This window comes from Mesoplodon mirus (assembly GCF_964341445.2).
Source record: "Mesoplodon mirus genome assembly, chromosome: 19".
Taxonomy (NCBI): Eukaryota; Metazoa; Chordata; class Mammalia; order Artiodactyla; family Ziphiidae; genus Mesoplodon; species Mesoplodon mirus.
The window spans coordinates 4070064-4179224 of record NC_138995.1 but is presented as its reverse complement, the minus strand read 5'-3'; the positions used below and the strand labels follow the sequence as shown (position 1 = coordinate 4179224).

At 51.9% G+C, this 109161-nt stretch overlaps 1 protein-coding gene across 6 annotated transcripts; it reads left to right on the top strand.

Moving 5' to 3' along the window:
* Nucleotides 1-8053: 8053 nt before the first annotated feature.
* KIAA0513 lies at nt 8054-67778 on the top strand (the record flags this gene model as incomplete). Of its 6 annotated transcripts, none has more annotated exons than XR_014292025.1 (13): nt 8054-8156; nt 46205-46708; nt 48747-48846; nt 49622-49695; nt 52431-52501; nt 53666-53870; nt 54575-54615; nt 55059-55137; nt 56784-56861; nt 60900-60980; nt 61417-61511; nt 62500-66975; nt 67073-67778. XR_014292025.1 is itself a non-coding variant. In XM_082605611.1 (13 exons), the coding sequence occupies exons 3-13, from the start codon at nt 46374-46376 to the stop codon at nt 62547-62549; spliced, it is 1209 nt and encodes a 402-aa protein (XP_082461737.1). In that variant the 5' UTR covers nt 8054-8156; nt 10850-10963; nt 46205-46373. The 6 variants fall into 6 exon arrangements, 5 of the variants coding, with proteins under 5 accessions (XP_082461737.1, XP_082461736.1, XP_082461738.1 ...); XM_082605611.1 differs by adding an exon at nt 10850-10963 and having other exon boundaries at nt 62500-67778; XM_082605610.1 differs by having other exon boundaries at nt 62500-67778.
* Between the last annotated feature and the right edge of the window lie 41383 nt (nt 67779-109161).

Genomic DNA, 109161 nt, shown 5'->3' with positions numbered 1-109161 from the left:
TTGAAGGTGGAAACGTGGTTGGGTTTTGTTTGGGGTTTTTTTCGGGCGGGGGTGGTATTTCCTACAATATTTGGGACAATTTCCGCAGGGCTGGGAAGTAGGCGCTCAGTGTTTGTTATTAAACTCTTAAGTACCCACTAACTTGTAAGATTGATTAGAAACAGTAATTGCAGCTGCGGGATCTATCAGACGCTCACTGCCTGCCAGCCACCTTTTCACAATGTACCGTTCTTACTCCCAGGAACGCTTATCCAGCCAAGCTTTTGGAAGTAAGGTGTGCGTTAATCATCAAAATTTGAACTTTAAAAGCTTAAAATTTTGTTACTATACCTCTGCATTCACAGAGGGGCTATACATTCAGTCAGCCCTCACTGAGCCTCCTATCTCCTGGTCTGTTTATTCCCACAAAGAAGAAAAGTGGGGTAGGCGTCCAATCCGTGGTCAATTCTTTTTGCATAGGCTGAAAGAAAGGATGATTGTCTTTGGAGAACATCAAGACTACAAGTGCCTGCTATGCTTAAGATATACGTGCTATGAGCAAGTTAAGAGTATCTTTTTTTTTAATTGAAGTATAGTTGATTTACAATATCGTGTTAGTTTCAGGTGTACAGCACAGTGATTCAGTTATACATATATATACATATGTATCTGTTCTTTTTCAGATTCTTCTCCCTTATAGGTTATTACAAAATATTGAGTAATAGTTCCTTGTGCTATACAGTAGGTCCTTGTTGGTTATCTGTTTTATATATAGTAGTGTGTATGTTAATCCCAACCTCCTAATTTATCCCTCCCCCCAAAAGAATATCTTTTTAAAAAAAAAAGCTTAAATCATGACTGTCATACAAATATAAACACATGTCAAAGATTTAATTTAACTCACTAATTCATGAGGAAGTAGGTAAGATGACACATGTGGTTCAGAGATGAATCCAAAAGGCAGGCACATGTATGCGGTCAGGAATGCTGCAATGAATTTGCTTAATAGAGCCAAAACTGGCTTCTTCTTCTGGCTTCTGACAATGGGGAGGTCAACTGAACTTCTACCAGACAAGATTCATTTGTATGTCTGATATCGGTGGACAAAAGTTGTTACCAAGTTGGTCAACTGGACCTGCGCCGGGGTCCTAGCCCCAGCCGAGATCTCTTGTCTTTTTCCGATCAGATTCGCACAGACAATGATGAAACCAGTGCCGAGACTGGAACAGTACCAGCTGTATTTAGTGGCCAAAGAATGGAATGGGGGAATCTAGTTCGCAAATCAACTTCTCCACCCAGTTCAGGTGGAGCCACCAAATATATTGGCAGGTCGAGGTAAAAAGGAGGGAATTGGAAGGAGTGGGAGGAATATTCTTGACTTACTGGAGAACAGGGGTGTGGTTTGGACCTTGAACTGTTGCAAGTCTCCTTTTCAGTCTTTATGTGGGCTTTTCTGGTTGTTGTCATGGCAGTCGTCAACTTCCTGGCCCTGGTGGGTGTGGCATTTAACATATGCTAATATATTACAGTCAGAGTATAACGAGGCTCAAGGTCTACTGGAAGTCAAATCTTTGGCCATCTTGGGCCTGGTTGGTTCTAACCAGTTCTTATTTTTTTTCTCTTTGCATCTTCCTCCTGAAACTTAGATAAGAATAATTGGTTTCCATTCGAGGGAGGGTCAGGGATATGATTCTGGGGCAACAGCCTTGGTAACAGAATCACTTGGATTGCTTTCGATTCTCCAAAACCTATAGAGTTATAAGTAGCTTAAAGCAAAGAAAAAAATCCATAGAACCACATAACCCAAGGGTGTGCATGACAACACCTAGTTGTCCATTGAAGGCACCCAATAATTTTTTTTGACCCATTTCAAAGTCTTTCACAAAAAGACTCATAATTCTCTGTATAGTCTTGTATAGGCTTGTTTATTGTAACTTTAAAATTGCATTGTTACTACAGGAAATAGCACAGTAAAATCATTCGTTAAAATATTTAACAGGGATGACAGCAGCTGACAAAAACAATTCCACTCTTTCAAGGATTTTCATCTCTTTCTCAACAGACTTGATATGTGGTCTTCTGCAAGTCATTTCCCCTCTCCAAACCTCAGCTTTTTTTTTTTTTTAATCTCTAAAATATGAGCTCAGACGATTTCTAAGGTTGCTTCCTGTTCTGAGACTGTGGTTCAACACAGTTTTTTTGCCTCACCTTGATTTCATAAGGCCCATAGTACCAAAAACCGAACATTGGAGGCCCTTGCAGGGATGGGAAACATCCCATCTTCAGGATTAGTTCTGTTTACCCACCAGGAGCTAGTTTCCAGCTAACCACTCATCCCAGGAAATAGTTCTTTTAAAGTGGAGCCTCTGTTCAACCATGTGGAAAGATCCGCAGCCTCATTCAAAGTAAAAGGAATGAATGCAAATTTAAAGTACCAGGAGACCCCATTTTTCACCTAGTGAGTTGGCAAAGATGAAAGTTTGGTGACTCTCTGTTGGCAAGGCAGCCCAAATTGGTGCCATTGTCAATTTATTCAGCTCTTTGCAGAGCAAGATAGCAATGTGAATCACAAAAATCTAAGTGTAAGTACCCTTTGACCCAGCAGTCCCACTCAGGAATTTATCCTACAGATAGACTCACCCATGTACACAAAGATGTTTGCACTTCAGTATTTACAGTAGGATGTTTGTAGAAGCAAAAAACTGCATCGCCCTGTATGCCATCAGTATATTAAATAAAGTATGTTATACATACAAATGGAATGCTGTGGTGTGCAGTGGCCTTTGAGGTATATTAAGTCCATGTGTAAAACGGTATTTGTGTGAAAAAGAAGATTTGGGGGATATATATATGTACACAGAATATCCCTGGAAAAATATACAAGGAATAGGTCTGTAACTTATTAAGCTTGTAAACCATGGATCCATTTTTAAATACATAAAAATAAATGAGACAACCCAATAGAACAATTGGCAAAACACAGGTACTTCACAAAAGAATATCTAAAACATGAAAAAATGCTCATTTTCATTAGTCATCAGGGAAATGCAAACTTAAACCACAATGAAATCGTATTCACACACCCACTAGAATGGCTAACGTGAAAAAACAAGTGCTGGCAAACATGTAGAAAGACTGGGACTTCCATACGCTTCACTGCTGGGGGTAGGAATGTGATTATTAAACCGCCCAGGGCAACTGTTAGGAGTATCTGCTGAAGGTGGACCAAAAGACTTGTGCTAGAATGTTCCCACAATACACAGTACAGGGTGGTTCATGGATGTTTAGGTTGTTTGTAGTTTGGGGCTAGAATGAATGAATCGTGGTATACGTTTACAGTGAAATACTGTACAGAATGAAAGTACACACTACGTACAACAATACAAATAAATCTCACAAATAGGATGTTGAATAAAAGAAGCAAGACATGAAAGAGTACATACTATATAATTTTATTAATAAAAAGCTCAAACTTGGGCAAAACTGATCTTTGGTGTAGGAAGACAGGGCAGGGCAGTGGTGACCACTGAGGTGGGGATGCTAGGGTGCTAGTTATATTCTATTTCTTGATCTGGGTGCTGGTTGTATGAGTGTTCACCTGGTAAACATTCAGCCACGTACATCTATGATTTGTATGCTGTACTTTAAGTAAACAGTGGGAGAAAGAGAGAGACTGCCAACGGTTGTACAGTGGAAAATCAGAAATTTCTTCAGAAGGGAGTTTGGGTGGTTTCTTATTTTTTCCCCTGAGATCGTGATGTTGAATGCATCAGGAAGCCAGAAGGTTGAAACTCCACAACCCGTGGTGTTGAACAAGGCCCAGGAAGTCCAAAAACCCAAAGTGGTATGATACGTTCCTGAATTCCTTTTCACTGGGCCACCTCACCTCCAGCTGCGGGTCAAGCCTGCTGGGGCAGCAGGCTTGTGCTTGGGGCTCTGTGTCCCCTGGATGTCCCAAGCTGGCTCTGTGTCCCCTGGATGTCCCAAGCTGGCTCTCTCATGCCCTTCAGGACTTGACTCGGAGCACATCTTCCTCCCCGGCACCCCACTGAAAAATTCTCCCTCTCTCCCATTCCTGCAACAGTTCACTTCCCCCTCCCTGCTTTGCTCCTGGTCACACGTCAGCTAACATCCTCTGTCACTTAGTATCCCGTTGTTTATCCCTCACTGCAACGCAAGCCTCGTGAAAGGCAGGGATTTTGTTGGTCTCGTTCGCTGTCAAAATGCAGCGACTCAATAAATACGCATTGAACGAATGAATGAACATGCCATGGTTGGCCCCTTTTTCAGACAAACAGGCCCAGTGAGTTTAAGGGGTGTGCTGAAGGTCACACAGCTAGGAGCGCAGCCGCGCTGCCTCATAGACTCTTCATCCGCATGTCTGTGAAACTGGTACGATCTCTTTGCACAGCTGAGAAAACGGGCTCAGAGGTAAGTGACCGCCCCAAAGAAGCCGAGCACAGCTAGCCTGCGGACCTCATTTTGTCCAGCTCTGAAGATCCTGCTCTTCATACCATAACGTTCTCACTCTCTAAGGAGCCGGAGGCCATGCGCTCTACATAGCAGCTCTATACCAAGTCCTGAGGGCTCACCTGGGATGTGGTCCCCAGCTCCTCCTACCAGGACCTGATCCACCAAGTTGCCTGGAAGCAAGTCCCTGCCCGTTTGTGCTCTGGCTCCAGTAACTCAGTTCTCTTCTTTTCCTCCACCTCCACCCCCCAGATCCTTATCTTAAACCTATATTGGTTCATTCAACAAATATTTAATGGTCTACTCTCGGAACCATGTTAAGTGCTGCAGACACGGGGGTGAGCAAAACCAAAGTTCCTACCTGTTGCGGAGCTCAGAGACGAATTAAACAGATAAAAAAAGTGGACAAGCCACATTGCCTGCTTTATCCTGTATAGTTCTTTTTTGGATTCATCCTCTAATCAAAGTATTTTGAATATTGATTCACCCATCAAATGAATATACTACTTCTCCCACCTTTTTTTCATGCCCGTTATACAATATCACAAGATATCTTAGCAAATGCTTGGTTCCAGGTATCTGTTGCTTTCCCTTTTTTTTTTTTTTCATAAATTTATTTATTTATTTTTGGCTGCGTTGGGTCTTCATTGCTGTGCGCAGGCTTTCTCTAGTTGCGGCGAGTGGGGACGACTCTTCGTTGCGGTGCGCGGGCTTCTCATTGCGGTGGCTTCTCTTGTTGTGGAGCACGGGCTCTAGGTGCGCGGGCTTCAGTAATTGTGGCATACAGGCTCAGTAGTTGTGGCGCACGGGCTTAGTTGCTCCGCCGCATGTGGGATCTTTCCGGACCAGGGCTCGAACCCCTGTCTCCTGCATTGGCAGGCGGATTCTTAACCACTGCGCCACCAAGGAAGTCCCTGTTGCTTTCCCTTGCCTGCCTCAAATCCACCCCTCTTCTTCTGGCAAGAGCACCTCAGTTTCCCATGGGCACCCACCCTTCCCTTCCTCTCCACCCAGTAGTTAGGTGGGGCTGATCCCCAAAACCTGGCCTCAGCGGTTGGTTTAAGGGCATGAGCACATGAGTGCTGCTGGTCCATTCAGACCAAATCCTGAGACGTTTGCTGGAAATACTGAAGGAGAAAATTCTTTTTTTCCACAGTGGCTGCTAACTTGAGAGAACATAAGCCTGTTGCTGCTGAAGACCACTCTATAAAAAGAACCTGGTCTGAGAGTGAAGCCCAGCTCAGAGGGAAGCAGTCAAGAAGGTGAGAGAGACCAAGTTCTGATGACATCACTTGGCCCCTGGATCCTGCTGGGCCAACCCCAGAACTTTTCAGTTTTTGAAAAAACAGTTTGCCGGGATTTCTGTCACTCATTACTGAAAGAATTTTGGTAAATATACCTTCCAGGTCCAAATACACTACTTCTATCATATTTCCTTGAATTACGAGTCTATAGATTTCGTAGCTTGAAATCTCATGGTTAAGCCCGCATGACTTGATCTTTGACATCAGTGCTTCCTCTTCTGAGGGGTCACAGATGTTTTTCATGAGTTATCTGGCCTGAATTCTTCCCAGGCCCAATGTCAAGTTCACTGGTCTGTGGTTTATAGAACTCACTCTCCCCGCCTTTTTTTTAATAAAATGGCCATATCATCTGCCTCTCTCCAACTTTCTGGCAAGTACAGAATATCTTTTATGTGGTATGGAGAGATAAGGTCCATGTGAATCTCTTGAGGAGAAATGACATTTCCCCCAAATGGAATCCGACCCTGAATGAACTCATTTTCCAATTTCCTTGAACAGTTGGTATCTCCAGAGTCAGAACAAGGCTGCAAGAGCCCATGCCTGGTTCTGGGTTCACTCACTGAACCAAGGAAGGACTTCCTCTGGCCACAGATATGACCCTCCTCCATCCCATAAAGTCTTCCTGATGGGCTTGTATTCTGCTGGACGCAGGGCAGAAACTCACAGGGACCAATGGCATGCCCACCAATCTGTAGTGGCCACATAAGGGAATGAACGCCACCTTCCACTCCTTCCCTTCCTGAATTCATACCAAGCTTAAAACACCCAGAGATCCGGTTTCTTGCACATGATGGCTACACTGAGCTGGTCAAGCAAATCTGGAATGGACCTGTGGTGCTGAAGGCCCCATAACCCTTGTGGAACCACAGCTCCCAGCTTCATCCTCCACGTTGGTCCCTTTAACTTCCCCCAACAATTTTTTTTTTTTTCTTAACTTTTTGGTCACACCACACAGGCATGCAAGATCTTAGTTCCCCAACCAGGAATCGAACCCATGCCCCCTGCAGTGGGGAACGGAGTCTTAATCACTGGACTGCCAGGGAAGTCCTCCCTCCCAGAAAGTCTTTTAAGTTCAATAGGCCACCTTCCCAGAGATCAGTAGCTCCATGCTTGGGGCACAGGAAAGACACTTGATCATCAATCCATATGTCATCTTTTCTCCTACATGGCAGATCTTTAGTTCCTTCTGCCTAACTGCTAGGACTTCGGAGAACCCCCAGTTTTCTGAAATTGACAGTCTGCCCTCGTTCAGATACCAGGGCATTCATGTAAAGGTAGAGTTTTATTATGTCATACAGCCAACCCCCAGAAGGAGCACTGTAGCTCTGCAATGTAGCTCTGGAAATGTCTTTAGAGAATTTGAGGCATCAGAGCCCACACACTGTTTTGCTAGGTGCTGGAACCAAGTTTGCCATAACCGCAAAATTATTGGGAGGGGGTGTCAGTTTACATTTCTGTACTTGCTCTAGAACTGAAAAAGCTCCCGTAGGAGATACTTTTATTTTTTACCTTTTGTGGTTTTGGTTGGTTTGTTTGGATTGAAGAGACGTGGAAGAAACCCAAACCCGACAGCCTGAAAATTGTGTTTATTGTATCTGGTGAAAAGATGCTGATTGGCCTAGACGTTTTGGAGCAGAAGGTGGGATCCATCAGCTTTAAGAAGCCCCCTTTCAAAAAATCAATCGGCCTCAAATTGCCCTTCTATTCCATACATCCTTGCTTGACTTGTTTCACAAGTATGCTCGTTAATGTCAAGACGTCACCCTAACTCTGAAATAGGCCAGGAGGAAATGGCAAAGGACATCCTTGTTTTAAAGGTGCGGACACCACGGCGGGGAAGCAACCAGAATCAGGCCCTACTTTCTGGCTCCCTGCCGGGGCTCCCCCCTCCAAAATCACCAAATCTCCCACTCATTTGTTTGCAGAGCGGCCTGCGCCCACCCAGCTCTGCCCCGCCTGGGAGAACACCCTAGTTTTGAGCAGATCCAGCAAACAGGGTTCCCGGGACCCTCTGTTAGAGCGAACCACGGGAAGTCCCCGAGCGTGCTCCCAGGGCCGCAGGACGAGGCCTCCCCGCCGAGGGGCGACCCCAGGCCCGAGCGACGCGGGACGTGGGCCGAAACCCTCGGGAGGGCCGGGCGCCGACAGCTGCACCGCCCCCTCACGTGACGCCGCTCCCGGGCCGCCCCGCGCCTGCGCAGACGGGACCGGGAGGAGGGGCGCCGGGAGGGGGCGGGCGCGGGCGCGGGCGCGGGGGCGGGCGCGGCCAGCTGACTGACAGCTCGCGCGGGCCGGCGCTTCAGAAGGACCCGGCTCTGGGGCCGGCGCAGTGGCCGCATTCCCGAGCCCGACGGCGCCCGCTCGCTCCCCGTCTGCCCGGCCGGCCGGCCGGCCCCCGCCGCGGTGAGAGGGGACCCTGCCAGCGGCCAAGAGGGGAGGGCGTGCCGGGTTCTCCCGGCGGCGAGGGGGCTCTCCGAGGGGCGACAGCTGGAGCGCCCAGGGACCGGCGGGTGAGGGACCGTGGGGTGGGGTCGAGGGCCTCTGGGGTTTCTGCAGGAAATGGGAAGGCGGGGCAGGAGCCCACCGTGTGAGGAGCAGTGCGATACCTGAGGGGGGGGGCTGGACAAGGTGTCCCCGCTCCCCGGTGGCTGACGGTGTCGCCAGGTGGCTTAGGGATGGAGCCGGTTCCCCCCCGCCCCCCGCCCTGCCTCGACTCCTGGAAGGGCGTGCTGGGGAGGGGTGCGTGGGACCGGGATGGGAAAGACAGTTGCCAAGTTGTGCTGTGTGTTGGATTTTAAGTTTTCTGTCCCTCTGCTCCTGGGGTGGCAGCTGGGGGCGGCATGGGGGCCAAGGAGAGAGGGCCCAGCTTGTGCCTTCCCAGGGCCCCCTCCTCCCCACGCTCAGGAAGCAGGAGGAGCTTTGCAGAGGGGCCAGCACTACCGACACAGTGTTAGAGGCTGTTTGGAACAGCTGGTTCAGAGTGGCCTGCACCCGCGTCCGGGGTCTTGGAAAGGACAGGATGCGGTCCTTCTGGAGCTGGGTGCGAGTTGCCCCTTGGTGGGGTCTGGGCTTCCCTGGGTTGTACGTTGATTGTATTTGGGAAGAGGAAGAGGACTTGGCAGTGGGCACGAGCCAGCTCCTGTGACTCTGCCTAAGTGTGAGGCCAGGGTGCCAGCCTGCAGACTGGGCGGGAACTCACCTCTGAGCTGGCACAGGTGAGGTGCTTGACATGCAGGCTGTCCCTGAGGCGAGTCAGCGTTTGGAGGCAAGCCAACAGCTGTCAAGGACCAGGCTGCTGTAGCCAGGCCGCCCTCCAGACCATTGTCACCTAATGCTAAGGTTTTGGGCTCATTTGCTTAGAGGCACCCCCTCCCTCACCCTAAACCAGGGCAGCCAAGATGCTTAACACCGAATTAAGTAAAGAAAAAGAAATCCAGTTGTATTACACGTGAGCGCTTCTTCCCATCTTTTCACGGTTCTGTTTGGAAGTGTATGTTCTCCCATTGTTCCATCTCTCCCTTGGGCTGTCACTGGGTTTTTTTTTTGGTTTTTTTTTTTTTGTGGTACGCGGGCCTCTCACTGTTGTGGCCTCTCCCCGTTGCGGAGCACAGGCTCCGGACGCACAGGCCCAGCGGCCATGGCTCACGGGCCCAACCGCTCCACGGCATGTGGGATCTTCCCAGACCGGGGCACGAACCCGTTTCCCCTGCATCGGCAGGCGGACTCTCAACCACTGCGCCACCAGGGAGGCCCCTGTCACTGGTTTTTATTTCCACCTTGTGCAGAAATAGGACTGCTTACGCATTTGAAACACAGGGCGACCGGCTATTGAGATCAGCTCACAATGAGAAAGTTGACTCATGAGATTCTCTTTTTCCGTTAAAGAAATGAAGATGGCTAAGGACTCAGGCATAGACACTTCAGCGAGCAGCAGATTAACTTCTCATTTGGTTCTGGAGTACATTCCCATGTTTTGTTTTGTTTTGTTTTTTTGCAGTGTTTGTCTTTTGTATGGCCTGTGTGAGTTAATGTGAAGATAGTTCATATTACTTAAGAACATAACAACTAAGGCCAGTGAAAAGCTACTCGGTGACCTGAGTAAATCACAAACCTTAAATAAGTTGCTTTGGATTTCCAGAGAGTGGAGGGTATCCACAGGTATTAGATGTGCTTCTTTTTGCATGACTATAGCTTTGGTTCTTTGAAGGTAAATTGCTTTGGGGTGACCCCAAATGGCTCTGAGGGCACTTCTTTTAGGATAGTCTTTAGGAAGGGTTTAGGGTGGGGTGAGTCATGCTACGTGCCTCCCCATCCTCCCTCAAAAAAGAAAATAATCTGGTTAAAAGAACCATCAGAAGCAGCCTGGGAAGAGAAAACGTCAGGAAAAGTCAACCCTCATGACACGCAAAGGGAGGGGTAAAAATGCTTATTGCCAGTGATAACCCCTCACTTTTACAGGACAGTCATTTGCAAACGTGTTTCACACAGAATCTTAATTGATCTTCACAAATGTCACAGATGAGGAAACTGAGGCCAGGTGACTTGCTCAAGGTCCCTTAGCTGCTAGGGGGCAAAGCAGAGTGTTAACCCTAGCCATCTGACACCAGATGCAATGGCCCGTCACCACTCTGCCGAGTGGGATGTGGGAAGGATGAGGACAGATGACACACACACCCCAGGGCCCTAGGGCTTTCCCAGCATCCTTCTCTCCCACCGCTTGCCCCACCTGCTAAGTCGGCTTGGCTCGCAGGTGTGGATTCTCTTCACCACTTCCCTCTATCCCAGGCTTGGGAGTCTGCGCCTACTCAGATTTGTTGAAGTCTTTGAGAAATCTAGTGGGAGGTATGATTGCAGGGAGTGTCTTTTGCCCAAGCGCTCAGTGTTTCCTAATAGTCTAGGTGTCTTCAGCCATGTGATGCAAGAGACCAAAGCAATTCTAGGGCAACTTGCCATAATCATTTTGCTTGTCCTCCACCCGGAAGAAAAATGCAGTGGTTGTGAAACCTGAGGAGTTGACCCAGTACTTTTGTTTATTTTATCCAGTTTTTTATGCATGGCATTGTTCGCGTTATAGTGACACTTTTTTTTTTTTTAAGAGGGCACAGCTGTTCTCATTAGGGAAGAATGAGCTTGAATCCTGTTTTCTCGATCTGAGCATCTAGATCTGAAAAAGGACACCAGCGGAGGTTATCTGAGATGCGTTTCAGCAGGTCAGTGGTACAAAACAGAATTAAAACCAAGGCAGTCTTGGGGCACATCAGTGGACATGTAGATCTGGAATGACAAAGGTGAAAGTTCTCTTCTACTTCATGCTTAGAATATCGAGTTCTCTTCTGGGCTTCACATTTAGTGAAGGACATAGGAAAAAACATCAAGCATATTTACTGGAAATTGCTACAGTGGGGAATGAACGAGAGCTGGTAAGCCTGGAAATCTTGGGAGTCAAGATTCAGGAATGTCGTTTATTAGACTTGTTCTGTGGAGGTCCAAGATCCCAAGAATGAAAGGACAAAAGTTATACTTAAAAAGGCTTCAGTTATAAGAACTTTATGGTGTCAGAGTGATCTTTTAAAAACTAAGAATCAAATCATGGCTCTCCCCAGTGACTTCTCAGTAGTCTTGGGGTCAGATGCAAACTTCTCACCTGGGTCTACTGTACAAGGACTGACTGGCCTTCCTTGTTTCTCCAGCTTCATCAATTAACCCTCTCTCACTCTCTCACAGAAGTCCCTCTTTCTTTCTGTGCCTTGACCAGGTCTAGCTTGCTCTGGCTGTTCCTCCGGCCAGATTCTCCGTGGCTGACTCCTTGTCATTCAGGTCACTGGTCCAGTATCACATGCTTAGTGGGACCTTCCCTAACAATATAAATAACTTCATCCTGGTCCCCAACCCACTCACTCGTGTTACGGTGTTTTACTTTCTTCAAAACATCAGAAATGGCCTTATTTGTAAGCGCTTTTATTGCCTGCTCCCCATTTTACCATTGTATCAGCAGTGCTCCAAACAGTGCCTGCCTGGCACGTAGTAGGTGCTCAATGAATATTTGTTGAGTGAATGATTTGTACCACAGATCTTCTCAAAGATGGGAGGGGTTGCTGCATTGGTAGATACTAAACTAGTCTTCTTTTACTAGAGACAGTCATCCATAGGCTGGCTAGCTGACCATCGGGCAAGAGAATTCAAGCATTAGATAGACAGTAAAACCAGATCCTTTTCTGTATGAGTCTCCTAGGTCTGCTATAACAAAGTACCACAGACTCGGGGGCTTAAAGCAATAGATATTCTCTTACGGATCTGGAGACAAGACATCCAAAATCAAGGTGTCAGCAGGGTTGGTTCCTTCTTGGGGGCTCAGAGGGAGCGTCCGTTCGGGGCCCCCTCCCAGCCTCTGGGGGTTTCCAGCCATCCTTTCTGTTCCTCAGCTTGCAGCTGCATGACTCCTACTCCTGCCTCTGTGGTCACATGGCCTTCTCTGCACGTGTGCATGCGTGCATGTGTGTGCGTGTGTGTGTGTGTGTGTGTGTGTGTTTTCACATTATCTTCCCTCTGTGTGTCTCTCTCTGTCTCCTCTCTTCTTGTAAGGACACCAGTCAAATGGGCTTTGGGGCCCACCCTATTCCATAATGACTTTATCTTAACTAATTACATCTGCAAAGACCCTGTTTCCAAATAACGTCCCATTAACAGGTTCCAGTGCTTCAGACTTCAACGTCTCTTTTGATTGTTCAATTCAATGCATAACACCGTCTAACTTCGAGATCCATTGACCTTTTAAAGGGAAAAACTGGCAGGAGGGGCTGGGTTATTTTTCAGGCTAAGGATGTGGTTTTGGATGTTTGTGCCCAAAGCGTTTGTAATCCTTACAACTCGCAACTAACAGCTTGTGATCTATGTGTGGCCCAGGTGAGGGGAGGGAGGGTCTGAGCCGTTGAGTGACTTTCCGGAGGTCGTGCAGGACCCCACCAACCTCCTGACTGATTGCAGAGCCCGTGGCCTCCCCTCCCCTCCCCCATCCGCCAGTGGCCAGGCCTTTCTCGTGGCTCTGGCCCAGGTTAGGATGCGGGTTTCTCCGAAGACTCTTCAGGGGCCCTGGAGGGATGATCTCCTCCCTTGGCTTCTGCTTTACCCCGTCGTCCTTGTGGTAGAGGAGTGGCTCAGTGACGGTGAGATAAGCGGTGCAGCTGGACACGATGTTCCCAGGTCAGACCTCACACAGCTGGTCAAAGCCGGAGGCCACAACGTCAGAGAAGTCACGTTTTTCCTTTGTTGGGCTTTTCCAGTGATTCTGAGGGGCTTTTAAGTAAGGTCTGGAGAATTCTGAGTTTCGGTGACTCAGATTTTGACCCTGAACAAGTATTGCTGATGTTCTAAAGATGAGCCGTGCAGGAGTTCGTAGAGAGACTTTGCTGATTGGGGCCCGGGGGGGTGGGGGCGGTGAGAGCAGGGCAGGCTGCCAGCAAAAGCGCCTTGTCCCTTCGCCTTCAGAGACCTTTTTGTTTCTGTCTCTGTCTCTCCCAAATACCCGATTTCCCCCCCTCCCTCATTTCATTTTTAGTTGGCTGGGTCATACATGCAGATGGTACAAAACTCAAAAAATACAGAAAGATGTCCAGTGAAAAGTGGTTTCTGTCACTGCTTCCCCTGCCCTCCCCCAGCTTCCCAGTCTCTTCCCCAGTGGCACCATCTCCGCCAGTTTCTTCTGCCTCCTTGCAGAGACCTTGCTGTCCTTTACTGTCCCCAAGCATCACCTCCACCCCACCCCGCCCCACCGCACGGACTGTGCCCCCATCCCTGCTTTCGTTCCTCCGGCCTTTTCAGACCCCCTGCTGTGGGCACCTGAGAGGCTGGTCTGGTCCCGGGTGCTAAGAGCTAATGACAACACCTCAGCCAAGAGCTTTATATTTAGACGAGAGGTGCTTAAAAGAAATGAGTCTGTAACGGTAAAATGTGGGGCTTTCAGGGAAGAGTGTGGGGAGAGAGCTTGTATTTATGGGGTGCTTTTTAGATCAGGTTCCTTGAACTTCAGGGTTAGCCCTGATGAAGAGGTGAGTACAGAGACTCAGAGAAGGAAGCAGGGAGGGGCAGTTGATGGTGTGTTTCCCCAGGGCATCGAGATGGTGTCTTCCCAGCTCGGATTTGCTGTGCCGGGTGCTCTCTGGGGGTTGTCACTAACCCTCACAAGAACACGGATGGGGGAGCTGCTGTTCCCCTCCCCATTTCACAGGTGAGAAAGCTGAGGCACAGAGAAGCGGAACGATGTGCCTCCGTCACATCTGCTTGTAAGGGCAGAGCTGGCTCGCAGCTCCAGGCAGGTTCAGTCCAGGTACCAAAGCTGTGTGTACATGTCATCTCCCCTGAGTTTGGTGGTATCTTCATAGCTCTCAAAAGGCAGCGTGATCCCAGTGTGGCACACGGGTGACACTCCATGTTGTGCCCCAGAGGAGGAACCTCACAGAAGGAAAATCTGTCATCCCTCAGGCTTTCTGGGCTCATTCAAGAAATGTTCTCCTGCCTCTAAAGATGCAAAATGATGGGACTTCCCTGGCGGTTCAGTGGCTAAGTCTTCGCCTTCCAATGCAGGAGGTGTGGGTTCGATCCCTGGTTGGGGAGCTGAGATCCCACATGCCTCATGGCCAAACAAACAAAACAAAACAGAAGCAATATTGTAACAAATTCAGTTAAGACTGAAAAAAAAGGCAAAATGAATGACCAAGACTCATCCCACCGTAGGGATAATCTCCAACAAAAGCTGAAAGAAATGGTAAATTCGGAGGGGAAAAAGAGAGAAATGGGGATTATTTTTTTCTCCCGTTTACCAAATCCACATGCGCAAGCTTGTGCCTGGGTGCAGGCCGTGTTTCTCAGGGACAGCCTTTCACAGACAGGTGTGCTCTGAGGCCTTTGCATCACAGCCTGGCATGAGTCAGAGAAGATGATTCACCAGTAGCAAAAATGACCAATGAGCTGGGGAAAAAGGAGACTCTAGGATCAGCAGAGCAAAGGGAAAATACCAGAGTAAATGAGCTTGGAGGGCTGCTGTGCAGCTGACATCCTTGAGCGAGAGGCTTTGGGTGTAAAGCAGGGAGGCTAAGATCAAAAATAGGGCCCAAGGGGCTTCCCTGGTGGCGCAGTGGTTGGGAGTCTGCCTGCCAATGCAGGGGACACAGGTTCGTGCCCCGGTCTGGGAAGATCCCACATGCCGCGGAGCGGCTGGGCCCGTGAGCCGTGGCCACTGAGCCTGCGCGTCCGGAGCCTGTGTTCCGCAACGGGAGAGGTTACAACAGTGAGAGGCCCGCGTACCGCAAAAAACAAAAAAAATAGGGCCCAAGAAAAGTGGGGGAAAAAACCCCACCAGAGAAGAAAACGGACCTGAACTGTGCGTTAATAGTAAATACCAAGAATGAAGTAAAAGAATTAAGTGAGATCAGAACAGTGAAAACGTAAGACCCCTCCCCACTTAATTCGTGTGGTGGTGTACAGGAATAGGAAACCGGTCCACGGAGAAAAGCTGGTCCGGTCCCCTCTCCGCTCTAGGAGGGGGTAGATTATGCTGAAGCTCTTGAAGCAGCAGGATCACGCTTAGAACCCCGCGGCTCCGTGTGGGTGATGAACAACTTCAGGGCCACCCCTGGTCGGGGAACTAAGATCCCACATGCCGTGTGGTGCGGCCAAAGAGAAAAAGAAAAAAATCTCACTTACCTGAAAGAAGAAAGTAAGGAGGATGAAAGAGGTCGTCTACATAATCAAAATCTAACGTGAGGGGAATTAACAAGAATCCTGTGCCCTGTGGCAAAGGCCTCATCTCTCAGGTCACATCGAGGGGCTGAAACCCGAGGGGTCCTGCTAGGTTGAGCCCTCCCGCCTGGTGGTCCTGCTGTGTCCTCGCCTCCGTGTGCAGCATCTTTGCAAAATCGAAAACAGACTGTGGCGTTCCCCTGGTGCAAACCCTCCAGCGCTCTCCCGTTGTTCCTGGGATGAAATCCCGACTCCGTAACGTGGCTCCCAAGCCCCTGCCTAGTGCACGGCCTGCAGCTCTGGCAACCTCAGCTGGACCAAGTTCACTCCCACCGCAGAGCCCGTAAACTTGTCTTTTCCTGGGGCGGAGGACGCAGGTGGTGGAGGTGCCTCAGGCTGAGCCACATGCATGGGCTTCAGCTTCTAGCAGCCACATGAAACAAGTAAAGGAAACAGGCCCAGTTAATTTTGCTGGCAGGTTTTATTTAATCCAAGATATCCAGAATATTATCACTGACATATCTAATCAACATAAAAATTGTTAAGACAGCGTACATTCTCTTTCTGTGCTAAGTCTGGGATCTGCGCGGTTGGCACGTCTCAGTTTGAACGAGCCACATTCCCTGGCTCAGTGACCACACGGGGACAGTGGCTGCAGCTCTAACCTGCTTGTGCTTCACTCACGGCACTTAGGACAGACTGTGATGCTGTCTGTTTACCTCTGTTCTCCGACTTGAGCACACGCTCCTGGAGGCCCGGACTTTTGTTTGCCTTGTCCACGTGGCCCAGCACCTGGCACCCTGTGATGCTCAAGAATGTTTATTGAGTGATCAGATAAACACGTGACCGAGCAAAGGAGCCTCACCTCCATCCTCTTCATGTCCCAGAGGCAACTCAGTAGTTAGTGCCATTTGGAGCCTCTTCGATCAGGGGCATTGCATGCACAAGGTTCCCTGCTTCTTGTAGGTCCCTAACTATTTCATATCGGGACTTGTGTATTGTCAAAGGCCCATCATGATTATTCTTTATTGGGCTTTTTTGGGGGGAGCGACAGTGATACTAACGAGAGAAGGATTTTCAAAAGGAAGCAGTTAACAGGATTGAGACCCTGGTGGTGTTACTGCTGAGAGTTAATCTAGATCAGGGATTTCAACTGGGGACAACATCTAGGGACCTTTTGGTTGTCACGACTGGGGCTTGCTTCTGGCATCCAGTGGGTGGAGGCAAGGGATGCTTCTAACCATGCTACAGTTTGGCACACGGGACAGACCCCACTACCAAGAATTATCCAGCCTGCGTGTTGATGGAGCCACTGTTGGAAGCCCTGCTGTAGATCAGCACGGCTCCACATTGGCTGCGTTTCTGAATTGCCTCTGGTAACGTCAGGGAGGTTATTAGTCTCCAGAAACTTGACAGGTTCTACGCCGGGCCCCATCCTTTCATTCCCTTGTCTCTCTTTCATGTAAACCGGCCCCTACTTATCATTTATTTTCCTAAAAGGATAGCCCAAACGGGAGCTGCCTCCAGCTAAAGCCCTTGAGATGAAAGAAAATCAGCTCCACGTTTACAGCATGAATTAGAATTCTGCAGAGAAGACATGTGGAGAAGCCCGCGCCTCGAGAACCATGGATCAATGCACTTTAAGCCCTTGGAAGCCGTTTGGAAAGCTTTGAAGCAAAGCAGCAGCGGAAACCCATCTCTTTTCACCTACGTTGAAATAAACATCTGCCAACTACGCTTTCAAACAAACAAACACGTATTTGTACTCAGAAGCAGGACTGGAGTGCAAAATTACATATATTTCAATTCTTGTTCAATGTTAAGGCCCCCCCAAAATAAGAGAATTCAGTTCTCATAGTATTGTGGGTAGAAAAGGGATTGATTATATATGTTTTGATTTTAAGGTTTTGGGGAATACTTGCAAATATAGAGTTGTGCTAGGCTTGGCAATATTTTTTATCTTTGCCAGTCCTCCGACTAGTTCTGAACAAGTCTGAACAGTTGTGTGTGTGTCGGGTGGTTCCCACTACCCCTCGCCCGCTGCTTCATGCTGTTTTCTCCTGCAATGTCTCCCCTTGTCTGACTGGCAGGCTCCTACCAGATTTGACCCAAGCAGTGCAGTCTAAGTCTCCCCAGGCAGCATCAAAGTCTCCTGCTTCTGGGCTTCCATGCACGTCTGCAGCCTGGAATTACAGCACTTGTCCCGTTGCTATAATCATTTACTTATGTCTGTGTCTTCTTAGATTGTGTTTGGTAAAGGAAGGCCCATATCCTCTTCATCTTTGTATCCCCAGGACTTAATCACAATTCACAGGACATGGTAGGGGCTTAATAAAATGTCTGTCGCACGAATGACCTGAACGCTACAAGATAACACCTTTTATCCGTCACGCTGGTTCGGCCCCCATCCAAGACATGAGGCAGTGGCTCTGTTCTTGGCCTTGGATGGTGAAGTTGCAGGACTCGGCACTGAGCAGAGATGACAAACCAGTCCCAGGGTGGTAGTGGCCCTGCACTGTCCCTGGGTCTCTGTTTTAGTCGGCTGGCGACATTGTGGGCGGAAAGTGTGGGTTCCAGACGCAGCTCTGCATGCACCGCTGTGCAGCTTTGCTGACACGCCATCCCCCGTCCCTTCGCTGCCCTGGGTCTCCTTTTCCCATCTTAGGGCAGCTTCCATGAGTCTGGGCCTTTCCCCTGAGCTTCTTGTCTGCCGCCCCATCCCTTTCTTGTCTGTCTGCCAGCCGCCACCGTCTTCTGGAAATCTGAAGTCTCATCCAAGCCTGACATCTTGGGGTTTTATTCGAGTAAAACAAAATCTAGAATTACGTAGTGCATGACGGTTTTGTTCCCGCTCCTTTGCAAACATCTCCTTTCTTCTTCTCTTTTTTAAATTAATTTATTTTATTTATTTCATTTATTTATTTCATTTTTGGCTGTGTTGGGTCTTTGTTGCTGCGTGCGGACTTTCTCTAGTTGTGGCGAGCGGGGGCTACTCTTCGTTGTGGTGCACGGGCTTCTCACTGCGGTGGCTTCTCTTGTTGCGGAGCACAGGCTCTAGGCGCGCGGGCTTCGGTAGTTGTGTCACGCGGGCTCAGTCGTTGTGGCTCGCGGGCTCAGTCGTTGTGGTGCACGGGCTTAGTTGCTCCGTGGCATGTGGGATCTTCCCGGACCAGGGCTCGAACCCGTGTTCCCTGCCTTGGCAGGCGGATTCTTTTTTTTTTTTTTGTCACCATCATAAAAAATCATTTATTAGATGCCAAATTGCACATCAGATAGACAGCAACTACTGCCCAGTGAGAGCTTGAACTCTAGAGCTAAGACTAATGAGAATATACCAAAAATTGTAAAATCAAAACATTAAACGAATAGCACAAGTGCCTCCAACAAACATATCACTTCTAAGGTATCCAAAGGAACTAGAGATTGCAGCATATTCTCAGGTTTATATAACTGTGTATTTATATCATATCCCCGCACTCCCTAGACTGTTAATACAAGGAAGGATGTCAAAAAATAAGACAAAACACCTGTAGTCAGACAGGCTGTGAAAAGATGGGTAATGGTCATCCTGATACCAGATCAATAGCTCTCTCAATCTACAAAACTAAAACAGATGAATATACACACTTCTCATGAAGATCCTTTAGTTACTTTTTAAACAGATGTCCAAGCAAAAACACTTTCCAATGGAAATCCTATAGGCTTAACAAGTTTAATGAACAATTTCAAATAAGACTCTTTATTCAGATAAATATAACCTGCTTAGTACACATATGTAGTAAATTGGCAGATTACTTTGAGCAGAATCTGCAGTATCAGATTGTATGACATGCTGCAGTCATCAGAACAGTGCCGCTTAATTATATGGAATCGCAGGAGTCAAAGACTCAAAACAGCATTTGCTGTGAAATGTCACTTGTTTTTAGTTTTAACTCCCTGAGTTACTGGGTTAGTCATTTTCTATGTTAAATGCAGAGATGGGGATAGACTATTACCTACTGCAACAAAGCTGTAAACAAAACTATTTTGAGTTCAACTCCTTCAAGAATAACAATTAAATTCCACAGTTTCTTTAATTACAAAATGTAACCTGTTAACATCTGCATGCTATTGGAATAATGCTGTTTCATCAATGGTGGATGTTACGTAACCTGATAGTCCAGGAATCACATTAAGGACTTTGATACACATTTTCATCACTGCATCAACAACAAAACCCAAGAAATTTGTTCAACAGTTGAACTCTTCAGTACAAAGTTTTCACTCTGCATGTGTCAACATCCCTGCTGCAAAATGTCGTAAACCAACCGTCCCTAGCAATGAATTCCTGCATTTAGTTTTTCATCACTATATTAACTTTCATCCAAGTATTCATTAAAACTGACATGGTAGGATAATGATGTCTCTGAATTAATGACCATCTGTGGAATCTGTCAGTTAACACTGTAAACAGAGGGTGAAAAAGCCATCAGCATAAAAATAGCATGGGTCTCACGGATGGACACTGACCGCTTCCTTCAACTCCTTGGGCTCCGAGCAGCTCGAATTACATCCAGCAAATGGATTTAGGTGCAAGTGCCCAACAAAGCAACAACTGAAAATATGCCTCTTTCACAGTAACTGACACTCAGGGATTGTTCTTTCCTCTGCATGCCAATCATTAACAATATTACACCAAAAAGGCATTTTAATTACACTCACGTATATATTAATGTCTTCGTAAAAGATAGTTTTCTAATCCTTTATGGAGACCATCTTTCTACACAATTCTAAGCACCTCAGACAGAGAGACTTGCTGAAGAAGAACCTATAGAAGACCTCGCTGCTTTTTTTTTTTTTTGCGGTACGAGGGCTGTCACTGTTGTGGCCTCTCCCATTGCGGAGCACAGGCTCCGGACGCGCAGGCTCAGTGGCCATGGCTTACAGGCCCAGCCGCTCCACGGCATGTGGGATCTTCCCGGACCGGGGCACGAATCCATGTCCCCTACATCGGCAGGCAGACTCTCAACCACTGCACCACCAGGGAAGCCCCTCGCTTTTTTATTTGAGACCCCGAAGGCCCGGCAGGCTGCTGTCCTGTGACTGAAGGGTGGAGACATCGGAAACAGTGATCCAAGTGTGACTTTGACGTACAGAGCACAGGGTCTCAACTGTGGATCTGCAAACAAGAAGCAAAAGAAGAATGAGCAAGGTGGGGAAACGAGTGGATGAGCTGGGTTAGGGCTGTTGGTTTCCCTTTTCCTCACCAACAGTATCTTCGGCCGGCGGATTCTTAAACACTGCGCCACCAGGGAAGCCTCTCCTTTATTCTTTTTTCTCTTTTTTTTTCTCGACTGTGCCACGCGGCTGACAGGATCTTAGTTCCCTCACCAGGGATCGAACCCGTGCTCCCTGCATTGGAAACTCGGAGTCCTAACCACTGGACCGCCATGGAATTCCCAATTCTTTTATTATTATTTTAAAATCGTTCAGTTTTTTTCCCTGAAGGCCCTGAGTAATTAATATGAAAGCCTAGCATTTGTGGGTGAAAAGTGCTAAACCCTCCTTGTTTGCCTGTCTCTACTAAAATAGGAATTAGAAAACTTCTTTAAATGCTTTGGAATAAATGTCAGATTGCTAAATCAGACATTGCCTGTATCACTTCCAAACAGGAAGACCTGTAGATTGTCTTCTCCGGTAGGGATCGGTGAGGGAGGCTTAATCCACTCCAGTCGTTGACGGCTCTGTGGAGCGTCCTTATCTGTATCCCAAATGAGCACAGTTACCTACTTGCCCTACAGCAAGGCTGTGGACTCAGACTCTGCTGGGGCTTATCTAGACTCTCGTATTTAGCTCTATGGCTTTAGACAGCTACTTAAAAATATCTATCTAAAAAGCTCTTTAGACAGCTTTTCTAAGCCTTAAAGTTTCTTCAGCCGTAAAATAGGGATAATAATAACCTAGCTTCTGTGTTACAGGAGAATTAAATCAGGTTCTCAGCACAGAGTACTTAGCTTAGGGCCTGGTGTGTCGTGAGCATACAATGAGTACTGGTTGCAGTTATCAAAAAGTACTAAATAATTGTAATAGCATTATGGAAAAGAACAGTCCAAGTCAGTGGCTTTGACCTTCTAGAGAGAACGTCACACCGGGAACCACAGCAGGATTCAGGTGCGGCAGGAGGTCTCAGGTGAATGTGCGAGAGGTGGGAGCAGTGACTCTTTTGAGATGTCTGGAAATGCCATCCTTTTATTCAAATTAAAATTTGCCAGGGGGAGAAAATTTTTAGCGAAATGTGATTGTGTATAGCTTCTCTCACGGCTGGTATAAAACTCTTTAAAAGGTTTGGTGAAAGACTCATCTCACATCTCAGACTACTCTATAGAAGTGATAATACTCTGTCATTAGATCCAGTGGTGAAACCCACCCTCACCCCACCCCCGTCTCCCTCTCTGTGTCTCTTTTGCTGTCTCTGTCTCTCTCACTCTCTTTCTGCCTCTGTCTCTGTCTGTCTGTCTTTCTGGTCATTGGAGCAACCTAGCAAGTACGGTCTGGTCAGAGGCCCTTGATGAGATGACACTTTCCTCCATGTCATGTTTCAGGGGATTCTGAGGCCAAAGGCACGTGGGATCTCTTATGTTAACACGAAGAGTCTGGAATGGGATTTTAGGAATATACTCACATTTGCTCAATAAGGGGGCGGCAAGTGGGGAATTGGGGGTAAATCACTTGAGGAAAGAACAAGCAAAACCGGCCGTGGAGGTGGCAACCTGGAAGCAGGCATCCTGTCTCATCCCAGCAGGGCAGCCAGAGCCATCGCCCCCGGTTCTCCTGAGCCCTGGGCCTTGGGCGGAAAGACGGGCCGACGGCCAGCAGAGGTTTGGGTCAGGCTGTGGCCCAGCACAGAGAGTGTGGCCTCCTCCCCAATCTGCCCTGTGTGACTGACGTGTGTTAAATTGCCTGAAATAGCTTACAGGGACCTTCATGCCTTTAGAAAGGCGTGAACGTTTCCCCATCTCTGTTTCCTAAAAACCACAGTGGCTCAGAAAGAAGGCTTGTCTCTTCTCCTCGTGGACACTCGACGAGGTCTCTGCAGCTCAGCGCCTTTGTCCAGTCAGTAGCGAGGAAGCTGGGTCCACAGCATGAGCTCGGAGGAAGGAGGTGACCCCGGGCCCAGAATGCACCTCAGGGGCCACGGGTCCCCAGGAAGGGAAGGTGGTGGGCTCCTGTGTCACCCAGTCCAGGCTTGCAGGGAGGTGACTCAGAAACAGGCCCCAAGGGGGAGCTTCGACTGCATTTACTGTCCGTGGTGCAGAAGAGTGAGACCCCAGCTCTCCCAGCAGCTCTGGAATCAGCCTGTCTCCTGCCACCGCCAAAAGGCAGCGCTTCCCTTGAAAAGGGAGGTGTTCCTTCCCAGTCATGGGCGTGGTCTGCAACAGACAGACGCGTTCCTGGACGTTTCCTTGGCAGGAAGGAGTGGGTGGAGAGGAGGCCCGGGCTGCCACCCAGCTCTTCCCAGAGCCGCAAGGGGCTGTCTTACTGCAAAGTGAGCACGTTCCCTGGGGAGAGAGTGCTTGTATTTGATACTTCGGCAGAGGGCCCATGACTGTGTTTTAACAGTGTGGTACGGGGGCTCTTGAAATTGAGTCCCACTTCAAAGATTCAGGGATCCTAAGTCATTGTCACCGCAGAGAGGGGACCGAGTCCTGCCCTGTGCGTGTGTGGAGGGGGCCTGTCCTTCAGGCCCCCCAGGCTGCATCGACGTCAGACCTGTGGTCAGCTCACGAGGCTTAATGGAGTTCCTCTGGGTTCCTGACCTTGATCCTTAAGTCCAGCTTAGGCTTTTGTACTTCTCTGGGGCCCGTGGCTGGACCCCCAGTGGGTGAGGCGCATCTTCCAGTGGCATCCACCTGCAGTAGGGGTCGGAAGGGAGATGTGGGCCGGCGGTGGGGGGCCGTGTGCAGCCCTGGGGCAGCGAGCGGGCCCGTGTGCTGACACTGCCGCGTCTTTTAACTTGACTGTCGTGACTTTGGTCTTCCAGTAGGAAGCATTTCTGTGAGATTTTCTCTCATTAAACCTTTCTTACCATGTGTCTTCACTGTGCAGCCACACCTGTTACACGTGGCTATTCTGCCAGCGGTTTCTTACCTGTTCAGTTTTAAAACAAAACTGACTTGATCCAGAGTAGCTTCTACCTGCCTGACCCCTTCCTCCATGCAGACAAAGGATGAAAAACCACAGAAAAACGAGGGACTCTGGGATCGAGGACTCCCCCCGTTCTCCACCTCTTTTCTCACGTGTCTGACCCTGTCTACCTGCAGAGGAAGGACAGCCCACGTGTAGGGAGGTGCCCTCCTTTAAGGTCAGCCGGCATGGAGATTGAAGGGACCGGTTTGGTTGCTCACGTTCTCTAGGGATTCGGGTGCAGAACCTGTTTGTCAGGAAGGGTGTGTGGTTCCAAATGGACACCTGGGAGGCATGCGGACACAGGTAGCCACTGAACCAAGAAATCGAGAACACGCGCTAGGCTGGATGATAAGGGAATGTCAGCCATGCAGCTGAGGAGTCTGGGGTCTCTAGGGCCCTGCTTTTTATAAGGAAAGGGAACTACTATTTACTTAGCCCTGTTTTGGGCACTTGGCTGGCTGCTTCCACCTCTTTTTTGTTTTTTTAGTTAACACATAGTAAAATTCGCCTTTTTTTTAGAGTACATTTCTGTGAAATTTAAAATACGTATAGATTTGTGTAACCACAAATTCAATTAGGAGGCAAAACATTTTCTTCATCAACCCCACATCTCCCTTGGGTTCCCCCTTGTTGCACCCCATCCCTAACTCCTGGCAACCCGCACCCCCTTGTTTTGGAGCACATCTTATAAATGGAGTCTTGCCTTAGGTGAACTTCTGAGGACCGTCTTTCACTCAGCATCACGCATTTGAGGTTCCCTGAGGTGTTACGTGTGGTAGGATTTCATTGCTGAGAGGTAGGCTCTAGTGTGGGTACAGCAGAGTTTGTTTAGTCATTCACCCATAGGAGGACATGTGGCTTGTTTTCCGTTTGGGGCCATTATGAATAGAGTTGCTAGAAACATTTGTGTACAGAATTTTGTGTGAACCTAAGTTTTCACTCGTCTTGACATATCTAGGTGTTGCTGGGTTATGTGGTTAAGTATATGCTTAACTTTATAAGAAACTCCCCACATCTCCCATGCAGAAGAATTCCAAATGATGTGTGTAGATCCTCTACCCTGAAGGACTTGGAGCATAACTCCCTACTCCTTAAGGGGGTGCTGCGTGAAGTGACCTCCTTCCCAAGAGCACAGTTTGGAAGGGGAGATTAACAAAAGAGCACTTTACAGTGGGGAAGCCTGGTAAATATGACCTCAGCCTGGTGATCAGGGTCAACGGTGAGAAGTCAAGTTGATGGTATGTGACTTTGAAATGATGTGGTGAAAATGGCACTTTACCTCTGTGGTCTTCCTCCCCAAACCCCATAACCCCAGTCTAACCATGAGAAAAATACCAGACAAATCCCCACTCAGGCACATTCTGCAAAATACCCGACAAATACTCAAAGTTGTCAAAGTTACCAAAAACAAAGAAAGTCTGAGAAACTGTCATAAGTGAAAGGAGTCTGAGAAGACAGGATGATAGTGTCATGTGGGATCCTGGAACAGAAAAAGGGCATCAGGAATAGACTGAGGAAACACGGATACAGTACAGACTTTAGTTAATGAGAATGGATGAATAGCAGTTCACGAATAATGACAAATAGACCTAATTAATATAAGATGTTAACAGTAGGGGAAACTTGATGTGGGGTATATGGGAGGTCTGTACTATCTCTGTTACTTTTCTGTAAATCTAAAACTATCCTAAAATTGAAGGTTTTTTTTAAAAAACAACAACAACAAACAAAAAGAGCTGCCAAACCATTTTGCATCCCCACCAGCAACACAGAGTTCCAGTTGCTCAGCATCCTTGTCAGCACTTGATATGACCAGTATTTTTTAAGTTTCGCCATTTTAGCAGGTGTGTAGTTGTGGCTCATCATGGTTTTAATTTGCGTTTCCCTCGTGGCTAATAATGTTGAACACCTTTTCATCTACTTATTCACCATCCGTTTCATCTCTGGTGAAGTGTCTGTTCTTTTTCCATTGTTAGGTTGGCTTCTTTGTTTTCTTTTTTTTTTTTTGCGGTACGCGGGCCTCTCACTGTTGTGGCCTCTCCCGTTGTGGAGCACAGGCTCCGGATGCGCAGGCTCAGCGGCCATGGCTCACGGGCCCAGCCGCTCCGCAGCATGTGGGATCCTCCCGGACCGGGGTACGAACCCGTGTCCCCTGCATCGGCAGGCGGACTCTCAACCACTGCGCCACCAGGGAAGCCCGGTTTCTTTGTTTTCTTACTGTTAGGTTTTGAGAGTTCCTTCTGTTTTCTGAATACAAGTCCTTTGCTGGATATGTGGTTTGCAAATATTTTCTCCTAGTCTATAAGTTGTCTTTTCATTCTCTGAACTGTGTTTCACAGAGCAAGAGTTTTTAATTTTTGTGAAGTCCAGTATATCACCTTTTTCTTCTCTGGATGGTGCTTTCAGTGTCATAGTGTCTAAGAACTCTTCACCTGGTCTTATTCTAAAAGTTTTATCGTTCTGTTTTACATTTGGTCTGGGATCCATTTGAGTTACTTTCGTAGAAGGTGTGAGGGTTAGGTCGAGGTTTTTCTGTTTATTTATTTCTTTGTTCATGGGTGTCCAGCTGTTTCAACACCATTTGTTGTTGCAATGACTGTCCTTGCTCCATTGAACTGCTTTTGGACTTTGTCAGAAATCAGTGTGGCTGTACTCGTGTGGGGCTGTCTCTGGATCCCATCCTGTCCCATCGATCTGTGTGTCTGCCACCCACCTCCATGGCACTGTCTCGACTACCGTAGCTATTACAGTAAAGTATGATCAAAACCAGAAGCTGTGATTCCTCCAACGCTTGATCAAAACCAGAAGGTGTGATTCCTCCAACGCTTGATCAAAACCAGAAGGTGTGATTCCTCCAACGCTTGATCAAAACCAGAAGGTGTGATTCCTCCAACGCTTGATCAAAACCAGAAGCTGTGATTCCTCCAACGCTGTTTTTCTCTTTCACAGTTGTTTTATGTATTCTAGTTCCTTTGTCTTTCTATATACATTTTAGAATAGGTTTGTTTATATCTACCAAAAAAGTCCTGCTGGGATAGGAATTGCGTGAAACCTGTAGATCAGTCTGGGGAGACTTGACATCTTTACCGTGTTGAGTCTTAACAGTCCTTGAACACGATAGTTATTTTCGTTATTAAAGTCATCTGGGTTTCTTTCATCAGTGTTTTGGATTCTTTAGCACACAAACACTGTACATGTTTTGTTAGATTTTTGCCTAAGTAGTCACTTTTTCAAGTTATTGGAAATGCTGCTCAGTTTTTAACTTCAATTTCCAAATGTTCGTTGCTAGTGTATAGAAATACGATTGGGGCTTCCCTGGTGGCGCAGTGTTTAAGAGTCCGACTGCCGATGCAGGGGACACGGGTTCGTGCCCCGGTCCGGGAAGATCCCACATGCCGCGGAGCGGCTGGGCCCGTGAGCCATGGCCGCTGAGCCTGCGCGTCCGGAGCCTGTGCTCCTCAACGGGAGGGGCCACAGCAGTGAGAGGCCCGCGTACCAAAAAAAAAAAAAAAGAAATACGATTGAATTTTTGTGTTAACCTTGTACCTTACAACGTTGTTAAAGTCACCTATCAGTTCTAGGGCTTTTTAAGGAAAGATTCCTTGGGATTTTCTACTTAGACAAGATGTCATCTGTGAATGGAGACAGGTTTATTCTCTTTTTTCCAGTATTTTTTCCCAATGCCTTTTAATATCTTTCCCTTGCCTTATTGCACTGGATGGAACTTCCCATACTGTGTGGAATAGGAATGGTAAGAGCGGATATTCTTGCCTTGTTCCCAGTCTTACAGGGAAAGCATTCAGTCTTTCACCATTAAGTGTAATGTTAGATACAGAGTTTTGTTTGTTTGTTTGTTTTTGGCTGCGTTGGGTCTTTGTTGCTGCATGCGGGCTTTCTCTAGTTGCAGTGAGTGTGGGCTGCTCTTCACTGTGGTGGCTTCTCTTGTTGCAGAGCACGGGCTCTGGGCACGTGGGCTTCAGTAGTTGTGGCTTGTGGGCTCTAGAGCGCAGGCTCAATAGTTGTGGCGCACAGGCTTAGTTGCTCCGCGGCATGTGGGATCTTCCCAGACCAGGGCTCAAACCCGTGTCCCCTGCACTGCAGGCGGATTCTTAACCACTGCACCACCAGGGAAGTCCCAGAGTTTTTATAAATGCCCTTTATCAGACTGAGGAAGTTCCCTTCTATTCTTAGTTTGCTAAGAATTTTTATCATAAATGGAGATTGAGTTTCGTCACATGCTTCAGTTGCTATTGCTTCAGTTGGTATGATCATATGATTTTTCTTCTTCAGACCATTAACACAGTGGATTACATTGTTTGATTTTTTTCATTATATCCCCAGGATAAACTCCACTTGGTTATGATGTATTAAATTCTTTTCATATGATGCTGTATTTGACTTGCACGTATGTTCATGAAGGATATTGGTTTGTCACTTTCTTGTACTGTCTTTGTCTGATTTGGTGGAGAGTGATACTGGCTTCATAAAATGAAATGGAAAATGTTGAATTTCCAAGAAGAGATTGTGTAGACTTGATGTTGTTTCTTCTTTAAATGTTTGGTTGACTTTGCCATTGAAACCATCTGGACCTGGAGTTTTCTTTTCTGAAAGGTTTTAAACTATCAGTTTAATTTCTTTCATAGTTATGGGACTACTTAGGTTATCTGTTTCATCTTAGGTGAGTTTAGGTAGTTTGTGATATTCAGGGAATTGGTCCATTTAATCTAACTTGTCGCTTTGTGTATGTAGAGTTGTTTGTAGTTTGCCCTTACCATCCTTTGAATGTCTGCAGGATCTCTGGTGATAACCCCCTCTTTCCTTCCTGATATTTGTCATTTGTGTCTTCTTTTTTCATTGATCTATCTTGTTAGAGGTTTATCAAGTTTAGTGATCTCAAAGAAGTTTTTGGCTTTATTGGTCTCTCTTTTTCAACATCATTGATTTCTGCTCTTCATTATTTCCTTATTTCTTCTTTTTGAGTTATTTTGCCCCTTTTTTCTAGTCTTTAAGGTAGAAGCTTAAATTATTGATTTGATACCTTTCTCTTTTTCTAATGTAAGCATTTTGTGCTATAAATATCTCTCTAAGCATGATTTAGCTGCACTTAACAGGTTTAAATATACTGTATTTTCACTTTCATTCAGTTCAGTATGTTTTCTGACTTTCCTCGAGACTTCCTTTTTGACCAATGGATTATGTAGAAGTATGCTGTTTAATTTCCAAATGTTTGGAGATTTTCCTGTTATACTTCTTATCAGTTTCTAGTCTAATTCCATTATGGTCAGAGAACATACTTTGTGTGATTTCAATTGTTTTAAATTTACTAAAGTTTGTTTTATAGTCCATGATATCTTGGTGAATATTGCACGTGCGCTTGAAAAGAATGTTTATTCTGCTGATTTTTGGTGGCATGTTCTATATATGTCAGTTATATCCAGCTGGATGAGGTTACTTATCCGCCCTCCTGCATCCATGCTGATTTTCTGTCTGCTCGCTCTACAGATCACTAAGAGAGGAGTTTTTAAAGTCTCCTACTTTAAATTGTGGATTTGTCTCCTTCTCTCAGTTTTGGCAGTTTTTGCTTCATGTATTTTGGGACTCTGTTGTTAGGTACATATGTATTTAGGATTATTATATCTTCTTAATGAATTGAAACTTTTATCATTATGTAATGTTCCTTTTTTTTTTTGTAAACTCTAATTTTATTTTATTATTTTATTTATTTATTATTTTATTTTTGCTGTGTTGGGTCTTCGTCTCCGTGCGAGGGCCCTCCCCAGTCGTGGCAAGCGGGGGCCACTCTTCATTGCGGTGAGCAGGCCTCTCACTATCGCGGCCTCTCCCGTTGCGGAGCACAGGCTCCAGACGCGCAGGCTCAGTAATTGTGGCTCACGGGCTCAGTCGCTCCGCAGCATGTGGGATCCTCCCAGACCAGGGCTCGAACCCGCGTCCCCTGCATTGGCAGGCAGACTCTCAACCACTGCGCCACCAGGGAAGCCCTGTAATGTTCCTTTTTATTTCTAGTAATTCTCTTAGTTCTGATGTATAGTTTGTTATTAATAGAGCATTTCAGCTTTCTTTTGATTAGTGTTTGCATGGTATATCTTTTTTCTACCCTTTTATTGTTAATCTACCAATATAACTATATTTGATGTGAGTTTCTTGTAGACAGAATATAGTTAGGTCATGTGTTTTTATCCATTCTGGTCATCTCTGTCATTTAATTGGTGTGTGGGTTTTTTTTTTAAATATTTATTTAATTAATTTATTTATTTTTGGCTGCTCGGGTCTTAGTTGTGGCACGTGAGCTCTCTAGTTGAGGCGCACGGGCTCAGTAGTTGTGGTGAAGGCTTAGTTGCCCCACGGCATGTGGGATCTTAGTTCCCCAACCAGGGATCGAACCCACATCCCCTGCATTGGAAGGTGGATTCTTTACCACTGGACACCACGGAAATCCCTAATTGGTGTGTTTACACAATTTACATTTAATATAATTATCAATATGTTTGGATTTAGGTCTACATTCTGTTTTTTTGTTTTCTATTTGTTTCCTCTTTTTCCCCCTCTCTGTCTATTTTCCTGTATTCTTCAGGATTATTGGAATGTGTTTTAGCATTCCATTTTAATTTATCTATTGTGTTCTTTATGTATAGCTTGTGTGTGTGTGTGTATTTGCTCTAGGGATTACAATATGCACACTTAATTTTTCACAGTCTACTTAGAATCAGTATTTTACCACTTCAGGTGAAAGTAGAAAACTAACCATCACAGGTCCCTTTATTCTCTTCCCTGTATGTTGTAGTTTTCATATGTATTCTGCGTGACTTGTGGGATCTTAGTTCGTTGACCAGGGGTTGAACCCGTGCCCCCTACAGTGAAAGCACAGAGCCCTAACCACTGGACCTCCAAGGAAGTCTCTATAATTTTTGCTTTCAGCTGTCAAACATACTTTAAAGAACTCAAGAGGAGGAGGATAGTCCATTATATTTACCCAGATTTTTTTCGTTTGGTCTTCCTTCATTTCTGATGTTCCACTTCCTCTGGTATTATTTCTCTTCTATCTAAGGAAGTTTCTTTATAACTTCTTATAGAGCACATACACTGGCAGCAAATTCTCTTGAGAAAGTTTTCACCCTCATTCCACAAAGATTTTTTGGGGCACATCTAGAACTCTAGACTGGCAATTCTTTTCTTTCAGCACTTAAAAAGTGTTTTTTTTTTTCCACTTCCTTCTGGGTGCCACAGTTTTTGTTGAAAAATCTACAGTCACTTGAATCCTTATTCTCCTCTGAGTAATGCATTTTTCTCTGGTTGCTTTCAAGATTTGTTCTTTGTCTTTAATTTTCAGCAGTTTCATTATGATGTATGTGTGTGTGGATTTTTTGGATTTATCTTTTTTGTATTCACTGAGCTGCCAAAATCTGTTGGTTTATGTCCTTTGCTAAATTTGGGAAGTTTCAGTCATTATTTCCTCAAATATATTTTTTGCACCATCTTCTTTCTCCTCTCCTTCTGGGACTCTGATGACACAAACGTTATATCCTTTAATTTTGTCCACAATTCCCCAAAGCTCTGCTCACTTTTTTTTTTTTTTTTTTTTTTTTTTTTTTGCGATACACGGGCCTCTCACCGCTGTGGCATCTCCCGCTGCGGCCTCTCCCGCTGCGGAGCACAGGCTCCGGACGCGCAGGCCCAGCGGCCATGGCTCACGGGCCCAGCCGCTCCGCGGCATGTGGGATCTTCCCGGACCAGGGCACGAACCCGTGTCCCCTGCATCGGCAGGCGGACTCTTAACCACTGCGCCACCAGGGAAGCCCCTCTGCTCACTTTTTAAAAACACTTTTTCTCCCTGTTTTTCAGATGAGATCATTTTTATTGATCTGTCTTCATGTTCACTGACTCTTTCCTTTTTTTTTTTTATAAAGAAGTGATTTTTTTTTTGCGGTATGTGGGCCTCTCACTGTTGTGGCCTCTCCCGTTGCGGAGCACAGGCTCTGGACGCGCAGGCTCAGCGGCCATGACTCACGGGCCCAGCCACTCCGCGGCATGTGGGATCTTCCCGGACTGGGGCACGAACCCATGTCCCCTGCATCGGCAGGTGGACTCTCAACCACTGCGCCACCAGGGAAGCCCAGAAGTGATTATTTTTTAAAATAAATTTATTTATTTATTTTTGGCTGAGTTGGGTCTTCGTTGCTGTGTGTGGGCTTTCTCTAGTTGCAGTGAGCGGGGCCTACTCTTCGTTGTGGTGCGTAGGCTTCTCGTGGTGGCTTCTCTTTTTGTGGAGCACAGGCTCTAGACGTGCGGGCTTCAGTAGTTGTGGCATGTGGGCTCAGTAGTTATGGCTTGTGGGCTCTATAGTGCAGGCTCAGTAGCTGTGGCGCATGGGCTTAGTTGCTCCATGGCATGTGGCATCTTCCCGGACCAGGGCTTGAACCTTTGTCCCCTGCATTGGCAGGCGGATTCTTAACCACTGCGCCACCAGGGAAGCCCGACTGTTTCTTTTATCATATTCATTCTGCTATTGAGCCTATCCAGTGGTTTTAAATTATTCAGTTACTGTATTTTTTAGTTCTAAAATTTTCATTTGATTCTTCTTCATATCTTTTATTTCTTTGCTGAGACTTTGTATCTTTCCCTTTATTTCAAGAATGTTCTTCCTTACTTCTTGGAGTACTTTTTATAGTAACTACTTTGAAGTCTTAGTTAAGTCCAATACTTTGTTGTCTTGACACTGGTATCAATTGATTATCCTTTCCCATGTGAGTTGAGGATTTTCCTCATTCTTTGTATGTTGAGTAATTTTGGATTGATCCTGAATATATGAATATTACATTATGAGACTCTTGGTCTTGTTTAAGTCCTATGGAGAATGTTGCCATCTTTGTTGTAGCGGACACTCAACCAATTTGAGTTCAGATTCTAAGTCCCTACCAGCCTTCTGTGAGTTTCAGTATCAATTGTGTGTTCAAAGTCTTCATGGTGCTCTTCAGATGTGCCCCTATGTATCACTCCGTGGCCAGTGTGGGACCTTGGCAGTGTTCTCTCCTGAAGTTCAGTACCCAGAGTCCACAGTATGCTGTTTAGGATTCTACCTACACATGCTCATCTCAGGACTGGGCCCGGGGACTCATACACGCTTTATGGGGTTGTTCTCCTGAGCTTCTCCTGTTCCACAGTCTCCCCAGTCCTTTCCAGTTCCAGGGACCCCTTCTGTTTGGTTTTTCAGCCAGAAAGCAGGGGCGTTATTTCTCCTGTTCTGCTACATTCTTCCTGGGACTTAGCTCACATCTGTGACTAAGCAAGAGAAGGACCAAGAGAGAAAAATTCAGTGGGGTTTTCACCTGCTTCAGCTCATCCAATTGGAAAGGAAGCTTCCATCCCTCAAAGTTTTAGGCATCTGTGGACCCCTCTGCTGCTGGGGTTTTGCTGGGAGACTGGGGCGTGAGAGCTCCAAGAAGACAGAAGCACAAAAAAGGCAAAGCCCTGGGCTTGGGCTCACTGCCTCTGAGAATTAGGCAACCGCTTCCCTGCTCCCCAAGCCAGGACCAGCCTTCTGGAGCTCTGCTGATACCTGTTTCTGGATGTCGGGTTATATCCAGTCCAGGCTGGGGGTCCTGGAGTGGGGAGGTGGCAGAATCACCACCATGTTGGCGGTGCTTCAAATTCTGATTATCTTCCCTCCTCGGCCTGCTACTGTTGACTTTCCAGAGTCCTCCAATAGCTGCCCTGTCCATTCTGCCCCCGTTTCATAGCCACACTCAGTGGGTGAGACAGGACGGAGTGCGCTCGCTCCATCTCACTCAGAGCCATAAGGAAGCCAGGAGACGGGAGTTTTAGAGACGTTCAACAAAAAGTCCAGATTAAACGGACACATGAGGAAGTCAGAATGTCACTGATGCAGGAGAGCTGTGGTTCGTGTGGAGAAGGAGGAAAATAAAAGAATAAAAATTGAAGGATTAGGTAGATGGTAACAGAAGTAACTGATAGGCAGCGTCACGTAAAGGGCTGATGGAAGGAGCCCTCTCCTTGAGCTCCCCTCACCCCATCGTTACGTATCTAGCCTTGCTCAGTGTGAAGGGGGTTCCTTCTCGCCCACTCAGGCTGCCAGCTTGAAGGGAACGGTTTGACTGTAAGCACATGAGCTTTATTCCTCTCCGTTGGGGGTGTCAGGAAATGTGTACATAGAGAAGCAGGGACAGATCTCTCGGAGAGTCAGGAGGCTTTAATCTAGCGTATTTGGGGATTTGTATCCAGGTGGTCACCAATGTGTATGGCCTCGTGCTGCAGAATCTGACCTGGGCTTGATAAAGAATTAATCTCTGGGCTTCCCTGGTGGTGCAAGTGGTTGAGAGTCCGCCTGCCGATGCAGGGGACACAGGTTCGTGCCCTGGTCCGGGAAGATCCCACATGCCGTGGAGCGGCTAGGCCCATGAGCCATGGCCGCTGAGCCTGCACGTCTGCAGCCTGTGCTCCGCAACGGGAGAGGCCACAACAGTGAGAGGTCCGCGTACCACAAAAAAAAAAAAAAAAAAGAAAGAAAAAAAAAGAATTAATCTCTTAGGGGACTTCCCTGGTGGCTCAGTGGATAAGACTCCGCGCTACCAATGCAGGGGGCCAGGGTTCGAGCCCTGGTCAAGGAACTAGATCCCACATTCATGCCGCAACTAAGAAGCCTGCCTGCCGCGACTAAGACCCGGTGCAACCAAATAAATAAATAAATCTGCTCCCTGGAAAGGATCTATTAAGCATTAAAAAAAAAAAAAAAAGAACCTCTTAAAGTAGATCCTCTCTCTCTCTCTCTCTCTCACTCAAATAAAGCAAAGCCTTTATTGCAAGAATAACTCTTTCTTTGTTGAAAGATTTTCTGAATGAGAGGACTGCTGATACCGTTAAGTGTCACTGAATTTCAATCTACACATGTTGACACAGATGAAAGCAAAAACCCTCTGAAAATCGTAAGCAGAACTTTGGAAGTGGCCGTTTTCTCCGGGGTCTCTGATACTGATTTCATCTTTAACGTTCCCATTGCTCTGTCGATTCACGTACTGAACATTCTTCCAGTGCCTGATATGAATACCATTCAGAATTCGTATAGTACTTCAGCCATTTGCCTTCTTTTTTTCTGGTTTGTTTTATTAGTTCATTTGATCCTTATGACAACAGTGTAAGGCAGACAGGATAGCTGTGGCGTTGCCCTGTATTATTTTTACATAGCTGTAATTACAGGGAGAATATAAACTTACATCTTGGTTTTTCATTTTCCACTTCTTTTTCATTTAACATAAGTATTTTCACAATGCCATGTTGTCATTATTGCTCTCTGTCCTATTTCAGTGAAGGGCCAGAATTAATGTAGCAAAATTGACATAACTTTCTTCCTGTTGAGCATTTAGTTTATGTTCACTTTTTTTGCTATTATAAAGCATGCTGCATAGAGGTATTTTGGGCCATTTTGGGGGTTATTTCCTTAGGATAAATTAAATAGATAGACTTAAAAAATATTGTTAAACATGTTTCAACATTCAGGAGGATTTCAAAACACCACAAATGGCCTAGAGAAAGCACCAGTGTGACACAATCACAAGTTTCAGATTTCTCCATGTTGCAGAGCAGGTTTTGTATGTGCCAAGAGATTTAGCCAGAGGGAGGTGGGTGGTGTGTATAGGGAAATGAGGAGGGCATTAGCAAAGGCCCAGTGTGTGTCAGAGGGAGGGAGGGAGGAAACTAGCTTGATTATGCAGAAGTTCTGTCTTGAAGAAACCGACAACCCATGCTTACGTGAGGTTGCTTTTGAATGACCGCAGCATCCCCTCTGCAAGTGGCCATTGGAGAGCTGTGTGGGCAGCCTCGACCAGCTCCAGATGGCAGAGCTCCTTGACCAGCAGCCAGAGATGACAATGTCACAGCTAACTGGTGACGGACACGAGCGGGTTTCAAGCAGAGTGCTTACTACGGCCTCCAGGTGGTCCCCCATCTAGGAGGGTTTGCCCAGAGCCTTCCCTCCCACGGGGGCACAGATGTCCGTTCGCATGGCTCTTCGTTTTGGCCCCGGGTTGGTCCAGTGGAGCAAAGCACCAACACCAAAGAGACTGGATGTTGTTCAGTTCCATCCCTCACCTGCCTTGGGTTCTAGGAGAAGGACCAAGTTTCAGAGCTTTTAGGGAGCCTATCCTAATCCGACGGAGTGCGGCTGTCTTCGTGCCAGGGGTGGGGGAAGTATGCAGCTATTTTGCCACGTTACCCAAAAGGATGGAAGGCCAAGTCCGTCTGTATCCAGATCAAATCCGGCTGTCACTGAATCACCAGCTATGTCCTTCTTTTACTAAAGAAGTGCAGCTGCTCACAGAGGGAGGGATGTGCCTAGTAAATTCGAACATTTGGTTATAATGCAACCAACTCAGTAAGTTAGTGGTGAGAATTAATGGAAAACACCTGTCACCAAATTCCTCCTTGCTGCCTTAAATTAGCGGGCTCGTCAATTCATTGAAGAATTACCTGGGATGAATTAAACATTAGTAAAGTGCGTAAGGTACATCCAGACCCCGGTGGGAGGTGACTTGAGACTTCGAGCAACTTTGGAAAAACTAAGAAATTTCAGAGTCTCAGACTGGGGAGGACCTGTTGGTTTGTAATCCCTTTCCTTCCTCCCTAATCCAGTTGGGGCTAGTTGAATTCCTGGACCCTTCTGATTTGGGCAATATGGTGGTGAAAAAGGATTTGCTCTGGAGCCTTCTGCACTGTTGCTGAACCAAGGCAGGCAGAGTCACTAGACTGTAGGGAACTTGTCTCTTCCATGGCCCGTTTCCCCACACTTAGCACAGTGCCTGGCCCGTCGTGGTGGTTTTAATAGGGACCCAGTGAGGTCAGGTGTGCGGGAACCAGCAGATGGCCCCTTATCTCTTTTTCCTGTGAACTGTGAATATTTTAGACCTTTCCTTTTTCCTGGAGGTCATAAAGTAAGAGTTATCTTGGATATAACCATTACGACAGCTGCAGCGGAGAAAAACCTGCGATAAAGTGTCATAAAATGTTATCTCCGGATGGAATTGGCATGAAACCCTAGAGGTCCAGCAGCGTGTCCTGCTAACAGCGTGCTAACACCTTCTGCTTCCGGCTTCCCTTTTAGAAAGGAGACTCTTGAGGGACCACTCCCAGGGCTGGTGGAGACGGCTGCCTTGCTGGGACTCTGTTCTCCCTTCTGGAGCTATGGAGGACAACCTAGTCCCTTGGTCACATAGCCACTCCTCACAGATTTGAATCCGCTGTCTTTTTTTTTTTTTTGTGGCCACGTAGCATGTGGGATCTTAGTTCCCCAACCAGGGATTGAACCCACGACCCTCCCACATTGAAAGCGTGGAGTCTTAACCACGGGCCTGCCAGGGAAGTCCCTGAATTCACTGTCTTGTTTCCCAAGTTACTTTACCCCTCAGTAAATCCCCTTGACTTTCTCACCATTGCTCATGTGACACAGTTATCAAGTGGGCCTTTGTTTTCCTTTTCCTGTTGGGGGATGCTCTCTGCTTTTTTACAAGTCTTCCAAACATTTATTAAATGGAAATACTTGTGCCAGTTTATTACGTTTTCCAAAACGATGGATCCTGCTGAGTTGCTTCGGGCTTAACGACTGGGGACAACGAGGCCTGGGTCCCCAGACATGTTTTCTCAGATTTGCTGCCCTAAGAGGAGCTGCTTACTCCTTCCAAGGGGTGGGGTTGGACAGAATGTTCCAGGAGCCGCCTGACCGGCGGGAGCAGCGGTGAGTCTCTCCTCTTTTGGGTCAGGTGCTTCTATCAGGGCAGCCCAAGGCCAGTTTCGAGTTTGTTGTTATTGTCGGCATCAAACCCACTGACTCGTGTGGCACGTGTGCCGCCCGAGAACAAGCTGCCTCTCGACAATGGACTTGTGAAACTTTGAGTCAGGAGGTCAGACTCCCTCGCTAATAATTTATGAGTTATTCAGAGACAGAGGCCACACTGTCACCATCTCTTTGCTCCCACAGCAGGCCTGGCACGTGGAAGGCACTTGGCTGGTGCCCAGCGAATGACCACATTCACCGTCCAGGGGCGTCTTTTAGACTCAGCCTCCCTGAGTCTGCCGGAATCTTTTGGGTCCCGACTGTGTCGTTCTCTGAGTTAACTTTCCCGCTGGCTTTCGGCTCCCCACGTTCTCCACCAACAGGTTACTGCACTCAAGTCTGAGTAATTAATGAGGGGGTAGCATAGAGCCGGCCGGAGTCCTTAGCCCATGAGCGGTAGAGACATCTTTCCAAGTTGACGCCGGGGGAGGGGTTCAACCACCGTCTTTCATCAAGTTGAAGACCCCGTCAGTTGTAAGATTCACCACTCTTTTATGCACAAGGAATTAAGATGCAGCGCTGCCACTTAAACTATGACCTAATGCTCTCTTGTCCCTAGAATTTTATTCTGTCTTTCTTGTAAGAACCCTTATAGACTGACTTGGGCATAGATTATTATGAAGCATCCCTCTCATCCATAATGAAGAGGAAAATATAAGCAAAATAAGTTGGTTAAAGCACTTCTAAAACTTCCTCACATTCAGAGGCCTGTTCTTCTGCAGTTGCCTCAGAGCCGTTGAAGTGCAGCGGGGTTTCTGTAACATACCATCCTCTCTGCCGTCAACATGCCCTCTACGGGGTGCTGGTCCACTTCCCTTTGGGGAGGAGGGGAGCCCGGGGGGAGGGGGACGAGGTGGGGGCTTGTCGTGTTCTATTCCCTGAGGTGGGTGGTGGATTTAGGGGAGAGTTCACTTTGCGGGAATTCATTCACTTTGAGTGATGTGACTACAGTTTATGTGTTTTGAATTGATTTTTAAAACTAAAGAATAGAAGAGGCTTCACTCTTGTCTCTGGACAATGACAGCTATATCTCAGGGGGCCTGGCTGGGAGCAATGCTAAGGCACATCTGATTTCAGAGATCTTAAAACGCCAAAAAAGTGCATTTTAGGATAATGAAATATAGTGTTGATGAAACCACCTAATTACACAGTATTCAGGCCACATTTTTCTGTTTTGTCCTCGAAGCTGTAATGCGTTTGTCTAGTATCTTGCTAAAACCCTTGTGCTGTTTCCACAGTATTCCCTTGATTGATGGGTCTGTAAGGCACACAGACACACACACACACACACATGCGCGTGCGAGTGAGGCTCTAGAGCTTAGTTTGGCATCAGGCTCTGACGTTGGTCCTCCCCGCTTCCCGGTCCTGGTGCTCAGAGCCATCCTGCTGCTGACCCGGGTGTCCCCTGACGTGGCTCTCTCTCTCTCTTTCTCTCTTTCTCTCTCTCTCTCTCTCTTTCTCTCTCTCTCTCTCTCTTTCTCTCTCTCTCTCATCATCTGCTGTCTTCCCTTCTGAAACCAGGTTACATATGTCCTTCTCCCTCCCCCACCCGTCCTCTCTCCTTCCTTGAGGACGAGAGGTCATGGCTCAGAGACACCCTGCAGAGGCTGTGGGTTGTGATTCCTCACCAGTTGCTCAGTTCCCGTCTCCTTAACCAGTGTGGGCTCTCATCCCGATGAAACCCCTGGAGCTGGTGCCTCAGGCAGGGCTTTGGAGGCGCCCCTTCCCTGCACCCCTCCAGCTCTAGTTCTGTTCTGATCACCAAATCAGAATGTTGGCGCAAGTGCTCTTCAGAGAATTCTGCCGTGAATGGTGGTGATTGGTGCTTGCCAGAAGCCCTGGGGGACATCTGATGTTTGAGGGAGATGGACCCTCACGGGCATATTGTTAACTCTGACGTCTCCAGGTCTGTGACGCTCCATCCCTGCACCACCAAGGAGATCTTACCTTAACCCAGTAGCGTGCTCCAGCCGACAGATACCTGCTCCAAATGCATGTAACATATGCTTTCAGATTTTTGGAGAACCATTTAAAAAATGTATGTTTCAGCATCTCTGTATCTTTTACAGAACCTGTTAGAGACTTCCACTGTAATAATCAGTGTCTTTTCATAGGAGGATCTTCTTGACAAATTGATTTTTAAGTTCGGTATTTGGATAAAGTTCATGTACAGATGAGTTTGTCAGAATGAAAAGAATTTGTGACCCGCTGTAATTCCCATTTTTGCTTTGGCTGCCAGGAAGCTCCACTACATTCGTTGCCCGACTGCAATAATGGGTTTCGATCCCACTGGCCTGAGGTTGCCCTAGATCCACATTGACTGGACTTAAATCTACGTCTGAACAGTTGTGCGAACACACTGACATCTGAAAGGATGGTGACACTTCTTATTTGACATGTATTCATTCTTTGGAATGACTATTGTCTCATAGCCCCCAATAGCCCCACATTTCTTCGTGATTCCAAGGCAGTGTCAGTTATCCCAGCCAGAAAGCGCTGAGCGGATTTATCCATCAGGAGCTGTAGGGCTGCGCTGTGACCAGCCCCTGGAGGAGGCAAATGCAGGTCCTTGTTATGGTCTCGCTGCAGGAGAGGTTCTGAGCAACAGGAAGCGGATTTCCACAAGCCTCAGTTGTGGCTGCGGGTCCACCTGGGGCTCCTTCTCAGCCCCGCCTCCCTGGCCAGCCCGCAGGGTCTCTCTGTGACCTGTGGCCTCAGAGGGGGAGGGGTGCCCGGGGAACAGATGCAGATGGAGCTGCAGGAAGAGCCTGTGTGCTGTGAGGCTGATTGTTTGTGGCAGGCCGGGGAGGTGTGGAAGTGATACCTGCACCCCGTGCTGCTGGGACCCTGCCAGGGCACAGGCGGGCGCATGGGGAGGGGAGGAGGACCCTGCAGAACCTTGAGGTTTGCAGTCCATCCATCGTGTCCACAGTGGTCTCTACAGGGCGAAGGATGCAGCAGCGGGTTGAAAGGTCTCCCTTATTTCATCTCCCTCTCCTCTCCTCCAGCTATTCCAGTGAGGCACAGTTTTCCTGGAAGCCGTGCATTATTAAGTCATTTCATAGCTGAACCGAAACAGATAACAGTAATCTAATCATCGATTAAGTTCACTTGTCTCCCCTCATCCCTGCAGCCAAACCCAGACCGCCTGTCGACCTTCCATCAGGTCCATTTGAAGTAAAACACTCCTCAGGAGACCGGAGAAGGCCCTCTTCCCTGGGGTCCCCTGCAGGTTTGTAGCTGTCACGAGAGGGACAGCCACTAGCTAGGTGCCAAACAAACATCCGAATTTCTCTCGCTGTTGAAATAGTAAAAAAAAAAAAAAGAGTTTGCCTTTTGACCAAGACCAGAAGGGCATCCACGAGAATGGAGACGGGATTTTGTCGGCCTGGTGGGACCAGGAGCTTCTTCTCCCTCATCTATTTCCAAATCTTTCTCTAACGATACATTTATGATAAAGGGAAAAGAAAACAAAATAATTCTCCACAAGCTTGACTTGAGTGCTGGGGAGAATCCGTCGAACCGCTGTGTGTGAAGTCCTACATCAGGTTCTCGGCTCCAGTGGCAGGGAAGGTGTTTGTTGGGCGTGACCCGGGCTTGCCTTCTAGGCCAGCGGTCCCCAGCCTTTTTGGCACCAGGGACCGGTTTCGTGGAAGACCATTTTTCCACGGACTGGGGGCCGGGGGCGGGGGCGATGGGGAGCCGCAGATGAAGCTTCGCCCCCCCGCCCGCCCGCCGCTCACCTCCTGACGTGTGGCCCGGTTCCTAACAGGCCGCGGCCCGGTACCGGTCCATGTCCCGGGGGCTGGGGACCCCTGTTCTAGCGCACAGCACAGACTGGGGAAGGCGATTCGGCAGCCCCAGCAGAGCCTCACTGCTGTGCAGGCCTCTGACCCTCAGCTCCGCTTCTGGAGGTGGACCCGCAGGAGAGCATCAGAGAGGCCGCTGCAGGGCCCACGTGGTGACTTGAGAGCCTGGGCTCAGCGTTGACCTGAGTTTGGACTCTGGGCCCCGTCACTTCCTAGCTGTGTGTGGGGGGGACCTCCTGCTTCCCCACCCCCGCCTCGATTCTCTGATGCTGTGCGAGGAGGGGCGGGGGGGATGGAGGGAGCCAGCGCGGGGTGTGTGCTGGTCCACTGAGGCTTGCCGTCTCTTCTTTTGGTGGGAGGAGCAGCACGTCTGGTGGCTCTGGGACAGTAAAGGAGAGGGAGCTGCCTGAGACGGATGGCAGAGGCAGAGTTCCAGAAGGTTCCGGAGCCTCCCCCGGCCCCGGGAACCTGTGGGATTGCCCAAGGTCAGCCTGCTGGAGGAGGGCTCACTCTGGGCGCCCTGGGTGCTGGGGAAATCAGGGTTTGAGCAAAGCCCCTGGGGATGTGGCGCAGCACCCACAGAAGGCAATCTCCTTCCGAGTTCCTGCCGCAGCTGGGGCCACGTGGTGGGGGGATGTGGGCGGGAGGCGGGGCAGGAGCTCAGGAAACCTCCCCCCGAATGCGCCGGCTGGGACCACCTCCCCTGGCCCCCTTGCGCTCGTTCTCTTCTGCAAACTGCTGCCTGCCCATCACCCTGAGAACCCAGTCGAGGCCCCTAGTGTCTCACCTGGCCCCCCTTGCCAACCTGCTCCCTCCTCAGCCTTCCCATTTCCTGAACTTTCCGAAGTCATGGCTGCCGAGGGCCTCTGTATGGGCTGTTCCTCCACCCAGACCCCTGCCCTCTGCTCAGAAGACATCCTTCTCCAGCCTTCTCGAGTCTTCTCGGCTGGCCCGGCCCCCCTCCATCTCAGCTCAGATACCTACCTCCCTGACCTCCAGTCCGAAGAAGCCCCCTCTCAGCGCTCAGAGACATGGGCTGACTTAGAATTTTAGCCTAATTTGATTGGTAGAAGCTTCTGCCATAGGGCCTAAGAGGTGAATTGTAAAGATGCGGTTGCAGGAAGGTCTGTTTGGCTGCAAGTCTGTAGAAAGCATTTTTAATATCCACGCTGTCTGTTTGCAGAGATTCCACTGTGATTTAAAACCCTGAGTCTCAGAGCCTGTGGCCCTGCAGTGGGTCTGGGGACCTCCTTGTACACAGGACAGAGCAGAGGGATTGAGTGCAATCCGCAGACATGTTCTCTTTGGTCCCTGATGTGCTTTGAAATAAATTTGAATTAGTTGCCAGTGTTGAAGAGTTGAAAGATTTCATGAAGCGGATTTCAGCACTTTTATAGAAAGCTCTTTAGATCTGATCCCACTGGGCCCACGATCCTGAGTGGCAGCCGCTGGCTGGCCCTACTCGGGGACAGTACAGTCAGTCCCCACTGGGCCCACTTCCTCTCTGTTCTGCAGCTGGGAGAGCACAGGCAGTCGAGTGAGGTGTGTGATCCTGGTGTCTTGAGAGTGACCGTCACCTTGCCCTGGACGGAGGCCCGGAATTATGTTTCCTTCCTGGAGAAAGAGGGTGGGGTCACTTCCAAGGCCCTTAGCATGAGTGGCCACTTCACCTGCATCTCAGCTCCGGGAGCAAGGTTGGCTGAGAGATGAGATCCCGGGCAGAGGGACCCGCACTCTGCAGCCCACGCTGCCCACATGGCGCCCAGGACTGGGCCCCCCGTCACTTTTGCTTCTTCTCCTGCAGGGCCAGGCCCCTCACCTTGTCCGCTCCTTCCTGAGCCCACAGAGGAGGCTTCTGGGAAAGGATGACTCATGCACTCCCTGAATTTCCAAGCTAGAAAGGCGCTGGGAGAGCGCCTTGGGCCGGACCAGAAATAGCCGTAACAATTGGGTCTGATCTTGCCCCTCCTGCGCTGTCACGTTCTGCTCTGGTAAATAGATGCCACCCTTCAGACCAACCACCTGAAACGTTGCAAGATACAGTAACTTGTTTCCTTTTCCTCTGAATTTTTACTGATTGTAAACTCCACTGTTAAAGATAATAAAATAAAAAGGGGCGGTTACCTCGGTGCCAGCACCGTAATACATTTCTATCTCCTTTTTCAGTCCTTTTTCATATGTATACGTGATTGTAATTACAGTACAATTAAAATTCATTCACTTCAGTATTTCTAGCACCCAAAGCAAGAGGTTGGCATGCAATAGGATTCAGTAAATATTTGTTGATTGTGGAATATTTGTTTACCTAAGTATAAAGTGAGCATTTTTCTAATTGCATCATACACTGATTACCATTATATCAAGTTGTTAGAATATATTTGCCACTTTACTATATTTAGATTTTTTCCCCCTATTTTTCAGGACTATAAATAATGTTGTAGCGAGCATTTTTCTCCACATAACTGTTTTTGACTGTTTAGAATTATTTTCTCAGAATAAATTCCAAGCATTTGAGTTCCTGGATCAGAGGAGAGAAAAATAAGAATTATAGACATTGCTTTCTAAAATCTCATTTATCCCTATTGCCAGGATTGTTTGAGAATATTAGTTTTATCTTAATCTCATCTGCTTTGGCTTATAATTTTCAAATTTTTGCTTATTTTGTAGTATAAGCAGGTACCTAATTGTTTTGATTTGCCTATCTATATGTGTGGTCATTAGTATGGGTTGAAGAATTGTCTAAGCACTTAATAATAATATTTCCTCTTGTGTGCCATGCCTATTTGAGTAGTTTGTGTATCTATTAGAATATAGATTTTTAGTTGGATGTGGGTGAATTTATCATACAGATATGATTAACTCAATTTTCCTATCATAGTGGCTGTAAACGTTTTCCTAGTGTGTGATTTTTCATTTTTAATATCCGGTGAGTCATTATAGGTGTTATTTTCTGTTCTTTGGAGAGTCCGTGAGTGTGGTTGCCAGAAGGACCTTAGAGATCTAACCTGACCTCAGTGTCTGGCGGGGACTCTGGCCCCGAGAGCAGAGGCCACAGCTCACCGGCCCCACCAGCGAGAAGGGGCCAGGGCTGCCCTGGCCCTGGCCCACGACTCCTTAGTCTGTGCTGCCATCTGAGCTCCTAAGACTCCCTGTTGCTCTCCTGGCCCAGAAAGTTCTTCTGAGCTGAGGTGTATGCGTCTCTGTTTTGGACCAAGGTGGGCTTTGTAGGACTCTCCGAAGGGGGGCCGTTGCCACTCCAGTGGCACAGAGCCAGCCATTCCATCCTTCTGACTCAGGGCATCTAAAAATATCCTGGGCTGGGGAATTTGGAGGAGCCCGTAATCGATTCGTGAACATTAAGCTCTTAACAGGCAGTGAATGCAGCTTTGATATTGAATTACCCTCAGAAGATGCATTAGTTTCACAGTATCGGCAGCCACCTGTCTGCCAGGTGTTGTCCTAGATATTTGGGGTCTGTAGAGGTGGAGGATAGGGACATTGCCCAGGATCAAGTTGGACTCTTATATCAGGAGGGCTCTGACTTACTGCTTAGCTGTCTGCCCATCGTCATGGGGGAGGGAGCCCCAGAACTGGCAGGTGACCCCTGAACTGACCAGCAGGAGACTGGTTTAGAAGCGAAGATCCTAATCCCAGCTCTGCCTACACCGTAGACTTCCCGACTCTTAGAGCGTGTTCACGGTCAGATCTGGTCATCCATTCAGCAAACGTACAGTGGACACTTAGTTAGGACTCTGTGCTGGGCACTCGCGTTGCTACAAAGGTGGCTGAGGCATGGGGTATCCTCAGGGGATTGTACTTCAGTGGGATAAACAGAAATACCCACATCTACCTATCAAACAAGCAGACTTAGAAATGAGTGTCAGTAAAATGCCAGTGGGCCACACAGGGATCAGTACATAGTTTGCACAGGGTTTGAGTGAAGCTTCTCAGAAGAGGTGGCCCTAAGCCGAGCCTCGAGGGATGAACAGAACTCCGGTTGGGGCTGAGGGAGGAAGATAGGGGAGAAGGGAGAGGACCGTCCAGCTTAAGGGGCGGAGAAACAGACACCAGAGGTGGATGCCATTGCCCAGGGTGGCCGTAGTGCAGGGAGGGGCCAGGGAGGAGGAGGTGGGTCCAACGGCAAATGCTGCTTAGAAACCATCAGAGGGAGGGACTTCCCTGGCCATCCAGTGGTTAAGACTCCGCGCTTCCACTGCAGGGGACGCGGGTTCAGTCCCTGGCTGGGGAGCCAAGATCCCGCATGCCGCGCGGTGCGGCCAAAAAACAATGAAAATCATTTTTAAAAATGTGCCAGCAGATCTTGTGTCTGGTGAGGTGCTTAAAAAAGAAAAGAAAAAAATGAAACCATGGGAGGGTTTAAGGGGATGATGAGAGGGGACATATATCCAACATCCAGGAAGGTGCTGGGTCTTGAGTGGGAAAATGCTAAGAAAGGAACCCAGGAAGGAAGAGACGTGGGCCTTGGAGACCCTTGTGCTTAGCATGTGCCTGACGACACCATCTTCAGTGGTTGGTGACCCAGCAAGAGTGAGCGGCAGACGGCCGTCTGCAGTGATTTCTGTTCTGACTGGCCTCAGTCTGGTCGGCCGAAGTCGGGAGAGGGCCGGGGGGTGCAGCCCCCTCGAGGTCTCCTTGCTTAGTTTGGAGAAATCCTGACGGATGGTGTGTGTTTGTTCATCGTTTGCCTACCATATAGCAGGTGTTTAACGGTAAGTGGGCAGTAGGAAGATGACATCAGCAGACAGGTGGCCCAAATTCTGGAAGTTTGGAGCCTCTTACAGGGCATTCGTGCCCTAATTCATTCCCCTTATATGACGAGAAGCTCTCGTGGTGATGATGACGTGTCTCTGCTTCCATTCCAGATGCCTTAGGGCCCCGTGGGCCGCCCCAGAGGGCTCAGTCCCGGTGGCCAGCGGCCCCCAAGCAGCTCGCATGCGCTCAGCCTCAGGCTCCCGCTGACGCACCTGGGAACCTCGTTCACCGGCCCCCGCCCAGCATCCTTGCCGGCAGTGCCCTCCACCCCGCCAAGCCATGGAGGCCCCCGAGGTCCCCGTGGGCTCGCTGATTGACTTCGGGGCCGGGGCCAAGCCATCCACCTCCTCGCCCCTGGAGGTGCTGTCTCCAAAGCTGCAGGACGGGGACAGCTCCCCGGGTGAGGGCGCGTCGGAGAGCGAGACCACGGAGTCGGCCGACAGCGAGAACGACATGGGCGAATCGCCCTCGCACCCGTCCTGGGGCCAGTACCGCCGCTGCTCTTCCAGCGAGTCCTTCTCCTCCAACCAGAGCACCGACTCGGCCAAGGATGAGGAGCTGCTGGAGCTCCGGGAGTTCATGCGCGGCTACGTGGAGAAGATCTTCTCCGGAGGGTGAGCCACACGCAGGGCGCCGCCGGCCAGGGCTCCAGGCCTCACCAGCCGCTGGCCCCCTCGCGTCTACGCCCCACCCCAGTGCACGTAGGCCCCCGTGGGGAGCTTCTGCCACTCCTTCCCTCCGCTCAGGGCCCTGGCTTTGCTCCCGCGGCCCCTCGGGTGAGCCCCCATGGGCGCGCCTTCAGAGGTGGTTATTAGCTGGCAGTGACTTAGGGGCAGTACCAGGCCAGGAGGTTTCAGTTACCCGCGGCCCTTGGGATGCTCTCGGGCAGCTGAGCCTTAAGCAGCTGCTAGGATGGGGACCCACCCTCGCGCCTCCTTCTGGCCCCTCGTTGGTGGTTCTTGACAGTGCACACAAGGAGCAGTGACAGTTGTAGCGCTGGGGGGGCCTGGGGTGAGAGCGGAGGCCGAGGAGCCGGGAATCTGACTCACGGCTATTGCCGTCACAGCAGCAGAAAGGGGAGCCTGCTGCAAACTCAGTTCAGGCCTCAGGCCTTGACGGCTGGTCTTGCATCGTTCACAGTGGTGCGCAAAATGCCGGAGGTCCTGCCCCTCAGATTGTCTCTGGGACCCACAGCATCAGCGTCGCGGGGTGGGGTATGTGTGAGAAATGCAGAGTCGTGAGCCCCACCTGACCCACTGAGTCAGAATCTGCATTTCAACGAGACCTCTAGACCTGCATGCGTTGCGGCCTGAGGAGCTCTGGCTGAAGGGACCCTTTTCCCATTTCGTTAAAGCGTTAAGAAGAATTTCTGCCTGTTGACGCCACGCACTGAGGATGTCCTTTCCTGCTGAGATTTAGGCCCCTCGTTTGTTAACTGGCAAGGTTGATTTCCACCTTTTCCAGGTGTGCCTCAGTTTTCTCTGCAGTTAGAAGTGGGGAGAGTTCTAGGATCCTAATATCTGACTGTCCCCAGACTGCTTTTATGTTTGATTTTGAGTGCATCCTGGGAGAGCAGTAGATGTGGCTTCCTACTCATTTTGTTTGACTGACACTGAAATTAGTCAGCTTTCTCCGAGTACACCCAGTTAATGAAAAGGGGAGGAAGCCCAGAAGCTCACTAATTTGCCGGGAAGGCCACTCTAGATTTGTGACAGGCAGTCGGCAACATGGAACGTGGACAAGTGAGTGGGATGCATCTTTAAGAGCCTTCCAAAACTCCCTGCAAACGCCTGGCAAATTCTCACATTTCATCTGGTGTTGGTATTTGGGATAAATGAGACCAAGATGTTTTCTATAAAACCTTAAATAAATGAAATTGCAGAAGCCAGTGGATTTTCAGCCTGCTGCTTCCCCCTTTTAGTCATTACATTTGGGGTAGAGTACTGGTCCCCCCACGAAGATGATTGGAAGTGGTTTGAGATCAGGTGAGCATTTTGTCCACCCTGGCAGGGGGCGACCCTCAGGCCTGGGGTCCCCCGATCTTCACCCCTCACACAGAGCCATGGAGAGTCAGCAGACCGGCTCTTCAGAAGTGCAGAGGAATAAGCAACCATGCCCTCCTTCTGATGGCTGGAGGTGGCGTCAGACCTCTGTGTTTCTTGGCCTCAGTGGGTCCTGCTGAGACTGAGCACATTAGGAATTCTTGAATCCAGTCGGTGGCTCCATACCGACCTCAGCAGCAAAGATGGGGGGCAGTTGGATGAGCTGGAGAACCAAGCCCTTGGAGAGTTATGGAACCCTTGTGAGTACCCGGACCTCACTGAGGCAGGAGGTCGGGGGAATGCACGTGGGCTTTGGAGCCAGGAGGTCTGGATGGGGCTCCCACCTGCCACTCCCCAGCTGTGTGTGATCCTCCGAGCCAGGCTTCTCATCCTGGAAACAGAAATAATAAGTGTTTCCTCTCGGGGTTGCCCGGAGGCTGAGATGAGCATCCGCACTTGGCGGGGGCGAATTACTGTCGGGGTTCCGTGGTGCGGATGCCGAGGGCCGACTGCACTTAGGAGTTCCTCTCCTTCCTCTTTCCCTACTGTAGCCATTTTTGTTGCAGAGGATTAAAGCTTTCCTGTCTTTTCCCTTTGCCCTCTTTTCCAGGGAGGACTTGGACCAGGAGGAGAAAGCCAAGTTCGGAGAGTACTGCAGCAGTGAGAACGGAAAAGGCCGGGAATGGTTTGCCCGGTACGTGAGCGCCCAGGTAAGAGGGGTGACGCCGGGCTGTGGTGTGGGGCAGCCCGCCCGCTCTGGAGAAGGGAGTTGAGGAAAACGATCCCACAGGCAAAAGCGTAAAGCTCGTCTAGAGATGTTATAAAGTCTAATTAGAATAGTGGAAGGTGCCCCACTAGAAAGGAATGCTGGGCTGTTAACTTCATGAAATTCCAGAAAAGTTCATTTTTTTAAAGACAAGCACATGGGCTATGTCCACACATGTTTTTATTAAATAACCTACAATATTCCATTTTTGTAAAGATAAAATATTCAAGAGAATGACAGCCATGTATGTAAGCTCAGATAAACAGTAAGCTTTAAAAACAGCCAGTATTATTTTTTTTCCTGTAAAGTAGATTAAGTTCTTCATTTTTAAAGTATTTTTTGGTCACAAATAATTTATTCTTCCAAGAAAAATTAGAAAATACAAATAAGCAAAAACAGAGAAACTGCCCATACATCACCCACCCAGAAAACAGCCAGCGTTGTCATCCCATCCCTCTGTACTTTCCCACACGTGGGTGAGTGCGTGAAGTTCATAGTTTTAAAAGTCTCACAAGGAGACACAGGAAACACCCGAGTGATGGTTGGGGGAGCGGGGGGGCAGCCCTCTGCTGGGTCCCGGTCTCTGGGGAGCAGGGCCTGTCCTGGGCTCCTGCCGCAGCTGTGTTTAGAGATGCTGGGCGGGGTGAGCACGCAGCCCCTCTGAGCTGGGTGCACCTCCGCCAGCGGCCGCCTGACGCGGCTGCCCTCTTCCCGGACAGCGCTGCAACTCCAAGTGCGTCTCGGAGGCCACCTTCTACCGCCTGGTGCAGTCCTTCGCCGTGGTCCTATTTGAGTAAGTGATGCTGCGGCTTAGCGCCTCCGTCCTGACCTCCGTCCTGACCTCCTGTCCTCCCTCCCTCCCTCCCTCCCCACCTGGGAGACCCCAGTCGTGAGAACCAGCCGCATGCGTCATCAGCTCAATTGCTCCCCTTCCCCCCTCCCAACCCCCCTCCCCCGCGGTGGCAGCATTGGCTGGAAGTCGTGACCAGTATCTCATGGCGGGGAGTGAGCGGTCCCCACCTGCCAGCAGCGATCAGAGGACCGTCGGTCTCTTCCTGCGGGTCCCAGGACAGGCTGTGATTACACAGCGGCCCTGCCCTCCTCCAGCTGAGGTCTGGGGTCCTCTGGATTTCCTGTGGTGAAGTACTCCAAACCGGGTCACCGCCCGCTAATGAGATGTTTGGATGGCATCGCCGCCCTGAGTTCTAATGAGGCACCACTGGGGCCTTTTATCGCCCAGGACAGCGTGGGCTGGGGAGAAGGGCCCCCCACCTCCGTGTGGCCGGGGGGGACGGCCACCTGCCTTGAGGGGCTCCTCCTCCTGAGGCCCACGGCTCTAGGACTCCTGACCCTCTTCCTACATCCTGACGTGCATCAGAGCCGGACGTGCCCTCCGCAGTGTGATCCGGAGCGGCCGTGTCTGCCTGGGGGATCATGGGGTGTGGGGGAAGTGCGTGGGACAGGGAGGGAAGCTCTGACCCTGATCTGACCTTCGGTTGAGCCCGCATCCCCCCCCTCACCTCAGTGTGGCCTCGGAGCAGGTCCTGGTCCCCTGGCTTAGGCCGTGGCCGCTTCTCTGTGTCCCTTGTGTCCTTCCAGGCCTGAAAACCCCTCCCTTCCTGTTCCTTCCCCTTCTCCCAGCAGAAATGTAGCTGCTCTCTTGACTTTAATTCCCTGTCTCGGTGTCTCCCCAGCTTTCTCTGTCCCCCATGAGCACGGGGCATGTACTGGAGGAAAATGGCCAAAAGACAGGAGCCCCTGTTTTTCCTGCACTTGCTCAGAATGTCCCAAGTTCAGGGTGTGCTCCCCAGGGGCGGGGGCTGGGATCTGGGTCTGGGAGCTAGTGTGGGCGGAGGGAAGAGAGGCCCTCGCTGAGGTAGCCAAGGGCCCATGCTTGCTTGCTTCCGGAGCTTCGGTAAAGCAGCCCCAGGGGGTCGGGGGTCAGTGTGGCTTCCTGCCCTGAAGACCCTTTGACCTCCAGACGTTTGCATCCATAATTTTCAGGAACCTGTATTTTGTGTAGATGGTGCCTGTCCACATGGCAACGTGCTTATCTAATTCTCAATTTTTCTTCCAGTTTTTCCTTAAATAAGCAAACTGGTAGGTGGGGGGTGGGGGGGTAGTTAACCTCAAGTTCCAACCCTGCCAAAACACAGAACCTTTTCATTACTTTGTCTGTGAGCGTATATTTTTTTATGTGGTTGCAAAAAAAAAAAAAAAAAAAAGAACTTACAGACATTTAGTTTTTTAGATTTGTTATTTTTATGTTAAAAAGATAAACAAAAATGGCCCTCATCCCACTGTCTAGATAATTTCTGTTGATTTTCTTTCTTTAAGTAACACTAGTCCAAGGTGAAAAACTAAACAGGAAAGCAAAGAGCATGAGGGAACAGGATGCAGAGGCACAGAAGCCTAAGAGGGAAAGGAGGTGTTCTTTCACACCCTATTCTCTCACTTTTGGTCCACCTCTCGGTGATAACTACTCTTAATAGTGCACATGCCAGCAAATAGATATTTTTTCTAAACAGGCCGTGCCGTGCATTTGCATTCAGTGCTGCATCTGTAACAGCTGTGAGGTGTTCTAATACATGAACGCACGAATGCCCCATAAGTAATTCGGCTCCTGCCCTGTTGATGGGCGTTTAGCTGATTCCTCATCTTTTTCTCTAATTTACAGTGCCACAGTGGACCTCACTGTAGCTTCTGCCACTGTAACAGTACCAATTCTTAGTGGCAGACAGACCCTCTGTTTGAAGTGTTTCCCCCCTTTTTGTTTGCTAAATTGAATGAATCCATGTATGTCTCATACTCTCAATATAGTAAGTGTGGTATAATACAGTAAGTATTAATATAATCCTTTATATTTGTAGGACATCTTTTGCACAGCAAAGGTTCTGGCGCGTAGTACTTTAATGTGATTTTCAGCAAGTGGTGTACGGTACATAGGTATTCGTATTCCCAGTCATCCTCAGAGTGCTCTCCCTGGGCCAGGAGCCTCAGAACATCAGCTTCCCAAGGCAGTTTGTTAGAAATGCACATTCTCAGGCCCTGCCCCAGACCTGCTGACCCAGAGACTCCAGGGTGGGCCCAGCAATCCACATCTTCACTCGCCCCGCCCCCCCCGCCAGGTGACTCTGCTGCTACCCATATCTGGGGGGGTATCATCTAAGTCACCGCTCATTCCTGAGAAGTAGGGGCTGGAGGGGGCCAACAGTTTAAGCCTGAGACCTGAGGCCCGACCTCCAGTTCCGGGTCTGCTCCTTGGGGTGGGGCCCTGGCTATTCCACCTTGAAAGTGAAAGAGGCCAGGCGGATGGGTGGTGAGCACCTTAGTGCCCCAAATCAGAGCCGCTCCCAGGCCAGGTGCCTGGACCCAGGGGAGTTCTTTCTGTGGCTTCTCCTCTGGAGTGTCTGGGGAGTGAGGTGCTAGGTTAGAGGTGTCTGAGGAGCATGCTAGTCTTGTCTCAGGAACGTGCAGAGAGAATCCGGTGGAAGGGTCCGTCAGCCAGTCACCCCCTTTCCATTTCAGGTGTCACCAGATGGACGACTTTGGACCTGCAAAGAACCTCATGACCATGTGCTTCACCTACTATCACGTCGGTGAGACCCGGGGTGCAGCTTACATGGAAGGCAGACCTGTCACCTTCCAACGCCACGTCAAGTGGGGATTTCTTAAGGCAAAGCTGTGAGGCATCCAGAAAACAAAGGGAGCTGATATTAGGGCGGGAACAAGGAGGAGGGAGACCCCTAGAACGGGAGGCGAAGAACGGTCCACAGCGTGGGTCAGGAGGCTGACGGTCCTGGCTGGGAGGACGCGAGAAAGTAGACACATGTGCAGGACGTTGCAGGGTAGACACAGGACGGCGTCTCACGTTCTGGCCAAATGTGACACAGGGTCAGCTGTGGACGGGGGTGACCTGGAGCAGCCCGGGGTCTGGGGCAGAGTGTGGGTTGAGCTTTTCGGGCTCGTGGCCCTGGGGCCTCCTGGTGAATCGCAGCTGGGGGCAGCTGGGGGGCTCCCCGTGTTAAGCTCCTTGGGCTGTGACCAGTGGCACTCATTCAGGCCGCCCTGAGGAGAGGGTTGCTGAGGGCTTGCCTGTGGGCTGGAGCTGGGCCAGGGCAGCGCAGCACCAGTGGGCTGGCGCTTGTGGTGCGTCCCCTACCTCTGCAGCTCAGCGTCGTCCCCTCCTCACCTCGGCAGCCCACCCTCTCCCTGCTGCTCTGCGCTGTTGCAGCAGCTGCTCTGACGGCCTTAGCGTGGAGCCCTTTGATCTGGGGCGGGACATCTCGGCCCGCGGGGTGCCTGGGCCTCGGTCCGTGCGCAGCCTTAGGAAGGGACATGCCTCTTTTTCTCCCACGTCCAATGGCCTCCCTGTTTCAGGACCAGCCCAGGTGCCAGCCAGGCCGTCTGGAATCCGCACGCCCCCTCCCTCCACAAGGAGAGACTCTCGTGTCTTCCTCCATCACTTTGTACCTTATACTCTCCCTGTGTGCGCTGCTCCCCCGCCTTCTGGACTTGGTGCTTCTTTGGGGCTGGATCCCTGCCTGTTTCCTCTGCAGCCCCTGGTGGCACCTGGCTGGTTTGTACACACAGGTGCTCAGCGACCACCCGAGAGGGCAGGGGCCCCGGCTCTCCGTGTGCCCACAGGCCTCCTGAGCCTCTTGCGTCCCACCGCCGCCGTGTCTGACGATGGCGGAGGGAGGTGGCCCCGGCCTCCGTGGTTCCAGTTGGCTCTCATCCCTGCTCTCTCCCCCTCCCTCCAGGTAAACCACACCTGCTCCCCTCCGAGTTCAAGGAGAAGCCGGTCGGGAGCATCGACTCCTACTTGAAGTCGGCCAACAGCTGGTTAGCGGAGAAGAAGGATATCGCCGAGCGGCTTCTGAAGAACACGTCGGCCAAGACGGAGAACGTCAAGGGCTTCTTTGGGCTGGAGACCAAGCCCAAGGGGCCCCTGGCCAGGAGAAGCGAGTGAGTGTCGCCTGCGTGCGTCCCTCTCCGACCGTGGGTGTGACAAGGAGGCCACCCTGGCCCAGTGACAGGAGCATCTCCGCACCCTCGGCCGTCACTGGGGCCTGAGAGCTGCTCCTGGGGGGCAGCTGCCTCCCCACCCTCCAGTTTTCTGGGGCTTCCGAACGCTGTTGCGTTTGCTGACGTGCTGGGATGCTCCCCGTGGGCCCGCGTTTCTAGGACTGGAGAGGAGTGTGCGGAAATTGTCGGTAGGCAGGAGGGGAGTTACACCCCCTCCCTGCACCCCGCCCCCCGCTGCCGTGAGAGAAGCCGCGTTCCCCAGGGCAGCGGTGTTCCCACAGCCACTCGGGGACCCGCGGGGGGCGGGGCCGCTTCAGAACAGTGCAGGAGCCGAGACTTCCACAAAGAAGGGGCACCTGTGGTCCCCGCCGTCCCCTCCGACGGCTCGGTTACAACCAGGCCACTTGGCTTTATTCCTCCTCTGGTCTGGACAGTCTTGGATTCAGAGAAAATGGCACGAAGAAGCCTGAACACATCTCAGTTCTAGAAGACTGGCAGTTGGTACATGTGGCGTTGACTTCACAAACATGTTTTCAGAGGAGACCACCTTTGATTTACACATTGGTTATGGGCATCATCCCGTTTCAGCGACGTAGCAGGGTTCTTTGGGTCGTTTTGTCACTGCTATGGTTTCTCTCCCCAAGGGAGAAAGAGGACAAGCCCCAGGAGAAGCCGCGGAAGACGGGTGAGTGCCTACCTGTGCTCGCGGGGCCGGGCGGGGCCGCAGCAGCGCCACGGGGCCTGAGTCCAGCCCACGGTGAGCTGCAGGTCCCCGGAGGCCTGGGGCTCCAGCTCCCCCGTCGCAGGGGACGCTGTCATACTGCCCTCTGCCCTGGCCTCTAACCACTTACTGAATTTCCATGGAAAACCCGCCTCTCTGGGGATCAACCCCTCATCCCAGGGGAGTCAAGGAAAGTATCCCCAGCGGTGGGGGAGCTGTTCCCGGGGCCCTCCCTGGGGAGGAGTCCTCAGGGCCAGGCCCGAGGGCCGCAGGGCAGGTGCCATGGAGTTTCCGCTGCATGTCTGTGTGACCTGTGGGATGGTGCGGGGCCTGCTGGGAGGAGGGTCGCTGGAGTCGGGCCGGTGGGGGGGGTTCTGCCTCGCTCAGTCTCCCTCCCCCTCCCGCAGTGACCGTGTGCAGCCCAGAGGAGGAGAGGAAAGGGGAGAAGATCTACCTGTACACACACCTGAAGCAGCAGCCCATCTGGTAAGGCCACCCGCGACCGGAGTCACCAGCACCCATGTCTCCATCAGAAGTGAGGGCCACTCACACCCCCTGGGAGAGCCAAAGGAGAAAAGATGGGCCAGGGTGCAGGGAAATGGGAAACTCGTACACGGCTGGCGGGATTGTCCCGTGCAGCAGCCACTGCGGAGGATGGTCGGGCAGCAGTTAAACAGAGTCTTAGCCCGTGACCCCGGCGGTTTTGCTCCTGAGTAGATACTGAAAAGAGTTGAAAACAGGTACTCAAGCAAAAAACCTGTGCACGTATGTTCATGACAGTGTTATTCGTAAGAGCCCAGAGGTGGATACACGAAATGTGGGCTGTCACTCAGCCACGTAAAGGAATGAGGCAGCCACACCTGCCACGACGTGGGTGGACCTGGACAACATTCTGCCACGCGACCCAGGCCAGACACAAAAGACCACGTAGTGTATGTACACAACGTGTCCAGGAGGCAAAGCCCTGGAGACAGGGCAGATCGGTGGCTGCCAGGGGCTGGGGGAAGCCGGGAGTGCGGTGATGAAAACGTCCCGGAGATGGATAGTGGCGATGGTCGCACAATTCCGTGAATATACTAAAACGCACTGAATTGTGTACTTGAAAAGTGTGCATTTTACAGTATGTGACTTATATCCTAGTACAGCTGTTCTGTATGTGTCAATAATGTACACACGTGACGGTCGTGGTTGCAGTGGGAGACCAGTGGTCAGGGGACATCTCGCCCTCTGTCTTTCTCTGAGGACGCTCTCTTCCCTCTGAAGCCTCTCCATCGGTGGCTTTTACTTCCTCACAAGTAGGCGGTGTAGTAGCACCTGGAACCCAAAGGGTGTCAGACGTGCCCCTCCCGCGAGGATCACGGTCTAGCGGCGGTGGGAGAACTTGGTGCAGCAGAATGGGGTGTGTGAGGCACGCGGCCGGCCAGGGCTGGGCTGCAGCTCTCCTGAAGCCTCCGTGAGGAGGGCCCGCCCTGCAGGGCCAGCCTCGGGGGGAAGCAGGGAGAAGGAGTCCAGCAGCCCCGGTCCCACTGTCCGTGATGTAGCTTGGGCCCCTCTAGGCTCAGCTGCTGTCTTGTCATCCGCAACAGGGCTCAGCCCCACTTTTCTGTACAGAGCCGGGTGGTGAGTGTTTTAGGCTTTACAGGCAACCACTGCACTCCATTGCTGTAGTGCCAAAGCCGCTGTGGACAGGATGTAAGTGGAGGGGTGTGGCTGTGATCTCATAAAGCTTGCTTTACACAGACAGAGAGCAGGCCAGACTTGGCCCACGTGCCGTAGGTTTGCTGACCCTGATCCTCGGCAAGAATGCTGCTTCCTCGTGTGTCGCTATAAATGTGTTTGCTCTCTGCACGTGGCCTGTCCCTGCCGGGGGTTCCCATTTATGTTCCTAGACCCTGTTCTAGAGAAGCAGGTCTGCTTTAAAGCCTGTGCTTCCTGTTGGGAGCCTCAGCCAGAGACAGAGAAGGGGAAATGGCCTTCGCCCACATCCTGCTGGTGGCGGCTTCCCCTTTGACCCGATGAGTCCAGGCTGAGTCCTGGGAGACACACACAGATGCCCTCAGGACACTTTGCCGGGTGGTGGGGGAACCAGCTCCATTTAAGATAAAGGCACATGGGCCTTGTCTGTCTTGCAGGCACACGCTGAGGTTCTGGAACGCGGCCTTTTTCGACGCTGTCCACTGTGAGAGGAGAAAGCGGTCTCCCACTACCAGGTAGGAGCCAAGTCCGGGCCCGCTTGGCCTCAGGGAAGAGGACCAGGGCGAGGCTTTATTGCCCCGTTTCTGAAGAGGAAGCAGGAGGACAGAACGGCTGAGTCGATGCGTCTTGTGTTTCTTCCTCAACCCCTTGCGGCCCCGGTGCCCTGCAAGCTGCCTGAAGGGTCCCGGGCGCACCGCTTCGTGGGTGGGGGGGCCCAGCTTGCATGAGCGCTTCCTGCCCCGGGGCTCCGGCATGACTCGGCCTGACCCTCCTAAGAAATGCAGACTCCCACTGAGTGAAGCCCACAGGGCCCCCTCGGACCCACTCTGCCTGTCTCTGTGAGACTCCAGACTCCTGAGCTGAGACCACTGCCGCGGGACCCTGGATGCTGGGCTCACGTCTGGGCAGGGCAGTCGCTACCGTCAACTTACTCCTCTGGGCTGCAGCTTCCCCGAGGGCAGTCTTGCCACTTCGGAAGACTCCCTTTGTAACCCGGTTCACTAAGCACTGGGCGGCGGCGAGGGCTGGGCACGGGTGCTCAGCTCTCTCTGGCCACGGCGGTGAGCTAAGGCTGGTGCCTGCTGTGTGCAGCGGCGGGGCGGGGAAGGGGCAGTGGCCTTCCAGGCCTGGGTCACCTTGTTGGCCCCTCCAGTCATGGGACTTTGAAGTCTGAGTCTCTCCTCGTTGATGAAATGAATCCCCGCCTTCTTCGACCCGGGGGAGACCCCTTAACCTTTCTCCCGGCAGGAGAGGGCAGGTGCCTGCTGGTAAAGGCTTTAGTCCACGAGCACTTGGGGGATCTTAAGTGAAAACATTTTTGGGGGGAAGTAAACCCTATCGGGATGACCTGCCTTGTACCCCACGGCGGCCTGCTGTGGCTGTGTGTCCCAGGAAGGCAGGGGAGCACGTGGAGAGGAAGCGATGCTGGAATGTTCCTCAGGATTCTAGAGAGAGAGTTCTCCGCCCTTCTGGGAGTCGCAGATGCAGGAGGTGCCTGTAGGCGAGGGGGATCCTCGTGTTGCTTTGCTCTCAGACTCCTGGGCCACCGCCCCCTGGAACCCCGTCTCCATATCCGTCTCCGCTGTGATAACCCTCCTTCCGCGCTTGCTCTCTTTTCCATCCACATATCTTGCATGACTTTGACGTGTTCCTCTGTTTACCTGTTTCTGCTGCCGCTCCAGAGGGGATGCTGGAGAGGAGGAGAAGAAGAGGTGTGTGTCCACGTGACTGTCCATGGACAGTGCGGGGGCCCTTCCGGGGCCGCTGGGTCGGAGGGGAGTGGGGTGTGACCAGACGTGGGTGTGACTCGCGGCTGGCGGGCCCAGCGCTGGGACAGGCTGGCGACAGACAGTGGGGAGCTCGCCGAGCATAGAGACCCCGAAATGGTCAGGAGACAGACACGGCCCCCGAGACCCCCACGAGGCCCGGTGCGCATCCCGAGAGGAGAGGGCAGTGAGGTCCAGGAGGTCAGCTCCGACCTGGAGCGAGTCCAGCCTCCATGGGCCACTCTGGCCCTCCCAGCGGACCCTGAAACCACACCCCTGGGTTCCCTTGTTGTCCGCTCGGTCATTGATCCGGGCTCAGGAGCCGCAGGTCGGGCCAGAGGACCTGTCCCTGCAGTCATGCCTAGGGGCCTGCGGGCTCTGGCAGACCCTTGCCCACTCTGACAGGTCTGGGGGGTCCCGGAGGAAGGACAGCTGCTTCCTCCCCCCGGCCACTGTGTGATGTGAGGCCTGTGTGTGTGAGGGGGTCCCCTGAAGACAAAGGTCTAGAACAGGCTATTTCCTGCGAGCCCACGGTGGGGTCTGACTTCAATTGTTTGAACTTGATATGTGTTCGATATCTTGGTTAAGATATTTTTAGAGTGAAAGGCCTGCCTATTCAAAATATAGTTTCTGATTCAGTGCTTTTTTTTAATTTGGTGGAAATTTCCCAAAGCATGCTTCCTTTAATCAGTGATGTATTTTTAGTGCTTATTGTTTTATGAGAAATCTTGTTTTTGTTAATGCAGCCTTATTGTGGCTTTAAAAGGAGCATTTAGGCATGGCAGCTACCTCCGTTCCTAAGAAGCCCCCAAGTTCCCACAGACTCTCTGGGGGGCGGGTGTGTGTGTGTAATTAACCAGCCTTCCTGGAGCAAGGCTTGCCAGCACCACAGCCGAGGCCTGACAGGGCTGGAGCATCATGACCTCTGAGCCCCACGAGGGGAAGTGAGCCTCTGGGCCTCACAGGCCTCCTCACCCAGACCAGATGTGGTCTGGCCATGCACATCCCAGATCTGACCCCCAGGACACCCCGAGATTGGGGGCCGGGGGTTGGCTCTGGGTCCTTGGGCAACCTTGTGCCTCCAGCATGATTCCTCTTCGGCAGCCTCTGCCGACAGCGCCATCAGCGCCCTCTCTGTGCTCAGAGGCAGAAAGGTCCCCTTTTCAGGAGGCTTCCTGTTCTGTAAGCTGCGGGGCACATCCGAATTCCCACTGTGGCAGTTTAGACACACGATCTGCCCTCCGGTGGTATGAGACCTCGACCAGTATTGGGTGTTGAACTCAATTTGAAGGAATTGATTTGTTGGTAGGCATCCCCTGATCCCAAATGACCTTCTACCTGTTTCTTCAGAGATCAGATAAAATGTCCCAACTCTAGTCCTCGCCACAGCAAGAAGACTCACCTCCTCATCTGGGTCAGGGCTGCTGTGCTGCACGACTGCAAGGGGGCCACTTCCACGTGGTCTGGGGTTGTGCAGTGCACACCTGCGCACCTGTACCCAGCGAGCCTGGCGGTGGTGTGGGAGTTTATGTGCCTGGGCCATTCTAAGGGTCACCACTCAGGGAAGAAGGATGGGAAGGAACGTGGCATGGGATTAGCATAGTGCCTGGAAGCACGTTCCAGGTATCTTCGTGGGTGTCCTGTCAGCATGAGGAGACTGGGAGACTGACAGTGCCGCCCTGGTGTCCCGTGGCTCCCGCTCAGCTGCAGCGGCACCCGTGGCCTCCCTGGGCTGGGAGGGGGGAGAGGAGTTAAGAGTCGATTGTTGGTTCTGTTCCTCTTCTTTCAGCTTCTCCATCGCCCTGACCCCTCGCCCCCTAATACTGCCTCTTCTCTCCCTTCTCTTTTGTCTTTTTCCTCTCAGCCCTGTTTTAGTCAGACTGCTTGTCCAGAGTGTAATTTTTAAGGGGAAATAGGCATCTGCTCACTTCTCAGGTGGCCACGCACGCGGCTCCCGTGCCCCGGGGTGGTGGAGGTGGAGTGGTGCAGTGGCTTACGGTCCTGGGCCACTGGGGACAAGGGTGCTCGGCCATAAGGGGAGGGGCTGACGCCCTGCAGGACCGGGCGGCGTTCGCTCTCACTCAGGGACACCGAGCTCAAAAAGAGCCCAAAAGAGCACCTTCCCTGCCCGAACCCTAAGCCGTGTGCTCCTTCACGGAGAGCACGTGGAGCCACACAGGCTGTGGTCCCTCCTCGTTGGGTTTCCCAGCTTTGCTTAGAGGCTCTTTGCCGTCTTCACTGCGCTGACGGGCCCGTCCCCGCGCCCTACGAGGCAGCCTGCAAGCAGAGTGAGCGGCGGAGGCGGGCCGGCCTGGCGGGCAGCATGTGGCCAGAGGCCGCAGACCCCCGCCGGAGAGCCTCGGGCCTGCACACAGCGCGGGGCCCAGGGCCTCCTCGCTGGGCTCCTGGCCCCTGCTCCGCCGGCTTCTCGGCGCGCCTCCCCACCGGTGACATGGGCCTCGGCCTCTGTTGTCCTGGAACCTTAGAGAAGGGTGTGGGGGCAGCGTTCTCGTCTCCTGGAGAATGTTCCGGGCAGCCGCTAAGCGCACACTGTCTCTGGGTCCTGAGCCTTGTCTCCGCCAGGAGAAGCTGATGAGTGTGGGCCTCGGGCCCCCAGGCAGAGGGGCAGCCTTCGGGCAGGCTTCCTAGAAGCAGCGCCAACAGCTCTTCGGCAGAGGTGTCCCCTCTCTGTCAGGGAGGCCAGCACCTGTGGGTCAGAGCAGGGGAGGGCCAAGCGGCAGGGATGTGGGCTCTGAAGCCCCTCCACTGCCCCTCCTGTGCTTGCAGAGAGAGGTGGTGCCACATGACCCAGGAGGAGCGGGACGACAGCCTGCGGTTCAACGAGAACATCACCTTCGGGCAGCTGGGGTGAGCGCCAGGGCCAGCCTGCCACCCCCCACCCCGCCCCGTGACCCAGACGGGGCCCACGCCCACCCCGGGTCACCCAGGAGATGAGCAAGCAGGGCGGTGTGAGGAGGGGCCTCCGGGTGAGACGCTCCTACCCGGGGGCTCTGCTGGGGGAGCGCCACCCTTATGATGTCACACGTCCCTGACTCAGTGTCACCACCACTGTGTGTTCTTAAACGGCTCAGAAGCACACGATTCACTCCATTTGGCCTTGACTCCGGTTCCTAATCAGTCCGCCCCTAACACAGTTTCATGGTGAGCAAGGCTGGCCGATGAGGCGATTTGGTTTTACATCTTTCTGTCGATTCCCCGGCCTGGTGGGCTGCATGTCGGGCCCCGGCTCCCTTCCCCTCTGGAGGCGGGAGGGGTGCCAGCTCACGGCCGTGTCCCCCCCCAGCACGTTCACGCACAACATGCTGGCGTTCGGGCTGAACAAGAAGCTGTGCAACGACTTTCTGAAGAAGCAGGCGGTGATCGGCAACCTGGACGAGGGTGAGTGGCGGCGGGGCCGGGGTTTCGGGGGCCAGTGCGCCGCATGCTGGAGTCCCCACCCGCTTGGAGGACTGTCCCTGCTGTAATTACACATGGGACATGAAACGTTCCTGTCCGCCTGCGTGCGTGGGGCACTTTTCCTTCCACTTGGAGACCCAGTTGTGCTAGGTAGGGCTTGCCCGTGTGGGGCAGGATGGTTCAGGGCCCACCAGGTCAGTGCTTACAGACAGGGCCCAGGAAAAGATATAACTTGGTGCTCAGACTCTGACCTTGAAAATGGGCAGACTCTGGCCCTGAGTTGCCCCTCCTTCTAAACGGCCACCACGTGGCCTGCCTTCGCTCCTTGAATGACACTGCTGCCGGAGGTCTTGGGGGAGCGGTGGGGGTCTTGAGGTCTTTCCAGCATCTCTAACTTCTGTAACGGAAGGAGACACGTTGCTGATGTCAGCTTCCCTGATCGACAGCTGGCCTTTATGCGTCATCCCACGTGCTGCAAGATGCTTCCTCCTTGTCCCCTGAAAAGTCTTCCACTTAGACATAGATTGGTACAGATCAATATTGTTTACACATAAAACTCCATCCTGGACCAAGTTAATGAGGGCCAAGGACAGGTGGCCTCAGGAGGTGCCCCTGGGCAATCTCAAAGTGCTGTCACCAGCCCCACCACTCATCACAGGGCAAGAACACTGTCCCGTCCACCACGTGACCCCTGCGTGGCCTCCAGGACCCACGCCTGGCTCCCGGGATAGGGTTCTTCCGCCCACACCAGGCTTCCTGGGGGCCTGCGGGGCTGCCCTCTGGAGCATCATGGCCATGGGAAGATGCATCCTGGTTCCAAGGAGCCCACTGCCAGGCCAAGGGCACACCTTCAGAAGCCCACACCCACCATGCCCGGGAGGGCCTGCTTTGTCATCACCCCGAACGAGAAGGACCTGCCTGTCCGTGTCGCCGTCTCTCTCACGAGGAATAACGTTGTTTTCTCTTCCAGAGCAGTACAAGCTACTGAGCGACCACATCGAGCAGATGGCCGCCGAGTAGGCCTCGGGAGGTGGCCCGAGGCTCCCCCAGGAGGACTGTGGGTGCGCGCCTCCCTCCCGGGCCCACGGCTGGCTGTCACACCCCCCCCCGCCCCCGCATGACATTGGCTGCACCCAGAGCCGCCCCACACCGCCCTAGAACGAGCGGTTAGAAGAATCTGGTTGCCTGTTTTCCCTGCCTCCCCGCTGCCTGTGTCTGCTCCCCCGTCTGCGTGCCCGAGTGTCCCTGGGATTACACAGCTAGCACTGAGGTGACTGTCCATGTCCCCGAGGGGCGGACCTGCGGCGCGGGACCGAGGGGGCGCAGGAGGGAGGATGCTGGGTCCACAACGGGCCGGCGTCCATCGTAGCCTCCTGCGGGAGAGGCTGGGGCGCCCGTGGGAGGGTGGGGTGGCACACGCCAGCGACACAGGGCAGTCAGGAGGGATGGCCGGGGGCCCCTGGCAGGGTGGGGTTGGGTTCCTCCCACAGTGGGGTTCCTGCTGAGCCGGGACCAAGCAGAGGGGGCGGGGGCCTCTGAGTGTCGGTCCGTGGCTGGTGTGGCTCTTTCCCGGGTCCCCTCTCCGTGCAGCAGGGACTGGAGTCCCAGGAAGCTCCAGGAGGAGAGGGACACCCCCTACTCCAGGACGGGAGAGAGACCGGGGCAGAGGACGTGCTTTCCCGGCTGCAGAAGGCCCGGCCACAGTCCGGGGTGTGGGCGCCGGGAGACGGCACGGCTCCAAGTGGCTGTGTTGGACCCACGTAGCACTCAGGTGTCTGTGTCAGGCCGTCTGAGATGTTCCCGCTCAGCCAACAGCTTCCTTCTGGAGTGGAGAAGCTTCCACCCCTTGCTCCCTGGGAGTAGCTTGGGGCTATCAGTCCCGTGATGAAGCACAGACAAGAGAATCTTCTTCAGCAGCTTCAAGACAACCGCCCTTTCTGAAAGCAAACAGTGCTGCGCTTTATTTCAAAAAAGACAATCTGTGTCAGTGTTACAGGCACCGTGGCAGAGGCCGCTTCTGGCGGTGACTGGGTGAGGCTGGGGAGCGGGGGCTTCGGAGGGTCGGGCCCTCCACCCCGGCCGCCTGGGGAAGCCTGTACCTTCCGCCACCCGAGCCCTTGGACCACTTTCCTGCAGACTCTGCAGACACCCCCTCGCCGTCTCAGGTGCCGGGAATCGGGGCTCTTCCCCCCAGGTTTGTACCAGGCACAGCTGACCAGCCCGAGGGACCGCAGTCTGGCCAGCAGGCCTCCAGCCTGCCAGCTGCCCTGGCGAGCCCGGCCCCCCCGCCCCAGCCCCAGCTCTTGGGCGCTGACCTTGACGAGGCCAGCGGGGCTCTGTCCTCCTCGCCTTGACCCTTCGTCCCGTGTGCTGCACCTCCTCCAGCATGACAGACACACGCCTGACGCCCAGCCCGCCAGCCCGCCAAGGTCCCCTCGGGGGGATGCCCCCTGGAACGCTCCAGAGCAGAGCGTGCATCGGTTGAGCCGAGAAACGCACGTCCAGGTGCTCTTAAGAGGGACGACGGGAAACGCGGCAGGACCCGAGCGCGCCGGCGTGAGCTGCTCCTCCAGGAGACCTGGGGGGCTGGGGCCTCAGAAACCCTGCTGTTTTCGCAATGGCGCGCGTGCGTGCGTGCGTGCGTGCGTGCGTGTGTGTGTGTGTGGTGGCAGCCTCTCTGGCCACGTCACTAAACAAAGCACAGCTGTGTCGCCAGTTTGCATAACATCCAGCTGACAGGCGTGCGGGCCCCTCCTCCAGTGCCTCCTGAAGATAACGCAGCCCCTCCTGAGACGTTCAACCGCAACCCCTGGGTGTGCTGTGCTCCCCCCACCCCCCGTAAGAGCAGGGCCACGTGCCCTCGCAGGACTCTCCCACGGCGGCTGTGTGTCGTTGGCTTTCTTAGTGGTTAGTTGAAATGCGTTAAGATTTTATTCTAAGGTGCCCAAATGACTTATCCTTGTACATAGAAGATTTTTGTACGGACGTTCTGTCCAGTCTGATTTCTGGAGGGAGATAGTAGGTTCTGGGTCTTCCCAGGGCTGCTGGGGAGCTGGCGGCTCTCTCCCCCCAGGGTGGGGCGGGAGGGCCCGTGCAGCCTTGGAAGGAAATGCAGCTTTGACTTCTTTGGGCTTTTCCAGGCACTTTAACTTCCAGATGATCTTGAGACCTTTTTTTTCCATACAGGCCTCTTGAAATAGCAGTTGAAGGTAGAAGCAAGGGTTGCTTTGGGTTTTTTCCCCTCCCCTTGTTTGTGTAACTCTAGCTCCTAAGAGTGGAGCCTGACCCCAGAAGTCCTGCCTGTCGCTTTCAGCCCCACGAGGGGACACTGCCGGAGACTGTGGGCCTCATGGAGTGACCGATGTCGGGGTGGCTCTGAGGCTGCCCTGCTGTGTCCTGGTGGCGTCTGCCTTTGGCCGAGCATTTCACCTCGGAGTGTCTGGCCACTGTCACCCGGAGGACGCACGGCGTCCCTAGCAGGAGCCGGCAGCTTGCCTTGCTGACGTCTCCTCTCTCTGTGACACTGTCTTCCCTCCGAGGCCTGCTCAGCGCAGACAGACACAGGGCGGGCCGTCAGGTCCGAGCGTGGAGAAGTCTCACCCCACTGTACACACAGGAAGCTTTGGAGAAAGCTCTGGTGGCCCTCCCTGTAAACTCAGGACCCTTAGGCTCGGGGCAGGAAGCGTCGGGTCATGTCCACGAGGAGAGTTTCCAGTCCCGGCAGGTTCAGGGTCCCAAGCCAGGAGCTTCGAAGGCCTGCGTTAGCAGTGGCATTTCAGTCTCCTGCTGTCTGCCCTTCAGGGCTGTGTGAATTGTAATGAGCCAAAACCAGCTAATTCTCCCAGGTAAAAAGTACTCTGCTTTGGAAACAGGATGATGTCGAGATGTGGCTTTGTACGTCTTCAGCCTGTGTTGCAGTTTTAGCAATGTTGTTAAATGTTTAAGGGCTGTGCTAGTATTCAGATCATACCTACTGTGTGCGCGTGTTTAATCAAAGGCAGGAGAACCAAGTTCTGATATTGTAAGTTCTTTGTACAGTGAAAGGGAGTAGACCATGATTTTCCTATTGCCAGAAGGGGAAAAAAGCAGACCTAGGAGCTCTTAAGTTGCCAAAAGGAGGGCTGGAGAGAGTCCAATTGGCGAGTTTTGTGCTCCAGTGAAACCCGGGACGGTCAGGGTCACGGGCAAGCCCCACGCTGGGTTTAGGGCAGAGACCCAGGACTGGAGTCAGAGGTGCCGCCTGACCTTTCTCTTTCCTCCTTCCCGGGAGCTGGAACCAGTGGAACCCGTACTCACCTCCACCCTGCCCAGTTAGACGGTGAAGTTCATTGCTGTGGAGAGAAGGTGGCAGCCTTGAGGCTTGCTTTTCCGTCTGCTGTTTTAAGTGGGTTAGTTTCTCACCCAGAGTACTTGGTATTGCAGCCTCCCAGTGTGAGAAGCGCAGTATTCACGCCACAGAGGGGCTTGCGAGGAGTTTTGTTGAACCCAGGTGACCGTGACCAGCAGTCAGGGCTGCAGCTACAAGCCTGACCTTCCTGGGCGTTGCTGCACCCCGATGAGTTGGCTTTCCAGGAGGACCCCAGCAGGTCGGTGCGGTTAGGTCAGCTGTACAGCCAAATCACCTATAGCTGCAGCAGCTGGGCAGCCAGGGGCCTGAGTCATTTGCCAGAACAGTTAGGGAGCTTGGGAAGCGGGGGAGAAGGGCCCAGCACCAGCCTCGGGGGAGGGGGAGTAGCCGGGCGGTCCCAGGCTGGTCACCCCCTGGCCACCCTCTTCCTCAGCCACAAGCAGAGCTGCGGGGCTGGGGGCCCACGGCCCCTCGGTCCCGGGGTTCTTCTCGCAGCGCCCCACCCACCCCGGCCTTTTAGTTTCCTTGAACCACTGTTCCAGCCACTCAGCCATCTCTCCGTCTTCCTGCAAATCACTGATCCCTTTTTACGATTCTTGAGGGTGAGTTTCACTAGGAAAGCCTTTGAAGCTGAGTTCATACAGGGGAATGGCATCGGTGACGAGTACCCCTAACTGGCTGGTGTGCGACGTTCAGACCTGGGCTGGAGTCAGGCCTTAGTCAAGTCACGTGTCCCAGTACGTCCTTGTCGCCCGGCGGCCGGGAACAGGCCTGTGTGGGTTCTCCAGATGGTTCCCACCCAGGAGCACCCTCAATGCCAAGACCCTCCGCGTGGCCGGCCCCCCCGGCCTCGTCCTGCCACCATCTCCCTGCAGTCCCTCCCCAGCAAGCACCTCGGCCGGCCGGCCCACCTTGTCCCTCGGTGTCCTGGCACTGGCCTGTGTCCCTGAGTTGGCTGGTCTGTCTGCGCTTGAGATGAGTGAAGGGCTGCGGGGGGAACGTTCCCCCTGGCTGTGTCCCCAGGAGTCAAGGGGACACTGCTCCTGCTCCAGAGTTCTTGGTTACTGTTGGAGAAGGAACACCTCGTCATTTCCAAGAGTGAGTCAGGACGGTCTGGGTTTGCCCGTCTTCCCGTCACTTCCCGCAGGACCTCTGTGCAGGCAGGGGTGACCCTGCATCCTCGCTTGTCCTGCAGGGTCAGACCGGGGCGCTGTCGCTCGGCGCCCTCCTGAGCAGCACCGACGGGGTCGCTGAGCTGGAAGAAGGGCTCCTGCTGGTGACGCCCCTCGGACCCTGGGGGGCTGTGCTTGTCCCCACCTTGGTCCTGGATGGCGCACTCGCGAAAATGAAAGGGAAGTGCTCAGCAGGCCCTGTTCCAACACACAGGCTGCATATGTGGGCCCTGATCTGTCCCTGTGCTGGAGGCTTGCTTAGGTTCCCGTGGATGCCTTGAGATGGACGGGCTGACCATTTGAACAGTAGGAAAGGCTCGAACTCAAATGGCAGGTACCTCCCCTTAAGACGTGTCAGCTTGAGAGCTTCATGGTTCTAACCGTGGCCTCTGGGGCTTCAGGAGGGTCTCCCACGTGCATCCCCTGTTTCTCTCCCACCCGTTGGTCTTGGACCTGAACTTGCCTTGGCCATATCCACGCATTGCCCTTAGTGGCCCAGAAGTCGGGGTCTGTGATGCAGGTGTGTTATATGTACACTTAGGCAATTTCGTGTCCCACGAGGCGATGTTCTACAAACTGTGTTTTCAGGTAGAGAAAGTTTCAAGGTCGAGCTCTCAGAACAGTGCTAAAATCAAAGCTGTTTCCTGTGAAAAAAAAAAAACCGTCTATATATTTCACCTCAGATTGTCAGAAGGCAGAAACTGAAATAAATTATCTTTAAAAAAAGAAGTCAGTCTGTTGAATTTTTGTTTTCACATGTCCGTGAGCACATTTTTTTTTTTTTTTTTTTTTTTACAGAATTTGCAATCTCAGTGACGACAGAGAAAACACCTTTTTCTAGGGTCAAATAGACGTTCTCCCCACTTAGGCTGAGAAGCTGGGTCTTGTGCAGACGTGTGTGCGTGTCGTGGCCAAACCGATGGACAGAGGGAGAGTCCGCTGAGTTACCGCCGGGGGTGTGTTAGTGAACGGAGGGGCCTTGGCCTCCAGGATGCCTCCAGCCCTTCCAGCTGATATCTTGGTCTTGCCTTTGAGCCTCAGCTGCCTCACTTCTTGCTTTTGGGAGTCGGGGGGCTGTGAGTAGATCGCGATTACCACCCCTGCCTGACACACACAGGACACCTTCATCATCCCTTACAAGTTGGTTTGACAGACGTATTTTGTGAAATGTTGGGCTTGCTTTTTTTCTGATTATAAGAGGTCAATAGCCATGTTCTAAGTCTCCAGACTAACAGATCTGGGAGGTGAGCCTGAGGACCAGCACAGGGCCTAGAAGAAGTGTCCTTGGTACCCGGAGCAGTGGACTCAGTTCCAGGGGCCTTGGGTGGGATGGTTCCCAGGGAGAAGGTGCAGGCAGGTCCCCCAGCCCTGGCCTGGCCACCTGAGATGGGCTGGGGTATGTGCCCTGATGCTCAGTGGGGCGGGGGCCGGACCGCCCTGTCTCTGGTTCTCCCACCCAGCCTGGAGGACCGGCCTGGGTGGTAGAAGCCTTCACAACTGACTTTTCCTCTGGTGCCAGGAGAGTCCAGCAGCGGAAGGCAGCAAGGACCCTGAAGAACACGGGGTGGGGTGGCCCTGGGAAGAAGCCTGGGTCCCGTTCTACCTCCCCACCAACCCACTGCGTGCCTTTTGCCAAATTTTTCTTTGAACCTCAGTTTCTTCATCCATATAATGGGAGGGAAAGCATCACCCACCCGAGGCGGTTCCTGCGAGAAATGCAAACGTGCTTCTCACTCCAATCTCTTTCCTCCTCGTCCCGATGAGGAAATAAATCAACCTGGGAGCTGTACCTGTAGGAAGGGTCCTGCCCATTTAAGGAAAAAGAAAAACGACCAAACTTCTCTCTAAATTTTATAGGAATCCATTTAAAACATATTCTTCAAAATTCATGACACTAAATATAAAAGAAATTTAAACAATTAAGCATTCAAATGGTGTTTCTTTGTAAATTGTAACCTTTCTACTTCTGACTTTATTGATGCTTAAAACTGTACTGAGACTTCCAGGGCACCCTGATCATGTAACGCTCTTGTCCTTTAAATTCGTGCCGAGCACCTCTGTCTGCAGCCACCTCCCCTGCACAGTGCCACAAACGCCCCTGCTCCCCTAAAGAAGCATCTTCCCTCTTTCCATATTTGGAACAAGCCTCTCACTCACGAAGTCATCTTTTAATGTCACAGGAAATGACCGCCGGTGCTCTCTTTTCTCCTGTACTCAGATCCTGCGCAAGTTGCACTGGGAACCAGTGGTGTGGGTTTGCCCTCAATGCCTGGGACTCTGAAAGCAAGAGACCCCAAAAGTTATGCTCCTTTCACCCCTGCTCACCCCACCTCCCACCTCCTGGGCCCCAAAGAGAGGAGCTAGGAATTTTGTCCCTACTCCCAAGCGACCATGCACAGAGAGAGAGACAGGGAAGCTCCTGGCCAATGTCCAACCCTGGAATTGGGAACAATTGGTCTCTCCCGGGTGCTGGGGCCAGAGAGGGAGGGGAGAGGCCCCTTGTGCCGTCCACTTACCTTTAATGAGCCCCTACTATGTGCCAGGTGCCACCAGGCTCCAGGAGCAGAAGATGAAGAAGCAAGGTCCTTTTCCTTCAGAAACTATCAGTGGGGTTCAGACACAACTGAGGTTAAAAAAAGGTACATTTGTGTGTGTCTGTCTGTGTGTGCATGTGCACACATATATATGCTTAGAGTATAAAAATATAACAAAATATATACTGTAAAATGTGATGATATATAATACAATCTATGATAAGGTTATTTTATAAATTATTATATAGGAAATATAGAATGTTTTAGTTATTTTTGGAGTGAGTGTCCTTCCTGGTTGAATCAGGGTGGGCTTCCCTGAGGAGGTGCCTTGGAGCTGGATTTTGGGAAATATAAGTCACTCTGGCAAAGACGTTAATCCTGCAATGATCCCATGAGAAAGGTTTGGGTTTTTTTTAATTTAATTTAATTTTTTATTGAAATATAGCTAACTTACAATGTTGTGTTAGCTTCTGGTGTACAGCAAGGTGATTCAGTTATACATATCCATATTCTTTTTCATATTTTTTTCCATTATATGTTATTACAAGATATCCCTGTGCTATATAGTAGGACCTTGTTTATCTATTTTATATATGGCAGTGCGTATCTGTTAATCCCATACTCCTAATTTATGCCACCCCCTTTAACCCTTTGGTTAAACCCTTTGGTTAAACAAACCATAAGTTTGTTTTCTATGTCTGTGAGTCTATTTCTGTTTCGTAGATAAGTTCATTTGTGTATTTTAGATTCCACACGTAAGTGATATCATATGATATTTGTCTCTCTGTCTGACTTACTTCACTTAGTGTGATAATCTCTAGTTCCATCCATGCTGCTGCAAATGACATTACTTCATTCTTTTTTATGGCTGAGTAGTATTCCATTGTATATAGGTACCACATCTTTAACCATTCATCTGTCAATGGACATTTAGGTTGCTTCCGTACCTTGGCTATTGTAAATAGTGCGCAAAGAACATTGGGGTGCATGTATCTTCTTGAATTAGTTTTCTCCGGATATATGCCCAGGAGTGGGATTGCTGGATTATACGGTAACACTATTTTTTAAAGAACCTCCATACTGTTTTCCGTAGTGGCTACACCAGTTTATAATACATTCCCTCCAACAGTGTAGGAGGGTTCCCTTTTCGCCACACCCTCGAGGAAGGTTTTGTTTACCACTTTGCTGATGAGGAAATCATGGTACCCGCAGTGGGGACTGAAATCAGGGGCTAGCTGGCTCCAGAGCATAGCGTTTATCCTGAACGGCTGCAGGATGTCCTCTCCCTGGCAGAGGTCTCTAGGAGGCAGCAGGAGGTGTGCTGAGAGCCGAGTGACCCAGAGCTCAGATGCCCCCAGCCACCGTCAGGAGTTTGCTCCCCAAATGTGCACACCCAGGGGGCCCAGGCGGGCAGGCGGCCGAGCCTGCGGACCCCCACCCCTCCTCCACTTCTGTGATGTGTCCCTGGTCCCAAGGTCATTCCCGCACATCACGTCACTATGGTTTGGGTGAATTGCGTCCCCAAGACTCATGTGTTGAAGTCCTAACTCCCAGTACTCACAATGTGAGCTTATTTGGAAAGAGAGTCTTCGCAGATATATTTAGTTAGGATGAATGGGGTGGACCCCTGATCCCGTGACTGGTGTCCTTATAAAAAGGGGAAATTTGGACACAGAGACACACACAGGGAAACGCCATGTGAAGATGAAGGCGGAGATCAGGGTGATGTGTCTACAAGCCAAGGAACACCTAGGATGGCCTGGGAACCACCCGGAGATTCTCCTCAGAGACCCCAGAAGGAACCAGTCCTGCCAGCACCCTGATCTTGGAGTCCAGCCTGAGGGAGAATAGATTTCTGTGGTTTGAAGCCCCCAGTGTGTGGTGCTTTGTTAGGGCAGCCCTGGGAGATGATTCACCTGCAACCAATAAGGACTCTGTGGGGCTTTCCCGGGACAGACCCACCCAATGTTCTCCACCTGCCTCTTGTTTGTAGAAAAACTTTAGCCTCCTAGGCCTTCCCCGAGTTCCAAAGAATAAATTTAATCAGAGAAATGAGAAAATGCAGAAGCTAAGGAAAATAGTCAAGCAAGACAAAATAATAAGAGTTCAGTCATTAAACAAAGCCAAGGACTTTTAGTTCCTTCTCAAGGACTATAGGTAATACTCTGCGCCATGTCCTTTGAGCTGTTTTGCAGGTACGGAAACCCCACAGGTGGAAGAAGTTAACTGGATGCTGCCCAGTTACCTCACCACCAGCCAATCAGAAGAATGTCCACAAGGGACTTCCCTGGTGGTCCAGTGGTTAGGACTCTGCGCTTCAACTACAGGGGGCCCGGGTTTGATCCCTGACTGGGTAACTAAGATCCCACAAGTCGCATGGTGCAACTGGAAAAAACAAAAAAAGAATAAAAGAAAAATGTCCAAGAACTGATAACGCGCCCCACAGTCTCCCTCCCTCACCCTGTCTTTAAAAACCTTTCCTGAAAGTCATCGGGAAGTTGGGACCTTTTGAACACCAGCTGCCTGGACTCTTTGCTTGGCGCCTGCAATAAATCCTGCCCGTTCCTTCACTACAACCCGGTGTCAGTAAATTGGCTTTACTGCACGCAGGCAAATGGACCCGAGTTTGGTTCGGTAACACACGTTAACACAGGCTTAAACACCCCGAAGCCCAGTCACAAGACGGGAAATGAGACCCAGCAGGAGTCAGGGTGAGATGCACGCACGTTTATTGAACACCTGCTATGTACCAGGTGTCCTTCTGGGCACCTTGATCCCCAGAGCAGCCTGTGAGCTGAGTGATATGATTCCTGCCAGACAGATGAGGAAAGCGGGACTCAGAGGACACGGGACTTGCACACGGCAGAGCCTCTGAGCATCCAGCCTCAGCCCCTTTTTCCTGACTGGGGAGTTCTCGTCCTACTGATGGAGCCCCTTCCCCTGTCCCCTGAGGTCCTCCACAGGGTCCTTCTCGACAGAGTCGTCCTCACTGGCTGCTGCTTTTCTCTGGCTCCATCTGGTGCTCTGGGTGCTCTAAATAAAAAATATATAAAACAACGACAATAACAGAATCATCGTCATCACAGCAGCAACGGCAATAATCATAATGACAGTGACAAGCACTGATTCCTAAACGTTTCAAGTAGATGTGTTCGCCTAACGCCACAGCCCTTTGAGGGGGTTACTATCACTGGCCCCACTTTGCAGGTGGAATCTAAGGCACAGAGAGGTTAAGGAAATTTCCCGGGTCACACAGCTTGGGAGCAGTGGGTTTGGACCCAGGCAGTCTGGCTGGGGACCATACTTCCTCCGCTGCCTTTCAAGAGAATTATTCAGAAAGCATGAGATGCCCCTCACCACACTGTGGTTCCCTGAGTCTGCTTCAGGCAGGTCCAGGTCAGATTCAGGGCCACCCTCCCACTCCCCAAGCAGCACTCCCTTCTCAGACCCGAGTTCTCAGCCGGCCTCTGGTCTCTGGTCTCTTCACTTTGTCACAGGTGTTACACCCCACCCCCAGTGCTCACCTGGGCGAGAAACCACGGGACAGCCGGGGACAGGGTGGTGTCCGTGAGCAGCCGAGCGTCATAACCCCCATAAACTCCACGCATCTTGGCTCTAAAATCCTGACAGGAGGGTTGGATCTGGTCAGCAAACAAAGAAAGGGGTGCCACCGGGAAAGAAAGACGTGGGACAAGAAGGCCAGTGCACAGGTAACTGCAGGTACCCCCGCCTACACCAGGTCCGCCTAGGAGTCTCCTGTTTCTTATTCCATATGATCTACTGCAGAGCGGTAAGTGGGCATTGTCATCCCATTTTACAGATGGGAAAACTGAGGCTCAGAGGCAAGGTAACATGTCCACAGTCATGCAGGAAGATTAGAGATCACACTTCCCTCCAACCAAAATAAAGTAGAGTTGACTGAATGCACCAGAGCCCAGCCAACCTTCATTGACCCTCCTATGACGGTTTTAAAGCTCATCCACAAATTCTTTGACACTTCTCCCATCAGGAGCTGGACTATAATTCTCCTCCCCTTGAATATGGCCTTAATGACGCACTTCTAAGGAACAGAATGTGGCACACAGGGTGCTCAGTTTCTTCGGAGGTTAGGTCACAGAAGGTGACACAGTGTAATTCTCTGATGCTCACTCTTGGACCAGCTGCCATGGTGTGAGGACGTCCACACCCCAGGGAGAGGCCGTGAGCAGTTATTCAGGCTGCAGACCCCACTGCAGACCCAGACAGGATGGGCCTCACTGGGGTACAGTTCATGCAGTCGCCCAGGGCCCCCAGCTCAGAAGGACTCTGCCATCTTGGAATTCTTAATACTTATTGAACAAAGGGCCCACGTCTTCATTTTGCCCTGAACTCTGCGAATCACGTGGCCCATCCTGGACCCAGATGACAGCCATCATCTACCACACACGGGCGAGGAAGCCTTGGAAACAGCTCCGGCCCCAGCTACGGATTGGCTGAAAGACCAGAGTGAGGACAGCCCAGCTGAACCCACCAACCCTAGAGCCACAAAAGATAATCCCAGTAAAGGACCACCGAGGTGTGACACAGCACATTATAGATAACTCAGATGGCTTTTTCTAGATCCTAATCACATCAGGTGAGGGTAATAAGCACTTTGTCTACCTCCGAAGTACAGCAGGCATCAGCCTGGAGATGCTTTTTGTTGTTGATTCATTTGTTTTTAAGCACCCAGGTGATGACGATGTACGTTGATGGTCCAGAGAGACAGTGTTGGGGAAATTCCCCACCTCTGGTTCGGTGCCCAGGGGCAGATATTTAAAAGAGTTCATTACAATGAGCCTTCAAAGCTCGAGAAACTGCAGAATGTTGCCAACAAAAACTGCTTCTTTCAAGACAAAACCAACAACTCAGCCATAAAAAAAACACAAAATAATGCCATTTGCAGCAACATGGATGCAACTAGAGAGTATCATACTAAGTGAAGTAAGTCAAGACAGAGAAAGACAAATACCATATGATATCACTTATATGTGGAATCTAAAATATGGCACAAATGAACCTATCTACAAAACAGAGACTCACAGAGACATCAGACTTGTGGTTGCCAAGGGGGAGGGTGGGAGGGAGAGGGATGGACTGGGAGTTTGGGGTCGGTGGATGCAAACTATTACATATAGAATGGATAAACAACAAGGTCCTACTGTAGAGCACAGGGAACTATATGGGATCTCCTGGGATAAACCATAATGGAAAAGAATATTTAAAAAAAGAATGTCGTATGTGTAAAACTAAGTCACTTTACTGTACAGAAGAGATTAGCACAGCATTGTAAATCAACTAGGCTTCAAAAAAAAAAAAAAAAAGACAAAAACAACCTCCAATTCAGCCCCACCCCCCACATAGGAGATGGGATGTCTGTGACCCACCTCCAGATCTCTCTCCAGGTCGTAGCTCTCCAGGGTCTGGAAGGCACTGGAATACACCTCCACCGCTTTGGCATGGAAGACCATCTCAATGGTCACAAAGTCCAAAAAATTTTTCTATGGGGAGAGACGCCCAGATCACATAAGTAACACTGTCAGAAGGACTGTCCTGGGGTCATCTCGACATGGACCAATTGGGCGTGTTTGTGTGTGGGGGCGGGGGCTTAGTTGTCCTTGCAGGGCAAGTCCTAGGTGTGGAATTTCAATATATTATTTCTAATTAATTTATTTTTGTTGAACAGATAATGCATTCCCATAGTTCAAAAGCTGCCTTGCACAGAGATTGTTCCAGAAATGTGTGAGGGCTTGTGGACTTTCTGAGGGGCATCCTTTTCTCAGCTCTGTCAACCTGGGCTCCTCCACTCAGCTTGCGCTTCTCTCATTCTGAGGTCAGGTTGATGGCTACAAACTTTCAGCCTCTGTCACCCACGGGCTGGAAGTGGGTCTTATGGGAGGGGGAGGGGATGCTACTGGCCCAGAAGCCCCACAACCTGATAAGCCAGCTTGTCAAAACATTATTAGTGATGCAAACGTTGGCTTCTCTTGATCAGATGGTTCAGCTTGGCTCAGTAAGCTCTCACAGAGCTCCTACTGCGTGTCCAGCTCCAGTGGGGGCTTCTACTGTGTGCTGGGCCCAGCACAAGCTCCTACTGTGTGCCAGACCTGAGGGGAAACTCCTGTCGTGTGTCAAGTCCAGCACAGGCTCCTATTGTGTGTCAGTCCCCTCCTACGTGCTGGGCCCGGCACAAGCTCCCACTGTGCCTAGGGCCCAGCACAAGCTCCCAGTATGCGTAGGGCCCAGCACAACCTCCCACTGTGTGCTGGGCTCAGCACAAGCTCCTACAACGTGGCAGGCCCCAGCAGAACACAGGCTTGCTGTTGGGGGAGGAGCCTGCAGTCTGGAAACACGCCTCTTCCGGTCACATGGGGAGCACCTGGAAGAGGCGGGCCAGAGGAAGCCGCTAGGCTACCTGGGAGAAGGAAGGGGCGAGGAGGCCAAGGACTGTGCTCGAGATCCCTGCCTCCTGCCTCCTCCCGTCCTGCCCCCGGGAGGCGGTGCTGGTGACAACAGCAGGCCTCGTCCTGCCCTTTGCCGGCCTGTGGCCCCGGGTAAATGACGTCTCCTCTCAAGCCTCAGTTTATTCGTCTGCACAGGAAGGACGGGAGTGGTCCCGGTTCACAAAGCCCTACGAGAGATTCGTTGAGTGCCGCGGCTCCGGACCTGCGGGCCCCTCATCAACACCAGCCTCACCTGGGAGCTTGTCAGAGATGCCAGTTCTTCGGCCCACCCAGGCCCACTGGATGGGACGCCAGGGTGGGCCCACCGTCTGCGTTTTAAGGAGTCCGCCAGGGCATTTCTGACGCACGCTCAGGTGAGTGAACCGCTGCTTGAAGGCACGGCTTACATTCTTTTTTAGAGGAGCCAGAGAGTTATTTTGTAGATATTTCATTAGAACCGTGACCTAAAACTGATATAGCGGTAATGATTATTTCAAGTTTGGGCTTTTATCTCTTTTAACATTTGGAGGTTTGGATAAGCGTCTCTTACAAATGAATTCCCCCGATTTTAAAGGATGCCGGTGTGAAACTGCACGCTTCTGTTGGCCGCCGACAGAGCAGACTCTCGCCGGCCTCGAAAACATCAGGTGCTTGATAACGGTCAGCTGGGGGTTTTAGGTTCTGCCTGCAACGTGGGTGCGTGAGCAGTAATTACCACTGTTTCACTTGCTTCGTTCATTCATTTTCCCAATATTTACTGAGTACCCACCGAGTGCCAGGCCCTAGACCTGGTGCCCAGGACCCAGGAGGGGACGTGGCAGGCAGGGGGTCTGCTCTGTGGCTTCGACGTGCAGTATAGGAGGTGGCGTGGAGCAGTGAGTTCTCCCCGGCTCTCCACCATCACGGGGTCTGCGTGAACTCTCTCTCCCAAGGGTGTCAGCTCTGTGAGGACAGGGCCTTGCTTTGCTGGCTGTGGTGTCCTCAGCCTCAGGCATAGCACCTGGCACATAGTAGGTGTGTATTCAACATGTGTGAGATTCGCGAGTGAATTAAAGATACAATGACTCCACCCCCTGGGATAACTGCCCCCAGAGGGAGCGGAGCAGAGAGTGTTAACAGTTGGTAGGACCAGGGCTGGGGGTCCAGGTGAGTTTCTCTGAAGGACAGCCGGTGTGAACTCGATGCAGAGTAAGGGCAGAGCCCTCCTGGTAGAGGACACAGCCTGTGCAAAGGCCCTGAGGTATAAAAGACCTTGGTGCACTGAGCTTGGAGTGGTGTGTCCAAGAGAAGGCTGCAGGGCGGGGCTGGGGCTTTGAAGCCTTGGGGAGGATTTCAGCCTTTCTCCTTGGAATGAGGGAAGCACAGGAGGGTGTTAAGCCCAGGAGTGACAAATCAGAGCTGCCTTTTGTGAGATGCTTGGGGCTGCAGTTTGGAAAACGGATTAAAGTGGCAGGGGGGCAAGAGTGGGTGCGGGGATCTCTGTGACCGTCTTGCCCTTAAAGACCCCGCCTCCCTGAGGCCTGTTGTAAGAGCTGGGGTTCTGGGCCCCGGGGCTGTGGGTGTGTCAGGGTGGAGAGAGGAAGGATTTGTGCCCCTGGGGCTGTGCGGAGGAAAAGAGGAGGGTCCTGTGGATCCTGTGAGGAAAGGCAGGGGCTGGGGGGACAGACTCTGCCCAGTTCTCCTGGCAGGTGGGGAGCTTGGCCGGGTGCTGAGAGCGCACGGCTGCCACTGCTGGCTTCCGGGCAGGACAGCTGAGCAAGACAGCTGCCCGGGGAGCAGCCGGCCTCTACCCGCCGCGGCCCGGAGGAAGCCAGGATGAACTGTCCTGGGAGTCAGGGCTCTGAGAGCCGAGCAGGCACAAGCTCACACACACACACTCTGTCACAGGGAACACACGTGCACTCACACAGACACAGGTGCACACACACCCGAGCTCACCCACGGGGCAGCCCAGAGTACTTCCGACCGGGGACCGACCACCCCTACCCGGAGGTCCTTCAGCTTCTGTTCCTGGAAGGCATCCACCGTCTCCTCCAGCTGGTGGGAGGTGCGGCTGGCATCCACCAAGGCCCTCTGCACGCTGGTCTCCGCCTGGCCCCAGAGATACAAAGTGTCATGGGGGCTCCATTCTGGATCATTCTCTGGTCCTTTGCCCCACCCTTGGGCCAGCTGTCCTGCGTCGTGGGAGTCTCTTGCCAATTTGGTTGTGGAAGGAATGGCCGAGTGGGACCACAGCGAAAGGGGCAGCTGCTGCTTGGACAGACCCTCTTGTTAGCTGTGTGACCTCAGGCAAGTCACTGAACCCCTCTGAGCCTCAGTGTGCTTGCCTGCAAACAGGGGACAGGTGTAAGGCCTGCTTTGCAGGATTGTTGCAAGAATGAGAGTGGGCTCAGCTGAACTACTGCTGTGACAGGTACTCCACATTAGCTGATAATTAATTCCCGCATGTGGAACGCTTTTAGGTAATTAACTTATTGGTTGCTTTGTTCGGCATCTATATGGCCTGACTCCAGAGCACGCCTGGCACGTGACGAAGCTGGATTTCAGAGCCAGACGCCTGCAGAGCTGAGTTGGGGGTTGCCCCTTAGCTCTCTGTGTGACCTTGGGCAAGTCACTTTTCTCAGTTTCCCCACCTAGACGTACCCACCTTCTGTGAGCAACCCTGACAAGGAAGCAGGCTGTGGAGGGGAGTGTCTCTCTGACTCTCTGAGTAGCATCGCTGATGGGACGGAACCCAGGTCTCCTGAGCCCCAGCCGATGGCTGGCTCTCCCAGAGCCTCTGACTCTCCTGTCCTAAGCCCAGGGCCCTGCACACACCCACCCAGGTCAAGCTCACCTCGCCGTTTTGTGAGGCCATTCGTTACCTGCGTGCGAGCCTGCCGTCCCCAGACAGACTTGTGATGCTCACCTGGGACTGAAACAGGTGCTGTTAGGGATTCAGGTTAGCCAGCAGCCCCCATGGAGGGGGCACGGTGATGTACGGCCCCGGCTGCACCGCCCCCCAGCCCCTGCCTCGGGAAGGATACGATGGTCTGTCTCTCTAAAGGGGACTTCTGCCTCAGTTTCTCCAGCTTTTCCAGTTGTTTGAGCTCGTTGTTCCGGACGTGTTTGAATTTCTTGATCTCAGCCTATGGAAGGAGAAGGGTGGTTGCCTGGGGTCCCAGCACCCTGCGTGGCCCACGCCGCAGTGCCGTGCCCTTGCTCACCTGGGTCTGCCTTATCTGCACCCCGTAGAGCTTCAGGGGGTTGACCATCTTGGTCTCCAGCCTCTCGACCTGGGGGCACGCGGACATACACAGTCAGAGCGGGTGGAGCCAGGGAGATGCTGGGGGGCTGCACGGCCCCTGGCCTGCATTTACAGAGCGCCATCTGCATGTCCGGAGCTGCACGGTGGGTCCTCCTCCCACCTTGGGGTTGCGAGCACGGGCGACACATTTTATCTGGCTGAGCCCTGTTTCCTGGCCTGTACAGTGGGTATAAGGAGTGTACCCGCCCACGGTTTTTTAGCAACTGGATGGGACCCAGCGCTATTTCATTTCTCCAGACTGCCTTAGATCTCACCAGGGATGCTGACAGATCCACCTGGAACACAGACTAGCAGGGAATTCAGAGCTGACTGCGCTGTGCAGCCCCCAGGGACATGGCAGGGTCAGCGAGGGGGACACCTCACGCCCCTGAGTCAGTGCCTGTGTGCCAAGCCTAACACTAGACACGAGGATAAACAATATCAGTACCGGTAACAATGGTCCCAGTTAAAGCTAGTGCGGGTTAAGCGCTTACCCTGTGGGTGTCACAGTAGAACAGGTGTAGGAGTCCCCCAAGGGCTTCTTAAAACCCTGATCCCCAGGCAGCACCCCAGAGGTTCTGACTCAGCAGGTCCAGGGTGCAGCCCAAGAATCTGCATTTTTCTAACAGGTTCCCAGGTGAGGCTGGTGCCTGGAGGATGGGGTCCCCTGAGAGTCTGGTTTGCCCGATGGGTCAGGGGAGCCGGAGTCCCCACCCAGCCCCCTCCTCCTCCTCCATTACGGCTTATGGCTCTTGTAAACGCAAACCTAAAGAAGAAATTATTTTCCCAAGTGCCGAAAGGGAAAGGGACTTATCCCTTCCGTTTCTGTGCAGTATTCCTTTGAGAAAACATGCAGTTGTAAATCCTTTCTCTGTCCCTTTGAGATGGATATAAAGCTTTTAAAAGCTAAAGAAGCCTCTGGCTGGTTTTACAACCAGGGAAGCCCAGTCATCTCTGAACTGTAAACTTTGGGAGGACAGTGTCTCCAGGCTGAGTTTGCTTGGTGCCTGGCTCCCAGCTGTACCTACCTGCTTGTCAGAGAGAGATGAGGTTTTCGTTTTCTTTGGATAAAGATGATTAGCCAGCCCAGGTGGCCACCCAATCGCCAGGTGGAATTAGGAAGTCCTGTGTGACAAAGGGTGCTGTCCCCTTCCCTGTCCTCAGGGGGAGTGAGGTTTCTCTGTCTTTGCCATCACTTATTCAATCTACCTTCTGGCTTAACGCTTATTCAATAGAAGAGCTGTTTCATTCTTTTCTACCATCGCAGAGAGGATTTTTCTGGGCTGGCTGGAGTTTTGTTTTATTTTTATTATTGTTTTTTTGATCCCAAACTCCTAACCCTTCCCTCTCCAATACTCCCTCCCCCTTGGCAACCACAAGTCTGTTCTCTATGTCTGTGAGTCTGTTTCTGTTTTGTAGTTCATTTGTGTCATATTTTAGATTCCACATGGAAGCGATATCATATGGTATTTGTCTTTCTCTGTCTGACTTACGTCACTTAGTATGATAATCTCTAGGTCCGTCCATGTTGCTGCAGATGGCATTCTTTCCTTCTTTTTTATGGCTGAGTAATATTCCACTGTATAGACGCCACACGGGGATTTTTATTTTTAATTCTTTCCCTAACTCCCTGCAGCCTCCTTGCCCTCCACAAGCCTCCAGGCTCTCAGTCCTGTAAACTGAGGTGTGACCCTGGGGAGGGAGTGATGGGAGCCTCCTCACTCTGGGGACACCTTTGGAGGAGATGCGTCCGCTGACTGTGGACCCTGCCGGCCGGCTCTGACTCTCAGATCCCCCCGGGAAATGGGCCCGCTGGGGCCACTCACTCACCTCGGCCTGCCGGTAATCCTGCACTTTGGCCAGGTCCTCGGCGAAGTTCCTCAGGGCGGCCCGCATCTCCGGGTTCTCCGTGTTGGCGAAGTCGATGAGCTGCCTGACCAGTTGGTCGGCCTTGTCACGCAGCCGGGCTGTCTTGCGGGTGTAGGCGGCCAGCAGCGAGCAGAACTGGCCAAAGTACTTCTCAGCGTTGGTCACTGTGTCCTGTCACCCGCACCCGCTGTCCCTGGGGAGGTGGGGGCCTGAGGAGCCGTTTTGGGCAGGGACGCCCAGCCAGGCCACGACAGCGAAGCAGGGGTCACCCACCCACCGCCCTCCTCCTGGGTGGCAAACCCAGGCCAGGCGTCCGGTCCCCAGGATAATGCCCGAAGTCCCCGGGTCAGGCCGTCAAGGCAGATGCGGGAGACCAGCGGGGTCACAGGGCTGGTCCGTGGCTGGGCAGGAGTGCAAACATGGGCTTGGCTCCTAAACCTGGCCTTTCCCACCCTTGGGCCCTTTAGAGGGGCTTTATCTTCCCAGCAGAGTTGGTCTGTATTCCAACCATGCTGAGCTGCTGAAATCCCCAGATTCTACCTTTTCCCCCGAGCTGTTGAAATTCTCTCCCTTCTCTACATCATAAATCTTTATTAATAAACTTTTTTGCGGGGTGGGGGGACCAGTTTTAGGTTTACAGAGAAACTGAGTGGGAAGTGCACAGGGTTCCTACGTACCCCCTCCCCGGCCCGCAGGGTTTCCCTACAATCAACAGCTCCCCTGTACTGCCTGACCTTTGTGACAAAAGGTGAACCAATAGTGACACATTCTTATTAACTGAAGTCCCTCGTTTACATGAGGGCTCCCTCTTGGTGTCCTGCATTCCGTGGATTTTGACAAGTGCTCAGTACCCTGCCTCCACCATCACAGTGTCGCAGAGAACTCTCACCGCCCTAAAGACCCCAGGCTCCGCCCGTGGGTCCCTCCCCCAGCCCTGAACCTTGAGTTTGTCCTCCTGGCGTGCCATTTATCAGCACATGTCACTTCCTGTTGTGCTTGCTTTCTGTCACCCTCTGCATCTTTCTGGGTCGGGCTTGCGGGGAGCTTGCTGACTCATCTTTTTCTCTCTTTTTTTGCTGACTCATCTTTATGTGCTGCTAGCCTGGGGCCTGCCCATCGCAGGTGCTCCATGAAAAAATACAGGGTGAGTGAAGGACCCGCTGGATTTCATCTTCCCAAGACAGTAAAGGGGGCACAGCCTCAGACAGTCGCCTCCCTCTCGCACCACTGCACCCTGTCCTTGCCTCTCGTCCCACCCAGGTGGTCACTGCCCCATCCCCTCTCTGTAGGACCAAAGCCCCCAACCTGTGCATCCCTCTAATCACACCTCTAAAGCTGGAAGCTGAGAGGAGGGCCCTTTGTCCTCCTAACAAACCCTAACTGGTGCAGCCCTTTACAGTTTGCAGTGCGCATCGTGTGTGTTACCCTGCAAACAAGGTAAATGGAGACCAGAGAGGTGAAGCATCTTGTTCCAGGTCACACAGCTGGCCACAGTCCCTGTCCCTCCACATGGGGTCCTTGGACCCCCTCAATCAGAATTGCCTGGGATACAAGTTAAGCCTGCAGCATCCCAGCCCACTCTCTGCCAGACTCCCTGTGAGCGAGGTCCAGGGGGCTGCATTTTTAAAGAAGCCCATCAGGTGGTCCAGGGGCACCCTGGAGTTTGTGGGCCCCAGAGGAGCCAGGTGTGGAAACAACTGAGTAAGGGGCAAGTTGAGAAGGCAGTGGTAAATTCAGGCTGCAGGCAGTGGGCTCGGGGACGATTCCACAGAGGGGGTGATGCCTGATGGGGTTTTGAGGTATGAAGAGGGGTTTCCCAGGTAGAGATGAGTGAGGGAAGTTGGGGTGGCCCCTGTGAATTTAGCTACCCCAGGGCTGTGGGCAAAAATGCTGGAGAAGCAGACAGAGGCCAGATTCTGGAAGCCTCCATGGTCTCTAGACCTCCAGGTGGGCGTGCTGTGGGCGGGAGAGCATCCTTACCACTGCGCCGCCCCCCCCAGCAGTCCAGGCGGCCCCATCAGTCTTGGTGCGTCTGGCCCCGAAAACCCGGCCACCCCCTCCCTCCCAGCCCAGGCCAGCGTGGGGCTGCTCACCTGGAGAGAACGATGTTCATTGTGGCTGGAGACAGCAGCCGTCCTGGTCCTGGGGAGTAAGGACGGCCCCCGGGGTCCCACAGGCCTGGGAGAAGCCACACAGGGCGGGTGCAGCTGCATGGTCCTGGCTCAAGGGGTGCTGCCGCCTGGCTACCAGGCGACGTGGCCGCCCGCAGTCACCCTGGGAGGAGCCTCCGCGGGTCACTAAGGCAACCTCTCCCCGGGCCAGCCTCCCCGAGCGGATTAGGAGGCCTCAACCAGCCTTGCGCTGGCCCAGGTGGGGTCGCCGAGAGGCTCCCACTCTCCCGGTGAAGGTGGAGGTTCTTGTGGACCCGGCAGCGCTGGGGTTCCCCAGGAGGTGCGGGGACCGGACTTAGGGCTGCTGGCCCTGCGCCCAGCTGTGCTCGTGGGTCGTATTGCTGGGGCTCCTCCTCCCCTCCTCCGAGAAGGCCACCCGGCCTTCCCCAGGCTCCTAGGAGACTTGGCTACTCAGGAGGGGTTTGCGGAAAAGCACAGTGAATCGCTGCTCGTCGCTGAATCGAGGGGACAGATGGCACCAGCCCACAGGGACATCTTAAACGTGTTAATCATCATTTTACTGGTCTTTTCCCCCTTATTATAAACACTATCTGCTCATTGCTAGAAAAGCAAGAAAACAAAGATAACACAAAAAGAAGAAAATAGAACGGCACATACAAAATTGTGCTAACTGAAGTACGGTACATTTTGCTAATTGTAAGATGTGTGCAATTCAGTGCATCTACGTTTTACCTAAAGGAAAGAAATATGCAGCTAACAACCACAACAGTAAGAGATCGGGTGGGAAGAGGGGAAGGTAGAAAAGCGGAATGTTGGTAACTGTTGCCGTGGAGGACCCGCTGCACATGTCTGTTCACTTTGTATATGTCTGAAGTTCTTTATAACGAAGAGCGTTTTTTTTAAGTGTATATGAAAGCGAGGACTTTATTTATTATTTATTTTTATTGAAATACAGCTAATTTACAATGTTGTGTTAGTCTCTGGTGTACAGCATGGTGATATACACACACACACAGACACACACCACACAGACACTCTTTTTCAGATTCTTTTCCATTACAGTTTATTACAAGATATTGAACATAGTTCCCTTGCTATACAGTGGGTCCTTGTTAGTTATCTCTTTTATATATAGGAGTGTGTCTGTTAATCCCATACTCCTTATTTATCCCTCCCCTCGTTTCCCCTTTGGTAACCGTAAGTTTCTTTTCTATGCGTGTGGGTCTGTTTCTGTTTTGTAAATAAGTTCCTTTGTATCATGTTTTCAGATTCCACATATAAGTAATATCATATGATATTTGTTTTTTCTCTGTTTGACTTACTTCACTTAGTATGATAACCTCTAGGTCCATCCATGTTGCTGCAAATGGCATTATTTAATTTTTTTAATGGCTGAGTAGTATTCCATTCTGTAAGTGTGTATATATGTATATATACACCACATCCTCTTTATCCATTCATCTGCTGATGGACATTTAGGTTGCTTCCATGTCTTGGCTATTGTAAATAGTGCTGCGCTGAACATAGGGGTGCATGTATCTTTTCAAATTATAGTTCTCTCCGGATATATGCCCAGGAGTGGGATTGCTGGATCCTATGGTAGGTCTATTTTCAGTTTTTTAAGGAACCTGCATAGTGTTCTTCATAGTGGCTGCATCAACTTACATTCTCACCAGCAGTGTCGGAGGGTTCCCTTTTCTCCACAAAGTGGAGACTCCACAAAGTGAGGACTTTAGAGTCAGCGAAATACAGGTTCAAATCCCAGCCCCCAGCCCTGCTGTGTGACCTTAGGCAAATCACCTGACCTCTCTGGGCGGCAGTCTTCTCCCCGGTAAAATAGGACCGTGGCCCTCTTTCCTTGCCTTGTTGTTAGGAGAAATAAGTCCCTGGTGCATCAGTAAAGAGATGGCAGGGCAGCCCCCAGGGCAGTTCCTGGCCTGTCTGCCCACAGTGGTGCCAGCTCTGGGGTGGCTGGTCCTGTGCTGGTTACCTGCCCCCTCCCCCCACATCTCTGCGTGGTCCCTTTATCACTCCATACGTCCCTTTGCACAAGCTCAGTGCTCCCCGTGGGCCCTGAGCAATGCATACACATAACTCAGCTTCTTCCTGTCTGGGGCATGTCACCTCCCCTGACTTCCCACACGGTGGCCCTGACCGGTGCCCTGAGGCTCTGCCAGTCACTGTGCAAGTCTTTCCTGGATGAGGCCGCGGGAGGGGCTCCTGTGTCCCAGCTCTGTGTGGAGCGGCCATCCTGGCACCGGTCAGATCCCTTGCACGCTCTTGGCTCCGTCTCTCTTGGGGGTTGCACTGCACTGAATAGTGTTCCCCCAAATGCACGTCCACCCAGGACCTCAGAATGTGACCTTATTTAGAAATAGGGTCTTTGCAGATGTCATTAGCTGAGCTGAGCCATCCTGGAGCAGGACAGGCTCTGGTCCAACGACGGGGGTCTTGTAAAAAGAGGAAGCAGACACACAGGGAAGATGGCCACATGACAGCAGGGGCGGAGACCGGAGGGATGTGGCTGTGAGCTACGCCTGGCCTGGCGTCCCTCGCTTCCTGCACATTTGGTGAAAAGCTTCAGTTCCATCCCTTATGTATGATTTCTCTCCCTCCCTCCTTCCCTCTGTCTCTTTCCAACTTCATTAACGTTTCATGCAGGTCATTCTCATCACAACGGCAACAATAATAATACCTGCGGGGCAGCTCTGCGCCTGTCCTGCTCCAAGCCCCACACTCATTCACTCATACACTCAGAAACCAGAATAAGCTTTTTCTTACCAAATGTGGGATTTTTAAAAAGTTGGAGTTGGAAATCAGCAGGACAACATTAACTGGAGACGTGACATTTCACTTTAAAATGCAACCTTTTCAGTTAGCGAACTGCGATGGTCAGTCTTCTGTGTCATCTCAGCCGGGCCACAGTGACCCACCGTTTCATCCAGCACGAACCCGTGGGTTGCTGGGAAGGCACTGGGGGATGCGGTTGGCCTTGCAGTCAGTTGGCTTGAAGTAAAGGACCTGACCCTCAGTGACGTGGCGGGGTGGGAGGGGCGCGGGGTGTCATCCCTTCACCACTGGGAGATCCTAGGAGCAAAAGTGAGGTTTCCAGGAGCTTCAGCTTCTGCCTGAGTTTCCAGCCCGCCCTGTGGATTTCGGACTTGCCAGCCCCACATCACGTGAGCCAGTTCCTTAAAATAAATCTCCTCATATATTCAGTTGGTTCTGTTTCCCTGGAGCACCCACCTCTTGTAGGACTAGGAGAGGCTGCAAAGCCATTTCAGGTTTCTGGGGCTCCGGAAGTATGAGTTCGGTGTTATAGGCAACGACCACCAGAGGGCAGCAGAGACCCGCTAATGGGGAATTCCCACGTGGAGGGCAGAGTGGGAGGTGACCCCAGGAAACGCACCAGAGGAAGCCCATGACTCCAGGCAAGATGGGAGAAGGAGCAGCGGATGGAGAGAAAGGGCAGTGGGTCATTCATGAACTTAAAGAACTTTAAAGAACGGAGACCACTTTCTAGTAGGGCCACACGGAGACATCTTGTGGCCAGAGAGAGAAAAGCCAAGAGACTGGGGAGAGGGGGGTGCAGGGGCTGGGTAGGGGGAGGGAGGAGGATGCAGGGGCTGGGTGGGGAGAGAGCTTCCCCCTCCTTCCCCCCTCCCCTCCCTCCCCTCCCCCTCCCCTCCCCCTCCCCTCCCTCCCCTCCCTCCCCTCCCCCTCCCTCCCCTCTCCCCCTCCCCTCCCTCCCCCTCCCCTCCTCCCTCCCCCACCCCAGACCCCTTCACCACCCTTGGCTGCAGGGGCAAGCAGGTCTGTGTCTAAGAGAAAAGTGGCCTGAACCCCGTGCACACCCCACCCCCACCCCTGTTTAGTGCCCATGGCTTGCACTCTTTCTTTCCTATATGTATTTTTGCTGAACCACGTGAGAGCCCATTGCAGACATCCTGACCCTTTGCCCCCAGTCCAGCGTGCACCTCGAGAGCAAGTTCGTTGTGTTCTCCTGCGAGACCTCATGTGACCATCACACCCAGAAAACATGGATGCAGGGCCGGCATGCAGTACTGTCTCCGTGGTCGCATTTCCCCAACCGTCCCACTAAAGTCACTGGTGGCTGGTTTTTCCGCTGATTCGGGATGCGTTGCAATTCCTGCTGAGTCTGTTTAGTCTCCTTGAGTTGAAAATGGGCACCCCCCCCCAGGCTTTTTCTTTTCAAGATGCTGACTTTCTGTTTGTAACAGAAATCATTTCTGTCCTACAGAAATAATACAAGAACTCCTTCACCCAGTTTCTCCAACTGTTAACATTTTACTGAGTTTGCCTTATTCTCCTCTCCTCTCCTCTCTCTCTCTCTCTCTCTCTCTCTCTCTCTCTCTCTCTCTCTCTCTCTCTCTCTCTCCCTCTCTCCCCCCCCCTTTTCTGAACCACTTGAGAGCGAGTTGCAGACCCGATGCCGCTTTAACCCAAATACCCAGTGTGCATTTCCTAAGAGCAGGACGAGCCTCTCACAGCCACAGACAAACTCAAAACCAGACGGTTCACACTGTTACGCAGTCTTTCACTCTTTATCTAATCTACAGGCTTCATTCAGATTTCACACTTGTCCCCGTAATGTCATTTCAGTACATAAGCAAGCAGATAATTTTCTCCTGCTCCAGTGTCCAGTCCAGGGTCACCCGCTGTCCTTAGCTGGCACGATTCTGATGTCTTCGTGGATGGGGGGCCAGTTGCTTTGGGGGAACGTCGCTCCGTTGGGCTGGGCGCCGGGCAGGAGGACTCAGAGGCGGGTGGTGTTGTCCCATTTTATGAGACTGTCTTCCATAGCCAGCTCTGTTCCCTCCACCGTTCCCCATATGATGTCACTGCCCGCTCTCGTCACTTGCCCCTCACCTGCTGGTGAGCCCAGGACCTGGCTCAGTCATCCTCCGCCCCCCGCCCCCGACCAGGGGTTTGCCGAGTGTCTCCTCCACCCCTGGCCCTGGGCTGCTGTTGGGGACACCTCTACACAGACAGAAGGGTCCCTGACTCGTGGAGCTTGTGCCCAGGGGCCAAGTCCAGGCTCCTTCCTCCTAGCTGGGCCTCAGGGCAGGCCAGGACTCCCCTGAGCCTCAGTTTCCTCATCTGTGAAGTGGGGACAGTCATCTTCCACCCTCACAGGGTGACCTCAGGGAGGAAATGAGATGGTGCCAGGAAGGGACCCTTGGTGTCAGGCCACAGTAGCCCTGGGCAGCATGGGGATGGCTGCCATTGCCCAGAGGGGCCCCATCCCCATGTGGGGTCTGACCACACCGAGCTCCGGGAGCTCTGCCCTCCCAGATCCAAGCCCGAACATTTTTAGTGCCACTCAAGATTGAATTAGCTTTGTTTTTGTTTTGTTTTTTCCTGGCTTCATTGGGTCTTTGTTGCTGCACGTGGGTTTTCTCTAGTTGCGGCGAGCGGGGGCTACTCTTGTTGTGGTGTGCGGGCTTCTCATTGCGGTGGCTCCTTTTGTTGTGGAGCACGGGCTCTAGGGCACGTGGGCTTCAGTAGTTGTGGCTTGCGGGCTCTAGAGCACAGGCTCAATAGTTGTGGCGCACGGGCTTAGTTGCTCCGCAGCGTGTGGGATCTTCCTGGACCAGGGCTTGAACCCGGATTCTTAATCACTACGTCACCAGGGAAGTCCCTGAATTAGCTTTTTTTTTAGCAGCCACATCACACCGAGCTGGCATTTCACAGGCTTCACGGAGCCAGCAGGCAGGTACATGAACTCAGCAAGGGGCACTCAGTTGGGGCTGCTGCAGACGCCAGAGTCAGCAGTGGCTTTGCAGCCCTGCCGGGCCCGGTGTTTCTTCTGACTCTTGAGTCCGGCTTGGGGGACATGCTGAGAGGCCCCAGGGAGACAGGGGTCGGGTAGGGCCCCCCGGTGGGTCCCGCTCGGTGAAAGCGTTGGGATGGTCCCAGGCCCAGAAATGGCTCTGTCCTAGATGGGCCTGCGCTGGGGGCATCAGGCCAACCGGGGGGGATAAGGCTGGAGGGGGCGATGGGGAAGGTTCCCTGACCCTTCCTGGCCTCAAATTGGAAAAGAGCAGTGAAGAGCGAAGCAGAACGTCCAAGTTCACGTGACGGGCAGCGTCCGGGGTGGGGCTGGGGGTGTCTCGCCCTGCTTGCCCCTCACCCCCCCAGCTTCTGCTCCTACTCTGACTCCGAGCTCCGAAACGTGAGCTAATAAACGTGTTCTGTCTGGGGTCATTTGGTTACAGCCGCCCCAGGAAACTCCTTTTTAATTCCAAGCCTGGCCATTCATCTGCTCTCTGGGGCTGGCTGCAGAGGACACAGAGCTAGTGTGAACCCTGGGGGACCAGAGGACTCATGGGGGTCCACAAATCAAAGGAAACCCCAAATAATCATGGCTTTAAGAAGATGGAAATTGGGAATTCCTTGGTGGTCTAGTGGTTAGGACTCTGTGCTTTCACCGCCGAGGGCCTGGGTTCAATCCTTGGTCGGGGCACTAAGATCCCATAAGCTGTGCAGCATGGCCAAAAAAAAAAAGAAGATGGAAACTTATTTTTCACTGCAGGGGGCTCTATGATGTCAGGGCCCAAGTGTCTCCTATCTTGTTCTTCCTATTCCTAGAGTCACCCCATGCTCCAAAATGGCTGCTGGAACTCTGGTCATCACATCTACCATCTAGCAAGCAAAAAGAAGGGAGGGGCAAAGAACAGCATGCCCCTTTCTTTACTTAAGTTGTACATCACTTTGCACTCACGTCCTGCTGGCTAGAACTTAGTCACACAGCCACACCTAGCTGCAAGGGAGGCTAGGAACTGTAGTCTAGGCTGCAGGGCCCCACTTCTGGCAGGGCCCATAGCTACCAGCTTCGCATGGACTCAGTATGCACTCACAGCCACCAAAGCCCCAGCCTTTCCCAACAGGACACCAACGTCAGGGATCTGGGGAACTTGGCAAACACCCCACCCTGTGTTCCAAGAACTCGGGGCTCATGTGCTGAGCAAGCACCAGGGACAGGCCTGGTGTCCCATCTTTCTCCAGGCCAGCGGTGGCCTTGGGTTCCCCAGGCTCAAGATCTTGTTTGTGGCGTGCCTCACTGCCTGTCTGCAGTCTTGACCAAACAATTAGAAAGGGCTCTCAGATTTCTTCAAATGAGTGGAAGAAAAGAACCAAAACCAAAATATGTTTCCCTTGGAAAACTCAGGGGTGATTTTGAAACCCAGTGATGCAGAATGTCGGGAAGGGGTTGGAGTGATTGCTCTCTGGGTCCACTGAACAGAGAAAAATCCAGAAGCACTCCTGGGAGAGTGCCCTGAAGGATGGGGAGAGGGATCTGGGGAGGAGGGCTCAGCAGTCATAGGATCAAGACGACCTTGGCTGCTGGGTGCCATGTGACCTGGGCAGTCACTTCTCCTCTCTGGATCTCATGTTCCTATCTGTATAATGAGAGGGTGGGATCAAGAGTCCCCCCATCTCTGTTGCCCTGGGGATCAGTTCCACATCCCAGGGCACCCTGCACTCTGACCCTGTATAGCTTTCTGAAAAACCCTCAGCCCACAGCCCAGCGCTGCCCCGGGAACCCGTGGTTCCTGGGAGCCCGGCCCCAGCTCCACGTGAAGGGGCCTCTCTCCTCTATTGTTTCTCATCTGCTGGACTCCTGGCAGCACAAATGTTTCCAGAACAGGAAAGCCTTGTTCCCTCCTAGGCAAAGAGAAGACAATTTAGGAGCAATTAGCAGTTCCCCGGGAGAAGAGAGAAAGGGAAGGACGATGGGAAAAGAAAACCCTAAGATGCATCTTATTCATATTTTTTACAAAGCTTTTTTCCCCCTAATTTTAGAAAATCCAGAAACACAGGTAGAAAGTACGGAGGGAAAAGCTGATAACCCACATCCAGAAATATCCCTTAGTTGCATTGGGGTACGTTTCCTTACAATCTCTTTAGTAAATAATTTATATGAGTTCATAATTTCTACATATCACAGGTCTGCCCCTGTTGTTTCTTATAAACTCTGCATGGGTATAATTTTTGTTATTTTTTCCAGCTTTTTATTAAGAAAGATTTCAAATATACAGAACAGTGGGAAAAAAATAGGACAACATGGTTTGTGTCCCCACCATCTAGATTCGAATACTGTTAATGTTTGCTAGTCTGTGACCTTGTTTTAATGGCTATATAATATTCCGTGACAGTAGGTGTACTTGAACTCAGTCAGTTACTGAACAAATATTTATTAAGTGGCTACTCTGTGCCCAGCGATCTCCTAGGCACTGGGGCCACGTCAGGGAAGCGTAGGCCTGCGTTTCCTGAGTGGACATTCAGTGCGGAACAAAGCCAGACCAGGGAGCCAACAGCTAGCAGGCGAAGTGGAATTTCTAACATGCAACTCAGCCTTCCTGGGAGCTCAGGGCACCCTTGAGACGGGGGAAAGTTCTCTACGGGGACTTCTGGGTTTTGTGTGTGTGTGTGTGTGTGTTTAATTTTATTGGAGTAGGGTTGATTTACAATGGCATGTTAGTTTCAGGTGTACAACATAGTGATTCAGTTATACATATACACATATTCTTCTTTTTCAGATTCTTTTCCCATATAGGTCATTACAGAATACTGAGTAGTGTTCCCTGTGCTCTAACAGTAGGTCCTGGTTGGTTATCTCTTTTATATATTCTACAGGGACTTTGGCCATCAGTTTGGGGACCACTTCCTCAGTACGATAGAGTCATCAGGGCATCCCCCAGCCAGTGGGAAACCAGTGCCAAGTGGCCCCTGACTTTTTTCAGCCACGTCTCCACAGCAGCCACCGGCTGTTGGTAGATGCCACCGCAGCAGGGCCCAGCCCAGTGGTCCCCAAAGGCTGACCACATGCCACAGCAGGCCTGCTTAAGCATTTGCACAGTCCAAAGCAAACAGACAGGAAGGAACATGGGAGACGCAGAAGCGTACTCACAAAGTGGGGCTGATCCCATTAAAAAAACTTCCGAGATCGTTGATTCCCTTTGCTTTCGGTGCTAACGTGTCTCTTGCTTGGTGCTAACGTGTCTCTTGCTTGGTGCAAAATGGCAGTGGTTGTAAGTGGCACTTTAGACGTTGTCCTTTCTTGGCCATACAAAGAGTTGGCCACCCTCCGTTAGTTCCCAAAACTGGGGAAAAAGAAGAATTACTAACCTATGACATCTAAGAGCTGGGAGCTGCCATTGGGTCCATCTCACACACTCGCAGAGGGTGGGAATGGCCAAGGCATTGTGACCCTTTCCTGCTTTCTGATCTACAACTTGAATTTCTTTTTTTTTTCTTAATTTATTTTATTGAAGTGTAGTTGATTTACAATGTTGTGTTAATTTATACCGTACAATACAGTGATTCAGTTATACATATATCTACATTCTTTTTCATATTTTTTTCCATTATGGTTTATCACAGGCTATCATATAGAGTTCCATGTGCTATACAGTAGGACCTCATAGATTATCCATTCTATGTATAGTAGTTTGCATCGCTAACCCCAAACTCCGACTCCATCCCTCCCCCACCCCCCTTCCCCTTGGCAACCACAAGTCTATTCTCTATGTCTGTGAGTCTGTTTCTGTTTCGTAGAGAAATTCTTTTGTGCCATATTTTAGATTCCACAGATAAGTGATATCATACGGTATTTGTGTTTCTCTGTCTGACTTACTTCTCTCAGTATGATAATCTCCAGGTCCATCCATGTTGCTGCAAATGGCATTCTTTCACTCTTTTTTATGCCTGAGTAATATTCCATTGTATATGTGTACCACATCTTCTTTATCCATTCATCCATCGATGGACATTTAGGTTATTTCCATGTCTTGGCTATTGTGAATAGTGTGCAGCTTGAATTTCTTACCGTCCAGCCTGTCCCAGTGTCCACGGGCCCCAGGCCTCGAGGGGGAGGGGCATTCTCACCCGGGAGATAGGTGAGCCACCTCTGTCAGTGAGAGGGGGGTAAAGGATGCTCGTGGCTTCCAGGGATACAGTTCTCTGGTACGTGTGGCAGGGGCACCTTTATGCCAGCCCTCCAAACGAGGAAACTGAGGCACGGAAGGGTTTGCGTCCTGTGCCCGAGGAGATCACAGCCGGGCGCCAAAGCCTGTGCCTCCCTTCCACAAGGGATCCCGATTTCACCAATCAGGAAAATTCAGGAATAATAATCTGGGGGGAACAAATGCAGGTAAGACACCTTTTTATTTGGCCCAGACAGAAACACTTTTCAAAAGCCCAAAAACTGAGGTTCCCCTATCACAGCATTTTATTCAAGGAGGGAATACTGTAACGCACACACACACGCGCATGACCTCAGAGGAGGTGCCAGCTGCCCCCTCACGCTGACGTGTTCTAAATGCTCAGGGTCCCTATTTTGCTCCTCTTTTTTGAGCTCCCGGTGGCCAAACTGCTTGATTCAAATCCCAGCTCCTCCGCCTGCCAGTCTTGAGACTGTGGCCCAGGTCTGACCTGCCTGGGGCCTCATTTTCCTCATCTGTAAAATGGGGACAGTAAGATGGCCCTTCGACAGGCTTTCGCGTGGGGTGAGTGCCCGGAAGTGATCGTCACTTTTGTCCCCGGTCCTGAAGCAGGGACCTGGCTGGGCTCAGGACAGGGAGGATGGGGGGAGTGTGAGCGAGGAAAGTGGGAGGATGGCCAAGGTCAACTCTACTGACTTCCGGCTCCCCCAAGGCATCCGAGCCGCCTCTGTCCAAGGCACCGAAGGGTGGCCTCCCCTCGGGCTCCCCGATTCCACAGGCACAATTCAGCGTCTCCCTCGGGCTCTGCAGAACTTTTTCCTCTAAACAATAAGTGCTGAGCTCCTGTGCTTCCTCCCCTACAAGGGCGGCATCGCACATCCGCTGCGTTTGGCCGGGATGGACGCCGCGGAGGCCAAGGCATGGGGGATGGGCTCCGTCCAGGAGCAGAACTGCAGACTCGGAGGGGTGGGTGTGTGTGTGTGTGGCCCGAGACCAGGTCCCTCCCAGGACAGTCACTCGGAGGATGCCGTCCAACCCGGCGGGGCCTTCAGTGACGACATGATATCGGAGGAGAACTTGATGAGAATGTGGAAATTTCCACAGAATGCGAGTTTGGGTCTGGTTCCTTGGACTTCTGAATGATCAGAGGTCTTTAGAACTCAGAGCGCAGTATGCGGTCAGGATCTGTGTTCCCATGTGGCTGCTTAGGATGGTCATAAAGCCATCCATTCATTCAACAAGATTGTGATCGAGCAGCTGCTCTGGACTGCTCCCTGGAGGACCACAGTAGACGGGACAGGTGTGCGCCCTGAGTTCCTGGAGTCTCAGTCCAGAGGGAGCCCCCATTTATTTATTTTTTAAATGTTTACAGGGGCCCAACATTTTTTTTTTTGTCTGTGCCGGGTCTTAGTTGCAGCACGTGGGATCTTTAGTTACAGCACGTATACGGGATCTAGTTCCCTGATCAGGGATCGAACCCGGGCCCCCTGCATTGGGAGCCCGGAGTCTTACCCAATGGACCACCAGGGAAGTCCCGAGGGAGCCCCCATTTAAACAAGAGCTTGGCAGTTCCGTGGGTGGTAAAGTCTGTGTTCAGAAGATCTGGTGGATGAGCAAGGTGAGAGCAGAGAGAAGCCACATCACCCCCACTGGGACGGCTACAATCAGAAAGACGGACAGTCACAAGTGTTGGCGAGGGTGCAGAGAAATCAGAACCAGCATGCACTGCTGCTGGGACTGGAAACCGGTGCAGCTGCTTGGGAAGACAGCCTGGCAGCCCCTCTGAAGGTTCAACATAGAGTGACCACGTGACTCGGGCATTCCACTCCTAGGTATCTACCCAAGACAAACGGAAACGCCCACACACACAAAAGTGTCCACAACTGTTCACAGCAGCGCTCTTCACAATAGCCTCAAAGTGGAAACGACCCAAATATCCATCAGTGGATGAATGAATAAACAAAATGTGGTCTGTCCGTGCACTGGGATGTTATTCAGCCATAAAAAGGAATGAAGCACAGGCTGGGACATGGACGAACCTTGAAAACATCCTATTACGTGAAAGAAGCCAGTTACAGAAGACCCACGTATTGTGTGACTCCACTTGTACGAAATGTCAAGAATAGGAAAATTCACAGAGACAGAAAGTAGATTAGTGTTTGCCAGAGCTGGGGGGTAGGGAGAATGGGGGTGGACACTGAAGGATATAGGGTTTCTTTGGGGGGTGGTGAAAATGTTCTGAAATTACATAGTGCTGATGGTTATACACCCTTGTGAATACGTTTTTAAAAAGACTGCTGAATTGTACATTTTGAAATTGTGAACTTTATAGTATATGAATTATAGCTCAACATTAAAAAAAACAGAGAGGGCTTCCCTCGTGGCGCAGTGGTTGAGAGTCTGCCTGCTGATGCAGGGGACACGGGTTCGTGCCTCGGTCCAGGAAGATCCCACATGCTGCGGAGCGGCTGGGTCCGTGAGCCATGGCCCCTGAGCCTGCGCGTCCGGAGCCTGTGCTCTGCAACGGGAGAGGCCACATCAGTGAGAGGCCCGCGTACCGCAAAAAAAAAAAAAAAAAAAAAAAAAAAAAGAGAGAAGGGCCGGGAAATGGGCGCTTTCAATCTTTTAAGGATCTCTCCACACACAAGTCCTGGAAAGTGTATAAAATATTCATTCCTTTTAAACTTTCCAGGCTTTCACAGGCCAGAGAGCTGTGGCCTGTTCTTCATGATCTTCTTGCTAGGGGTTATTTCTGTGGCCTGGGCTGTCCCGGGAAGGTGCTAGCACATTTTGAGCACAGTAAGGGCTCAGAAAATGCAGGCATGTCAGAAGCCACAGGGATGTCTGAGCCAGTCACCTCTTTGCTTTACTTCGGAGGTCTAAATTCCATTCAGACCCTTCTGTCCTTCAAAGCCAGCCCTTGTTGGACCCTCTCCACTTAAATGTACATATAGCCTTCTAATGAAAGGGAACAGGGTGGGTACTGCCAGGTCCCGTGGGGCAGGTTGTTCACTGTGCAAGCAGCATTCATTGAACATTTGCGATATACCAGAAACCGTACTGAGCTCATTTTCTACGATGAACTTTGTTTAATCTTCACATTCACCCTTGGGTGAGAGTTGTTACCCTCAGTTTATGAAGGCAGGAGCCTTGGGAAATTTCATGATTCCCCCTAATTCCCGCTCCTTTCACAGCTGTGCTGGGAGGGATGCAGCTCCAGCAGGAGCCTTCCTGCAAAGCAGGCCCTGCCTGACCACTGGGAGGAGCCGGAGTTCTCCACCACCCCAGGCCTCTCCACGCCTAGAGCTGGCCTTCGCTGGAGGAAGTGCAGTGGTTAGACGCTCGCACAAGGGGTCACAGGACCTGGGTCCAACCTAGCTGGCTCTGTTCTCATGCAAGTTGTTTTATCTCTCTGCTTCACAATCCTATGCTGGTTGTGTTTCCCCATCAGTCCATCAGGGCAGGGGCCCAGCCGTCCCACTCATAGCAGTACCCAGTGCCTGGTGCATTCCCTGGCACGTAGTAAGCATGTAATTAATATTTTTTTGAACAAATGAATGAATGAATGTGTCCTACTCAGTGCTGGGGGCTAGGCTGAGACTGCAGGATGGGCCCCTGGAAGTCACCAGACCCCTGGTACAAGAGGCCACAGCCCCCGGGTGCCCCATCCTGGCAGAGGTCAGAGTCTCCATGGGTGGTCCTACCCTGGGGTGTGATCAGAACAAAGCCCAGAAAACACAGCTGCAGGGCCCCCACGTGATGGGGGGAGGGGGGGAGTCCTGGCCTCTCCTGTTTAGCGGCCTTGCCTGCACCGTGACCTTCCCCACCTGGCCCCGTCCATCTCGCAGGCTGCCCGGGCCACCAGGGAGCCTTTCGCACGGAGAGGGGACCTTCTCCATCTGCAGGGCCTCCCGGGACTTGCATCTCCAGCTCTACAGTTACATTCCATTCACAAAAAACAATCTAGATCTTAAGACGTAGGAGCGCATTAAAAGGAGAGAAGCGAGGTGGAAAAATGTGGTCAGGGAGCCAGCGAGCTGGGATTGGGGCACAGGAAGTGGCTGCTCCGCCCCCTTTCCACCCACCCACACACATGCCAGCCGGGGAGCCTTTCCATCTGCTGTGTGGGCTGCCCGAGCTGTGGAGATGGGGGGAGTGGCCCGAGAGGCAAAGAGTTTCAGAGGTGGAGGCCCCCTCAGCCCTCCACCAACCGTTCCATTCTTCCCTCTCAACCGGGGCTGCCAGGGACTGTCGGGCAGGTCGTTCATTCTGCGCAAAGACCTGGCTCCGTCCAGCAAGCCGCGTGCCCTGGCGTGGGGTTCTCTGGCCCAGCGGAGCGTCTCTTCCTCACACACACAAAGGCACCACCTGGGCTAGTGGTCCTGGCTCCTGTATCTTTACTACTAAGACGCTTAAAACAGAACTTTGCTAAGTGTGACTCCGCTTCCACCACCCCCCCACTCTGAGACTCTCCGTGGTTCCCACTGACCTACAGGATAAAAATTAGGATAATAATAACATAGCGCTCACACTTCCTAATCATTTACTATATGCCCAGACTGAGCTAAGGGATTTTCCGTGCAATGCCTATTCCCCCATCACGTGCAATCTTTATATTACCAAGCATAACACATATATAGAAAACTGCACAAAACATCTATGTACTGTCAACAAACTATAAACACATTTAACCTTCACGGCAGCACCGCGAGGGGGTCATTATTACCATCCAATTTTCCAGAGGAGGAGACTGAGATGCAGAGTGTAAGTTGCAGGCCTGAGATCACACAGTGAATGGCAGAGGCAGGATTAAACCCAGGCCTCTGGCTGCATCAACCCACGGGGATCCTGTGCTGGCTCGGCTCACGGAATCCTCACAACCCCCTGCCAGGGGCTTCTCTCCTTGTGCCCATTTTCCAGATGGGACAGTGAGATCAGAGGGCTCAGTCACTCCCTTGTCCAGGGCTCGAGGCCCAGCATGGAGGATACCAGACCACACCACCACACTGTGCCTCTGCACAGTAGGTGCTGGATAAAGGCCCATGTGAGTGATGCTTGGCTGCAGTAATGTGCACCAGTGCCCAGTCCCTCTCCAGGAAGTTTTGCGAGAGGCAGAGGGGGTCCGCATTCCCTGGGAGGCCGGGTCAGACATGGAGTCTGATGTGGGGGCCTTTGCCCCTTAAGTTACTCCCCTCTCCCCGACTTTCCTCTTCCCCAGAAGAGGCTTGTTTCAGGACGGAGTCCCAAGGTTGCTGGCCTTTGCCTCCCACTAGCCCCTCTGGAGTAGGCTCCCCGCCTGTACCTCTTCTTGCCCCAGCGTGCTTTGCACACAGTAGGGCCTAAATGGACTGAATTCCAAACAGCAGGGTCATCCCTGCCACTGGGAGAGCCTGTGTTCACACCCCACCCCTGGCCTTGCCACCTTGAGAAAACGACTTGGCTGCTCTGGCCCTCAGTTTCCTCACCTGCAAAATGGGATGAACACCTTGCCCTAGGTTTGTTGTGCGGCTTACACCACCTACTCTGTGCAGCATGCCTGGGAGGGTGTTGGTACCTGTGGCGACAGCTCTGTCCCCATCGTCACGTGGCATCACACACAGATCTGGTGGCTTAAACAAAATCAGGGGCTGGGGCTTCCCTGGTGGTGCAGTGGTTAAGAATCCGCCTGCCAGTGCAGGGGACACAGGTTCGAGCCCTGGTCCAGGAGGATCCCACATGCCGCGGAGCAACTAAGCCCGTGTGCCACAACTACTGAGCCTGCGCTCTAGAGCCCACGAGCCACAGCTACTGAGCCCATGTGCCTAGAGCCCGGGGTCTGCAATGAGAGAATCCACCGCAATGAGAAGCCCGCGCACTGCAATGAAGAGTAGCCCCCGCTCGCCGCAACTAGAGAAAGCCCGCACGCAGCAACGGAGACCCAATGCAGCCATAAATAGATAGATAGATAGATAGATAGATAGATAAATCTATTTTAAAAAGAACCTGCTGTATAAAAATAAAAATAAAATTCAAAAAAATAATTTAAAAATAAAAAAAACGGGGGCTGTTCTTCACCTGGAATCCTCATCCACATGGCCCCAGAAGCCTTATTCCTGTTAGGGGATTTTTTTTTCTTCCTGTTGCATCTGTCAGTATCATAAATACTTGCAAGGGGAAGAAAAAAAATTCCCCCAGACTTTACGTCAACACAAACAGCCCTAATTGGTCCTGGAGCCTCATAATTCTCAGATTGTCTTGACCATGTGTATCTAGGAAATTCACAGCAGCAAAGGTGAAGGGTGTTTTCATTCGTAAATTGAAGTGGAGGCTTTGTCTTCCACTGAAATTTGGCTCCAGCTTCTCGCCTTGGGGCACTTTTTCTATGTGTGTGCAGAAATCTGACTTATCGCTTTCTTAGGGGAAAGGAGAAAATGCATGAATATTTAATTATTCTGCTGCCAGGAGGGGAGGGCTGGGAGCTAAATGGATAAAGAGGTGGATTTTTCTTTTCAAAGGCCACGGCAGGATCCGACCTGGCCCTTCAGATTTCTCCCGTCCTCCCGCCCTGTGTCATGTTGGGGGCCACAGCTGTCATGTTCCTGCTACCCGGCCTCTCTAGTTTTGGAAAGGATCAGCCGTAGGCGTGTTTGGGTCATTTCCGGTCGGTTCTTCTGGGCTCCTTGGCATATTTTGTTTGGCTTGCAACAAACATAGGCGAAGGGGGTGGGGAAAGGGGCGGTAAGGTCCAAGCACATCTTTGGCCGAAGAATTGCTGGCCAACAGGGAAGGGGAACCTGTGGCTGATGAGGCTAGAACATTCTGCAGTGTGAAAGCCAAAAAATTCCAAAAGAAACATTCTGTAGTTTCCAGCCTGTAAGGGGAGGAAGAGGATTTCCTCTTTGGGCGGCTTCTGGGGGCTCTGGGGAGGGCCCCCATCAGTGGCGGCCCCTCTGGCGGCCAGCACGGAGGGGCGGCGGCGGGGGCGGGGGACAGGAAACAGGTTTGGGAGTCTGGGCAGGACCAAATTTGGAGAAACTCAGGGGCAAGCATTTCAGCCCCGGCAGGAATAGGACTCGCTGTAAAGGCACAGCACTCTCCCCCAACGGCAGTCCTGGGGAGAGCTGCCTCTGCTGCTTGGGGGAGGGGGCTGTAAACTGAGGCACCAACGTACCTTCACTTTGCAGAGAGAGTTTAAACGAGGACTGCATGTCGGGGGAGAATGACCACAAGTACCGCTGGCTGAGCACCTACTGTGTACCGCAGGCTTCCTGCATCCTCAGCACACATCCCCGCAAGGGACAGGCCATTAGGTCCATAAGACAGATGTGGAAACCGTGGCTCAGAGAGGCAGATGGGCTGACCCCGGCTCCTTAGAAAGAACCATCTCTTCCCCAGTAGATGATTTTAAGTTGTACTATTCTCTGTTTAACAACAGGATGCCACATGTAAAGGCATTCCCTATAAACTGTTGAACATAAAATAATGAAGAATTCAAATTTTTCATAACCATCAGGAATAATTAAGGCCAGTTTTGTCATAGCGGGTCCCTTTCCCACCATCTGACAGAAAATGGGCATAATTGATGCGCAAATAGCCCACCTCTCACGTCAATAAATCTGTCATAAAAATTCAAAAATGTTTTTAAATGATAAAGATGTTCACAGTGCGAACAGCATCCCCTTGGATATGGCACCTTGTGCAGTGCACAACCTAAACAACCAAACACAGCAGCCCTGATGAGTGAGCAGTTTTGAACCTGGGGCTGTCTTTCCAGAGCCTGGGTACTGCCAGGCTCCTCCCATGGCTTAGCTGGCTTGCGATTTGGCCCCATCCCAGCTTCTAACTGCTAATGACAAAGAGCACTTGATGAATCAGAAAGGAAGGAAGAGAGGTGTAAGGATTAGATCCAGCTTTTATCACTGTCTCCCGAGTCCTAGCACAGGGCCTGGCATGCAGTGGGCTCCTTAAAGCAGCCTGAATGAATGATTGTGTGAATGAAAGCTAAGTCCACTCCTCTCCCCACCCCCATGTCTGCATCCCACAGGGCACTGAGCTCAGGGGTGGTGGCAGATGGAGGGGCTACAATCTGAAACCCCACTGAGCCGAGGGAAGAGAGCCAGTTCCCACAGGCCCCGGGACACAGTGAGCCGTGTGAAAGCCGCCGGCCAGAGCCTCTTGTAATCAGGGACAATGCTTGGCCCTCATTCCCGAAGGACATCCCGGGGTCTCCGGAGGCTGGACCGGTCCTGCCAAGTGCTCTGGCCTTCTGCCCGCCCAGCGCCGCCTGGTGAGGGTGGGGCCCACCTGGCGACTCCTTCCTTCCAGCTGCTGGCTCCGGGGGTTCCGGCCACGCTTTCCTGTGGCCGCCCCTTCTCTTCCCGGCCCCCACCCTGCTGGCCTTGCTGCTCCAGTTTCTGCCTGCCACCAGCCCCGGCCTTTCTGGGCTGTCCCCCTGGGGCACGGGGCTGGGGGCCTCAGCCCCCAGGGAGGGGGTGACGGCTCTGGCTGTGTGCAGCTGACTCGTGTGTCACGCTCGCGGACAGTGGGCCTGGAGACTGCAGTGCTCACCTGTGTCATGGGACCGTGTGGATGCCCTCTACACTCCCTCCCTCAGGCCTCGCGCGGCGGTCCTTGGATAGGCTGGGGTCATTATCCCAACCTCACAGGTGGGGAAACTGAGGCTCTGAGAGCTTGAGGGACTTGACAAGGCCACACTAAGGCAGTCAAGGTTTGAGCCCAGGCACGTCTGCCTCCAAATTGGGAGTGTCTAACCCTTCTGCCGACCTGCCCTGCACACCCCAGGACTTCAGCCCGTGCACCCAGGCTGCGTCTGGGATTCTCACCCCTGGTGGAGATGCCCAGGACTGTGCTGGAAGCAGAGAGAACATTCCCCTCGCCCCGCCCCCACCAGTTCCTGGCTCCAGTGACATCCAACAGAACACCCTGAATGGGCCAGGAAGTTGGATGGACTGTGCCCCAACAGTGTTCTTATGGGGAGACCAGAAGCGGTTGTGTTGCTTCCTTCTGAAGTTTCTCCAGGATAGACCCCGTGTGTGTGTGTGTGTGTGTCCACCTTCACCTGGAGGACCGATGTCTCCTCAGAGCCTGGCTGTCAGAGTGAAGAGGGGCGGACAGTGGGAGGGGTTGGAAGGAGAAGAGAGGGGAAGGCACGCAGGGAACACGCTCAAGCCACAAGGCCAGGGGGGGTTTATGAGAGAGAAGGCATGGCTCCTCCAGTGGGGGTCCCCAGGGCATGGGGACCGTGTCTGCCCCCCCAGATCCCCAGGGAAGCCCTGTCAGTGGGAGCCACTGTGCTGCGGAGGAGAGAGCCCTGGCCCGGGGTGGGCAGGAGAGCCTCAGTGCTGACACTTGCTAACAGTTGCGTTCCTGGGTGGATATACTGCCACTCTGACCCTCAGTCTCTTCATCTGGAAAGTGAGCAAAACATAGTTCCTACCTCGTGGGTGGTTGTGAGGAGTAGATAAGCTAGCAAGATGAAATTAGCGGGCTCCTCAGTGCTCATACACATTAGGAAAAAAAAGAAGAAGGCTCGGGCCATCCCAAAAGGTCAGTTTGAGGGCTGAGGGAAAGAATTCTCCATTTCCTCCAGGGCCTGCCCTCGGTTTGGCCCCACTTCCTGTCCCAATCTGGCCAATCAGGCCTGCCCAGATTTAACCCCTCCCCTGCCCAAAGTCACCTCAGCCACTTGGCCAGGGCCTGACCTGGCCCATTTGGTTTAATTGGCCTCAGCCTGCATTTTAAGGCAAAAGTAGACCTCTCCGGGTACCATCCAGGACGGTCTCCCCGCCCTGCACAGCTGCAGCACCCCCGATCCTTCCAGTCGCTCCGATTTCCTGGTGCTCTAGGGCCCAAGGTCAGTGGGTCATGCAGCTCACCTCCTCTCCCTGCAAGTCTGGGCCCCATTTCCTTGTCCATGGAGCAGCTCAGGCTACCTGAACATCCTTCCAGCTCCACCTCCCACAAGGTCCTCACTCAGGATGACACTTACCTCCACCTCTGCCATCTTCCTAGAAAAGTCTCAGGGAAGGGCTTTGATTGGTCCTGGTTAGGTCACATGCCCATCCTAGCACCAATCACAGTGGCTAGGAGAATGGGAAACTGTGATTGGCCCGGACTGGGTCACATGTTCCCCCCTGTTGCAGAGGGACAAAAGCAAAATACTGTGATTGGCACCTGCCCCCAGAACCTCAGGGTTGGGGCGGGAGAAGCCACTCCCCCAAGTCAGGGACGCAGTTGTGCAGTTCTGTGGGGAAAGCCCAAATGCCAGATGTCCACACTTAGGCGAAGTCCAAGGTGGGGTGAAGCAGGGTGGGATGGAGCTAGGTAGGCGGGGCCAGCAAGGGGAATGCATGGAGACCCCCAACCCCTTCTGCCACGTGTCCAAGGAGAAGGGGTGCAGTGACACCTCCTGTGCAGTCCCTGTGCGGCTGTCCCGGTGCCTCAGGCCTCCCTTCCCTGCCGCCGCCGGAGCACACGTTGCAAACATCTGCCCTGCTGGCTGCTGGGGGTCGCCCTCCTGGAGTTTCCTGCTGCTGACAGGAACCGTTTGCCTTTTTATTACCCTCAGCGCACATCTGGGAACACTCTCGCATCAGTCCGGCCGAGCCAGTGGGCTGAAGAGCTGACTCCCAGGCCAAGCTCATGGGGGCAGGGTGGGGAGCGGTGGCGACAGCCTGGGTCTGGGAAGCGCCTCCCTCCCCCGCCCCTCCCACGAAGCTGCCGCATGTGACCGGCCTCCTGGGCCGATTCCACAGAGGGGTTGTGTAACCAGCCTTGTCCAGGAGGGAGGGGACAGCCTGGGCCCAGGGTGGGGTCCCACCAGCAAGCCTGGCCTGCCAAGTCCAGAAAGGGGCCCCTGGGGCGGCTTCGGGACTGGGTGGTGGGGCTTCTCTGATTAGGGGTTGAGGTGTTCATTCTCCCCCGGCTTTTTTTTCTTTTCTTTTTTTTCCCCTCTTTGCTTTTCTTCCTTAGCCTTTCCTTCTTTCTTTCTTTCCTTCCTTCCTTCTTTCTTTCTTTCTTTCCTTCTTTCCTCCCTCCCTCCCTTCCTTACTCTCTTTCTTTCTTTTCTCCTTCCTTTTCCCTCCTCTCTCCTCCCCTTGAAATGACTTTTGAATCTTCCCACTCAAAGAGCACATCTTTAAGAACCGCCTTTGAAACGGCAGGAAGCAAGGCCCTGAACAAATAACATTAATTTAGACAAACCTAGTCTTTCTGCTTAAAGATAACGGGGTCAGGGGAGGAGCTGGCTGTGCCCTTGCCTGCCCCTCTCCATCATGTGCTGTGCCCCCTTCCCCTTCAGCCTTTAAAGGAGAGAAATGACCCTTCAGCCTCCAGCCGCAGGCCCAGAGATTTCCTGGTGTCCGTGGGTCGCAGACGCTTGCTTCTGAGGTGAACACAGGTACAGAAAGGGCTGCATAGACCTCGGCAGAGCCGTGAACTAGACCGAGGTGCTAAGGAGCCCTTCCAGCTGCAGCCACAAACCCACCAGCCTGGCTGACTGGGCATCAGGCAGCCCCTTGCTTACCTGGCCCTGTGTCCATCCATCTATCCATCCATCCGTCCGTGTGTCTGTCTGTGGCTCCCTCCAACAGCCACCTCTCAAACCCCCACCAACATTATGCCGTTTTTTAAATTTATTATGACATGTTTATTTTGTTTGAAAGTGTCACCTCTTCCCAAATGAAAAACTTCACCGGGGGAGGCTGGGTGGCCTTAGGGGGGCAGGGGCCAGAGGATGCTAGTCCCTGGTCTCCTCAAAGCTCAGAGAAGCCCTGAAGGGTCGCTAAGGCTCTCACCAGCTCCAAGGCTTGGCCAGGAACGTTCACTGTGTCCCTTTTATTGTTCATTCGTTTCATGAATATTGACCAAGTCCTCCTGGGTGTCAAGGCATGTGCCAGGTATCTGCATTATTAGAGTGTGCAAGACAGAATATCCCTGCCTCTTTCATTTTAGTGCAATGTTGGAAATAAGACAAAGCCAAGTAAGTAAATGCAAATAATTACAATTAGGAAGGTGGACCTATAGAGGCACCGAAACCCATGGGTCCCTGGTTGACCTGCTTCAGAGCGGGGGCTCCTTCAACCTGGGCTGGGCAGGAAGAGAGGGTCCAGTCTTGTGAGGAGTGGGAGGAATGGTCCAGGCAGTGGGAACAGCACATGCAAAGGCCCTGGGGCAGGAACAGCTTGGTGGCTTCTAGGATCTGAATGGAAGCCGGCAGGGCTTGAACAGAGGGAGAAGGAAGGGGAGAGGGACAAGAGGATGTTGGGGGGATGGGGCCTGATAACTGGGCCACTGTGAGCTGAGGCCAAGACTTTGGGCTTTGTTCTAAGAGCAGGAAGGAAGTCACTCCATGGGCTTAAGCAGGGGAGCATTGTGATCTGGCTTACCTTTTAGGAAGGGAAGACCACTTACCAGGTGGAAGAGAGCATGAGGACAGGCAGAGTGGAGAGAGCGGGGGGTGGGGGGGAGTCAAATGTAATCATTTGAGCAGAGGTGATGGTGCCCTGGAGATGGAGAACAACAGGGTAAACCTGGGGAAGTCAGAGGGTCCCCACCCTGTAAGGGCCTAGTTAGTGAGGGGACCAATTTAACAATCACTTACAAAACAGAGTAAGAAACATAAAATATAGAGGCAGCTCTGAGGGCTGCAGGAGTTGTTCATGATGGGCATCCAGACCCATCTGGGAACAATCAGGAGGGCTTCCTGGAGGAGGAGACGTTTCAGCTGAAAATGGAAAGATGAGTAACAGCTAGGAGAAAGGGGGTTGGGGCAGCAGGAGAGCGCTGTTCCAGGCAGTGGGAGCACCCTGTGCAAAGGGCTAGAGATAAGAGGAAGCATACAGGTTTGGGGACTCCAGCAGGTCAGTGTTCTCAGGTGAGGAGGTGAGGCTGGGGAGCCAGGCAGGGCTGGGCTGTGACCAGCCTGAGGTCATGGAGGGCGGAAGACTTTATTCTGTGGGCCCTGGGGCCACAGGAGGGTTTAAGGCTCAGTGTCATCATCAGTTTTGTGGTTTTGAGCCATCCGGATGGCTACTGGTGGCATTGATGTTGGGGGAGGGGAGACAAGTCCAGAAGAGGCAGTTCTAACTCAGTGGCTTCTTCCTATGAGAATCAGCCACCGAGCAGCTGAGCTCCAGCAGGCCTCAGGGGGAAGGTGGCACACGTGGCGCGGTGGGCTCGGGAGTTAGGGAGATCCAAGTTCAAGTCCCAGCCCTGTTCTTGTCTGGCCGTGTGACAGATGAGTCGACAGAGGTGAGATTAGGCTTTGGGGGATATTTCCATTTTATGGGTCCCGGAGTTCTGCTGGCTAAATGTTTCCTCCTGGGTCTGGTGCTTTATGGTGGCCTGGGGTTGGCCTACCTACTCACCTGCCCCCATCTCTGACCTCTGGAAGGAGCATTGCCCCAGATCCAGGTGTTGGCATCATGTTCTGTTTTGGGGTGTACTAGGAACAGGATCTTTTTTAATTAAAAGAGGAAAGTGTAAAATATGTTTGACCATTAAACCTATTGCATAATAACCTAGTGGAAAAACAAAAAAACTAAAATATTTAAAGCAATTAAGTGCTTCCCTGTGGGGGGCTTTCGGAGCAGCAGTTGAGGCTGGCTTGTGACGTAGCTGGCCCCCTGGTCATAAAAGGCCGTGTTTGGGGCAGTGGATGGAATGGAAGGAGAAACACTGATGACAGGAATTAGGCCCACCAGGATTTACGAGGCTCATCGCTGTCACCCCATAACTATAACGTCAGCATTAACGAGCCCATTTAACTCAGTGTTGGCCTGTCATCCTCGTGGGCCTTTCCCGGGGAAAACAAGCAATTTTCAGACTCTCCATTTGTGGACAAAGATATGCATCGTTTATTTCTATTCTTAACACTGTCCCCTCACCACCCACTGCCTGACCCCGGGGTGGGTTTGCATCAGGATCCGAATAAGGTCCACACGATGAAGAGTTAATATATAGACTTTTTTTTTTTTTTTTTTGCGGTACGCGGGCCTCTCACTGCTGTGGCCTCTTCCTTTGCGGAGCGCAGGCTCCGGACGCGCAGGCTCAGCGGCCATGGCTCACGGGCCCAGCCGCTCCGCGGCATGTGGGATCTTCCCGGACCGGGGCACGAACCCGTGTCCTCTCGACCACTGCGCCACCAGAGAAGCCCATATATAGACTCTTTTTAAAAATATTTACATTTTACATTGATTTACAATGTTGTGTTAGTTTCAGGTGTGCAGCACAGTGATTCGGTTACACACACATGTCCATCCTTTTTCAGATTCGTTTCCCATAGAGGTTATTACAGAGTACTGAGAGGCGTTACCTGTGCTGTACAGTAGTCCTTGTTGATTATCTATTTTATATATAGTAGCGTGTGTAGTTAATCCCAAACTCCTAAGTTAATACATAGGTTTCTCCTCCATTTCGTTCTCTCTGCCTCTGTCTCCCTTTCCCTCCTCCCCATCTCTTTGTCTCCATCTCTCCCACTCCCTCTCTGTTTCATTACAGTGTATTTATTTAAGAAACAGAGTTGTTTGTCTTGGAGAGATTCCCACAGTCCTGGGAGTCTATTGCAAAGTAGAATCTATATATATGTAAACATATATACATATGTAAACATATATGTACGTGAAAGTTTAACCCCCCTGCACTGTCTGGGCTTCTTAAGTTCTCAGGCTCAGGAAGGCGGACATTAGGGCTGGCTCGTCCTCTTTGGCGGGGCTGCCCTGTGCCCTGCAGGACATTGAGCACCATCCCTGATGTCCACCCATAGACCCCAGTAGCATGAGGCCAAGACTGGGAGGGAGCCAGTGTGCAAGAGTTTGGGGGGAGGCCCTGGGTCAGCACCGTGGGGGAGGAGGGCAGCTTGGCCCACCCCGCTGGGAGCTGCAGAGCTGGGGTGGCCCTTGGAGCTGTCCCCAGCTGGGCTGAGGTGGCCGAGCCTTTATGCACCAGCATCGTGGGGTCACTGAGGCCAGGCCACCCGGGAAGGGCCTGACCTTGGGTGCGGCTGACAGCACTGCCGGTGGTGGGGACGCGTCCCCTTGGACGGATCTGGGTGGCCCCACAGGTCACCGGAGTGAAAGGACACACGTGTGAATGACGGTGTGTGTCAGAGGCATCAGTGGGGCAGACGGCAGGGCCATGAGTGCTGCCCGGGGAGGAGCTGGGGGAGAGGAGGCCGGTTCTTTCTCTCTGAGCACCTACTGTGCGCCAGGCGTCACACGCATGTGACAGCGTGTAGTGACTGAGAGCGGGGCCGTGGGAGCAGCGCACACGATGGGGCGGGGGTGGGGGCGGTCTGCAGAGAACTTGACGGCAAAGCAGCTAAAAGTCCGCCTGCTTTTTAACGTGTAACCGCTTCACTGACGTATCGCTGTAATCCACATACCACTGAACTGACCCCTGTAAAGTGTACGATTCGATGGTTTTTAGTATGTTCATAGATTCTGCAACCATCACGGCTACCTAATTCCAGAACACTTTTATCAACCCCAAAAGAAACTCCATTCCCACAGACTCCCCAATTTGCTCAAGTCCCCAGCCCTAAGCTACCACTGATTTTCTTTCTTTCTTTTTGTTTTTAAATAAAGTTATTTTATTTAATTTATTTTTGGCTGCACTGGGTCTTCGTTGCTGCCCGCAGGCTTTCTCTAGTTGCGGCGAGCGGGGGCTACTCTTCATTGCGGTGCACGGGCTTCTCATTGTGGTGGCTTCTCTTGTTGTGGAGCACGGGCTCTAGGCGCACAGGCTTCAGTAGTTGTGGTGCATGGGCTCAGTAGTTGTGGCTCACAGCCCTTAGAGTGCAGGCTCAGTAGTTGTGGCGCACGGGCTTAGCTGCTCCGCGGCATGTGGGATCTTCCCGGACCAG